This window comes from Mixophyes fleayi, chromosome 10 (genome assembly GCF_038048845.1).
Source record: "Mixophyes fleayi isolate aMixFle1 chromosome 10, aMixFle1.hap1, whole genome shotgun sequence".
Classification (NCBI taxonomy): Eukaryota; Metazoa; Chordata; class Amphibia; order Anura; family Limnodynastidae; genus Mixophyes; species Mixophyes fleayi.
Genome location: NC_134411.1, coordinates 4,830,175 through 4,974,353, shown reverse-complemented (window position 1 = coordinate 4,974,353; position 144,179 = coordinate 4,830,175). Strand labels below are relative to the sequence as shown.

The 144,179-nt window shown below is 40.7% G+C and overlaps 3 protein-coding genes across 5 annotated transcripts; 1 reads left to right on the top strand and 2 right to left on the bottom strand.

The window, feature by feature from the left end:
• Nucleotides 1-23,845: 23,845 nt before the first annotated feature.
• Nucleotides 23,846-129,938, bottom strand: RCOR2 (REST corepressor 2). 2 transcript variants are annotated; one of them, XM_075187703.1, is made up of 14 exons: nt 129,848-129,938; nt 126,869-126,951; nt 50,881-51,059; nt 40,479-40,535; nt 37,892-37,972; nt 37,600-37,652; nt 36,778-36,939; nt 36,297-36,415; nt 36,019-36,088; nt 35,619-35,843; nt 27,905-27,982; nt 27,741-27,798; nt 27,334-27,560; nt 23,846-24,780 (listed from the first exon to the last, which is right to left on the bottom strand). In XM_075187703.1, the coding sequence occupies exons 3-14, from the start codon at nt 50,999-51,001 to the stop codon at nt 24,511-24,513; spliced, it is 1,521 nt and encodes a 506-aa protein (XP_075043804.1). In that variant the 5' UTR covers nt 51,002-51,059; nt 126,869-126,951; nt 129,848-129,938; the 3' UTR covers nt 23,846-24,510. The 2 variants fall into 2 exon arrangements, with proteins under 2 accessions (XP_075043804.1, XP_075043803.1); XM_075187702.1 differs by lacking the exons at nt 126,869-126,951; nt 129,848-129,938 and adding an exon at nt 51,602-51,857.
• Nucleotides 129,939-130,069: 131 nt separating this feature from the next.
• NAA40 (N-alpha-acetyltransferase 40, NatD catalytic subunit) lies at nt 130,070-135,786 on the top strand. 2 transcript variants are annotated; one of them, XM_075187704.1, is made up of 8 exons: nt 130,070-130,219; nt 130,910-131,005; nt 131,111-131,163; nt 131,248-131,343; nt 133,099-133,257; nt 134,689-134,772; nt 135,264-135,341; nt 135,427-135,786. In XM_075187704.1, exons 1-8 carry the CDS (start codon nt 130,094-130,096, stop codon nt 135,563-135,565), a joined length of 831 nt encoding a protein of 276 aa, XP_075043805.1. In that variant the 5' UTR covers nt 130,070-130,093; the 3' UTR covers nt 135,566-135,786. The 2 variants fall into 2 exon arrangements, with proteins under 2 accessions (XP_075043805.1, XP_075043806.1); XM_075187705.1 differs by lacking the exon at nt 130,070-130,219 and adding an exon at nt 130,226-130,441.
• A 633-nt stretch (nt 135,787-136,419) lies between these two features.
• On the bottom strand, nt 136,420-140,555 carry LOC142103613 (actin, alpha cardiac muscle 1). Its single transcript, XM_075187700.1, has 7 exons — nt 140,449-140,555; nt 139,196-139,343; nt 137,855-138,179; nt 137,462-137,623; nt 137,050-137,241; nt 136,755-136,936; nt 136,420-136,669 (listed from the first exon to the last, which is right to left on the bottom strand). The coding sequence occupies exons 2-7, from the start codon at nt 139,322-139,324 to the stop codon at nt 136,526-136,528; spliced, it is 1,134 nt and encodes a 377-aa protein (XP_075043801.1). The 5' UTR covers nt 139,325-139,343; nt 140,449-140,555; the 3' UTR covers nt 136,420-136,525.
• Nucleotides 140,556-144,179: the final 3,624 nt, after the last annotated feature.

Genomic DNA, 144,179 nt, shown 5'->3' with positions numbered 1-144,179 from the left:
AGTAAAGAAATAAAAATCCTCTCTATTGTACCTCTGCCTAACTCCGCTTCAAAGAGACAGGAAAAGATGTTGAGGAAGAATAGTAGCACTACACTATATACTTTCTTGTGGTATCAACCTTTTTACATGTCTATACTCTGCTGACTAGGGGCATAAACCCATGTATAAGAGCTGCTATGTAGTATGATTAGGAAATATATTACAAAAGCAACAGGAAGTGCTCCATAGTGTCTTAAAACCACGTATACCTTCATTAGATAACTATCAGTAAATCAGTTACAATGCAGTCAAACAGTAGAACAGAAACAGAAATGGTATAGCTTCACTGTGTCATGTCAACTGTGCCAGGCCATTTCGCCACAAAATTTAGAAAATTCAAGAGGAATAATAAGACTATCAAACAAAAAAGTGAGAAAACTGGAAAAAAAAAAGTAATTTTTAAGAATAATTTGGATAAAGCGAATCTTGAAAAAATTAGATGCCATAACTTGTTAAGTAAGTAAAAGTGTAGAGGAAGACACTCCTTAGGGGGTAAAGCAGAAAGGGTGAAATGCATATAGAGGTAAGGGTGGCGAGATGGCTTATCACACTTAGTGTCAGACACACATGCTAAGCAAGGGTAGGTGGGTTACGCTGGGGATTAGCCTAAGAAGCAAGTGCGTGTAGGGGCATAGACTTAGTGCCAAATAATGCTATTGGTTAAGCTATGATCACCCCCCAGAGAGCACAACCATATTCATGTGGTTTTATATTAATTATGAGAAAATCATAACACTATTTTTTATATGCTAGCCTGAACACAATTTGACTGCAATGAAAATTACATTCCCATTAAAGTTTTCATACCATCACTTCAATATGTTCACTTCAACCACTCTATATAACCATGCGATACAATAAGCTTTTCCAGGCAAACTTCCCTCGACTACTTTTTCAAGTTAAGTTGGACCTTGACAATTGGTTCCACCACTTTATTTTCTGGATTAACCATAGTAACATCATAAAAATGAAAGTGCTCCCCAGATTTTGTACATTTTCCAAAACTTCCCCATTGGCATTCCCCCTTGTTGGTTTGTGCAGCATTACACCACACACTATATGAGTAGGTATGCTTCCTTAAGTAAAGCTGCATGTCCTGCAGAGGCTTTTGCAGGGCTAATATCTGGCTATCCAAAATTTCAAACAATACTATGTGTCGGTGCAGCTCTTATCATGCATCCCACAGAACAGCCTTTGATCTACTAGAATATGGTTGAAAGCCCGGGAGTGTTTTCATCTTCCTCCATCCTCTGGCTTCTGTGGCCACTTCACCCAAAAACAGCTCTACAAAACCTGGTAATTTCCCACTCACTGGTGATTTGGGACCCCAAGTTTTCCCAAAGTTTATCCTTCACAGTTCCCTAACTTCCCTAATTTCCCTAACAAAGTTTATTTTCAGTACCTGCAAATCGGGCACTTCCATGGAAAAAATCAACTGTTCCACAAACCTCTTACTACCATTGAAAAGCTTTGACTTCGGCAAGCATCCGTAAAGGGACTGGTTTCCACACTCTACTCAGAACTTACAGCTTGATCTGTATAGGGATCAAAGAAAATGTATATAATGTCACGCACAGGACTCACGAGTTTCCCACCCAGGGCAGACGCGCCTACCTGCCCCTCCATGAGTCCTCTGATCACCTTCCCGGTGGTCGTCTTCCTGGGTGGTCTGTGCGTGCACAGATCCACCCAGGCTTTAATCCTTCTGCTCTATCCCTATTGGCCTCCAATTATTGAATGGACTATGTCACGAATGCCCAGTCTGTCCCAGATACAGCAATCTGAACAGCTGGCTGTGACTGGCATCTCCCTAGTCACTTAGTCACATGAATACACCATTGCTGCCAAAAATTGATAACAAGACATACAATATGCACAAGTCAGTTTCAGAAAATAAAATGGAAACTAAAATCAGAATTACTACTTACTAGATAAGACCTGATGTGTGAGGAAACACAATTGAGGAAAGTGAGACATTTCAGTCTTGATAGACCCCTCATGAAAATGCACAATCTGATGTCTAAAGCAGAAGATTTGAAACCCTTTTTTGACATAGCCCTCACCCCCAACTTTGGAGTTTAGCTGTCAATAAAGACAGATTGAACTACCAAATGTCACAGGGCTTTCAAAGTGAGCTAGGTATGTCCTGAGATCGGAATGTTCACAGGGTCTTGAGTTCTCACCTCTGCTCCTTCTGCTTTGCTGCATGGTTTACCACTTTGGGCTTTAAACTCCTCTAAGATGCTTAACTCCTTGGTCTGGCTAATTTCAACAGATATTGACACTTGCATAGGTTTCACACTCATCTTTTAGCAAAGCATCTCTCTCCCTCTCTCCCTCCCTCAAGAACGCTCACTTCCTAGCTTCTGATACAGAGGCATCTGTTGGAACTATATATAGGTTATATGAGCCTGTGCACTGATCTTATGCGATATATTGGTACCATTTTTAATTGTTTTGCTTTTTGGAGTAAATATTAGTTTTTCTATATACCAGTCTGTTGTATCTGTTTATTATATATAGCTACCATCTGATACTAGGCCATCATATGCGCGATCTGTTTTTTGTATTGTATTCCTGTACCTCCTGTGTACATAGACTATTGCACCTTGTGTCATCTCCACTGTCTAGTGCTAAAGCTCTGCAGACCATCATTTCCTGTATCCAGTACATCCTGTGTATTGGTCTGCAGACTGTCGTACCTAGTGTGTACTCTTCCTCATTCCTGTGCTATAATTCCGCAGAGTTACCACTCTACCAATTCCTGCTGTTGCAACACCACAAAGTATCTCTCTGCTACTCCATTCTCCCAGGTCTCGTTGGGTACTCCCCCTGAGGGCTGCAACCTGCAGTGCAGAGGCTGCAAAATCCCAATCTCCTCGTGGGGATCCCTGGCGAAAAACCATCTGCATTGTTAGACTCCGTTTCTCAGGGAGGAGTAGCATAAAACGTGACATATACATTATTGTACAGATGGTACTATGTGCCATAGAGACTTAAAAATAACATCCAGATGCCTCAGATAGATGTTGGGGTGTTGCCCCACAGAGGGCTCAGTTCTACACACCTGATGGTGAAGTCTATCTATTCATCTTTAATTCCAGCGCCCCATTTGAATAAAAACAACTCTCCCTGGGACAATAACAGGCACTCCTCCAGCATATACCCCCTCATCCACTCCCCCATAATGGTTTGACAGTTCGCCATGCTCACCCCTTTTCCCCCTTCTCATTTCCCCCCTAAATTTAAAATTATCCAGCCGAAAAAAGAGTTTTATGACTTATACTGTGTTCTTACTATTACTTGTTATGTTCTGGATCTATTTTTTTAGGTTCCTTTCTACCTGTTGTAATGTACTATGTAATTTATCATCCGAATGTTAACCAATGACCTTTTATAAATGAAGGTTCCATGGAGTAGATTTATTAAATCATTTAAACAAGAAAATGGAGGTGTTGCCCATAGCAGATTCTAGATATAATTTATCTAGTACTTTCTAGAAAATAATGGGTTGACTATGATGGGTTGCTATGGGCAATGCCTCCACTTTTTAGAAGTTTAAGTAAATCTACCCCAAGTCTTTAAGCTAGAGCCAGAAAGAAAATGGGTAATCATCCCATATCTTCTGATCCTTGCACCCTAGAAGAGAAAAAGATTTGCGTGGTCCTGGTCTCCTGGGAGTCATAAGTCAGATTTTTTTTTAGGGACCCACTGTGGTGACGTGTCGGCAGATGCTGCATTCTGTGGAATCCGAGAGGTTTGCAGAAAACGCAAAGATGGTGGTGAAGTGTTCGATTTGGTAATGAGTGTCATCATGGTGTCTTAGCTACCAACAGTCTGCCTTCATGGGACACCATCAAACTAAAAGGGAAGCTCCATTTGTATTTAATCTCTTTGTCTGGCAATTTTTTGTGAAGTCTCTAATTTTGTATCTTCTCCTTAACAGGATCAGGAGCCAAATACAGTGAGTTGAAGGTCTTCAACAAGACATTTGTCATTCCTGGATGTAGAAAGGATCTTTTCATTGGATTTATAATAATGTAGTCTTATGATAACATCATGACATGGAGTAGAACCTTGAAGTCTAGGGCATAAAGTTATGTCGGCTCTGTCGATAAGGAGTTGTTGTTTTTTTATTAATGTCGGAGACTATATGCTGGAAGAATCATTAAAAATGGCTCTAGTTGATATGGAGATTATTTGTTTATTTATTCTTATTTCTATTGTCCAAGTCCTCTTGTCTTTCCATGAGGTACTGGATGAAGCATTTGCATTGATTCTTCTACTTTTTGTTCAGTCATTTTGTCAAACTTTTTTTCCTAGGTTTTTGTCCTCTACCCTATTTCTAGCTTCTATTATAGCTCTTGGAATATAACTTTGTAACCACTACATGAAGATCAGACCATAAAGTGTTTTAACTATTATAGAATCAGTAGGTGGCGGTTCCAAAATACTCTTTTCTATGTGAGGAACGTTCACATTTCTTGGGAAGCCTCTGATTTCTAATATAGGTATTGTAATCTTTATATATCCCATTCTAAAAGGAGAAATTGTATTGTGTGAGTTTAGAATCACCATTGTTTATTTATACGGTGCCACAGATTCTATGGCTCCTGACAGTTGTACAGATAAGACATATAATATAACAATGGGTACAGTTAAGCCAATAATGTACGGCATAAGAAATAACTGACTGGGACAAACGAGGAAGATTAACAGTGGTCAGACAGACATAGGGTAAAGGGCTCATGAGCGCTTACAATCTTAAGGGAGGGGGCAATGAGGGACAATAGGAGCAAACCGTGCAATAGTTATAGTGGGGTGCACTATGATGTAGATGTCTGCAAAATGCTCATGCCAGGAAAGTACAGGGTCCCAGATGGTTCTGAGACCTTAGAAGGTGCAGATGTCAAGACGGTGTAAGGATGAGGTAGTGAGGCCCGGATGGTGCAGAGGCTTAGATGGTGCATGATTTAGGTGGTGCCGAAAGCGTTGATGCATAGATGGAGCAGGGGTGAAGCTAGTGCAGAGGCCCAGATGGTGTCTTGGCCAAGGTGTCCTTCACCAGGACATGGGTGCTTACCTTAGGACACTCCAGAGGGTTGGGTGTACTTAGTAGTTTGAGCCAGCAGCCACTGTGTTGAGAATGAGTCTACCTGTTCTGGGGGTGGGGTGGGGGGTGAGGGACTGCTTATTAGAGGTACCAGGTGGTGTGGTAGGAGGCTTGCAACACAGACGGTAGATGAAGATGAAGTTCCAGTTTTGCAAAAGTATACATTTCTTCAAATTATCATTGAAGTGATTGATCTGGAGTAGCTGAGAATTAGAACACCATTGTAGAATAGATAACTAATTTGGTTACTTTCCTAAAAGTATTGAAGACAATAGAAAATATCAAATCTTTTGCTATAAATATAATGCAGTGCATCAAGGACACCCAGTGGGCAAATTAAAGAAGGCACTTTACTTTAACTTGGTTGAGAGAAAAAAAGAAAAAAAATCCTTCCTATAAAGTTTTAATGATGTTTTACAGTAAAATTTAAATATTGTTATACGCAGAACTCCTTGTTGTATTTGCTCAGTACTAGAATAAATATGCTGGAGAAAAAATATAAAGTCCTTCTGAAAGCTACATATATATATTTAATCAATTAGCTAGGCACCGTGGATCTTGGGGCCCAGTTTTTAAATATCAGTAACTTGTCATCATAAAAGTGGTGTTTGATTTCCAAGAGCTACTTCACTTCCTGGGTATGTCAGTAAATTTAGGTCACAGGCCCTGGGGATCGCATATATGGGCACACTTAGCAATGATCTCCACACCCAAGTAAAAGGATGGAGCACCCCAAATGGGGCTGGTAATTTATTTGTTGTTTGGGCTGTCAGCAGCAATGTAGTATGTGGTCCCAGCCTAGGCTGTAGATTCAACAAGATTTTCAGCAGCCACTCAGGAACACCAAGGTTGGAATAAATGATTCCTATATAGGTACAGCACCTATTGGATGATGTGAATAACCTTTGGAGTTGGGTGAAATCAGTCGGGACTTGGAGTTCTGGTCTCTGTGGACTGAGAACTTTGATGCAGTATCATATTCTCACCTGTGGCTGGTTCTTAAAATTCTGTCTCTCCCAGCAGTCTGAGTTAAATCATTGAGCAGTGAAGCTGTGCTGCAGTCCCTAAGATCCTGTTTATCTAATCAAGTAATCTTTTGTGTATGTAGCTTTGGTCTTTACTTGGCAGTCATATGTATCTGCAACTTTGATCTTGACCTGGCAGTCCTGTGTATTTGCTAACCTAGAATCCTGACCTGGCTATACTGGGTATCTGTAAATCAACACATACAGGGAGACGTAATCGTTTTTACTGATCATACCCAGCTCTTCCATATTGGACTTATGTCCAACTCTACATGAGCTCTGTAGTGTATCATTCAGAACATGTTACATGTGTTGAAAATAAACTCACTCAAATAAGGTGTTTTCAAGACATAGAAAATTATCTTAAGAATTTTCATTGTGTTAAGGGAACATCAATTCTGTCAAGATCCTGCATTTGTAAGAAGATTTCAGACACCTAGTCCATGAACATGCTCAGTAGGTATTCCTGTATTTCACCAGTCTCCATCTGCCTCTGAATAGTCATAATTGTTGCCCTTTAAATAGGGACCGTTTGTTTCATAGTCTTGAGCAGTGATTGGTTGTGTTTGCTCCTGGTGCTGTTATTTCCTGTCCTTTGGCCAAATTCTGACTTTGTAGATTTCTGAAATCCCTAGACTTTGATATTTATATGCAAGTCTGCTACTGCCAATATATGCCAATGCTCCAAACTGATTCCTTCCACCAGTACAAATTACCCTGCTCCCAAATATACCACTCAAGCTATGATTGCAGTCATCTGGGCTGGGGTAATTCATCAATGAATAAACCCAACCCAGGTATCTGCAAAAATAGTTTGTCAGGATTTCCCAAATCCAGTCCTCGGTGATTCCTAACACTGCAGGTTTTCCAGATCATAAGTGAAATAGTTATACCACCTGTGGATCTTTTAAAATATGTTAGTCAGTAATGAATTCAACTGTGTTCCAGCAAGAAGATATGGAAACCATACTCTGTTAGGGCTCCCTGAGGACTGGAATTGGGAAACCATGACTTAAGTGATAAGTTCGGGAGCAAAACAATTGAGACCATGTGGAAGGGGTCTGGTATATTCAGTTACTCCTGCACCATAAATACCTGTAATTTGCCGGTCCAATTCCTTTGTCTGCAATAAAGTTATGATTTCATCCCAGCCCAAATGAAAAATGTAGCCAAAGGAAAAAGTGTAAAGTGTACAAGGCAATGATAATCAGAAAACAATACAAAACACATTCAGGTTAGACAACTGCAGAACACAGGAAAAAGGAACTTGAAAACCTTAGCGCTCATATTTAGAACATCAAAATCAATCATTTGGCTTAAGTTATGTAGAGTAAAGTAGGAAATAGAAGGGGGCGAGGACAGGGAAGGAGTGAGGTACTGGTCGCCATCTAAATAGAGTAGTACCTTGGAAAAATGCATAAGGTGAACTGCCAAGGAAGGGCTCAACTCAGTGGATAAAAATAGCAGAGAAACACGATACAAAATGGAGAGGGAGAGTGTCCCCTGTCCAGATGGAATTTATACTCCTTATCGTGCAGGTGATAAGCAATCTTCTCCATCTGGGCAATGAACCAGTTATACGACTTTAGGGAAGAGACGTGAGGGCAGACACTCTGTTTCCAAGCATTGACAATCGGGCATTTGACAGCAACCATGACATGAGAGGGTAGTTTCACTGAATGTTTCATACCGGGAAGGGGTTACTTTGGGAGCATGACCACCAGATATGTAAGAATGTGCCTTGGTGGCCACATCCTCGCCAGCAGACGGAGGTATTAGGGGATTTTGGCAAATTTATCAGGAGTGTGGTACCATCTATAATAAACTTTCTATGCATTTTCTTTGATTAGAGTGGAAATTAAACTGGTGACTATTTGTTCTCTGGTCTCCCAATTGTCCTCCTTGGCCTGTGCCTGCACCCAGATGACAGACATAGTTTTCTGACACATCCCATATGTGAACATATGTTTAAAAAAAAAAAAAAAAGGAAGCAAGAAGCATCTTGCAAAATGCATAAAAGGGAAGTGGTAGTTGATATGGGACTCTGGAGTAACATCCACTTTTTATTACAATGCTATCATATATTTGGGACATTGTAACTGCATTTTTTTTCTGTTTTGAATTTTTATTTTTGCAAAAAGTAAAAAAAAATTTAAATGAAAAGTGAATGGTTAATAAAAGCATTTTGAATACCACATCTTGATGTGAAACCATTTATTTGCACAGGATTCACAGATTGCAAAATGTTGTTTTTACTTTTTATTGAGCACTGTGAAGACAAACAATAATTTTGGACTGTTGAAGTGTTACAGAGATACAATTATCATTCTCATCTCACTAGGTCAAGGTGAGTAGTTAGTATATTTTTTTACAATTGAAACATCTGTACATACAGAGTGCTTCATTTTGTGGAGTTTTTATTTTCATTTTCTACTATTCACATATGGAATGGATGTTCTCTTAACACGGTGAAAAGGATTAAGGTCATTTACAAAGCCTTGAAAATATCTTATTTGGGTGAGCTTTCACCACATGCCACAATTTTCAGGACAATGCACACTATGGGCTGATTCAGTAAGGAATGTAATGCCGGTACCTGCTGTATTTTGCGTAGAATCGCACTGCGCATGTCCAGATAATGGACTATATGCTAACGCAAGAACATCCAATTCATCTTCAAGCACAAAATACAGCCTATAATTTTGTGGGCGAAACAGGGAGGGGAATTGGCATATGCACCTAGTTAATGTACAGTAAGGGCATGGCAAACATGAGTGCAAGCAGCAGTGCTCTATTCAAGTTTTAGGCATTTCTATGGTATGTATTTGTCTGCTGTACCAGTTGCACCAGCTACAGGTGAGGTCTAAGTGCCGATTGATAGTGATGACTGTCACGTATGCATGATAGAACATGTGTTTGTAATCAGAGCCACTGTAAAAATGCATTTTTATGTACAGTAGACTAACATGATAAATGTATTTCTTTGGAAAAATGTTTATTTTTTATATTTTTTAACATTTTTTTATTAATGACTATATTATTAACATGTGACGATAATTTAATTTTTTTCTGTGCCTTTTGTTGGGACTTCATTTACCACATATATTGGACATTTCCTGCAATGTATTGTCTGTCAGTGTAGAGTGCACCTAGGTCTGTATTCAACAAGAGATGTTTCTTCAGATCCACTTGTAGATGAATATGGACGTGCGTATGCCCGAATTTCGTGCGTTTAAAAAAAAGAAAATGCACAATACGTTCGCTTTGTGTGCCTTAATTAATCAAGCTGTCACGAATCGGGGTCTTAGTCCTGTTTACACCACTCGGCGGTACCATATCACCGTACATCTCCCTCCTGGTCAAATGCAGCATTCTATTCTGGGACAAGCGTGACTTCTGTCTGCAGTACTGTGTCTGCAGTACTGGATCTGCCATCTTGGGTGAGACATTTGCTAAATATCCTGCTGAGTCTGAACACCTGATCTCATCCACGAATTGGCTTCCTCTGCAGACTATAAGAGTCTCCTCCTACACTCAGCAAATTGCCAGAACAACACTTCTAGTTCCAGACTCCCACACACCCACGTTTGCTATTGGTTGCTGCTTCAATCCTGTCTGCTGTATACAGATCTCAACCATCATCTTTCATGTGAATTCAGCTTCACTCTCTTTGCTGTTCTATGGATTTCTACCATTAATCCTCTGAGTGAGTTCAGCTTATTTGTGTATGCTGTTATATGGACTTTTATCATTAACTCTCTGTGTGAATTCAGCTTTATTCTGCCTGCTGTAATAAATACTTTGGTTATTTATTCCTCATGTGGATTCACCTTCTATCAGCTTGTGTACAGATTCCAGCTGTTATCGTCTGTGTGGATCCTCCTCTCATCAATCTATTCCTGTCTCTCCTACTGCCTGTCTGGGGTAGTAGGTTGTTGTTATGAGTCATCCACCTTCTGGAGCCATTTCTGTATCTCGGGGTACTGACTTCCAGTTCCAGGCCTAACCCAGGTTCTGAGTTGTCCAGGGCCAGTTCCAGGCTTAGTCTGTTCAGGAGGTTGCCATCCCTGTATATCCTCTGCCTGAGTTCTGAGTCTTCCCAGTCCCAGTTGTGGTACTATATTTGCCTGAGTCTCTGAGTTCTTGGAGGTACTGAGTCTCTGGTTGTGGGTTCAAGTCCCCCCTGTTCCTTCATCTAGGTTCCAGTCCATCAGCTCCAGATTCCAGGCATTTATTTCAGTTCGGAGTCCAGTCCAGCATTCCTCATCCTAACTTCCTGTATATTTGATTGGAGCAAAATCTATGAGCAAGGCATTCATCCGGCCTCCCAGTTTCCACTACACTCGTGCCACAGCTAGCCCCAGGGGTCCCGAGATGGATCCCAGAAACCCTATTGCCATGACACAAGCCCTTTATGTTTTCTCTTGTTTTATTTTGAGTCTTCTGTGCCAGATTTCTTATGGAAATATAGGGCCTGATTCATTAAGGAAAGTAAAAGCAACCAAAATGAGTAACTTTGCACCTTGGCAAAACCATGTTGCATTGAAGTGGGATGTAAATGTAAAATGTGATAGCAGATTTATAGTTGAGGTAGTGCATGTCCTAGATCAACTTTTCACATTTCCGTGTGCAAATAAAGCTATCAAGTATTTGTGTGCTACATGAAAAAAGAGAGAGTTAATAATTTTGTGCGTAGGTTAAATACTAATTTGCACATTTTTTTGCCTTACTTTCCTTAATGAATCAGACCCATAATGTCTATTTTAAAGGGTCTTTAGGAGCCTCTGTGAGATTCTGGAAGCAATCAAAGGACCTTTAGCATCTAGGTGATCAGGAAAATCACAAATTCTCACTTTTCGACCAAGCAGGGGCACAAGTTCTTCATCATTTTCATCCACATTTAGGGAATTACTGACTTTTAGGGATATTTTTCTGTACGATAGATGAAGTTGGTGTATCATATGAAACTGGGTTCATGGTAAAGTCTCTATCACCAGCAGCAAAGCATTCTCTGATTTGGTGGCAATCAACAAACGGTCAACAAGTCTAGAGCAATCAAACAATGCCTGCTTCCTGTCTATCCTTCAGTTGTTCCATGGATTAATCCATTACTGATGTCTACTATGGAGGAAATCAAGAAAAAATAACTTACAGATGCAAGCATATATGGCTAAGCATACTTTGGAGTAGGTGTGGCTTCAAAGAAATGGAAATAGCAGCAATGAAGTCTTCCTATAAATCCGCTGGAACTGAAAACAATTTGGCAAACAATGCAAGCTTTCTAGGCACAGATCTCCAGACAACCCAACAATAGTGTCCTTCCACAAGCATCAGGGGGGCACAAAAAGATGAATTATGTATGAAAATTTGTTGCTGCATCCACCTGCCAGCTTGCTTTAAACTGGATATCTCATCATTGCAGCGGTAGTAAACAAAATATGGTATATGTACTGACGTGTATTATTAATCATTCAGGGAAATCTTTCTACAAAATGTGGGAGCCTTTTGCTACCCAATTCAAAGTATGATTACTGTATGCACCAAAAGACATCCAATCCTCTTGCTGCATCATGATATACTGTACATCCTGATTATCCCTCCCCACATTTCCCCATCACATAAGAACCCTGCTGAGGTTTTCACGACTGTATGCTAATTTGCATTTCGCCATGTCAGACCGTTTACTAACTTTCATTGTGATTGCTTATATATTGTTACTCTGGACTTGTCAGCCTTTAAATAAATAAAATGTTTTTAAAAACCTGCTTGATGCAAGAGGCAAGAAAAGTCCTTTGTGGGTAGAATAGAATCAATAGTGGACAAGTATGGCAAACCACAGGTAGACCTCATGCCCATAAAACAAAGTAAAGGCGTCAAGTGGCAGAAAGAATAGATGCAGCAACAAGGTCATGGTACATCACTCTGGGGTATGTGTTTACTCTGCTGCAACAAAGATTGCTAACAAAGGTCAAGTGCGTGAAGCTTGAAAGTACAATTATAAATTTAGAATGCAACAACAGAATTTGGAATACATTTTCATCCTGTACTTTCAGGAAAGCGAACTACACAAAGGGTCCTAATTATGGAATTTCTGCAAAAGAATTTGAAAAAGGACGTGCCCTTAATACTCAAGGTCCACATCACTGCATTAAGCTCATTTTTGGAGGTACACCTGGAAGAGTATTAGTTTAGAGCCTCAGACCTTTTGTGGTAGCATCGGGCTTAAATCTAGCCCTTCAAGTCTTAACAGAGGAACCCTTTGAAACTTTGACGTTTTGCTAGTAAAGAAATAATTGGATGTATTCTGGTAGCAATTATTTTTGCAAGAAGTATAGGACTTTTTTCAGGATAAGGTGATCCTGAGCACCTACTCCCAATTCCTGACTAAAGTAGTTTTACGTGTTTTTTTTTCCTCTTTATTTATGAGAAATGACAGGCAGCTAAAGAAAAAAAAAAAGTAAATGGAACTAGTGGGAAGTATTATTGATGGGTCAGCTGGTACAAGAACATCTGGAATTTAGTAATAGATTGATGACCAGGAGCAAGAACTGAGTTATTAGGGGGCAGTGCCAGACAGAATGTATGAAGGTACTAGTACTCTCACAGTTTCTCCAGCAAATGTCAGAGAGTCTGGGAGTACATCTTTTTATAGCCTTGATGGCACTAGGTACCATCTGATGTATATTTTATATGCATTTTCTTTTAGTGCTAGATTAATTGAGGCTTTAGATCTGTTGTTATGGCTCACGGTTATTGATATAACTTGCAGAACAGGAGACAAAGGTCTTTACTTATAGCAGCCGCCTTTCTCGTAGAGCTCGTAGAGCTTTATGTTCCGGTACTTGGGTGCCCACAGGTCTTAAGCTCTTGAGTAGTGGAAGCTTATATGCAATACCGCAGCTGGTGAATAGGAGGCGGTAGCCAAGATAGTCAGAGGCAGGTCGGAGTCAGAGATCTGTGGTAGGCAGAGAGGTCAGAAACAGGCCGAAGGACCAGTGCTGGCAGGGAGGTCCGAGGTACAAGCCAAAGGTCAAGGCAATCAGAAACACAAACAATGTCCAGGAACAGGCAGACGGTCAAAACAGAGGTCCAAGAGAAGTTTAGCTGAGTATTCAAATGAATAACAAGGATAGTCACAGAGCAGGTCAGCAACACATGTAGGGCACTGGATGCTATAACCGGCAGGCAGGCTAAGCCCTCCCTGCCTTAAATGCATATGGCAACCAATCGGGCAGGAGAGGCCAGCATTATAATCAGCCCCAGGGGCTGCTTAGCTAATTAGTGCAGCACTCATTAATTACCCTCGGAAGCGGTTTAGGAGAGGGAGTGAAGTGCACATACGCCCAGCTGTCAGATTTGACGGGCGCAGCGGGGAGTTCCAGAGCATCCCGGCTGTTGCCATGGAGACAGCTTGGACAAGGGGGCGGAAGTGACGTCCCGGCTGTTAGAGCAATAGCTGGGACTTGCTGAAATTGAGGAAGATGAGCCGCCGGCAGGGCGGCTCATAACATCCGTTCCCTATCCTAGTTTTTATCTTGATTTCACTCCCAGAGGGCTATATGTGGCTCAGGTGACAGGAGTGCTGGGCATAGTACTGTTTTGAAGAATACTGAGATCTTACCTTTTGCGATTTACTGAGTATGTGCAGAACCGCTCAAATGAAGTTAGCTTTCTTAATTTAGATGCTTCCATCTGCTTTTGGATGAAGTTCTTAATTTGAATTGAAAAAGGGTAGTTTGCATGAATCCTTATTTTTCTTGTAGGTCAACAAAGGCTGGTAGAGCAAACTTGCCTAGAATGTGGAAGAAGCTTTTGATGCCTGCTTTGAGCCAATGGAGAGAGAAGCTAGCTGAGTTCCCAGCAGGGAACATCGGGTGTCACCCAGACCTGGATTAAGGCTTTGGGGCTCAGAGCACTTAAGACCTGGAGGCCCCTATGGTCTAAAATTAAGAGCATAGTGTCATCATTCATGAGTTACAAGTAGGTGGTATATATTAAAGAGGCAGACCAATTCCATCATAAAAGGAATATTATATACACACACATAGGGGTCTATTTAAGAATTTTTGCATTATTGCCCCGTTAAGTATCATCTGTCATCACAACGATGACAGATGACTTTTATAGTAAATTGCCCTGAAAAGTCATGTTGGGACAGCGCATTCCAAAGGAAGCTGTCCCAGCAATGATTCTTTTCTAATGACGGTTCTGACACAGAATCTTTCCTAGGCATGCGCAATTGGTTAAACAGTGCAGTGGAGAGCAGCAATGCTGCAGGACAGCGATCCGAAGATTCCTCTCCTGAGATGCTCTCCCATAGGATTGAATGGCTAACGCTGTCTTCAGATGGCGTTGGCTATCTGGAACTTGATAAAATTGTCCACATTGCAGTCCGCATGGAGTATTATGGGGTACTTTGCATAATGCAGGAGATATCTCCGATATCTCCAGCGTCCTTTTATTAAATGTCCACTTTACTTAAAAATGTCTAAACCATGCGGAAAAAGACATTTACGCATGGTATAGGTGGGATTCATAAATAGACCCCAATGTGCCATGAAAAATTATTTTCAAATTTCTTGATTTCCTGTTACTGCAATTTTGTAACACAGGATTTTTTTTTTTCTTTAGACTAAATTAAATATTGATAAAGAGAAGCTGCGTGAACAATTAGCACTTTTTTTATTTTTTTATTTAATGAACAGAGCTTTATTTCAGGAAGATTTCTATGCTTTAATTGGGTTGATCTATCTAGTAGGCAAATACTTTTCACAGTGCCAGTTGATGTTGGATAACTTTGTTCATTAAATAAATGAACAGGACAAAACAGCGGCACAGTGGTTAGCATTACTACCTCACAGTGCTGTCGGTTTGATTCTGACCAGTGCCCTATCTGTATAGAGTCTGTATATTCTTTCTGTATTAGTGTAGGTTTTCACCAATTTCCACTTAGTCCAAAAACATACGGATAGGTTAATTGGCTTTTAATGAAAAGGACCCTAGTGTTTGTGGGTGTGGTTGGGATATTAGACTGTGTGACAGGATGGACAGCCTACGACATCCAGTCTGTTATGTTGCTGGGGACCGGTTGGGCTTCCCTTGCCACCATCCGCTTTTTGTTTTCCCAAATGTGCCCTCTAACCGCAGTAGGAGGGGCTTAAGCTGCTGCCCCAACTGGACTCGGCGGCATCCACAACTGCGTCCTTCTGGGTAACTGTCGCTGGTAGTGTACCCACCTTGCTGGTACACCTGGACTGGTACCCCTGACCTCTTGTCTTCAGATCAGAGTTGTTGTGGATGGTACCCCTGGTGTTTCAGTGCTGCAGGTGGCGGGCAAAGCGTTGGTACTGGAAAGCTGGGTCCAAACCTCAGAACAGCTGGAAACTGATTATATTTGAGTCTAATCTGTAGGTCACAGAAATTACAGCAGGGAAGAAGTTGTCAAAGCAGGATCTTGAAGCAAATGATGTTTGTTAGCTAAAATGTCCTAATAAGGACAGTTCACGCTGGTTTAAGGTACCAATGATCAGAAGGTCAGATGGCACAATAATACATTTTAATGCAAACCAGTGCTTTTTATTTTCATAAATACATTTAAACATTAGACTCATTCACACAGCGCCTAGTGCCGGTGATTTAACCCCTCTGGCGCTGGGTAATAACCCTCCCAGCGACGGAGTCAATACCAGTAGGGCCGGTAACTGCAGGGACCTGGCCACAAACTGCAAGCTCCAGTGGGGGCAGGGACTCATGACTACATATTCTCTGTACTGCGCTGTGTAATATGATTAGCGCTATTTAAACAATAAATAATAAGTATAAAATGTTCTTTGTTCATTCAGTTCCCTATATGTAATATTTAATTTCCTCTAACACTCAAACATCCAGTGTGACAAATATGCAATAAGATAGGAAAGCAGGAGGGGATGGAAAAACTATTTTAACAAAAATGTTCTTATTTTAGCTTGGGTAGTTTCCAATAATAGTGTCAAAGCAGATTCCTCACAGCAGTTAATTTTCAGTGATACACAAAAAACATTTACCCTAAATTAAATCAATATAGGAGTTTTCAATTTCAACCACTTAAATACATATATATATATAATCTTTGGTCATTTCTCAGAACTCCTGATGTATTAGAGGGGGTTACCTCCGATTACAAAGAAAAAAGTAAGTTGGTTTTCATTCAGTGTAAAATTATCAGTTCATAACTTCACCTTAATTTATATTGTTTAAACTATTTATTTTACTTTGGGCTTGTATGAAATTACAGGAATAAAGTATAGACAAATGTGCAGTAAAGAATAGAAAAATGTGTTTTAAAATAAAATTTATTGTCACTATAATATCTGGTCCTTTTTCTTGTCTCTATCACAAACTGTGTTTTAAACAATACTACTATATTTCATCATAGTTGCTCAATATAACTTGTAATTACTATGATCAATTCATACACTGTTGATGTAGATGCAGATTTTGGCATAGTTATGCATATACACTTCTAGAGCAATGCACTGTACTGTGTCTACCAGCAATTTCCCTCTCTTGAAAGGTATAAATAAAAATCTAAACATAGTAGTGAAAACGGAAAGTAAAAGAGCAGATCTTTATTATAATAAACCTAACAAAACGAACAATGAAAAAATAAATCTAGAAATGAAAATAAAGAACACAATTCTTTCTTATTTTTAACTAACTTATTGTTTATTGCTAATTACTATATTAAAGACCAAAGTTAGAATAAAGGCTTCCCGGTCCACTAATACATAATTCACTTTATTAAAAGGTTTATTTTTATTTGTTATCCTTAAAAAATATTTTTCTATTTTAGGTAAGTTCTGACAAAATATTTAAAACTTATAGAATTAAACAAGTGAAGCAGAAAGAATAATGTGCAAAATTAAAATTAGCAAACCCTTTCATTGAAGCCGTATTATTTAAAATTAAGAGTTTGGTAGTTCTTATGTTATCAAGATATATCATAATTCCAGAAAATAAAGATTCATAACTATTGTATCATACTTTTTTATGTCTCATATATCTTGAATATATGCTGCTACTCTTATATTTACATATAGTACATTATATAGTTACATTTTTCCAAAACTTGCAATATTGTCTGCAATTTTAGATTTTTACAGTTATGTGACTATCTATGTTAGAATTCTACTTTCTCTCCCAAAAAATTGGATATCCCTCCTTCAATTTGTGGGTACATGTATATTATGATTAAGTATCTGGTGTCGTCTTTAATCTGGAATAATATGTTTGTCATGTCTTAGTTGCATTTGGCCAATTTATTAGCAGTCAATATAAAGGACATCATTGGTGTGTCTTTTATTATTTTACTGCACCGTTAAGTTGTACATTTAGTAATGCCAAAAGGATTTTCCTCTACATTGGGAGACTACCTCTCTTTGATAGAGTATTCTGCACCACCAGCAGGAAATCCTTGCCTATTCTATATATTTCTTCCCATGATTATTTAGCGTTTTCCACTAATGACCATAATCTATTATATTACCTTGGCTTCATTGGTGTACATTCTCACTAAAAATAGTGCTAGTATATATTACCCCTAGGCTTAGTGTACAGATTAGAATTTCAGAATATGTGCTTCCGATAGGGAGCTATTTACTATGACAGTATCTATTCTAATTATAGTGTCACGCAAATCATATTGGCTCTAGTATGTCCTTGCTGCTAGTTATAAAAAGAAGACATTGGGCTAAGTTGAATTACGTTCGCCAGAGACGCAGCAAGCGGCCTATGTCAGCTCTCACTTCCAGGTTTGTGACATTTAGCCGATAAGCTTTCTCAAAGGAATACTCCTTCTTTTCGCCAAAATCTACCTGAAATAGAAAGATTTTTAAGGGTAACAAATAAAAATTAACCTTTTAATGATGAGAATTATGTATTAGCGGACCAGAGTGCCTTTATGTGTCGTTTTTCTAACTTTGGTCTTTAAATTATAATTTACATTAGTTTGAAAAGCATCCTATTAACTTTCTCTTCAATAGTGGGGAACTATGAGTCCAACTCCTAGTGCGGAATCAAACCTTTCCTTGATATTACCTACTATATTAGTAGTAAGGAGACAGGCCAGAGCTGGATCATTAAATTATTTTTGACTATCAGTAAATTTAATAACAGTTGTCAACCACTGCTTTCGTTTAGACAACTACTTTGTCAGTAATTAATTCTCCAGACTCAACTAACCTGTGACACCAATGCCATTATAATGGGAGCTCCCCCCGATTGCTCATTGTTTAACTAGTTCCAGGTTTATATGCAAATCCTCCGTCACTCTTTGAAGAACTAGAGATTGTTTGTGAGGCCCTCTACACTTTTAGTTTATTGGCCAATAGGGTGTTTTACTATTATCATAATTCTGATTGAGCCACCATAGTTTTTTTTCTATTATTTTGGATTATAGAGCATTTAATTCACCTCTGATTAGTTGTCTATAGACTTTTGTCTATTGCAATATTATTGTATTTGTTGTTTAATTATTGGAAGTGGATAATATTTAAAGGTCTCATTTGAACTCCAGGAGGGGCACCTTTGGGGTGACCCCATAAAATTGTAAGAGGAGATGGTTATTTAATGATCTGACCATGGATTGGGGCAAATGTCTACCTGGGAAAGGGTCTATTTGCCTACATCCCATTATCAGATTGATCCTTAAACAGGTTTGATATCGGTGAGAAAAGAATATTAAACCTCTGGAAGCCGGGTGTTTACAAAGTGTGAAATAGACAGGCCATATATTAATTGATTTTATAAATGTTGTAATATAACAGTATTAAAGTGACCCCCTAGTAAAATCCAGCCTTTAGGTAATCGGTGTATGTATGCAAAGAAATGGTGGAAAAAGCCAGCCTGACCTGTGTTCGGTGTGTATATATTAGTTATGGTTCTATCCTGATGCCCTACCTTACCAGCTAGGATAATGAATCATCTGTTTTGATTTTGGAGTCAATTAAAGTAAATGGTACCATTTTTCTTATTAACCCTGTTGCTTTTCAATGAATGGGAGGCTTAGAATGTATTTTGTAAAACAATGAGGAACAGTTGGCGCTCATGAAGTGAGTTTCCTGTAGGAATATATAGTCACCTTTTTAGATTATGAATTGCAGAAAATAACTTTTTTTATTTTTTGTAAATTCAACCCTTTGGTATTTATTGAAAGAACTTTAAATGACATGTTGACTGTTGTTTAGGAACAGTTACAAGTTGGACACAAATTAGATGGGGGGGGGGGTAGGAGGGGGAGTATTTCAAGGGGCTTAGTGGTTGGGATTTTTGGCAAACAATTTAACAAGATGAGAGAATAATTAACCAATAGTTTCAACACTATCTTTCTTATGTCCACAAAAAGATATATTCTAGCACCTGATTAATTTATGCTAGGAACCGGACCTAAAGATTTAAACGGATGGCTACGAGTAACATATTATAGATCTAAATAATTATTTATTCTACAACATTTGTGGGCAGCTGTGCAAGGGTCACCTATGACTGTAATAGGTGCTCTTAGAAGTGTTTACTGATCTTTCCTAGAAATAATTAAGGCAATGTAGACTACAAGAACTGAGGTTTTAGCAGGAAGGTCTGGTAAGTGTTGATGATGAATTGATAAACAAGCTTCTTATTAAGTTCAGGTTTTTCCTTACCCTCTCTGAGATCATGTATTGTATGTTGTTTGTTACCAGTTCCCCTATTAGTTTGAAGAGGAAATCCCCATAGTTCTTGTTCGCTTCCTTGAGGCCTCTGACTGTCCTGGAAGCCACTTGGTCAGTTATCGACTCACAATTTGGACTATATGTCCTTGTGTAGTGCTGTTGCTCTATGCTGGCTGCGTTCCTGGTGGTATGCCGAAAGATGGGATGCTGCCGGTTAGGCCGTTGTTCAGTACATTCTTGTTGTCCATACTGCTCTACTTTCCATTTCCAAAATATTTATGTGAAGACTTTTCTTGTTCCATGATATATTGCCTTGAATCATTTATTCCTGAATATAGGCTCTCCAGCCTGTGGTACTGACATCTGTTTTATCATCCATCTTTGCTCCAAAAGTGAAGCACTTTAATTTTGAGCTTAGTCTCCACCTGAGAGACTGTCTAGTAGCTTTAGACAAAGTGGTAGTATGATTCAGAGAAGTCTTTTTGTGATTCCACTCTTAGAATTTCCCACTGGAGATCTTGCATGGCCATCTTGTCCATTGGATGATTCCTACAATGGAGGAAAACATACCCAACCCCTTTCTTATTGACATAAGTCCATATGGTGTCTATCTAACCCCCCAGGAACTGTTTGTTGTGAGGGGATGAGATGACTTTTTCTTTGGATCCATCCATGTTCCAGAAAATAGATCACTCAAGCAGTCTTGAAATGGACAATGCTTTCTAGACTCCACACCACAAGAATGTTGTTTAGATAAGGCCATGTTTTGATTCCTTGTTTCCTCAATCCCGCATCATAGTGACTAGCACCTTTAAAAAAATCCTCGGAGATGTTGCCAGCCCGAAGGACCAATAAAGTGAACAGAACATGCTGGTCCAGAACCTGAAGAATTTTCTGTAATAAACTGCAACAGTGATAATATAGGTATCCTAAAGGTCTATTGATGGAAGTTTCCTTTGACAATCGCAATGAGGAAAGAATTCAGACTTAATGTGGAAGTGTATGGTATGAACAAACTTATTGGGCCTCGTCAAATTTAGAATTGTGCAAAAAGCCTCTGATGACTTTCTGACAGTGAAGAATCTGTAATAGAAGCCTGTGCCTTCTTGACCTGCAGGAATAAGAAGAATTGCATGAGTCTTTGTTTCCAGACTGTTTTATAAAGCTGTCAAATCTACCCTGGTTGCTGTAGCCATGGATGGAATAAAGAAGCTTCCCTTTGGGATACTGATGGAACTCTATCCCATGCTCATTTCTTACTGTGTAATTCTGTCCCCTAGTGGTGGTAATGGGAGCTGATCCTAAAAATATTTATTGTGGAGTCTTCTGATTTGACCGCCTTTCTTTTCACCAAAGGACTGTTTGAAAGTGGTAGGCCTATTTTGTCTGCCATATTGTTTCCCTGGTTTATAGCTTTTCGCCTCTCTGAAATGTTGACAAGCTAAAAAAGAATAATCAGCCCTCCCATCTTATGGCTGGTGATTAGCCCCAGAGGACATATATAGGTGTCCAATTTGCCTCCAAAGAACAAGGATCCTCCAAATGGGAGATTGGTTATACTGTTTTTTGATGGAGCATCTGCTGCTCAAGGGAGCAACCAGAGGACTCTCCTAACCAACATGCAGACCATTGTCTTATTTGGAAAAGTAATGGTATCCAAAAGATGCTTCCTACAAAACTTTGACTTTTTGAATAACCTTGATGCTTTTCAACATGTGTCGTCTATAAGCTTTCTGCTTGCAGCAGACTTACGTGTTGCCAGGACCTCAGAGAAGGTAAACATTTACACTAAAGAAAAAACAAAACTACCTGGACTAGCTATTCTAGAGCCAGGAAAAGACAGAGGAAGAGGAGGAGCTAGCTTATATACTATTCGGAGAGGGGGTGTTGTGTGTTTTTTTTTTTAAACAACTTTATTTAAGTTTCCTGTATAACAAAACACAATCATCACCGGCATTGGGTACATACCTAAAGGCAACAATTACACAAAAAATAAGCAGCAGAACCCTCTGACACCATTGTAAAGTGGCAAATGGAGATAACCCAAAATGAGATAAATATCATGGAAGGAACCATCAAGTGCAGCACATGCAAGTTAAATTGCACAAACACAACTACCAGGTAAGGTCTGAAAGTCCACTAATTGAGGAATTTTGATGGGATGATGTGTTATAATACCATGGGGCCAATTCTATTGGGCCACATTAGTCTAGGATTAACGCGATGTTGGTACTCTTACTTTTAATAAGGTCAGCCCCAATATGTTCCAGATTTGTGTACATTTGTGGGTTTTGTTATTAAGATAAGTGAAAATTTTTATCTTGTTGCAAGGTACCATATTTTGCTGTATACTTATTGCATGGAAGGGGGATCAGTTTTTCCAGTGGCATGCAACTAGGTATCAGTTTTGAGAATTTCAGTAGCCAATTTGTAGGTATACGTATCTTCCAAGCCCTCAATCAGCAGCCCCAGGAGGAATGACCATGGAATTTTAGGTAACATGGGATATAAGGGTGGCTATGTCATCCCAGGACATGTGCACCAGATGCAGGGGGGATTTAACCTGTCGCTATGTAAACTGGAAATTAAATCTATCCAGAATTATAGCTACCATGGAGGATAGAAAGGAAAAATCTGTTGAGGGTTGACATTTAACTTTGTGCAAACACATTTAAGAGGCTTACGTATAACAACATCTGTAGTCCTATGTCACAATGGGTAGCAATGTTCAGGTTCTATTCCTACCACGACCTCATCTTGTCGAGTTTGTGTTCTCCCCATGTTTGCATGGGTTTATCACGGTGTGCTCCAGTTTCCTCCCACACAGATCCCAAAAATATACTGGTATTTTAAATGGCTTCTGGCAAAAATGGACCTTAGTATGGGATTGATTCCACAGAATAGGAGCTGCCTCACCCTCTGCAACAGTGTAACGGGCTTTGAGTACTGTTCAGAGAAAGGCGCTATATAAATAATATTTTTTCCAGCAACTTTCCAATTAATAATCTATTAAAAGTCAACCCCTTGCTTCACTACTACAAGCAGCAGCCGGCTTTCATTTTCAGGTGTTATTTTTGAATCCTGCATGATTCTGAGTTGCCGAAGTATTAGCAGAGCTTGGTGGTAGAGGTCTCATTTAAATGTAAAAACATCACCTCAAGAGAAAAGGGAATGACCCCCTACTAAAAAAAAGGGAAGGTATAGAAAATACTTGAACTAACTACGGCAAAAATAGTTTAGTATGAAAAGCATATCCTATAAAATAATTTTTCTCAACTCCTAAAATTTGAAAACCTGTTATTAAAGCTGCTCCACACTTTTGAAAAGTCGAAATTCACAGCATGTCTGGGTCCCCAGGTTTGCACTCAATATGTTGGGGTAAGCATTGTTGCTGAAATCAGCAGCGCACTTACGTACCCCACCCGTCCCAAAACGGTCTTTACATTCGCACCCTCCTTCCGTGGCCATTCCGTGGACAATAGAACAGCAATCCACTTTCTAGAAACTAAGAAATAAGCTACTATTTCAGAAATGTGATAGATTAAAAAATAAGGAATTTCTTTAAATCCTTTTCTCTGCTATCAAATGTATCTCTCTAAGACATGTGATTGATGTACAAATATTTGGTATGCAGACATACATAGACCTTAGTCATGTGACCCCCCTCCCCTGGCACCAAATAGACCTACTGGCTATCTCGCCTTCTGTGCACTAGCATCATCGATTTGCCAATCGGAACACCAGGTACTATATTGCTGAAACATTTTTTTTTATGTATGGACAAACTCAGTAGTGTCAAGGTTAACCAGTGCATTTTTTTTTTGTTGAAACTAGTTAACTAATTGATGGATCACACTACCTATGCCTCAGTCATACATACTGGGATTTATTTTATTTTTTTTGGGGGGAGGGACGCGCGCAATCTTAGTTCTTTGTAGACACTGGCAATGACTACACTCTCTCTTTTAGAGACAAAACTCCAGTCAATAGGGAAAAATTATTTTATTAATGAATTATTTAAAGTTAAAAGTCACTACTACATAACCAGAAAGTGTACCCTAGGATGGCTGAACAACACTAACGCCAACATTCTAATGAAACCATGTTTATCACTCACCCTTAAGCCATAAACTTGCTCATGTGCAAGTTGAAATAAAGCCATTTTAAAGATACAAGTCAAGAACATTACATTTTGATGCAGATGTATAGATTTCACAAAGTTCAATGATCCTGCTGGGGCATTCAAAAACAAAAACTCAACTTTGAAGCTCCCATTACTTAAATCCATGATGGATGTGTTCAAGAAGTCTCGTCAGCCGGATCATGTAGATGAAAAACGTTCACCACTCAATTATGTAATGAAAAGAAAGGTTCCTGGCACGTTCGCTTCTGTTCTATGCATATTATTGGTCACTACTTCAACTGACTGCAAAGCACAGTGGCACTCTGTAGCTCAAAGCATCTTATTGTCCCGTGAGCTCTGATCCACAGCTCCAGCCATGTCACTAACTGTTAAGTATTGTTTTGTTGAGGTATAATGAGTTGCTCCACAGGTCAGAAGTTTTATTATTACAATTTCAGTGCCATGGTCCCATAAATAACCCCACCCCATTCCCAAATTGCAACAGGGGATCTGAGATATAAGTCCTCAAGAAAAGGCTGGCTCTGCATGGTTTCCCAATAAGGCAGGGGGTGCACGGGGGCTCTGCCGGGGAGCAGGGCGGACAAGAGGAGGAGGACGAGGTTGGAGGAGGCGTCCTGGTTGGAGTGGAGGAGGTTGACGATGCAGCGTTGGAGCTGAAGGAAGAGATGGACGCAGCAGTGGAGGAGGAAGAGATAAGGTGGCAGCTATGACTGGTGGTGCTGTTGTAGTGGCTGTTACTGTCTGAGATGAAGAGGAGATGGATGTGATCTGCACCTGTGTGTGAAAACAAGATGAAAGTCAGAGTGCTGACATTTTCCTACTGTGTGTTAATCAAATCTGTCTTTTAAAATAAATTACAAATTATACACATCTTTTTTTTCTATTCAGTATTTGAACTGTCAGCTCACTTGCTCTAACAAAACTTTCAAATATGATTAAGATCCCTGATGACAAATATCCAAAGTAAAAATCTTGCATAAGTATTCACATTTTAGACCCTTCCCCCCCCCCTCCCCCCTTCCCCCCCCCACATTAAAACCTCTAGAGCTAGAAGGTGACGATATTAAAGCCTCTTTACCCCCTGGGCCAAAATACTGCTGAGCTCACAGTACACACTAACCTAATGGCTTAGAGATTAGCTTAACTACATTAGTTATACTGGGTCACAAAGTCCCCTGTACGAGCTGCTACAGGACACAACAAAAAACATATTCCTGGTCTGTGGAGATGGCTATTTCTGGAGACCGGTAGAGAACACAGCTTTAATTATTTTGAGGTACGTGTCAACAAGGTTTGCATACTAGGGGTGTTTTTTGATCATTCATTCATGGCATATTTTCTCCAGCACTCGTGCATCTCAATTTTCAAATCAAGTCCCAGCTGAGGTTTAGGTTGGCAAGTGAGCAAGGGCGGCGTCTACCGCTTCACGGCGACCTGCTACTACAGGGCCCGTTTTGGTTCCAGGACTCATCGGCTGGCTTTAACGGCGTGGCTATTGCAGCCGGTTTTTGGTGGGCAAAAGGTTGATCCACCAGAGTAGTGGACACTATATTGTGAGCTAAGACGCCGGCTTCTGCCCGCATTTATCACAGATTGTGGCGTATCTACATCAGGTGGTGCGAGCGGCCCTCCTGCCACACAGAGGCTTTTCAACTTTCTAGACTCCTGGCCTCTCTGTCAGTGGGTCTTAGACTCAGCTCTCTGAGAGTCCATGCATTGGCCCTCTCTATTTCTAGAAGAAAACTGCAGCGTTGCCGGAAGCGAGGATCTTTCTTCAGGGGGGTCTTGCATATCAAGCCTTCTTATGTACTGCTCACAGCTCCCTGGAATCGGAACTTGGCGCTATGCTTCAGAGTGCATCTTTTGGCCATGCATCTGCACATAGTGTTAGAACTTGGGAGCTCCTCCTTGCCGCTCGCCCATGATAGGGCTGAATTAGGAGATCGTAGTACCGGCTTTTCGGATGTGGGATGGATCTTCGGGTCTCCAATCTGAGGAATCCTTGGATGTCCGTGCCCTTCACATGTATGTCAAACGAACTTCAGATATTCACAAGACGGATTCCCTCTTTGTGCTGTTGCAGGCTTATAAGAGGGGATGGCCGGCTACTAAGCAGATTATCGCCAGGTGGATGACATCCACCTTCAGGCAGGCCTACGTCATGACAAATCGGCCTGTACCTAGACATATTGCTGCCCATTCCAGCTGTGCAGTGGGTGCTTTTTGGGCTGCACGAAATGGAGTTTCAGCTCATCAGCTTTGCGAAGCATCCACCTGGTCCTCTGTCCATACCTTTTTACTAAGTTTTACCAGTTTAACATATCTGCACCCTCAGGCGCCAGTATTGGCCGCAGTGTTTTGCGGGCCGGGCTATCGGAGCAGTCCCTCCCTTAGGGGGCTACTTTAGAACGTTCACATGGTAGCAGTGTCCACCAGGATGAAAGAGGAGGATTTTTATACTTTTCTGCGAGTCCATCTGGGGGACATTGCGTTTCCTTCCTGCTGCTTTTCTGCTCTTTTCTCAGTTGCTTACCCTTCCTTGGTGCTTTATAAATACACTGAGGATACAGGGGGTTGCAGAGGGGAGGAGTCAGTCTGTAGGTAATAATTAACTGTTTAAGTGCTAACTCCTAGCTCCCCTCATACAACCCATGGTAGCAGTATCTCCCATATAGGATGAAAGAGAAAGGATCCTTAAATGGCAGGGATTTTATCTAATTAAATTTAGTACAAGGACTATGTATTATTCTGTGCTAAGCCACAAAAGCGGTCAGTGGGCTGGCCGCCCACTTCATAGAGATGGGTGAAGTGAGGTTTTTTTTAAGACAGCATTGTTTTGCTTTAAAGTTTCTGATAATTGAAGCTAATTTTAAACTCTGCATCACTTGGTAGAGGCTCACGTTTAGTCGCTGACCAAAACGCGGCTTCCTTTGAGACTAATGCCATCATAATTTGTAAAATAAAATGAACTACAACCTCTTTTATTTCATCAGATTATTGTATTGTTTATGAAAACTTCAAGTGACTGAGCCAGCGCACCATATATGTAGCATACATGATGATACCCAACACCAGAGCTCTATGCTGCATGGTTGCAATAGAGGACACTGCTGAAACATATTCTGTTGCCTTGTATTTAGATGTACCTGGAGAATATTTTTGAAAGAAGTATCATTAATTTCAGTCTCCATATCTAGAAAATACTTGGCAAGGATGTGTATGACATGTTAAATTTCTTTTTTAAACACCATGAGAAATGAATATGTAAAATAGGATTTGGAAGAAAAATCTGTCTGAAACAGATACTTTTATAACCACATTTCTCACCTCATCATCTTCTTCACTGGTATTGTGGGAGGAGCCAGAGTTCTTACTGGAAGAGTCCATGGGCACAGTGGGTGGAGGAACGTCCTGTTCTGCCTCCCACTCCTGAAGAACTTCCTCCAAGTTGAAACGTCTACGATAACTAATGAAAAACGTCTTCACCTGGGATGGGGTCTTATTACCCAGGACCTCAGAGATGGCCTGAAAATCTTTTCCATAGCGCCTGACAGCTGGAACACAAAGGAAACTTGTCTCCCCTTGTACAGAATTGGATATTGCTCATCCCACCCTGGCATCATCATCTGCGCTACATCTCTGTGTTAGCCTGATCCCAAAACACAGCTGCACTCTAACATTTTGTTCTTGCACAATTGTAGCTCTATGAATCCTGGCACAAAATATCAGCTCACCTTGTACAGCCAGCAGCTGTTCATCTGTGGTCCAGCGAGAATTCAGCTTGATGTTTAACTACAGAAAAGCAATCAAAAGAGAGAGAGGAAAGTGTTGCCTTAATGTTAGTGGCTTGCAGTAGGAAGGCTGGAGCACAGAATGGCTTAAGTTGCAGGAAGCTCACCTCTGGTGGTCTCATGTCATTGATCCCTCCATTAAGTGTTTCTTTTAAGCTGCTGTTCATCTGCTTAACATTCTGTACCTGAAAGGTGAATTAGATAGAATGAATATTTTAACCTTTTGAAAAGCCTTTTTTTGAGCACTGAAAACTTTTCTCTTACCCAGGCCAGAGGAGTTTGTTTCACACACAGCAGGGAGCAATGAGTGGTCCACAGTGGTCCCTTTTGCTCCCTCCCCCTTTCACCCCGCTAAACAAATGTCTGATATGAAAGTAAAGTACTTCTGTCTACAGTTGAGAAGGGGATTTTTTTTTAGCACACACATATTGGAGGAGGCCTTTTCTGGAAAGACAATAAGAACAATTGTAGTGCTTCAAATTAGCTGCTTAACTAGCAGGCACTGAACACCTCCCTGTACACATTTGTTGTATAAATAGATTTATCACATTTGAAGATGTGTCTATAGGTTTATGAATGTAATGACCGTAAACCCATTTTTTAAAAGTAGAGTGAGCTACAAAATAGACATCTTACTTGGCCACAATATATCACGTTTCATGATCAGTGTCTTCATTATTGGTCTTTTCAAAAGGGTTAAAATCAAACAATGACATCGCCCCATGTTTGGGTAATATAGCCGCTCTGCATTAACCACCTGGTTGTGCGAGAGATATGCCAACGGCGACTAATATCCTTAAGAGAGTTTTGAAAACTTATGAAACTAAATCCAACAAGTCACATGAGGACTTCAGAAGCTACAGACAGAGAAAAAGGTTGGCAAGGGAGATGATAAAGAATTAAAAAGGTTATTTATTTTTTTAGTCGCTTGAGAGTTTATAATAAAGTACAATCAACAATGCAACTGACATTTAAGATGTTTTATGATAACAACAAGGAAGCACAATGCAGACACATTGAAGCCAGTAACAGCTACAAGAGAATGATATATACCCATATATACCTACAGGGCCTCATTCATTAAGTAATGTAACTGCCAATATGGGCCATATTTTACACTACATTGCACTTTGCATGTCCAGAAATGGACGATATGCCAGAGAACACAGGTGTATGCAATTCATCTTCAAGCGCAAAGGACAATTAAAACAGGCTAAGATTTCATGAACAGAACAGGGAGGGCAATGGGTGTATGACATAGTCAATGTACAGTATGGACGTGCCAAGCTCCAGCGCACACAGCAGCATCCTATTCAAGCTTTGGGTATCTCTAAGGTACGAGTGATAGTGATGATGTTGCATATGCATGCTAGAACATGTGTTTGCAATCGAGCACCTGTAAAAATGCATTTTATGTCTAGTAGACCTTCATACCATCCTAATAAATGTATTTTATAGGTAAAGGAAACTTTTTTTTTTTTTTAAATGTTTTTTTCATTAAGGACTATATTAATAGGTGAAAATAGTTGAATTTTTCTTCTGTCCGTTCTGCTGGGACTTCACCATCATTATTTATATAGTCGAAAGACAGACAGACGTACGTCAATTTGATAGCAGCCAATTAACCTACCAGTATGTTTTTTTGAAGTATGGGAGGAAACTGGAGCACCCGGAGGAAACCCACGCAAATACAGGGAGAACATACAAACTCCTCACAGATAAGGCCATGGTCGGGAATTGAACTCATGACCCCAGTGGTCTAAGGCAGAAGTGCTAACCACTGAGCCACCAGACTTCATATTCCACATTTGTATTGGATATATCCTGCAGTGTCTTGTCTGTCGGTGTAGTACACACCTAGACCCGTATTCAATAAGAGACGCACATTATGTTTGTTTTGTGTTCCGTAATGAATTGGGCCCACAGTGGCTATAAAAAGGTATTCACCCCCTTCAGATTTTTTTCGCAAATTTGCTGTGTTACAACATGGAACCAGGATGGATTTTCTTAAGAGGAGATCTAGTATGGATATAGCAAGGGAATAAATAGTAATGCAATCACTTTAGTTTTTTGTTCAGAACTAATTTTGAAAAATGGTTGGATTACATTTATTTTGGCACATTATCGAGTACTTTGTGTTGATTAGCAGGAATACATTTTCAAATAAATGTTGGGGCTCATGCTGGAATAAACAAAAAACCTCTCGTGCCTCAAACGTTATGAAAGTGGGGAACTCTGTCCTCTATCCACACCTATCTCTCTATCCCATTCCATATTCATTTTAGGATAGCTTATTGAAATTCGGCCATATTTTATTGTACAAATATATTGGAAGAGATCTACAGTAAAATTAAAGTTGGAGAAGAACAACTGGTCTAATTGCTGTGATACGCACCATCTATGAAATGTTTAAATCATTCCCCAAACACCTGGGATAATTTTCTAAACAATTGTGGGAAATTAGAGTAAATATCAAATGTCTGCAGAATTTCTCAGGGGCTGAATGTAATTTTCTCCACTCTGGGAAATGTTCAAAGTTTCTTTGCAAATTGAGAAGAATACTTCTATATAAAAAAAACCAAAAAATAAACAAAACAAAACACAAAACTGTTCTTGGAGCAACAGCTTTCTCAGCAAATAGTTAACTTGATACTAGTAGTACAAACTTGCTCTCTCGTGAGAGTAGAGGGAGAATTTTAATTAAAGTCTCTGAAGGCGGCCTAGCATATACCAATTAGTTTCACTAGAATAAAAAGGTAAAGATAGCAGAGAGGCTTCAAAGTTTAAGGGTTACAAGTCGTCCTCTATTTCAGGAATTATCTGGTTACATATTTTAGGAATGTATAATATTTATTCATTCAGCCTCCAATAGAGTGTTATCCCTAGAACACAAACAGCCCTCCAAAGTTTATCGAAATCAAATACTGATCTGACCGTGGTGTTGTAACACTTTTCATGATGTCTTCTACCTACCATCACTTTAGATCAATGTTCTGTGCCCTACCTCCCACATCATCATTTCACAAAGCTAAAACCATTAATAAATTTTGTAGAAGCTTACAAAATTTTAGGTAGTATCTTGTCCCGACTAGGCTGAAAACGATATATGGGAGGACATCTGATCTATGTTAGGGTCGTTCCTTCACATCTGGTGGTCCTGCCCAAAGAAGCTCTGTTTTGGGATGATGTGGCTTGCTCTACTCAGTGACTTAAATCACTAAATGTCCCTGGTCCTTCCTTTTGGGCTCTCCATTAGAGGCTCTTGATAAATATGCAGAGAAACTGTCCATACAAATCCTAAACGCAGCCAAGTGCCTAGTGCCGCCCCCCAAGTTCTCCCAAATCTGCTGCAATGGTTTATATATGAACACCCCTCCAGTGCACACGATACCAACACTCACCCTCAGGATACTTCAAATTTAACAGCTTATAAGAAGATGGATTTTATAGGTTAATTCTGTTTTACTCAATTTAGAGGAACTATTGTCTTGTCTCAATCTGCCCCCTGTCCGTCCCTCTGCTTCCCTTCCTCCTTACAATATAGAAGATAGACCTCACACTCCGACATATCACTCAATGGTTTAGTATTTATTACTTTGGTACATTTCAAGCCACTTAAAGAAACGTGTATTTTATTTGCCTTATTGTTACCCTTTTTATACATTCTTCTGTGTAAAAGCCCCTTTCAGACATATACATTGTTACCTATTCTGGCCTGCATTGGCTATTTACTCTGTATGTATACATTGTGTGTTGGTACTTTATTTATAAAATTACTACAAAAAAAAAAAAAACCTTTTGTAGGCAGCGGGGAATTACAAAGTGGTACTGACAAGTGTCATCACACCAAGGACACTGATGTTTGGAAGATCTTCTGAAACAATATCCACGTTAAGCTATGGGACCCAGACAGATCAACGGACATTTCTCTATCCATCTCTGTTTTGACTTTGGTGATCCAACTAGGTAGCAACCACTGTCACCACAACTTACGGGGGAAAAGAGTCCTGGCTATATGTCCGACAGCTAACAGGATGCCAAATTAAAATGCCAGGCACAGAGAACTGTCAGAGGACAGAGTGTCCATGCAGCGCATGAGCAAAAGTATTTTCCAGAAGAAGAGGAAGGCGATTCAGTTGAGAAAAATGATGATGGACATTCATGGTTGCCAACAGCTGCTTTGACGTAATATGGTTCATCTTTCATGTTTCCACCTTCCATGGTCTCTCTCCTCATTCAAACTGTATTATACAATTTGTAGCTGCACAAATGCCAGTCGTCAATAACCAATTTAATATTGATGGCTGATAATGGCCTTACACACATTCTCAAACAAGTACATATTTTAATCCTCTACCTTATGTATCAGTTGTCTTAGATTGTAAGCTCATTTAGGCAGGACCATCTTTAAGTTCTGTACTTGTATGTTATTTATTTGCATCATGATCTCCAGAATTTATGGCACTCTACAATACTGTATGTTGGCACTCTATAAACAATAAGTGTTACTTCCTCAAAAGAGGCAGAATCCTGATTTCTAGTACGCTTTGCAGAATCTTCCTCGATTTTAAAATAGTAGAAATGGATTGGCCCAGCACGAGCAGTAGGGCTTTGGTGTAGTTGTGTGCGCATTGGTCCAGCAACAGAGAGCAATCAAATTATAGTAAGAAGTGTCTAAGAAGCAAAAGCAGTCATCAAGATAATCAATAGTATCAGGGATACCCAACAACCTTTGTTTTTGAGGGACTTTATATGTTTAAGAATGTGCGATTTGCTGAAACATCCCTTGCATTGACTGCTAGGGTATCATGGGAAATCTCCAAATTTGTCTGCATACTGTCCTATTGCAATAATCTCTATAAACAACTCATTAATTATTTCAACTCACACTGAAATGATGAGCGTTAAATGTTCCTAAACTTGGGCTCCAGGTTATCATTCAGACCTGCTTTGTTGATGACAGTTCCAGTGGGGATGGACAAGAGGAACATCAGGCACTATTTTTAGCCAAGGCTGAAGTGGTGAAATAAGTCTATGACTTCAACCTGTTGCATTACTAGGGCATTCCATTTTAAAGTCATTGTGTTATCCACACTGGGGTACAGACTGTTTAGCTATAAGACCGATACTCCTGCATCCAACCATTACAGCAATGCACATCTGCCCCCACGAAAATGTATTGTTCTGTGCATTAACATACATAAGCGGATATTTCAGTAAAATAATGATAAAAAGCATTGGGAGAAACATATTGCTATTGTTAAGATAGAAATGAATAAGCAGAAAAAAAAAACAAAAAAGTAGGTCTAAAGTACAATCTTAATAATAAAAACTCTAAAAATGTGTTAATCTAGAAGGGGCAAAGTCCTCAGGCTGACAGTTGACAAGTCAGGCTCACAAAATCCCCTTTCTTACCCCCCAAAATGGCAATCTGAAGATTTACTGGATCAATTATTGCCAAAATGATTTATATTAATTACTACATATACCATTTCTTTTAAGAAAGGCAACCAATCTATTTTAGAATTCTAACAATGAATTTGCCATTACCACCTCATACAGGAAGGAATTACAGCACTGAACCACTTTTACAGTTAAGAACTCCTTATGCTCATGGTAAAACATTCGCAATGTATGACTCATTGTCTTCTGTATGGTCCTTGGTACAATCCACTTATAGACAAATCTTTGTACTAAGCACAACTATATTTAAACATAATAATTAGGTTATTTCTAGGGACTTTAACCCTTCAATTGCGTCAATGAATTAAGTTGTCCGTCTCTGTACTTTCTACTAGTTCTACTATATCCTTTTTACAGCAAGGTGCCCAAAACTAACTTCTATTCAAGCTGATGTCTTACTAGAGACATAGAGTAAGGCTATGTCCACATAACGTATGTTTACATCCTTTTATTCATTCCGGGATTTTATTATTTTACTTTGCAGCTGCCACCTGGCACTGTATGTGGCTACACAGCTTTCTGCCATCCAAAATGCCCAAGTCCTTTTCCATCGGTTTTTGGCTGATGCACTAGTACTAGGGGTTACAATTAAAAGACAGGTTACAGAGTGAAAGGAGGGACACTAAAAAGCAGAGAGCCACCTGCTACAAGCTATGACACAGATCCACATCCTATGGGTGCGATGGTTCAGCATCTACACAATGTAACCAGCAAGAAGTTAAACACACAGTTTTAAGGATAGCTAGTATTGCTTTCACAATTAAACTGGATCTGCCTGTGGGTGATACCAACTTGCTCGACATTTACCAAGTATCCCTTAAGAGGTATTAGCCCATTACTGTAGGACGAGATAAAAAATGCAATTGCCAGAATTTACCAGGACTATAGAGATTCCATTAAAACTGCAATGATCTCATTCTGGTGCATGTTTTAACTAATGTAATATTAACCTAGCAAAGTTTATCCCCCTTTTAAATTTTTCAGCTTATTGCTTCCTTTACCTTCAAATCAAGATGAATAGGAACAGTGCAAGAAAGGAACAAACACAAACTACCACTGCTGCTTTTTTGGTATATTTTGGTCTTTAAAGCAACACAAAAACACTTATTAGTAAGTCAGGTACTTGGAAGTTTCCATCAGTAGCCCAGCATTCACATTGAGATTTTCTGAATTTATATTGATCATTTCTCTAACATACAATAATCTGACCCAAATCTTTAGGCACACAGGCATATTACTACACTACCACCATGTTTCTCTTCCTTCGTCCAGAGGAAAAAGTAATAAGGTGGCAGGTCTACTGTACGATTATTCATCTTTATGAAATGGGTATAATGATCCTTATTGCTCCAGAGTCTCTTTTCCGTAGAGTGGAACAAAATTGTAACACAGGACAAGCGCATTATAAAACAGTCTGTGTCCACTAATCCTTCCCCAAAATGAATAATGACAGATAATGCTTTTGACCATTAGCCTCGTACTGGCAACCATTCATGTTTCCTGAAACTTTCTCAGAAACTCAAACTACAAATATTCTTAAGAGACTTTGTGATAGAATTATATGGTGTAAAACAGTAAGGAGGGGGGTGGTGATTTAATGCAGTTCATGCGAGTGCTGTATTGAATGTGGGATGGGAAATGGTAAAGAAAAATAGCAGGTGGGAAATGGGAGTGATATTAATAAAGCTTTACATTTTAAGCCAATAATATGTTCAAGACCACTTAAGTTGGCCATAAACATTTATATCTGCTTGCTTAGCCCAAGAAAAGAACAACCAAGAACATCCTATTTGGACATACATGGCAGGCCAAACGGGACATATATACATTTATTTTGGTGGCTGATCATATGGGACCCACTTAATATAGTTATATGGTAGCCATACACTTATCCTAATAGCAGTCAATAAGTTATAGTTATCTCTACCAGAAAGGATACAAATTCCATCTAGTTTTATCTCTCAGCAGACGTGGTCGGTGGAAACCCACAGATGCCACTTTCTGGTCAATTTGACACGAATTAGCCAAACCAGCAGATTATGTTACCAGAAGCATGGCCAGCTTTAATGTAGCCACACATGAAGCAATTATTTGGGCAATTAGGTTATTTTCAACCAGACATTGCTCTGTGTGTGGGCTTAATACAAACAGGATAAGAAGTTGGTCTATGACTGATTATTGCATTAATTGGGCCCCATCTGATCCAAATGTTCAGCACCACAGCACCTGTACAATATTTCCACACGAGGAAACTTGAGTCATAAAATTTAATCAAGGAAAACATCACACTGAATATGGAACTGGCTCTATTTTGGTTCCAGGAGACCTAGGGTCGGTAATGGTGACATTGCTTCATACCTGGCGTTTAAGTGAAACAAGCTGTGTGTCCAGCTGACACAGCGTGAGTGCTGGAATCTCCGTGCTGGTACATACTGCGCCAATATCACTCTTGCTGAGGTACATGCCTTTAGGAGGCCTCCGGCGGGAACGCAAGGGATGATGCCGATACTGAGACACCATGGGATCCTTTCTCACCGGCCCAGGCTTTCCACTAGACACAACTGATGTGGACCTCTGGGGTTCCTAAAATATTTCAGAGAAAAAAGGAGGCAGATACAAAATTAGCATTTGTAGGAAATAAGGATGAGATGGAAAAGGAAAAAATTTGTAGAGAGGTACGAGAGGACTTGAAATGTATGAAAAAGAAGAATGGATGGAATAATGAAGGATACAACATGTGCTACAAAAGGGATCTCACCTCTTTCTTGGTCTCGGCAGCATCTGGCTCAGTGTCGCTTATCTTTTGTACATCATCTCCAGCTTCAATACTATAAGCGGTAGGAGAACTGGATTCATTATAATAATCATGTGCCTTGAAAACCTTAATCACGCTCAACTAGCTGATCTTCCCATTACATTAGATCAAACTGTTCCCCATCCCCTTCCTCTCTCCCAGATCAGTTCTCTACAGGCTTCCTATGTCTGGCACTTATTTGATTTTCATTACCCTCTTTGTATACAGTTTCCTCCTCTCACCTCTCCTCCCGCTTGCTCTGAAGTCGGCGGGCCTGTCTGTCCATCACACTGGTTCTGCATCGAGTCTTCTTCCAAGAGTAATAATACTTGACCAAACTGGGGATCGTTTTATCAGGGAGCTGTGGGTAGGTGGTATCTTTGTTGTTATGTAGGCCTGTGCCACAAACATCACACATGTACCAGACTATATACCCAACTAATCATTTAGTGTACTCTGCACACTTCTTTCAAATACCCCAAACTGCGAAGATGATAAGCAAATTATTTTTCACTTAACTGTTGCCTTAAGGTAATGCAATAATTAAATTGCATTACAACTATTTTAACTGTGTGGTTAATACTTTAACAGTTGTTTTTAAAACCATAAAGTATCAGAAACATGACAATGTAACTCTTACTATCATCAGCTGGGGAAATTAATATCTTTTCAATTTTATAGTGTTAAGACATTATTTGTATAGTGCGATTCCACAATGTTTACCATTTGCTGTATGCGTTGGAAGCACTTTCCATGAAAACTGAAGGCCTGTTCAAAAAGAACCTTGTCCTCAATACTCCACTCATCAGGAAACGGTGTGAAATTTGCAAGGTCAGCGAGAGAGCGTTCCACATCATGTTTGTGCCAAAGCAGCATGCCTAGAGCCTGTCAGTGACCAGAGGACACCGTGCAGAAAGAGCAGCAAGACGATGATTGAGTAAACAGAGACAGAAAGAGGGACGAAATAGTGACACAAATGAGTGTGAGGAACAGGAGTAGGAAAGAAGGAGTAAAGATGTGGGGTGCATGGGTAAAGAAACAAGATGGAAACAGATCAACAGTAATTCCACATTATAACCAAGTATGACGCACTTTTGATGCATCTTCCCTAGCCCACTGATATCAGACAGCTTTCTCTGACAACATATTGCTCAACTGTAATATGTGAGTTAACTGGATTGCAGTAAGGGTATGTATTCAAAAGTGTTTTAATATAAGTCTGTGTTGCGTTACCTCTCACTGCAATCAACAGAAGTGCAGGCACTACTCAAGTAGCGACCGATAGCTTTCTATGACAAGCGAGGTAACTATAGTCAAGGCAGTTTTTACAAACAGATGTATTATGGTTATAGTATGTGACTCATTTGGCATTGATCAACACTGAAGTCTAATTACAGAATTCTAACAGTGACTAATAGCTCAACATTTTAACAAGTGTTAAATGTTGTAATCACCTTCCATAGGTGGTTGAACATGTGTTTGTGAGTGCATACCCCAACTGAAAATAGTCAGGTTGTCCCCAAGTTACACTACAAGTGTTCTTACCTGCTCCACATTGTATCCGTGTTTCTCCTTTGCCATTGAGATATACTCATCCACTGCAACAAAGGAAGATAACAAAGCACTGCAGCATACTGAATGGTGAGTGTATAAAGACTAGCCTTTATTCATGTTACTCTGGAACTAAACAACTCTGACTAATATATATTTTACTTCTGTATATATGCCACATGCAAATAGTGTGCATTTCCCATATAACAATGCTTTTGTTTATTCTATTACAAAACTAGAACATAAACGAACAAGAAATAACATGGAAAAAAAGGCTTAAACTTACATTTTGCATCAGACACACAGCTATTTGGTGTCCACACCAACATCCCCTTCATCTCAATGTCATTAGTCTGTGTTGCATTGTCTGTGAAGAGAAGCAGAGAGACATAACACTGAAGGAACCCAAATTCAGAGGAGAACGGTCACTTAAATCCAGGTAAATAAGCTCCATGTTCTAGAAATATACCACATTTCCTGGCGATAAACTGAAGATAAATGCGGTGGCATTTTTTTCTTTTAGAAAATATGGAGTAAATCTACCACCAGGTTGTAATACAATTTACCTCCCCTTTCATAGAATTCCCTAATGTCACATTAATATGTATAAGTGCACTGTATTTCTCAGCTGGTTTGACAGTAAAACATGTTGACGGGCAGCACGGTGGCTTAGTGGTTAGCATTCTGGCTTACAGCACTGGGGTCATGAGTTCAATTCCCGACCATGGCCTTATCTGTGAGGAGTTTGTATGTTCTCCCTGTGTTTACGTGGGTTTCCTCCGGGTGCTCCGGTTTCCTCCCACACTCCAAAAACACACTGGTAGGTTAATTGGCTGCTAACAAATTGACCCGTGTCTGTGTGTTAGGGAATTTAGACTGTAAGCTCCAATGGAGCAGGGACTGATGTGAGTGAGTTCTCTGTACAGCGCTGCGGAATAAGTGGCGCTATATAAATAAATGGTAATAATAATGTGTCTATCCCTGGGTACGGCATTTGGAAGTCATAAGTAAATAAGAAAAACAAAATGGAGTTTCCAATATTAGGAAGCCACCCCTATTAAAGGGTCCCTCTCTTTGGACGTCGGTCTTTACTGTACAATTGCCACTTGACCATCAGCAAGAGTCACCATTTCATGAGAGGTTCGTTACTGGAGAGGCCACTATGTAACATGCAAAAGTAGTCAATGGGGATTATGCTGTGAAAGCGGCACCCTGTTGACAATTTTTGTATCTTACCTGGTGGCTCCTCTTCCTGTGAGGCTCACAAGATAACTGCTCCTGTATGGTAAATGGAAAAGTGTAAGGGGACCAATACTGCACTTGTATCCAGGGGAACATATTGAATTTGCCACTTTGTGAGTAGTTTTTGTATAAAACAATGGGTTCCACGCAAAAAAAAAAAAAATAGGGCCAGTTTTGGATACAAGAGCACTGATCATGTAGTTCAATAATCTGCAGCTTTGCCACATGCTTAAAATAATTGTAGAACTATTAGGACTCAAGTACAGGTTGATCTAATAAGATGTTCACATATACATTTGTGGATGTTGTTAATGGTTATTTTATGAACTGCATTACAAGATGAATGGCTCTTTATTACAAAGACTTCACAACTCTATTATTATAGTTGTAGTCAGAATTGTTGTCAGCGATCACATACAGGGTTTGTTCATAGCATCTGGAGATGTGCTATATTTGCTACTCTAATCTAACAAGCATGCAAGCCATTGTTTTAATGATAAACAGAGATTACAGTGTAGTTAATTTTCTTTACACACATTTCGTACTGCGCCGTTTCCGCCTTATAGTGACCGATACTGTAACCTTGGCTAAGCAAGACCATTTTTTAAGTTTTGCTACACAGGCGAGAGGCCATATTGAAAAGATCTGGGAATTTGTTACTCCAGCGTTATCACAGGGCCTGGCGGTGCGACTAAAACGGCACAACACAGGCCGGCTGTTGTCGGCCGCTGTTTCGATTGTAGGACATTGCAAAACTGGTTCAATCTATTTTGATCATATCCTTCTCAGGTTCTGTACGTGTTTTGTGGTCATAAGTGACGAAGATAGGCCAATTTATGCAAATTAGAGCCAATAACTCAGTTTGGGCAACATTAATTTGAATGTTCTGTCAATTTATTCTGTGTTTCAAAGCACTAAATAGCCTCTGTGGCAGACACCCTCAGTACACCTATGACATTTATAAGAAGTCCTAAATCTAAAGCCATATAAACACAAACCATAAATATATGTTTCATTTTAGTGTTCATTTAAAAAGGACCACTAATCCTAAAATACAGGTTACCTAATAAAACATGACTAATAACATTCAAATATATATATGTAAAAATATCCACATATTGACAGTACTTGGGATATTTGGTATTGTGTTTGCATTTGATATGTAGCTAAGTGCAAGTTTTTGTTCTTGGTTACCAGCTATCTATTTGGAAAAAGGTGTCTAAGAAGCCAGCTGCAGCTCCAACAGTGGGATTATTCACAGGAACGCGGCCGTATGTAAAAAAAAAATATATATATATCTATCTACATCACAACTTTCTCTCAAGTGTCTTCTGCAACCTTTACATATACACATTTATTAGTTGCTTGTTTAAATAAGCTTACTTATGTTTTAGGTTTAGATGAAATGTAAGGCTTAAAACAAAAGAAGACCAAGGGGCTAGATTTACTAAGCTGCGGGTTTGAAAAAGTGGGGATGTTGCCTATAGCAACCAATCAGATTCTAGTTGTCATTTTGTAGAAGGTACTAAGCAAATGATAGCTAGAATCTGATTGGTTGCTATAGGCAACATCCCACTTTTTCAAACCCGCAGCTTAGTAAATCTAGCCCCAAAACTTTATAGAGGTCATACCTGGTTTAAACTCTGGAATCTGGGCCTGGTAATCAGCCCCCACTCGGATCATGCTGTCTAAAAAAAAATAAAAAAAATAAAAAGCTTAGTCATAACAATAACAAGAAGACTAGTCTCTAATAAGTGAGACAGAGAATGAACAAGAAGTACTTAAAAAAGAGAAACAGCTAATAAAGGAAACAAAGATAGACAAGGAACATTCGCTTAGTGCAGGTGAATAGGGCAGCAATAAGTAGTTGGATTATTTTTCCTGGCTACTCACAGGAGGTCAAACCTGTCCCAAAGGGACTGATGCAGATAGATATTACAGGAAGAAAAGGGGACAGAAAAAGCTACAACTGAAACAATAGTAGAACATAAGAGATTGAGCAATGCTAATGAAGGACACTTTCTAGTTTTAAAAGCAGAAAGCGACCAAGAAATATAAAACAAAAGAGTGCAAGGATTAAAAAAAAAAAGATCAACCAACATATCGCTTATACATCACTCGATTGCAAAGTTGATTGAATTATACAAAAATAAAATACTTCTGGATCACTGTATATATAGCTTGAAAAATAAATGTACGCCTTAATATAAAAGTCAAACCCTTCCAATCAGAACAAAGTTGCAGATGCTGTCCTTGCGCTATCATAGCAATCAAATTCATTGGTTATCAACAAATGGCCAATGCAAAGTAATCAAATGTCAATGTGATCATGACCAAAGTCACATGGATCAAAATTTCAAAGATAAGACTTGATATGTTTCTTTATGTACTTTATTTTGCCAACTGAATTTTCCAGAGAATGTTACATGTTACATTAAGCAGCACCACCGGGAGATTAAGTAACATATAGGTAGGTACTTGCAACTTTGCAGTCTCGTCCACTTCTCCACTTGTATCAGTCCCACATTAAAGAAAGATTTCCCAATGAGCTCCTGTGTGAATGTAAGCTGATTACCCAGACAATACCATGTCCCTGAAAGCACCCAGTATTGATCGGAGGGTGCAAAGAAAGACTGTCAAGGAGATGGTTTCAAAAGGTATGACCCAACGCATTTCGTTGCAATTTCATCAGGGGGTTAACCCCCATAGTAATGTATCTGCGCGCATACTATATTATATAATATATATATAAGTGGTTAGCACTTCTGCCTCACAGCACAGGGGTCATGCCAATTCCCAACCATGGCCTTATCTGTGTGGAGTTTGTATGTTCTCTCCTTGTTTGGGTGGGTTTCCTCCGGGTGATCCGGTTTCCTCCCACACTCCAAAAACATACTAGTAGTTTAATTGGCTGCTATCAAAATTGACCCTAATCTCTCTCTATGTCTGTGTGTGTGTGTATGTAGGGAATTTAGACTGTAAGTTCCAATGGGGCAGGGACAGATGTGAGCGAGTTCTCTGTACAGCGCTGAGGAATCAGTGGCGCTATATAAATAAATGGGGGTGATGATTGTAACAGTTGATGAGGTTGAAAAAAAGACACCAGTCCATCAAGTTCAACCTATTTTGGATCTCCTGCGATCCTGCACTTATATTTGAAATTCATCCAGAGTAAGAAACCACCAATCTGTTTCAATTGTGAAAATCCCCCCAGATTGCAGTCCTATTTTTACCCTATATCCACTACTATCCTAAATTTTAATTAATGGTCGTATCCCTGGCTACACTTTACCACTAAAAATTTGTCTAACCCTTTCTTAAACATATCTATTGAATCTGCCATCACAATCTTCCCTGGCAATGAATTCCATATCTTGACTGCCCTTACTGTAAAGAACCCCTTCCTTTGCTGGTTGTGAAATTTCCTCTCCTCTAACCTTAGGGGATGACCACGTGTCCTGTGTATGGTCCTTGGGGTAAAAAGTTCCCATGAAGGTTCTCGATATTGACCCCTAATGTATTTGTACATAGTAATCATATCTCCCCTTAGACGTCTCTTTTCTAAAGTAAACATGCCTAAACTGGCTAACCTTTCCTCATAACGTAATGACTCCATACCCTTTATCAATATTGTCTCCCTTCTTTGAACCCTTTCTAGTTCCAAATTATCTTTTTTATAGAGTGGTGCCCAGAACTGTACTGCATATTCAAGATGAGGTCTTACCAACGATTTATACAGTGGCAAAATTACACTGTCTTCCCTTGCATCTATACCCCTTTTTATGCATGTCAATACTTTATTTGCCCTTGCAGCTGCTGCTTGACATTGAGCACTATAGCTAAGTCTACTGTCTAAGAGCACTCCCAAATAATTTTCCATAATAGATTCTCCTAAATTAATTCCATTTAATTTATAGATTGCGTTCTTGATCCCTGAATGCATAACCTTACATTTATCTGTGTTAAACCTCATATTCCATTTGGCCGCCCGTTCCTCCAGTTTATTGAAGTCCCTCTGTAGAGAAGCTACATCTTGCTCTGATTTTATTACCTTACAGAGTTTAGTGTCATCTGCAAAAATAGAAACTTTACTCTCTAAACCATCACCAAGGTCATTAATGAATATATTAAAAAGGAGTGGCCCCAGCACGGAACCTTGAGGTACTCCACTTAAGACTTTTGACCAATTAGAAAATGTTCCATTTATCACAACTCTCTGTTCCCTATTCTCTAACCAGTTTTCGATCCAAGTACAAATGTTGATTCCTAGACCCAGTTTCCTAATTTTGTAAAACAACCTCTTGTGTAGCAGGGTATCAAAGGCCTTTGCAAAATCTAAGTAGACCACATCTACTGTGCTGCCCTGGTCTAAGTTTCCACTAACTTCCTCGTAGAAACTAATTAGATTAGTTTGACATGACCTATCCCTCACAAATCCATGTTGATTCCCACTAATAATTTTATGGCGTACCAAGTAATCCTGAATACTATCCCTTAAAATGCCTTCCAGTAGTTTCCCCACTATTGATGTCAAGCTTTGAGGTCTATAATTCCCTGGTTGTGATCTCGTCCCCCTTTTAAACAACGGCACCACATCTGCTATTCGCCAATCCCTTGGTACTGAGCCTGATGAGATTGAATCTCTAAAAATTAAGAATAGCGGTCTAGCTATTTCCGAGTTTAACTCCATAAGGACCCTTGGGTGTATGCCACCTGGACATTTATTTATCTTAATTTTCTTCAGTCGCCTTTGGACTTCTTCCTCCGACAACAAAGTATTAATTAATGGCATGGTTTCATTTCCATTTGTATGTATTACTTCTACCATTTGTTCCTCTCTGGTAAATACTGAAGAAAAGAAAGTGCTGAATACCTCTGCTTTTTCCTTAGTATCTATTTATCAATTCACCTATCTCACTTCTTAGGGGTCCTATATTATCTTTTTTAATCCTTTTGCCATTTATATACTTAAAAAACTTTTTGGGGTTTGTCTTACTTTCTTTTGCAACGTGCCTTTCATTTTCTAATTTAGCCAATCTAATTTCCTTTTTGCATGTTTTATTACATTCCTTGTACCTACGGAAGGACTCCTCTGACCCTTCAGACTTAAACAAATTAAATGCACGCTTCTTCCTTTGCATTTCTTCCCTTACCTTTTTATTTAGCCACATTGGTTTAGACTTAATTCTTTTACATTTATTTCCCATAGGAATGAACTTATACGTGTATGTTTCCAACAACATTTTAAAGACAGCCCACTTTTCTTCCGTATTTTTTCCTTCAAAGGCTTTGTCCCAGTCTATGCTCTTTATAGACTCCTTTAGCATATTAAAATTTGCCTTTCTAAAGTTCAAAGTCCTAGTTGATCCCTTATACCGTTGCTTCTGGAAACTAATTTCAAATGAGACCATATTATGATCACTGTTTTATATATATATATATATATATATATATATATATATATATATAGCGAGAGAGAGAGAAAGTATATAGATATCTATCGATAGGTATATGGATATCTATCTATTATATCTATCTATAGTCAAGTCCATAAATATTGGGACATCGACACATTTTTCATATTTTGGGCTCTATACACCCCCACAATGGATTTGAAATTAAACTAACAACATGTGCTTTAACTGCAGACTTTCAGCTTTAATTTGAGGGAATTTACATCCAAATCAGGTGAACAGTGTAGGAATTACAACGGATTCTATATGTGCCTCCCACTTTTTAAGGGACCAAAAGTAATGGGACAAACTATACAATCCTACATCAAACTTTCACTTTTTAATACTTTGTTGCAAATCCTTTGCAGTCAATTACAGCCTGAAGTCTGGAAGGCATAGACATCACCAGACGCTGGGTTTCATCCCTGGTGATGCTCTGCCAGGCCTCTACTGCTAAGATCTTCAGTTCCTGCTTGTTCTTGGGGCATTTTCTCTTCAGTTTTGTCTTCATCAAGAGAAATGCAGCTCAGTCGGATTCAGGTCAGGTGATTGACTTGGCCATTGCATAACATTCCACTTTTTAGCCTTAAAAAACTATTTGGTTGCTTTTGCAGTATGCTTTGGGTCATTGTCCATCTGCACTGTGAAGCGTCATCCAATGAGTTCTGAAGCATTTGACTGAATATGAGCAGATAATATTGCCCAAAACACTTTAGAATTCATCCTGCTGCTTTTGTCAGCGGTCACATCATCAATAAATACAAGGGAACCAGTTCCATTGGCAGCCATACATGCCCACACCATGACACTACCACCACCATGCTTCACTGATGAGGTGGTATGTTTTGTATCATGAGCAGTTCCTTTCCTTCTCCATACTCTTCTCTTCCCATCACTCTGGTACAAGTTGATCTTTGCCTCATCTGTTCATAGGATATTGCTCCAGAACTGTAATGGCTTTTTTAGATGTTGTTTGCCAAACTCTAATCTGGTCTTCCTGTTTTTGTGGATCACCAATGGTTTACATCTTGTGGTGAACCCTCTATATTCACTCTTCTGAAGTCTTCTCTAGATTGTTGACTTTGACACATATACACCTACCTCCTGGAGAGTGTTCTTGATTTGGCCAACTGTTGTAGAGGGGTTTTTCTTCGCCAGGGAAATAATTATTCTGTCATCTACCACAGTTGTTTTCCGTGGTTTTCCAGGTCTTTTGGTGTTGCTGAGCTCTCCGGTGCGTTCTTTCATTTTAAGAATGTTCCAAACAGTTGATTTGGCCACACCTATTGTTTTTGCTATCTCCCTGATGGGTTTGTTTTGATTTTTCACCCTAATGATGGCTTGCTTCACTGATAGTGACAGCTCTTTGGATCTCATATTGAGAGTCGACAGCAACAGATTCCAAATGCAAATGTCACACCTAGAATCAACTCCAGACCTTGTACCTGCTTAATTGATGATGAAATAACGAGGGGATAGCCCACACACGTCCATGAAATAGGTTTTGAGTCGATTGTCCCATTACTTTTGGTCTCTTAAAAAGTGGGAGGCACATATAGAAACCGTTGCAATTCCTACACCGTTCACCTGATTTAGATGTAAATACCCTCAAATTAAAGCTGAAAGTCTTCAGTTTAAGCACATCTTGTTAGTTTCATTTCAAATCCATTGTGGTGGTGTATAAAGCCCAAAATATGAGAATTGTGTCGATGTCCCAATATTTATGGACTTGACTGTAGATATAGATATATATATATATATATATATATCTATATTATAGCGAGAGATAAATATTATATAGATATATCTAAATCTATATCTATAGATAGATATCTCTATCTGTATCTCTATATATTATTTATAGATATAGATTATCTATAGATATATCTATAGATAGATATAGAGATCTATATCATTCTAGATATAGATTATCGATAGACAGATATAGATATATCTATAAATAATCTATATAATATATATATATATATATATACATATAGATAGAGAGAGAGATCTATATCAATCTATCTGTATGCATACATCTAGATTTAGCTATATATCTATAGCTAGCTACATCTATATGTATACACCTATAGCTAGCTACATCTATATGTATACACCTATAGCTAGCTACATCTATATGTATATATCTATAGCTAGATGTATATATCTATAGATATAGGTGTGTATATATGTATGCAAGTGTGTATGTATATATGCAGATACCTTATTATGGGGGTTACCCTCCTCATGAAATTGCCCTTAGTGGCAACAAAATGTACAGCTGACAATTGTGACATGTTAATTAGTGTAATCAACTTATAAGGAGGCAGTCAGTACTAATAATACTCATACATACACCATTATTGATATTATGAATAGCTTAAATACCTTATATAGTCATATCTGTGCTCATATCAGAAAACATTACCGAAAAAATTTACCGGCCGTGAGCACGTGACCGTTACTCAACCAATCATCAGGAATATACAACTGGTTGCTAGGCAAACTTTAATGGATCTACAACTGTTACTTAATAAACTTTCCCGATCATGTGACATGACTGTTACTCAGCCAATCATAAAACATGTGTGACTTGTTGCTAGGCAACCTATATTCAATATATGATTGTGTATCAGACATTACTAGGTAATGTCAGTACATGTTTATACTGCTCGGTGGCTCACACATTAAGGGATAATAATAACTCTTTGAATACCCTGAAGGAGCAATCCCCAACAAGTGGTACATCCAATTAAAATTAGATACCTACAGAGAGACAACGTCTCCAAATCTCACTTAAATTGTGACCATACCCGTGGCTGAACCTCAATCATATAGCTAAACCTAAGATCGCCACACATGTTTTTTTATATTGTCTATATCCTGATATAGAGGAGTGTCAAACCTCTATCTATACTGCTGCTACCTTCAGAGTTTACTCTGATTTATACACATTTTATATTAAAGCATATTTTTTATTTTATATTACAGCACCGTTCTTATGGTTCTTTTTTCTTATAAGGAGTAAAAGGATATTTGATGAGATGGTCAATACAAAAAAAAAAATAAATAAAAAAAATTAAGAGAGAGGAGCATGCGGCCTGTAGCGGGGCAAGGACAGGGAGCAGGCTGCCATGTAGCGGGGCAAGGACAGGGGGAGCAGGCGGCCCCAGAGCGGGGCAAGGACGGGGGAGCAGGCGGCCCCAGAGCGGGGCAAGGACGGGGGAGCAGGCGGCCCCAGAGCGGGGCAAGGACGGGGGAGCAGGCGGCCCCAGAGCGGGGCAAGGACGGGGGAGCAGGCGGCCCCAGAGCGGGGCAAGGACGGGGGAGCAGGCGGTTCCAGAGCGGGGCAAGGACGGGGGAGCAGGCGGCCCCAGAGCGGGGGAGCAGGCGGCCCCAGAGCGGGGCAAGGACCGGGGGAGCAGGCGGCCCCAGAGCGGGGCAAGGACCGGGGGAGCAGGCGGCCCCAGAGCGGGGCAAGAACCGGGGGAGCAGGCGGCCCCAGAGCGGGGCAAGAACCGGGGGAGCAGGCGGCCCCAGAGCGGGGCAAGGACCGGGGGAGCAGGCGGCCCCAGAGCGGGGCAAGGACCGGGGGAGCAGGCGGCCCCAGAGCGGGGCAAGGACCGGGGGAGCAGGCGGCCCCAGAGCGGGGCAAGGACCGGGGGAGCAGGCGGCCCCAGAGCGGGGCAAGGACCGGGGGAGCAGGCGGCCCCAGAGCGGGGCAAGGACCGGGGGAGCAGGCGGCCCCAGAGCGGGGCAAGGACCGGGGGAGCAGGCGGCCCCAGAGCGGGGCAAGGACCGGGGGAGCAGGCGGCCCCAGAGCGGGGCAAGGACCGGGGGAGCAGGCGGCCCCAGAGCGGGGCAAGGACCGGGGGAGCAGGCGGCCCCAGAGCGGGGCAAGGACCGGGGGAGCAGGCGGCCCCAGAGCGGGGCAAGGACCGGGGGAGCAGGCGGCCCCAGAGCGGGGCAAGGACCGGGGGAGCAGGCGGCCCCAGAGCGGGGCAAGGACCGGGGGAGCAGGCGGCCCCAGAGCGGGGCAAGGACGGGGGAGCAGGCGGCCCCAGAGCGGGGCAAGGACGGGGGAGCAGGCGGCCCCAGAGCGGGGCAAGGACGGGGGAGCAGGCGGCCTCTGTCTATCGGTTCCATTTAAAAAAAAAAAAAAAAAAAAGGGAAGAGAGTGAGAGAAATTAGCGGGGTCTATTACATTCCTCCAAACATGGAAGTGGCTATATGTTTTGTGGGGACACGGTGTGTGGTACTGATACACATAAAATTTAAGTACACATAAAACAAGCCAAAACTAACCTGTTATTTATTAATGATCAAATGCAGCACTTCCCATCAAGCATTGGGATGGTAGCATTCAGGTATTAACAGTGGATACATTTGTAAAAACAATGGCACAGAAATACTGGGAAAAAACAGATTAGTTTAAAGTGAATGGGCAAAAATATCCTACAATTCTAAAACTGTACCCCGAAAAGTAACGTGCTTATTTACAAATGTCAGTCCTTTGCCACAAATATAAATACTGCACAGTGGGGCCCTGACATGATGCACCCAGCTTTAAGTATCTTGCACTACTGAACTCTATAGGACTTCAGAAATCTAACTGCCCCCAGTGAGGAAAAATGAGCAGACAGGGATCCAGATAACTGCAATGGTAAAAATGTATCTGGTCTAAAAAGGCTTCTGCTACTTGTAAACCTCAATGCAACAGATTGCTTTACTATTTCTCTAGGTGTTTTGGTTAGTGCAGTGATAAAGAAAAAGGAATGAGTGATTAACCAGCAGTAGAAAAAAGTTGGACAGACTCTGCAGATATAGAGACAGATGGTAGGAGAGGATGACAGATAGTGAGTACAGAAGGAAGAAAAGGAGGAACAGTAAACATAGAGACAGAGCAAACTGTGGGCTTGAGAAATCCAGGACCAGAAAAAATATAAAAGTGCCAGTAAGTGCTTAGAAAGGTAGATTGTAAAAGATGGCAGCAATATATATGTATGGGGGAAGGATGATCGCTAGCATCAAAGCAGAAGACATTTACTGGGACAGCTATTACCAACTAGCCATAAATAAGTTTGTCAGTGCAAAAGAGACAACAGTAGCATTATCCAAGAGATAACAAGACAGATGTCATTGGAACCATAAAACTAAGGCATACTGAATAGACATGCAGTTCTGAAAAAAAAAAAAGAGAATAGCACGTACAGATTTTAAAGAACCACAATGTTAGAAGACTAGAGGTACAGAAACGAGCAGGCATAGAGAATAATATGCAGTATTAGGAAGGGAAGTATACACATTCGTAGAAATAATGTACCGGATGGGACGAAAAACAATGACAATGGTCAGTAAGAGTGAGCCAGCTGCAGGCTAACTAAAGAAAGCTCCAATAAGAGGTTAATTAACTATTTAGAAGCAACAGGCAGACAGCAATAAAGACATGGATGAATGACCAGCTGTCTAGCATGAAAGGGTCTGAAACAGATTCCTGCCTAAACCTCACTATTTAGTAAAGTATCAGCTTTGTTTCCCTTACATATTGTACTGGAAGTCTAGAGCATCACCCAAGCTCTGACACTGATCTGGAAAACAAGTAAAAATATGGAGCAAGCATTTCCCCAACACACACTGCATCACTCAACCCTGCACTGCCAACTAAACCCTAACAGATTCAATTGTAAAGCGCTACGGAATTTGCTGGCGCTATATAAATGTTGATGATGATGATTATGATCCCACAACAGCAGCACTGAACACTTCTTTTGCCATAGAGCTGCACTCAACCTCTGCCCCGTCAGTGAGCCTGCTCAATGCCCTCAACCTCTGCCCCGTCAGTGAGCCTGCTCAATGCCCTCAACCTCTGCCCCGTCAGTGAGCCTGCTCAATGCCCTCAACCTCTGCCCCGTCAGTGAGCCTGCTCAATGCCCGCAACCTCTGCCCCGTCAGTGAGCCTGCTCAATGCCCTCAACCTCTGCCCCGTCAGTGAGCCTCCTCAATGCCCGCAACCCCTGCCCCGCCAGTGAGCCTGCTCAATGCCCGCAACCCCTGCCCCGCCAGTGAGCCTGCAACTTCTGCCCCGCCAGTGAGCCTGCTCAATGCCCACAACTCCTGCCCCGCCGGTAGGCCTCGCTCAGCCTGCAACCATTACCCTGCCAGTAGGCCTCGCTCAGCAGGCAACCTTTGCCCTGCCAGTAGGCCTCTCAGCTCACAACCTTTGCCCTGCCAGTAGGCCACCTTTGCCCTGCCAATAGGCCTCACTCAGCTCACAACCTTTGCCATGCCTGTAGGCCACCTTTGCCCTGCCAGTAGGCCTCACTCAGCCTGCAACCTTTGTCCTGCCAGTGAGCTGCACTGTTCTGCTAGAGTGCTGCAGCCCTCAGACCATTTCCTGCCAAAGAGCAGCAATACAGCACTGAATCCCTCTTCTTCCACAGAGCTGCAAAGCAGCACTTAACCCATAATATGCTGGAGCCCTACAAGACAGCGATTATGTGTTTTAGTGCCACAAAGATTATTAACCACTCTTCTGTCTACATTTTTTTTTTTTTTTTGCAGCTATCTAAACCCTCACCCCTTGGAGCTTCATCTTCACTGCTGTCCTCCTCAGAATTGCTGCCCAAGCCGTCTGATTTGGCTCTCTTTCGAGAGATGATCGCTGAGGAGCCTGTAGATTTCTCCATCACGGATGGCATAGCTTGTTCCTTTAACCATTCAGTTCTTCACAGAAAGCTGTATCACCTCCTGACAAACCTCCAAACACAAGCAAAAATATATAGGGAAAAGCGTTATAAAATTAAAACACATACAACACTCTCCAAAAACTTTTAATAATAACAAATTACAGAATTATGACAAAGCAAGCACATATATGAGAATGCCACTGATATTTTACAGATTATTAATGCTGGGATCCCTTTATTGAAGAGTGTGATAACAGGCGCATATGGTTCCATGGGATCGTATTAAATTATAAAGACTAAGGACTAAAATGGAATATAGTTGGCAGAAATTGAGTATCAGGAGTGGTAAATAAAATATTGGAATTGGAGAAATTAATAACTCAGATAAAAAAAAAAAACATTTGTGAAGTTCTTAAAATATAAATATGTGTAAATCTACATTTTCGGTATAAAACAGTTAAGAATGTGAATGGGTTCATATTCCATGAGTACCAAATAATCCGTACAAAGAAAGAAAGCAAGTTGTAATGGTTTAGGTGAGGGATAAAGGGATGTGAGAGTGCCAGGACTTGGAATATTAGTACCGTGTGTGTATATATATTATATATGTACCTGGAGCTCTGCCCTTGTGTGCAGAGGTAATGTGTCCCTTGGAAGAAAGCATAGGGCATGAGATGGATGCAGGAAGAAAGGAGGATAGAGAGTGAGAGAGGAGAGGAGTCCAGCGGTTCCCCGAGCCGTTCAATCACAATGAGAACCAGCCACACACAGGCAAAGCTGCTCAAGAATCAAGATCCGGCGCCGCCGTCTCACTCCAGCATCACTCCGCCGCCTAGACGTCTTTCTCTTTCTCCGTGAGAGTGCACAGCTGCCGGCATCACCCAATGTGACCTCCCCTCCTCTAACCCCTTCCTCGCCCACCCTGCTCTCAACTACCCTGTCCTCCCCCCACCATCTCGCCCCTCCTCCAGCTCCATTCATTTCCTTTGCTTCCTCTACTTGCCCCTCCTAAGCACTATTTCCTTCCACACAAAATCCCGTTCCTATCTACCCCTTGCCTGTTTTATACCACCACCAACTCATTAATACCCTCCCAAATCTGTACTGTACACCAGCCAATGCTTAATCACCATCAGTCCATGTGTTTCTTTAGCTCTACCCTTCTCCATGTGTGCCCTCATTTTGGTTTACTCTGCTATTGTTTCCATTTTACCCCAACCACTCAATCTAAATTACAAATGTTGCCTTTTCCAGCCCTTCCTTTCCCTTGTCCCTTCTAGCACTTTGCTTGTTGGTGCCATCATATATTTGATCATTTCCCTCTGATCCTATGTTAGGCTATTTTTCCGTATTCAACGATATTTAAATCCCATTTACTCGTCCATACAATCCCCACTGTATCCCAGTGCTGGTATCCGCTCAGTCGTTCCCCTCCCCCTCCCAACATGTACACCACTCAGTTGTCTCCATAGATCTACATGTCCTTTCCTGTTGCCATCCAATTTATGGCATTCCATGCTCCCATATACACATATACAAGTCCACACTTACCTCACAATATAGATTGTGTCTTTTTTCACTCACTACCATTCATTATTTTCCCTGCTTTTCTCACCTTTTTTCCACACGGTTTGCAATAGGTTATCTATCCAGATCCTAGATATAGAAGAACTATTTTATTGGCATAGTGGGAGCAATTAACCCTTGTTGGTAATAGTGGCACCTAGCGCCACTACAGGCTAATTGAATCCACATATTCCAATGATTTGACTGCACTGGTAAATTAAGGTATAGAGCATTTTTAACACAGACTGATTTGCATGTGTGAACTGCGCTGCAAAGTTACACAGGTGGTCATAGGAGGTATTCGCTTATGGAACTGAAAGTTACAGAACGTTTGTCGCTGCACGGTGCGTCTAACGCGGCATGCAGCGCGAATGGGGATTTACATAAGTGTCTGGAGGACTGCATGCAAAAGGTGCATTGCTCATAGAAAGGAAGCTACTGCATGCACGGGGCTGAGTACAATGGGAGTGTTTGCCAAGCTCCATACAGAGTAAGGGTGTCAAATTGCAATCAGAGGAAGTTGACGTATAGAGCATAGATCTGGTTGACACTATACATGGAATATTATCCTACAGGCATGTAACAGTGGACATCAGTACAAGGCAGGGAGGTTGATCATACTATGTGATAGGAACAGAAAGCTTGATATTACTTAAAGTCATTGCATTCTGGACTGCATATGGTGGGATATTGTATATAGTTTTTTGTGAGCGACACTAGATGTGGCCAGTACATTGGAGGGGGGTCTTTCTAGTTGCAGAAGCACCATCAAAAACGTATGTAAAACATACTGAAGTGTGTTTCCTGACTCAAACATGAGACATTTAAGTTGCATGAGTAATTGAGCATTTCATTGGTTGTCTACAAAGAGAAGTCTGATCTAGACTGCTAGACTGGAAGGTCTGTGTGCAATGTATGATACTAACAAATCAATACAGAGCCTCACATAAAATGTTTTATATATATATACACACACACACACATATATATATATATATATATATATATATATATATATATATATATATATATATATTCTATATAATATACATATATTTATATAAACTGTAGGGATTGTAATTATACAGGACATAGAAATCCAAAGTGACTTATAATATCCATAATAATTAATAGTAGGGGGTGCATTATTCATTAAAATAGATTTCCCTAATGAACATTGAACATTGACGTGATGTCATAAAAACTCACTATTTATACAGATATGCCACTGAAGGTAATGTATGTATAAATGCCTGTAAATAATATCTGTATAAATGGTGAGTTATGATTCACTTTGTTTACTTGGAAATTGTGTGTAAGCAATAACCTACCCACCTACTGTAAATTAGTACAGATATTCAAAATCATCTTTGAGATCTGTGACGTGTGGTGTTGTGCCTTTATATGGTCAGAGTACTCTTCACTGATTTATAATATGATTATAATTTACAGTGTGGATTATAGAATATATATTATGTATATTAGTTTATATCAGTATTACATTATTTTCGTGTATCACATACCTCCCAACATGTTTGTCCCTGGTAGAGAGGCAAGGGGCATGGTCACGGGGCAATGGGGATGTGGCCAGATGGCTGCAGCTCATTAATTACCTCCCTTCTCCCAACATCCCCACCCACAGAACAAACATGTCCCCAAACAGGACAGAGCCCTAAAATCAGTACTGTCCTGCTGAAATCAGGACAGTAGGGAGGTATGTATGTACATATTATGGATGAAGTCTGAAACAAAATCATTTCAATATTACATTTATAAAGATTATCTTGATGCCATTCTGTAATAATTGCAATAATAAAATATTTCCATGGATTGCTTTATCAGTCTGCAATAGGGGAAGGTGTCATGGTTGGCACACACACTACCTGTTCAATTCACAACAAAAAATAGTCAAATCATTAGATTGATGATCGATTTTAACACATACACAGAATAACCATATTGCAAATAATTTCTGCAAACAGAATTATTTGGATTCACAACTATTTTCAAGGAGTTGATTGTAACACATGCATGACTATTGAAACATTCACCAAACCTAACTAGTCTATTTTTTAACTAACAGGGATACTCACTGTGTATGAGCCCTAGGAGTATATTTACTAAACTGCGATTTTGAAAAAGTGGAGATGTTGCCTATAGCAACCAAAATGACAGCTGGAATCTGATTGGTTGCTATAGGCAACATCTCCATTTATTTGGAGAACAGAAAGAGTTAATCACTGTGATAGTGTGCAAGACAGACATATTTATGTAATAAAAGTATTTTTTGAGGCATGCACACCTGGTTAAATATAAGAGCAGACAGTCTAGAACATTTATTTAAATAGAAGAGTGAGCGAGTCTAACAGATATATGATGTGGTGAGTGAGAGTTTTACATAGATATAGATGAATGGTGGTGCAGTCAGTCTCATAAATATTAAGAGGATGTGGTGGTGAGGAGATAGGATCACTCACAGATACAGTACATGAGTGGGTAGTGAGATCACAGTGGGTTGTGTTGAGAAGACAGAATATAGACATTAATATAGAGATAAGGTTGTTAGTAAGCAGACTAGATAACTTACACAGATATACCACTTGGTGGATGCGACGAGTGAGCATTATTCAGATATAAATGTGGTTGGTGTGAAGACAGGATCATGTGCACAGATATAAGAGTGGGGTGTAATGTTCTTGCACATAGATATGTGTGTGGTGTGGGAACATGATCACATAAACACAGAAATGTGTGGGTGATATTGAGGCAGGATCACAGATAAATTAGTAGGTGTTTGTGCAGATATTGGGTCTGAGTCATGTTTGGACTTAGGACCCTTTGCATAGCTTTGTGTGATTCTGCACTGCGCATCCCAGAAATGGACATCACACCAATGAGACAATTGCATACAATTAATATCCGCACGCAACTGACACTTGCAACTCACTACAACTTGAGAGGTGGAAGTGGGGAGGGAAGGGGTCAGACTAATGCAAACCATGTACAGTAAGGACGGTACAACTCAGATGCGAACAATTCAAGTCCTGTGTTTGTCCTAAGTATTCTTGTTTGCAGCCATAGTTTTTGCACCTGCTACAAGGTGTAAATGCCGACTTATAGTGATGACTGACAAGCATAGACTTTGAAATAAAAATTACAAATATGTGTGCCAGTGGCAACCACAGAACAACTACAGGCAGATAGACTATAAAATTGTATGCACATACGCATTGAAATTATCTTTATGTAATTAATGTAATTTGTTTTAAAAAAAATATTAATCTTTGAAAATAAATATTTCTGTAAATTATAGTTAGTAGTTGTTGTTTTAATTTATTATAAAATAAAAGTTTTATGCATTCTGATGTGAACTTTGATTGTACTTACGCATGAGCATATAATGCAGTCTGTTATGCAAAGCCATTGCCGTTTCCCAATAAAGTGCCAGTTTTCCATGATGCTGACTGTTACAGTGCACCACTTAAGTCATGTCTCATTATTAGCTACGAATGCCAGGACACAAAGTAATGTAACCTTAAGGCGTGAAGTCAAGCACTGATACACTTAACTGATACACTTGACTGATACACTTAACTGATACACTTGACTTGAGTGTGATCTGAAATTGCTATATCATAAATCTTGACCTTACATACTCTGTCCAACAGGGAAAAACTGACCAAACAATAATCTGTTTTCAACATTGATTTATGGTTCTTAAATACTTTTGTAAATATTTTCTCAACTGGTTGTCTCAGTCACCAAATGTCGATCATGTCTAACTCTTCCAGGAAAGAACATAATATTGATTCTTGTGCGGTTTTAGCTATTTTCCTGGATTTTGACAGATATCGATCTTCAATATTATTGACAATATGGTCTTCTCTAAGTCATGCTACTGTATTTTCAAAATGCTGGATAACTGAATATGAACCTCTTTTGCAGTTGGGGCACGGCCATGCGTAATTTTCAAAAGCTGTGTACTTATAAAATACCTTTCACACCAAGGCATGAACCCGGGAATATACTAGGTCTTGTGTCATGTGAATCGGTCAACCATGGATCAACCATCATGACCAGGGTTAATCCAGTGTTAGAGCCAGATATGCCGTGGTATGGAAAGTGTTCCCGGGTTATTCTACCTGGGTACTGTTAAAGCAGCTCATTGGTGGATTGGAATCGCTCTCTGATGATGCCATCTACATGCTGTAGAATGTCAGGGATGGTGAATGGGCAGGATGCCGAAGTGAGAGATCTACTGGCTGTCAGAGGGCAAGTGGAGGTCAAAAAACAAATCATTGGTACAGAGAAAGATGCAACTATTTATGGGAACATTGTAAAGATACTGACCATCCGGGGAATGAAGTACTCACAGTAGCAAGTTGTCAACAAACTCAAGTCCCTCAGGAAACAATACAGCAAAGTGCATGACCACAACAAAAAGAAAGGTGGCAATGGAGTGGCTATATTATGATTTGTGCAATGTTGTATTTGGCAACTCAGCCCTATCCAACCCCATTTGTCTTTCTTCATCAAGCTGTGCTAACAGTAATGAGACCCCTGAAAGTAGCCGCGCTGGCTCGCCCCGTCACAGATGGTGTCTGAAGAGACGGCAGACAATAGCGAATATGATTCATCTATTAATGAAGACCTAGGGGGTAGTATAGAGGAAGCAGTGGACCAGACTGATACACAGCCTTTGCGATCATACAGTAAGTTAACTCCATTTGGGACCTATGGATTAATAATAGCTTCACTGCTGTGCTTATTTGCGATAAGTTTTGTACTGGATATTTTCAATCCTAATGAAAATATCCACGTTATATAGTAAGTGTTAATTATCAGCGTTAGCAGCTGTCCCTGCAAGTTACGTCCCCTGCATTTTGAAGGGCTGGAATCTGACTCTGCGCATGTCTCCCTAACCTTACTGCTGAGTTCTATGTTTATTATTATTACAATTACATTTGTTTTCATTTTTTCTATAGTCTATACCGGCGGTTCCCAAACTGTGCGCCGCGGCTCCCAGGGGTGCTGCCAATGGGGTGCCACGGGCCAGCCCTAGAAAAAAGCAAGAAAACAGAAACTTACCAATCCGCCGGGCGCCGGGACCCAGCAGCCTCCTCTCTCCCGCAGCTGTCACTGAATATCGACGTCAGTAACAAGCTGCTGCGGGAGAGAGGAGTCTGCTGGGTCCCGGCGCCCGGCGGATTGGTAAGTTTCTGTTTTCTTGCTTTTTTCTAGGGCTGGCGCGGGGCAGAGGAAGGGGGGACCCTATGGCAGAGGAAGGGGGGACCCTATGGCAGAGGAAGGGGGGACCCGATGGCAGAGGAAGGGGGACCGAAGGCAGAGGAAGGGGGACAGAGGGCAGAGGAGGGGAACAGTGTGCCTGGTTGCAGAGGGGGGCAGTGTGCCTGGGTGCAGAGGGGGTAGTGTGCCTGGGTGCAGAGGGGGCAGTGTGCCTGGTTGCAGAGGGGGGCAGTGTGCCTGGGTGCAGAGGGGGGCAGTGTGCCTGGGTGCAGAGGGGGGCAGTGTGCCTGGGTGCAGAGGGGGCAGTGTGCCTGGTTGCAGAGGGGGGCAGTGTGCCTGGGTGCAGAGGGGGGCAGTGTGCCTGGGTGCAGAGGGGGCAGTGTGCCTGGGTGCAGAGGGGGCAGTGTGCCTGGTTGCAGAGGGGGGCAGTGTGCCTGGTTGCAGAGGGGGCAGAGTGTCTGGATGCAGAGGGGGCATTTTTGCATACTACTAAATAAGTATTTCTGTCGTGACCTAAATACTTATTACAATTTTTTGACCCAACTACTTCTAAAACAGGACTGCTCAGTAATTATTTTGGAGGGGTGCCTTGAAAAAATTTGGAGACTCTAAGGGTGCCGCGGACTGCAAAAGTTTGGGAACTACTGGTCTATACTGTTATACCAAAAATAAAAACACAAAGGTGGAACAAGCCAGTAAAGCAATGTCTACCATATTTGTTGGAGCAGCTGATGGAGATGGATTCAGCTATGCGGGCGTAAGAAGACGCCCGTCTACAGAGGATCTTGGAGGATGAATCGAAGCAACAAAACAATTTTATGACTCAACTAATAGCCATCCATGATCATATCAGCAGAGAAAATAGCGAGAGTCAGATGTCTTTCCTAGATCATTTGATTACTAGAGTGCAGGGACCCACACCACATCCACACCCTTCCCAACACTATTGTGCCGGAAATTATGCCAATTATTCTAATTACAAGTTATTTTGAACCCAGCACAATGGACACTCCTCCCAATTTCGTATTAAAGTTGCAATAGTTTTATTGTTTCTTCCATTATAATTGTGTTTTTTTTAAATACTGTTGGTTTGTTATTGCTGAAATCATTACAAATTTGTGTTTAAAAATTATTCTTTATTTGAAACACAAGGTACACAGACTATTGTCTATGCAACCATATTTACAATTGAAAACATTACTGATAGTGTTTTCCAAGTAACATTTTTAATCTAAATGGTTGACACTGATGTGAAGTGCCATTTTGCACAGATGGGATTAGATCACAATAAAAATAAAATTACGCAAATTCTAAACAATTTGCCTTTTATACAATCATTCCTAATGCCATCTACGTGTCTAGCATTTCTGTTATGTGGGCAGTAATGATGCTCCGGATGACTTCAGCACTGTTAGATCGCTCTCCTCATAGGTGCCTGCATCTACCTGGCTGTAAGGCAGTTCAGGCTCCTCTATATTCCACTCCGGAAGAAACTGCTCTTTTTTGTATTTCTCATATATTATGCAAAATACAACCAGCGGCAACTACATCTGGCATTAGGTTGATGTCAGTGTCAATCCTCTTTAACAAACAACTTCAACATCCTTTTAATTGTCCAAGAGCATTTTCCGCCACCATCCTGGCAGAGCTAATGGTATGGGTGAAGCAAATCTAGTCAGGTGAAATGCTGGGTGTATGCCTTCATTAACCATCACCTCAATGGATAGGCAGCATCGCCAATAATATGGTCTGCGATCTCCACTACCTGGAACATCTTGGATTTCTGAAAGGCCATAGAGCAGTTTTAATAAAACAGTAGAGTAGGTACAAATATGGGAATGTAATTGTCCAACATATGCACTGGAAAACACATTATCTGCGTGCACTAATTATTAGCCGTAGCATCTGGAGAAATTCCTTGCAAGCACAGGGAGAATATGCAAACATACAAACTCACACACAGTTGCTTTTGACGTGTAAATAAATGCTTAATGCTGTAAAGACAGTAATGTTAACCATGACACCATCTGTGTTGTTAAATTCTAAAACTGGTAGGACAAAAAAATACTAAATAAAATAAAATTGCAGAAAATTTCATAACCGGCACTGTAGATTAAATATAACTTGAAACATCCAATACTTTAAATTTCCGACCTTTTTCAACAAAAAATAAATTCTTACCTCTCTGGGGAGTAGGCAGCCATCGTGCTCCTCTGCAATTTGGTAGAGGTCAAAATTGGAAATCTGTTTTAGTTAGTATACATATATAACAGTAGAGGAGATATGTTACTTATTAGCTATTTTATCTTTAAAAACTTGTATTTTTAAATGGCTATTTGTATTCGACTGGCAATAAAATATGTTATTATATTAAAAATAATATTTAATTTTTTTTTGCCCCACACAGACCCTTAATAATTTGCATTGGTTTCAAAATGGAAATTGTTCAATTTGTAGGTATTTTTTGTTTCTAATGTGAAATGTCAAAGTGACCTGAAAATGTTTCTAAGCAGAAGGTAATTTTTTATTTTTCACATCTCTGTCACATACAGTGTCGGACTGGCCTGCCGGGGAGCCGGGGTATCCCCCGGGAGGCCCTGTTGCCTGATAACCCCGCCCTCTTTGTTGGTGAGGCAGAGCAGAGAATTACCGAGTTGCGGTCAGTCTACATATGAAACGGAGACTGTCAAACTAATCCCTGCCTACAGCCAGCACGTGAGAACACTTCCTGCTCCTGAGACAGAGAGAGGCAGAAATGCTTCACAGTGACACAGATCTCAGATTACTCCTTCTGCTGTAGTTGCAGGCGTCCTGTAGTCATAAAGTTGCCATCCTAACTGCAGTGTGAGTCCGTGTAATCAGTAAGTAATAAATCGTGCAAACTTCTCTAGAGCTCTCCACTGTGTGACCTCGGAGGGAGGGAGATAAATTAGAATGGCTTCATTGCAATATACGTCTTCAGTGCCTCTATAAAAGGATCTTATTGCAGCTGACCAATGAATGGATTCCTAATAAACTAGTAACCAAATTCACTGTTTATATCATGTTCCATGTTTATTTGTTTTCAATCAATTGTGGGACTCTATTCCCTATAGAAGCATATCTTAATCAGAATAAAACACATTCAGACAGTTAGGTCCTTATAGGATTGCATCTGCTATATGCTTTAATATTAATGTTTTGCTTTTGTCCTTTGTAGTGGCATTGGATTATTATTGAGTGTACATTTTGTGGGTAGATCATTTTTTAGAGTCCTGTTTTTATTTGCCAGTGTCTAGAGTGTAATTAGATTTATGTAATATTTTAAATGTGCATATATTTTTATGCTAATAATTTTGTGGTCTCCATAGTGCTTCATGGATATATTAATTTTTAGTCTATACCCTTATATTGTGGTTTTCATATGATGAACGGTTGATCTCTAGTACTGTAGTATAGCATTTGTTTTCTGTGTACACTATGAGGGGAGAGAACACTAACCACAAAGAATGGACAGCACACAAATAGCTGATGATGATTGATTGTATTCAATTCATCCCTCCCCTTTCCCTGTCTCCCCTGTTTCACACAGTGCCCTCCATGCTGCATTTGCTCCCCTTCACTTACTTTCCTATTGACTTCTTTCTTCTCTTCTGTCTTTTCCTTCGCGGCTCCTCACTGCAAATGTCCTCTTTTTCTTTATGGACCATACTAAGGTGCTATACGTTGTCCTCCATGGCCTGACCCCATCCCCTTTAATGACTGACCACAACCCCTCTTACAGTTGGCCACACCCCATTGTAGTGGGCCCCTACCGCTGCATTTCCCCCGGTGGGCCCTTCATGTCCCAGTCCGACACTGGTCACATATAGTAACATGTAGCAGAGCTAGTAATTGTGGAGGACGACAGATGATGTCCACTCCACAACCAGCAACTGGAACTACGTCGCCAGCCCAGGGAGTGTGTCAGCCTCTTTGTGATGTCAGATGCTGGGAACCAATAATCCATCATTATTGGCTCCCACCTTGTGTCATCTGGGACACATTGTGTGCCGGGGAGTGAGCTAGAGCCTCTGCACAATCCCAACAGAAATACCACCTCATTAATGTGCGTCTAGGAAATTCTAGACCACAGTGTGTGTCGTGGCTGGAATGTTCCAGCCTACATTTAGTTGTGGTGTTGTAGGCTTTCCTTTCGTTCATCCATCAATTTAGTCATCAGGAAGAGGAGCCCCTTTAAAAGCACGATTACGTTGCCTTGACTGGTCTGGGGGGAGCACTGATGTATGTGCCAGACATTGTGTGCAACATCATAGCTCTGTGTGTGAGATTTCATAATATTGCCATCCAGATTCTGCTTCCATGAGAGGAAGAGGCTGAGGTTGCTGGCCAGGAGGAAGACCAGATTCACAGGACTCTTCCTCTCTCAAGGCCAATGTGACTAATAATTACTTTTCATATAAGTACTTTTTTTAATGAGTTACAATATTATACTTACAATAATGTAAAAAAAAAAAGAAAAGAAGGTAAACATAGAGATTTATTTAAGAAGTGTAAAGGCCAGACATCATTTGTTTTGTTTTTTTGTTCTTTTACTTCCTGGGCCAGTGTTGGAAGTATCGGAGCAGGAGATGGAACAACCTCAGAAGCAGGTGTTGCAGCCTCTGCCTCAGCATCCTCCGGCTCCTGGGAAGCAATTACTGCAACAGGGTTTGGTGGGACAGGCCTCTGGTATGCAAAGCTTAAGGCCATAGTGAAGCAAAATTCCTCATATGCTCGTAACATTTGAATTTGGCAGAACTTCATCTAGTTTAAATGTTGGCATATTTCTTGCAAAGTTTTTTCCTCACAGTTGCTGGATCCTTGCATGTCCTGCAACATTTGCTGTGTATGTTGTTAGAAGGTGACTGTCAGGAGATGGGGATATTGGCTTTTCTGGCTGATGGTCTTCATCTACTTCCTCATCTTCACTCTGGTGATCTTCACTCAGCATGTATAGCTCACATAATGAAAATTTGAAAACCATATTATGATGTATGAGTTAATCCATTAAATGTTTTGTCGTTGGTTATAAATGTTTGCTGATATTCTGTACAACATTCCATCATGTATGTAGAGATGTGTACTAGTAGACTTACATTCACACAATTATCTGTCACCTATTCCTCTAAGCTACTCAAGTGGGTTGTCTGTAACCGCCTTTCCATACACCTCTCAGACAAATCCATCCTTGACCCTCTCCAAGCCAGCTTCTGTCCCCTCCACTGAAACCGCCCTGGCCAAAGTTACTAATGATCTTCTCTTAGCTAAATCCAGGACCCACTTCTTCCTGCTCATCCTCCTTGGGCCCACCCCCTCCTGTTGTAGACCCTTCTTTCTCTCGGTCTCTTTGCATGGTTTACCTCATACCTCGCCCACTGCACCTTCCCTGTATCCACCTCTGGCTCATTCCCTCTGCCCTTCCTGAAGATGTCCCTCAGGGCTCTGTTCTTGGCCCCTTTCTCTTTACACTGTACACTACCTCCTTAGCTGATCTCATCACTTCCTTCGGTGTCCAATATCGCCTTTATACCGATGACATTCAACTCTACCTCTCCCGCCCCCATCCTCTTTTGTGTATCTGACTGTCTTTCCGCCATGTCCTCACGTTTTCTCAAAGTTAACATTTTCAAAACCAAACTCATTGTCTTCCCTCCTTCTAGATCTTCATCCCGCATTGATCTCTCTATCACTGTTAACAACACCACCATCTCATCTGTTCCCCAACTCTGCTACCTTGGCGTCACTCTCGACTCCTCCCTCTCTTTTGCCCCTCACATTCAATCTTTTGCCCAATACTGTAGCTTCCAACTGCACAACATCGCAGCATCCGGCCCTTCCTATCTCAGGACGCCACCAAAACTATTTTCCATGCACTCATCATTTCCTGTCTTGATTACTGTAACCTTATTCTCACTGGTCTCCCCCTCTCTCACCTCACCCCCCCCCCCTTCGTTCTATACTAAACACAACTGCAAGACTAATTTTCGTTTGACACCGCACGTCTTCTGCCTCCCCTCTCTGCCTGGCCTTACACTGGCTCCCTTTCCTCTAGAGAATCCTCTTCAAACTCCTCACCCTCACCTACAAGATCATCTCCCGCTCCACTACCCCCATACATCTCCAACCTCTCCTCCATTCATAGTCCATACCGTTCCCTGCGATCAGTGAATGACCGTTGTCTCACCTCCTCTCTGATCACTTCTTCCCACTGCAGAATTCAAGATTTTTCCCGGGCTGCCCCCCTCCACTGGAACAACCTCCCACCTTCTATCAGACTGTTCCCTAATCTGTGTACCTTCAAATGGGCACTTAAAACTCATCTGTTCCTCAAAGCCTACCATCTCTCCACCTATCTCTTCCACTGTCCCCTTACTAGCTCCACTCTAATCTGATCCCCTACACTGACTACCCATTGTGCCTGCTGTCTGTTTGCCCTCCCTTTAGGATGTAAGCTCTTACAAGTAGGGCCCTCTTCTCTCCTGTCTCTATACCTATTCTTCTCCTCCATCGTCTCTGTACTAGCTATGCTTGGAGCATTTAGTCTTATTATTACTCGTTTATTGTTCTGTACAACATTTTATTTAAATCCAAAAGGTTGTGTGAGGAAAGAAAGTGTGTGTGGCGAGTGTAGGCAATTCTCTCAAGAAGCTTGGAGAGGCATGGGATCTAAGAGGTGTAACTGTAATATGAGGGAGAGTTTGAATCATAATTTTGTATTTTCAGGAGTAAATACTGTATGCTTGAATATGATGGAAAGATACCAGTAGAGAGAGCGGCTACAGATTTTATTTAGGGTTGGGATGAGCACAGGAGAAAGCATTCTATCAATTTGTGAGGGCATGGGACCAAGAGGACATGTGGTGGACTAGGAAGATAAAAAGAGAGTAGATACTTCATATTCATTTGAAGGATTAAATGAAGAGAGGGTGGCAACGAGTATCAGGAAGGAAAAGAGCTGGTTGCTTGTCAAAGAAGATGATACCGTTTCAAGTCTATTCTTATCAATCTTGTCCTTGAAGTAGAGAGCAAGATCTTAGACACTGATAGTATTCAGAGGGTTTGGGGTCAGAGGGTTGAGAAAATTTGAATGTGTTAAAAAGGCGTTTGGGGTTAGTAGCGACTGAGCAGAGATGAGAGATGAGTAGTATGTTTGCTCAGCTGTGTCCAGAGCATTTTGATAGGAGTGGTAGTATATGTGAGGAAATCATTAGAGGTATGAGGTGTACACCAGTGACGTTCTGCTTTACGAGGAAGCTTCTGAAGATATTGTGTTACTTTACTGTGCTACGGCTGACATTGAAGTCGACATGGAGTATGCAGTGTCGCTGGAGTCACTTGATCAATGGCTGTTGCCAGGGTTTGGTGAAAACGTGGTACTGCCATATCAGGAGAGGAGAATGTAGAAATTGGGGGAAGTGTTGGAGAGAGATGGAAAGCTTGAAAAAGAATAATAGTTAACATTTCTGTGCTCATGAGTAGGCTTAGTTTGACAGTAGAGAGGATAAATTACTGGGAGAGAGCTTGTAGCTGATAAGGTGATAAGGTGATGATCCGAGAGGGGAAAGGAGTGTTAAGAAAATCAGAAACAGCATAGTCTAGAGAAAACAAGGTCAAGGCAATGGCCACCCTGATGAGTAGAAGATTCACTCCACTGGGTGAGGCAGTGGAAGGAAGTTGGAGAGAGTAGTTTGGAGGCAAAATTGAAACATGGAGTATCAGTGGGGATGTTGAAAGATATGATAGTGGATATGATAGCATGATGATAGTGGGGATGTGGGAAGATAAGTAGAGAGGGAGCCAGGCAGAGAAATGTTCAAGAAATTGTTGGTGTAGTCCAAGGGGCCAATAGTCGCATAGAGAATGGGTTAAAAATCTGCATAGCATGTAAATCAAAAGATGTGAACATGAGTGATGGGATATTTGGTAGAACTGTGAATGTGCAATGTGGGAAAAAAAAGTAGTCCAAACCCTCCTCCTTGTCTGTCTCCAGGTCTGAAGGTGTAAGTGAAATGGAGGCCACCGTGTGAAAGGGCTGCAGGTGAGGCAGTGTCTGATTGTGTAAGCCATGTTATTGCCAGAAGGTTTAGATTGTTTGAGAGGGAGAGGTTGTGTGTCAGGGGCAATCTGGGCTGGGGTACAGGTGGGCATCTGCCCCCCGGGCCGGTCCCATAGTGGGCTACCTTGGGCTGGGTCACCTGCATTTTTTTTAATCCTTAAAATATTTCTAATAGGCTGCTGAGTCGACTCTTGCTCCCCCCAGGGCTAAAATTTGCCAACCGTCCCCTGTCGTGTATGAAGTTCAGTCTGTTACAAACAGAGCGTGTATTCCAAAGGGCACATTTAAAGGATTTTGGAAGAGACAGGAGACAGGTGATGCGTTTGAGGTTTGCTGGATTTCAGTAGTGTATTATATACGTGTATGGTGGGTGTGGGGGGGACCTGGATTAGGTGATATACCAACAGCTAATAGAAGTAGAGAGAGAGAAAGATGATTGTTTTTATTTTCTGGCAACAAGTTGAGTATGTTATAGTTAGTGAATATAAATAGGAGAAAAATTCATGAGTGCTAGAGGAGAGTGGAATAGTGAGGAGGCAATGTGGACAAAGGTGTATGTTGCAGGAAGGGTGAAGGATGATTTAAAATGCATCTTTAAATATATGCAACTTTTAAATATAGAAAATATGCTTTCATGCTAATAGTTCAAAAAATTATGTATCACATGGACAAAAAAAATACACGCACGCACACTAAGGGCTAGATTTACTAAGCTGCGGGTTTGAAAAAGTGGGGATGTTGCCTATAGCAACCAATCAGATTCTAGCTGTCATTTTGTAGAAGGTACTAAATAAATAACAGCTAGAATCTGATTGGTTGCTATAGGCAACATCTCCACTTTTTCAAACCCGCAGCTTAGTAAATCTAGCCCTAAGACACTTTAATGAAATAACTTCTAATGCTTTGTTCGTGAAAACAAGCACAGGGTTTTGTCTACACTTGTGGTTCGGATTCATTTTTTTACATTTCATTAACCAATTTATTTACATTTTGTTTATCTTAGGATAAACTCAGCTAACCAACTAAAAGTGTAAGCTCCTATTTTTGTAACATGGGGGTATTCCTACGACAAGAATAATTTTTTTCTTCAGACTCCATTACTGGGTAGTTTTGTGGTGCCCTCTGCAGACCTGCCTGCTTAAAAAAATTCACAGTGAGATTCCATTATTAAATAAGGGCAGTGAGCAAAGTATTCTACACTCCTCACAATAATGTGTTAAATTTGTGTGCCACAGAAAATTTAAGATGCCTATTTATTAATCCAGGATAATAATGTAGATTTTCTAGTGCTACTTATCACAGTGATAGAAAATCTGTTTTCACCCCGATTTATCAATGTCACATCGGCAGCTGAGCGATGCTCAGCACTCCAGTGATACTGGCTGGCAGACCCGTGCAGGGAACCTCTGCGCATGGCTTGCCGGGTCACACATGCACACTAGAACTAGAAGTGAAACTTGCCTTGTTTTGCGTATAATGCGCACAATTACTCTGCGCGTTCCCAGAATTGGACCATATGCCATAGAACGCAGCAGCATTCAATTCACCTTTGAGCAAATGGACACTTACGAAAGCCTGCGATTTCATAAGCAATTAAGAAATAAATAATGCCTACAGGGCAGTGAAAGCAGTGGTGGGATTCAATTAAATTAACAACCAGATCTCTGCCCTCATGACTGTTTTAAGTATACAAAAATGTGTTTTGCCCCTCAAAACACTGTGCCACGCCACTTTTAGCCCTCAAAACACTGTGCCACGCCACTTTTAGCCCTCAAAACACTGTGCCATGCCGCTTTTGCCCCTCAAAACACTGTGCCATGCTGCCTGTTCCCCTCAAAACACAGTGTCATGCCGTCTTTTCAACCTCAAAACACTGTGTCATGCCGCCTTTGCCCCTCAAAACACTATGCCATGATGCTTTTGTCTTTCAAAACACTATGCCATGCCGTCTTTGCCCCTCAAAACATTGTGTCATGCCGCCTTTGTCCCTCAAAACACTGTACCATGCCGCTTTTGCCCCTCAAAACACTGTGCCATGCTGCCTTTGCTGCCCCTCAAAACACTCTGCCATGCTGCCTTTGCTTCCGTTTTTTCACTTATTTTTTCTATCGGCTTCTTTCTTCTCTTTTCTTCTCTTCTTGTCTTCTGTCTTCTTGCTTGCCGCCGACTCCTCTCTGTGGCGCTTCTCACTGAATGTCGGGCGTGACATTCAGTGCGGACGGAGCAGGGAGGTGGTTTGCTGATGGCGCGGACAGGTGAGGTTTTTTCTGTTTTTTTGCAAGATGCCTGCTCCCCCACCAACGAAATAGTCACGGGTTCGCCGAACCGAGCCTAAAATTAGGTATCGGTTCTGGCGAACCGGTGAGAACTGGCTGAATCTCACCACTGAGTGAAGGTGTATCTGCGGCGTTGGTTTGCCTGCAGATGCACCATTATCTAATTACAAAGAAGTTGAAGCGACCTGAGGAGAAGGTGGTCAGAGCTCCTCTCCGATTTGAGGGCTGAAATTGCGAGACATAAGTTCACAATTAATTTAATTTTTTTAAATATCTTTCAAGCTAAGATTACTGTTATATCTGGCCCATTACAAAGCTATATAGCATGTAATAACTTTCATTGGACTTAGTACAAGGCCTGCTATGTAATAATAATGTTTCTGAATCAGTATGTAGAGGTGTGTTTATTTGCCCAATAATGGTCCATGTGTGGTATTGCACATTGCAACCTACCATTATCTGGATGTGTCTATGTATGTGTGAGACAGAGATAACATTTATACATAAATTAATGTGTCATGTTTATTCCAACAGAACGTCTCTGCTGAAGATATCAGGTGCTACGTCTGTCTATGAATTATCTAGAGGGGTAAAGAAGTGCCGGTTTTTACGTTGAGTAAGAGACTGTAGTACCGTATTCATCAAGGAATGGTTCTTTAGATCTGCTCCTTGTTGAATTTGGGAGTGCATATACCCGATTTACGAGTGCTTTTAAAAAATAGCACATTATGTTTGCTTTGCGTTCCAGAATGGATCAGGCCCGATGTGAGGGTTGAGCCACTAGCCTCAAATTGGTCACCAACAGTGGTCTAATGGCAGCTGGAGGTGCTTATCCAACATCATTGCAAGGGACAATGGACACTGAGCTTCGCTGGCTCAGCACTAAAACCAGATCTCAGAAATTAAAGTGTCTGTGTACAGACATCCTGACCTCCCTAATTTGGTGGGTATAGGGAAAGCAGAAGGAGGATAAACCCACCTCTACGGTGAACAGAGCTAGATGTTTAATTACTCTGTTAACATTTTATTAAAAATGTCCTGCATATATACCCATAGCTATGATAGTACAACAGCAATGGGATCACATGTAAATAAATAAATCATACAGTGAATGCCACACAGAAGAGAGACAAACTACAGAATAAGACACAGAAAAAGTGAAAAGAGATGTACATAAAAAAATATTGCTAGATAGCGTATATAAAATATAGTTAGAGGGACAATGAGTGCAATAAGTACAAGTGGAAACGACAAAGACACACAAGAGGGGAGACAGGGGAGGGAGACACAAGGGAAATGAGTGGGAGAGAGATGGAGGTGGCGCTGTGGAATGTAAGAGACAATAAGAGACTGAGCTGGCAATAGAAACATTTGAAGTAGGTGAGAATTCAGCAACCAGATAGATGTTAGATGAAAGCTTGGCATAACAATTAAAGATATTGAGGAGGAGTGAAAGGAGTAGGTTAAGGGATGAGGCTGGGGAAGGGGTGGTTGACAAATCATAAAATAGCAGGATTGGGAAGAATGAATTGAATATATGACATGGTTAAAAAGAGATCAGCACCATCCCTCCCTCCTTAAAGAGAAGAGAACTACACTGTCACAGATTGGTACTTAAGGGAGATTCACATGAAGTATTGCACTGACACAGGGAGCTGGGAGAAAGAAGGAATAGAGAGGCTGGGGGTGGTGGGAGCAGAGAGAAGATTGACAGACAGAATGATTCATGGGAGAGGGCTGTGGTGGCATTTGAATGAGCACAGAGAAAATAAAAAAAGACAAGAATTGGATACAAAGATTAGAATGACAACGAAAACTACAATCATACATAAAACCATGTTAATAATATAGATAGGTATTAAAGGGGTTAATTACCTGTATGTCAGTTGTGGAAGATAAATCTTTGCCAGGAAGGAGCAGAGTAAAATATCCATGACCTGAAAGAGGTTAAATGATGCTCTACAGCGCTAGGTGTTAAGTAACACTGCAGGAGAATGCAGGCTATGGTTCAATAACTGATTGGCTGTCAGAGAACTGGGTGACATAATGGAGGACTATGGTACATCAGGGACTAATTAATGTCATGCAGGATTAAAAGTGGGTTAGGACACAAGGTTTTTTTTTATGGTGAACTGGACAACAGAGGGTTAAGTAATGCTTGATGTGATAATATAATAAATGGGTTAATTGAGGAGTCTGGAAAGGGGTTTTAGCTACTGTTTTTAAGAGCTGTAGCAAAGGAACCTGTGTTTTGACAAAAATATATCCCAGTATACACGAGGATAAAATAAGCGTAAATCATGAGCTACATTTGTAAAACAGGCATCATTCAGTATTCATTCTTGTTCTGTGGCCCATGCTTCTGACATAAGAGCACATCCACACTACATACCTTCTCCTAATCCCTCTAGGTTGTCATAAGCACATGTGTCCAAACGATGGATATGAATCCCTTATATAAGGATATTTTTAGCTGTTTGTCGGTGGTCCTCAAGAGTTCTGGTAGGAAAACAGGTCTGCTGCTAGTCTTACGTCTGTAAGTCTTACATCAAATAGGATTATTTGATGTAAGACTTACAGCGTTATAGCAGGTATGACCTAGGCTATAATGATGGTAAATCATCTTCAGATTTGGGATTGGTGCCCCGTGGCTGACTAAAGGATACAGGTATAAAACCTGAACAACACTTATGTCACATATATAATAATTTCAGAACCACTTTATTTAAATTTTGTGCTGAGTGCTCCAACCTCCTCCTGGAAATGTCAAAGGGGGGCCTGTACAGGATAGAACCAGTGAACGCCATATTCTTCAAAGACATTTGTACCAGCCTAGTAGGAAAAATATATGCAACCAGGAAATAAATAGTAGGGAAATCACACACTGAATAGTTCCTGCATTGATTGGTACAATAGAGGGGCAAACCTTATAGTCCTTGCCTCATTTATACAGCTAATTCGTTTTCAAATCTAGTTGTGGTGCAACTAAAAACTACTTCAGCTTTATTATAAACAACAGCATTTTCCCTGCAAAAAGACAGCTTTCACGCATGAACCCCTCTGTCTGATATATATATATATATATATATATATATATATATATTGTATTACTGCAATAGTGGGATATATTAATCCACTCCCCCTCATTAGGAACATAGGAACATCACGCATTCCCCAGAGATATTGGAGGAAGGAGGGAAGAGGTGTGCGGAGGGAGCGGGTGTGACAGGGATGCAGCCAGCAGACTGAAAATGTTCTCTGCAGAAGCAGAGCTGCAGGCAAGGGAGGGGGCACCTGAGACAGATATGGGGTGAAAGAGAATGGTGAGGTTAAGAGAGAAGGAGAAGAGAAGCAGAGCTAAAATTCACATAGGAAGTCAACATGGAGTCATAGGATAAGAGAGAAAACAGGGAAAGCAACAGAGACTTCTGGGATAAGGAAAGTCATAAGTGAGATACCACATGATAAAATGAGTTTAAAACACAACAGATGCAATGGATTATTCAGAAAATATTATTGGTCAGTTTAACACAGTTATGCTTATATCACACAAGCACATCTTGGGCCCTCAGGAGCAAAAACAAGCCAGGTTTATAGTATGTTATTGCAAATGTGTTTCAGAATCAAAAGCGTGGCCATTTTGTGTGTCTGATCTAGTGGATTTCATTTGTACAGCTAGAGGGCAATATAAAACACAACTGGTTTCTCTAATTTATTAAAATGTATTATCTATAATGAGGAAGCAGTCCTCCAATCATCTGATGAAACAAGGTGCATAGCTGATATGCCAACAGACTGGCAGATTAGATTTTGTCAAAATTAAGGTACAGCCAAGAAAAAAAGTATCTTGCAAATGCACTCATCTTATGGACGACATCCCAACATTTAACTGTCTCTATAATTAGAAGAAAGAAAATAGCTGCATCCCTGAGTGACATCTCATACTACCAAAAAGGTTAGTGCGAGTCTCAAGGACAAAGCTCTGTCATATGCAGATTGATGAGTTCTAGTGAAACACTTTACACCCAGCAAATAAAAGTTAAAATAGAAATGTATGTATCAGGCAGGGTTTATTATACTTTATTTGTCTACATATTTTAACAATAAAATCATACTTGCCAACTCTCTTGGAATTTCCGGCGGACTCCTGCGACAGTAAGGCATCCTCCCGAATTTGCCCACTTTCTAGTGAATTGGGCAGAATTAGAGCCTCAATGACGCCATTCTCAAAGAAGACGCGTTTGTGTCATTACGTTAAGGGGCAGGACCAAAATGACGTCATTCATCAAGCCCTGCCCCTCCACCCATACCGCCTCCGGGAACTCCCAGAAGGGCTCAACAAACAGTTGGCAGGTAGGAATAAAATAACTGAAAACAAACATGATAAAATGTAAAAGATACTGGAATCACACCTAAAAGTAATTTAGAAACATGCAACCTGAAAGTAATATGACTTAAACAAATTTCTGTATAACTGAAACAAGGGTCAGCATGAATAATCATAGTGCACCCTCAGCATAATAAAGTCGAAAAAGAATTAGTCTACTGCGGCGGTTCCCAAAGTGTGCGCCGCGGCATGTCACTGGTGTGCCGCGGGCCAGCCCTAGAAAAAAGAAAGCAAACAGAAACTTACCAATCCGCGTGGCGCCGGGACCCAGCAGCCTTATCTCTCCTTAGCTGCTGGGTCCCGGCGCCGCGCGGATTGGTAAGTTTCTGTTTGCTTTCTTTTTTCTATGACTGGCGCCTGGCGCGGGGCAGAGTGAGAGGGATCGTAGCAGAGGAGGAGGACAGATGGCAGAGGAGGACAGAGAGCAGAGGAGGGGGACAGAGGGCAGAGGAGGAAGACAGAGAGCAGAGGAGTGGGACAGAAAGCAGAGGAGGGGGACAGAGGGCAGAGGAGGAGGACAGAGGGCAGAGGAGGGGGACAGAGGGCAGAGGAGGGGGACAGAGGGCAGAGGAGGGTGACAGAAAGCAGAGGAGGGGGACAGAGAGCAAAGGGAGGGGGACAGAGGGCAGAGGAGGGGGACAGAGGAGGGGGGCAGAGGAGGGGGACCTATGGCAGAGGAGGGGGACAGAGAGCAGAGGAGGGGGGCAGAGAGCAGAGGAGAAGGGCAGATGTCAGAGGAGGGGGACAGAGGACAGAGGAGGGGGACAGAGAGCAGAGGAGGGGGACAGAGGACAGAGGAGGGGGACAGAGAGCAGAGGAGGTGGACAGCGTGACCGAGAGCAGAGGAGGAGGACAGAGGGCAGAGGAGGGGGACAGAGAGCAGAGGAGGGGAACAGAGGAGGGGGACAGATGTCAGAGGAGGGGGACAGAGAGCAGAGGAGGGGGCAGAGAGCAGAGGAGGGGGGCAGAGGAGGGGGACAGAGTAGGGGGACAGAGAGCAGAGGAGGGGGACAGCGTGACAGAGAGCAGAGGAGGAGGACAGAGGGCAGAGGAGGGGGACAGCATGACAGAGAGCAGAGGAGGGGGACAGAGAGCAGAGGAGGGGGACAGCGTGACACAGAGCAGAGGAGGGGGACAGAGAGCAGAGGAGGGGGCAGCGTGACAGAGCAGAGGAGGGGGACAGAGAGCAGAGAAGGGGGACAGAGAGCAGACGAGGGTGACAGCATGAGAGAGGGCAGAGGAGGGTGACAGCATGAGAGAGGGCAGAGGAGGGTGACAGCGTGAGAGAGGGCAGAGGAGGGTGACAGCATGAGAGAGGGCAGAGGAGGGTGACAGCGTGAGAGAGGGCAGAGGGTGACAGAGGGCAGAGGAGGGGACAGCGTGACAGAGGGCAGAGGGTGACAACGTGAGAGAGGGCAGTGTGCCTGGATGCAGAGGGGGTAGTGTGCCTGGATGCAGAGGGGGCAGTGTGCCTGGATGCAGAGGGGGCAGTGTGCCTGGATGCAGAGGGGGCAGTGTGCCTGGTTGCAGAGGGGCAGTGTGCCTGGATGCAGAGGGGGCATAGTGTCTGGATGCAGAGGGGGCAGTGTGCCTGGATGCAGAGGGGGCAGTGTGCCTGGATGCAGAGGGGGCAGTGTGCCTGGTTGCAGAGGGGGCAGTGTGCCTGGATGCAGAGGGGGCAGAGTGTCTGGATGCAGAGGGGGCAGAGTGCCTGGATGCAGAGGGGGCAGTGTGCCTGGATGCAGAGGGGGCAGTGTGCCTGGTTGCAGAGGGGGCAGTGTGCCTGGATGCAGAGGGGGCAGAGTGTCTGGATGCAGAGGGGCATTTTTGCATACAACTAAATAAGTATTTCTGTCGTGACCTAAATACTTATTACAATTTTTTGACCCAACTACTTCTAAAACAGGACTGCTCAGTAATTATTTTGGAGGGGTGCCTTGAAAAAATTTGGAGACTCTAAGGGTGCCGCGAACTGCAAAAGTTTGGGAACCACTGGTCTACTGTTACTGTGACAGTACAAATATAATAGTTTGCATATAAAAGTATAAAAGATCTAACATCTATAGATATAAAGAAAAATGCATAAAATGCTGAATAGCTTGTGAGAGGAGAGTTTTAAGCAAAACATTAGGGCACGTTCGTGTTTTTTAAACTGCATTGGTTCAAATGTACAGTTATACTGTATATATTTTAAGATAACTACCATTCCCAATAATACTACTACATAGGTAGTATTAATGAAGAATCAATCAATTATTGTACTATTCATTTTTATAGACAGTTTTGGGAGGACATCACAACAATAATATATAAACTGACAAGCACCAATCAATAATTTGGAAGACAAATGATCTTCAATACATTAAATCATAAAGAACATAATTAATTGTACACATCAAAGTCAGCAAGAAGGAGTCTTAATGAAGATGTAAATCCTCCCAGAAATAATCCTGTTATCACAATCAGCAATAAATATACATAGTGTAATTCCGTATTAAACAATAAAACTCTGAAGAAGTGCCCTTACAGATACAAAGAGATCGGGAGTTATTTTGAAAGGTTTTTTTTAGATGTGGTATGTGTGCAGCCTGTAAAGTGACCCTTTCGGGTCAAAAAAATAAAATCTCCAGTTTTGAAGTTAAAGGTCATAAATATTCCATCAAAACCTTTTTGAGTTGTAACACCCCAAATGTTGTATATCTCCTGGAGTGTAAATGTGGCCTTTTTTTATGTGGGGCATATCTCGTCCATTAAAAGTCAGATTGTCAGAACATTTCCGAAAGATTAAAAAGTGGTATGAAAATCATGCAGTTTCTGTCCATTTCAAACACCATAATAATTGTGCGGCAGTGGTTTGAAGAAATTTCTAGCTATCGATAAGGTTGAGAACAACTGGAGACAAAGAAATTCTATGATAGCTTTAGCCAAATGTGAAATTAAATGGATCCATGATTTAAATACACTCTCTCCAGGAGGATTAAATCAGGATTTTGAGTTTAAGTGGTTTCTTACAGAAGATTAGTTTATGATAGCTAGAACAGTGTATTGGAGCCACACTGAGACTGAGTAGAGAAGCTAAGCTTGGGTTTGTGTGTGGATGGGAGACTACTGGTGATCTTTGAGTCATTTATTTATTTAAATTTTATTTGTTATATTGATAAAGGAATTTATATTTTGCATTTATTTTTTATTTATTGGTTGTATTTTGACAATGATTTTAACTACTTATTGAGTAATTGTATTTTGGAAGTATTAACAGTTATGTGGACTAGTTAAGTACTTTTACACATATGGATTAATTAACACTTTCTGAGAGTATAAAACACCTAGGATCGTTTTGGTCTCCACTAATTCACCTTGAGAAAGACTCCAGGTGAGCTGAAACGCGTTGGTGTGAGAGTCTAGATCTGACTGCACCTGTTGTATACTAGATTGTGACAGATAATATTATAATAATAATAATAATAATAATAATAATAATAATAATAATAATAATTCATAATGCTTACAGTTGTGGGTCCAAATGTGATTTAGCAGTTTGATGAAGCAAAAACAGTATAACACAGAATTACTTTTGTATACATTAATCAAAATATATGGGCATACAATTTTGCACAGGGAACATTATTTCTCCAAATATTTGTACATATAGGTATGACTGTGGCTGCCATATTGCTGGAATGACATAAATGACACAAAATATCATCAACAGGCAGCACAAATTAGTACTACACAGTGACTACAATATATCAAAATGGTAAAATAGTTTAGTTTAGCCTTAAAGAGCAGTAGCTTTTAAATGAAAGGCATGCTAACAGAAAAAAGCAATATATTATATATTTTTTCCAAAATAAGTGTTTTTGTTTAGTAATAAAAGTAATAAAAGGTAGTGTAACTAAGCCTGTTTTGGGGACACGGTAATTCCTATGGATGTATTTGGTTTGTAGAAAGACAGTTTGGCACCCCATTACTGCGTGTTCAATACTTTTTCCCTGTGTCATTTCACATGATTACACAAAATCTATGGACATCTATGGTTTGATTTCTTTGCATGTGTGGATTGCAAGGGTTGTTGCAGACATTTGGTGTAAATTTCATTACAATAGTCAAATTAAATATATATTTACTGAGAAAAATGTTGATGTGTTCAATACTTATTTCACCTGCTGTAGGTAACAATTTCTTTTTGGCAGTTAGTACAGAATCCAATAAAATAGATGCAAATGTTTGAGGATTTTATAAAGTACTATATTGTAAGCGTATTGCCCTATCACCCATGAACTCCTATATAGCACCCCTTAACTGATCGCAGCCAGCGGGATAAATGCTTAAGGGTGCTTAAGACGGAACTGTACAGGCTGGGAGCATCCAGCAGAAGCCAGACAGAACTTGCCATGGCCAGTAACTCAACATCAGTCAACTTCGGTCAAAAGCAGGAAAGCCCAAAGGTGGTGCCAGACTGACAGAGAGGCAGACTGGTAATCATTAAAAATGCTTTGCTTCATCGAACCAGCTAACCCCCACTGCAATCAAGATGTGGGGTTTAAACTGGATTTCCAACTCAGCTTCAAGACAGAAACCATAATATAATATAAGCTTCTCACCACATAAGATGGGGTCTCAGGGAAGGAGAAGAGCCAGCAGTTGCAGTGACACAGCAAGAACAAGTAAGGAACATGGTAACCATTAGAAAGAGAACCACAATCATGGATTATCATCATAATTGGATCTTTCATCCACAGAAAATTTATTTCCTGAGCTTTTATGTGATCTGATGGGGGACAGCCCACCACTAGGGCCTGGTTCTGCAACATGAGCCAGGTACAAACTTTACCAAGAGTTTACACAAGCAAAATGAGTTTGCAGGTACAGAACCAACTGCTTTACAGTGACTTTCAGATCTGAGTTTCCACATGCATTTTAACTCAAGACAGCTACGTAGATTTCACACAAAATTTCAAGAGCTTGAGACCCAGTTTACAAGTAATTTTGAACTTCAAAACAAAAAGGTAACCGAGTTGCAAGTTTAAATGTTCAAGAACTTAAAGATCAGATAAATTTTCCAAAATAAAGTTATAGCAGACCTATAAACTTGGCTTAAACAAGTTCCCACTGTAGTACCTACAGTACATCAACCTACTCTCCCATTACCACCAGCTCGATTTTCAGGTGTTCGTAACAGAAACAGAGGTTTTATTAATCAATACAATGTGCATTTTAACTCAAATCCTACTTAATTTCTGACAAATAAACAAAAGATATGTTGTATTCTTTTATTGTTGAAATATTACGCTCTGGCATGAGCTTCTCATCATCATCAGCTATTTATTTAGCACTACTAATTATGCAGAGAACAGTGAACTCATATCAGTACCTGCCCCATTGCAGCTTACTGTCTAAATTCCCTAACATGCATATACACACACAGACTAGGGTCAATTTAATAGCAGCCAATTAACCTACCAGTATGTTTTTGGAGTGTGGGAGGAAATCGGAGCACCTGGAGGAAACCCACACAAACACAGGGAGAACATACAAACTCCACACAGATAAGGCCATGTTCAATCAAATTAATGACTCCAGCGCTGTGAGGCAGAAGTGCTAACCACTAAGCCACCGTGCTTCTCCTTTGACTGAAGCAAAAAGTCCAATATTACAAGATCTTTTTAATTTCATGGATGCAACGAATCAGATATTTGAAGATCCAAATTAAAGTTCTACTGCAGAGTTGGTTTTATTAAAAAAATGTTAGGGAAGATGTTCAGTAACTGAATACACCTCTAATTTTCTAACATGGATCTTGGACACAGATTGAAATCCTGCAGCCCAGCTATCTGTTTGAAAGGGATTATCTGAGTTTATTAAATATGAATTAGCTAGAGCTGATGAACCCACTGATTTTAAGGATATTGTTAAACATTTTATTTGTACTGATGCTCATCATATGGAGAGGAAACAAGATAGCTGGGGCTCTGTGTGGACTTCTCCCAATTATCCAGAACCAGCAAATTACTTTGGAAGTGCTACAACACAACAACTGATGAGCCTGAGCCAATGCAAATAGATACAGATTTCTATTGAAAGAAGAGATCAACGATGTCAAGAGATGTCAATCTATTTTTGTATGTTTGTATTGTGGCAAATCTGGACATTATGTATCCTAATTGTGCTCAGCGACTACGCAAGACAGTTGCTACATTCATGGAACTTAAAGATTCTGGTCAGGAATGCATTATTGCATGCTCTTCACATGAACTGAATGCCATTATTTCTCAAATCTCTTCTCTGTCTACAATAGAGAGAGAGAGAGAGGACACAAGAATTTTAAAATCCCTTTTCAGTTCCAATACAACTTTAGATAAACTCTCGACTCATTTCAACGACGGCAATGCTGGATACTGGAGCCAATGGTGACTTCATGGATATAGATTTTGCTAAACAAAACTGTGGCTGGATCACTTATAAATAACTCATTGTATACACTTATTTAAAGGAAAAAGCACAGGGTGCTTATTTATATCATTGCAACTGTACTGATATCATTTTATTGTGTGGCACTTTGTATAGGCAATGCATTAATTTCTGAGGTATTGATTTGTAACTTCTGAGACAGGATGTCATGATTGGATTTGTATAACTTTTCCAAAGAAAGTCCCTCATGTTAATTAGACCTTTTCTTCTCAGTGGCTAGCACGTCTGTTTGGCCTGTATACACAGCAGGGAGGGGGGGGGGCACTGTGTGACTTGTATCCTGCATCTCAGATCCTGTCCGAAAAATACACACAGAAGGTTTTGGGATATAGCAGATTAGTGTAAATTTTGTTAACTTTGCATTGCATTTAAATCCATGTTTTGGGGAAACATATTGCATCCTAATGCTAAAAATAACTCAGACTTCTTGGGGCACAGCAAAGAGTTCAGGGGGCTGGCTTACCCCTGCTAGGATGTGTCCAAAACAGTATAAAACAGCACTAGTTTATACTGAAATGTATCATTATTGTTCCATCTTACTTTCTGATCACTGGTATCTTTAAACAGTGTGAACTGTACTTGTCAGGACATTTGAGCTAAATAAACATCACTTGAAGACCTGCTTGACAACTTCTTCCCTGCTGTAATTTCCTGTCACCTACAGATTAGACCCATATATAATCCGTTTTCCGGTTTTTCTGAGGTGGACCCAGCATTCGAGTACCAACATTTTGCCTGCTACCTGCAGCTCTCACCAGTGTGATAGGCCGGGGGGAACCATCCACAGCAACCCTGAGCTGAAGGCAAGAGGTCAGCTATACTAGCCCAGGTGTACTAGCAAAGGGATACACTAGCAGCGACAGTTACCCAGAAGGAATGCGGTTCTGGATGCTGTTAAGGAGTACAGTGATGGCAGCATTGTAAGCACCTCTTACTACGGTTAGAGGGCGTAATTGGGATAAAGAAAGGTAGCGGTGGCAAAGTAAGCCCGGCCGGTTCCCAGCGACAACAGACAGGGTGGCATGGGGGGTCCATCCTGTCACAAAAACCATACTGCATTTCAAGAAAGAGAAACTCCTGTATTGATGGAGACAGTTGATGGGTTCCCTGTGAATTCTGGTCCTATCACACATTATACAGAACTTATGTCCCTAATAATTGAACCTAATCATAAGAAGGATCTTACTTTTTTTCTCATGTCATCTCCAACATTTCCCATAATCCCTTGGCTCACTATCAATAATCCAGTTATTAATTTGGAGTCTCAAACCCTTCATTTTCAAAATGATATCAGTGTGGTCTCTCTTGTTGTACAAAAAGAGAATTTGATCTCAGTATCCCCCTCTTCTGTTGATAAACAATTGCCTGCTCATCTGTAAGAAATAAAATGCTGACAGTTTGCCAACTCATCAATCATATGATTGTCCCATCGATCTATTACCTTGGGTTGCTATTCCTTTTGGTCGGACTTATACATTAGCTGAACCTGAATTAAAGACACCAAAGACATACCTGGAGAAAACTGAGGTTTATTCGTCCTTCAAAATCACCAGCAGGGGCTCCTAATTTTTTTAAATAAGGATGGTTCTTTGCATTCATGTATTGTCAATTGAGAACTAAATAAAGTTGCTATAAAAAAACAAACATCCACTTCTACTTATCCCAGAGTTATTGGAAAGACTCAGCAGTGCTAATATTTTCACAAGGCTCGATTTAAGAGGAGCTTACAATTTAAGACGCATCTGACCCGCTGATGGATAGAAGGCAGCCTTTTTAATGAAGTATGGACATTATGAGTATCTTGTGATGACTTTCAGGTTATGTAATGCCTCTGCTACTTTCCAACATGGTATAAAAGTCTTTCGAGATTTGCTCGATCTATTCATTATTGTAGATCTTGATGATATCCTTATCTTTTCAAATTGTTTACAAGAACATGTTCAAATTATTTTACAATGTAATCGTATAAACCAATTAAACATCAAATTGGAGAAATTTGAGTTCCATCAGATTGGATTTTTGGGTTACATTATGTCCCCTCAAGGGCTGTGTATAGATCCCTGTAAATTCTGTGCTATGGTAGCTTGGACCATACCTATAAATGTTAAAGATGTACAACGATTTATGGGGTTTGCTAATTTTTATAAAGAAAATAACTTTTCTGGGATTGCTGTCCCCATTACTTGACTCACAAAAAAGAGTTCTTCCTTTCAATGATTCCTAGCAGCTTATAAAACTTTTCCATTTTGAAAACAAAGTTTACATCAGCAACTATATTGATTCATCCTGATCCTACACTTCCATTTGTTTTAGAAATTGACGCATCAGATTCAGCTCTAGGAGCAGTAATATCACAAAGAGTTGATGAAAAAATGTTACTTTTAATCCAAAAAATGTGCTTTTTAATCCAAGGCAAATGGCTGCTCCTGAAATAAACTATGATGTGGGGAATACGGAGCTTCTTGCCATTATAGCTGCTTTTTTGGAATGGATATATCTTTTAGAAGGTGCAAAGCATCAAGTGATAGTCGTCACAGATCATTGAAATTTGGAATTCCTTAAATCAGCAAAGATATTATCTCCCCGACAATCTCAATGGGCTCTCTTTCTGAACCATTTTGATTTTCTAATTTTTTATAGACCTGGATTGAAGAATGGAAAATCTGATGCTCTTTCAAGAGCCATCTTGAGAATTCTAAACAGATAGAATCTGTTCAAACAATCATTCCTGATCTGAAATGTTGGCAATTTCCTTGTACAAATGAGCTATTAACAGATCTCAAGAATGATTAGAATACTAATTCTATGCTGGATATTTCAAAAGAATAACCTACAACAATAGAGTCAGGCACCTGGCGCATCAATCCAGAAAATGCATGGTTAAAGGACATGCAACTATTCCATGACTCTAAATTAGCAGGCCATAAAGGAGTCCAGAAAACTCAAGGGGTGGTATTCAATTACAATTCTCGGCCGCAATTACACGCGGCTGCGCGTATAAAGCATCATTGCGGCCGTGAATCGTAATTGAATATGCCTCTCAAACTGTTAAGTTGTTCATTCTGGTGGTTAAAGTATAAAGAGAATGTAACAAAATATGTATCATCTTGTACAACATGTGCCAGATTTAAGACTCCTTGTACTTCTCCTTTTGGACTCTTATAACCTTTGCCAATATCTACACAAATCGATGGGATATCCATTACATTGATTTTATAGTAGACCTTCCAAAAGAATATGACCACTATATTTGTGGTAATTGAGAGGCTGACAAAGATGGCTCACTTTATACCCTGCAGGGTACTCTTACAGCAAAAGAAACAGCTGACTTACGTATAAAAAATAGTATTCAGTCTGCATGAAGTTCCTAATAATGTGGTGTTAGACCGAGGAGTTCAATTCACATCAAGATTTTGGAGACAGTTTTGTAAATTGTTACGGCTAGCTGTTATTGACATAAGCTGCAGAACCGGTGACATTTCTTTTCACAACGCTAATTACACCAACAACGATGACACCTACAAAAAAAGCCTGATAATTGTAAAAACTACATGACTATAATACAGACTTTAATGTAACACACAGTATAGTGTGTAGTAGTGGGCTCCTGACATTGCCGCTTTAAATTCACATTCCTGTATGTCGCTCTCTGAACCATCGTAATTTGTGGCTATCAGCATGCTGTTCTGTTCGTAAATCTGCATAGTAATGTAGTTTTTACAATTATCGGGCTTTTTTTGTAGATCTTGTCGCGGTCGATATAATTAGCGTTGGGAAAACCAACCCAACCCCTGCAGAACAGATGGCAGAGGTCTTCACCTATAACAGCTGCCTTTCCAGTAAGGATTATTTTGCTCACAGGTACTTGGATGCCCCCAGGACTTAACTCTTGCATAATGCAACTTTACAAAGAGGGTGGGTTGCGCTATCTATGGATGTTTGGAGCAGCCAAAAACGAACCTGAACATGTATGGGAGGGAATCCCTACCCTCCCAGAAGGGGGACTGATAATATAAATATGACAGGTTCAAGGCGCTAGTAAGTAGGATATGTGTAGCAGGGTAAAGATAATAGCATTTATTGAACCATAATATGCACAATGTACTTTCCGGCTGGAAAAGAGAAATAAAATGGCATAGGTACAATCATGTACAGGGTATATTAAACATATAAACAACAGTCAGAGCCGATCTTCTTTACCCTGCTACACATATCCTACTTACTAGCGCCTTGAACCTGTCAAGTTTACGTGCAATACCGCGGATTCCACGGATCGGATGGTCAAAGCAAGCCGAGGTCAGGGTCGTAGCAGACAAAATGGTCAGGGATAGGCAAATGGCTCAGGGCTGGCAGCAGGGATACCCAAATAACAAGCCAGAGGTCATGGCAATCAACATACAATCAGGGTCCAGAACAAGCCAACGGTCAGTAACAGAAAATCAATCAGGAGTCAGCAGACAATTCTCAAGCAGGTCAGCAATCTACAGGGAGTGAACGCTATAACCGGCAGGGAGGTTAAGCCCTAGGCTACAAGGATCCGATCATCATCGTGACTGTGACAGTATGAACAAGCCAAAATATGGATCCCTCGGGAGAACCATCCCCAAAAGATTTACTGCAACACCTATGAAAATGGAGCAGCAAGTCGCCAGCCATCGTCAACTTTTACAATGCCTTCAAGCCCTGGCGTCTCGTTCACATACTCGCCAGGCTGTTCTTCCTGATCTCCCTGCTCCGCCACCAGCTGACATTCATCCTCCTGTAGGGGCTTCAACCGCCTCCTCTACCCTTTGTTTACGTTTACCCTCTAAGTTCGACGGGGACCCCAAAAATTGCGGGTTTTTTTGAAGTGTTCAATACAGTTTGAATTTCAACCACAAAATTTCCCTGAGAGGGAGAAGGTGGCCTACATAACCTCGCTGTTATCAGGTCAAGCTCTAGCCTGGGCCTCCCCTCTCTGGGAGTGGAAAGACCCCCTATTAATTGATAGTGCTGCCTTTATTGATGTCTTACGCAAAATTTTTGACGAACCTGGACGAATCACCTCTGCGGCATCCAGTGTTCTAAGGCTTCGCCAGGGATCCCAGTCTGTAGTTCAATATGTTATCCAGTTCTGCACATTATCATCTGAGCTTCAGTGGAACAGTGATGCACTAGTACCATCTACCCTGGATGCCCTAATCTCTCTTTGTAATTGGGTGGATTTACGCTTCCGAGAGACAATGTCCGAGAAGAAACAACCTGTCGTCCAACTTTCAAGCTGGCACCTCACTTCCAATCTCCTGCTCCCTCCGATGAACCCATGTAAATGGGAAGCTCCCGCCTCACTCCGGAGGAACTAGAATGGAGATTAATGAATAATCTTTGCATTTACTGTGCAGGTCCTGGGCACCATCTCAACTCCTGTCCTAAACGCTCGGGAAATGCCAGGCTCTAATCTGCTCTGGAGAGGTCAGGCTGGAGTCGTCCAAATCCTCTTCTATTTCTTCCAATTTGCTCCCTTCTAGTCTCACTTCACTGTCCCTCCAGTAAGAACGACGCCTCTGTTTTCTTGGTCTCTGGTGCGGCCAGGAACTTTATTTCTCTTTCTGTAGTGTCCCAGTGGTCCCTGCCTACGGTTGGTTCCCTTGGAGGTACCAGTAGTCATCACTGCCATTGACGGCTCTCTCATTTCCAATGGTGTCAACCGAAGATGAACCAAACCACTTACTCTCCAAGTTGAGGCATTACACCAAGAACAAATTACTTTTTTTGTGTTGCCTTAGACTACTAGTTTCTGGGTCTCCCTTGGCTTTATCTACACTACCCTCAACTGGATTGGTCCTCCTCCTAAATTCTTGCTTGGGGAGACACTTACAGATCACAATGTCTCGTTCAGATCAAGACTCTGCACTTGGTGATCTCCTCGACTGACTTAGGCTAAGCTGTCCTCCCTCATCAGTACGCCGCCTTTTCCGATGTCTTTGACAAATACCAGTCTGAACTTCTTCCACCTCATCAGCCCTAGAATTGCCCCATTGACCTCCAGCCTGGCAAAATGCCTCCCAGGTGCTGGGTTTTACCTCTCTCCCTCCCGGAAACCCAGGCCAGGGCCAAATATATCAAAGAGAACTTCAACATGGGTTCATCAGACCATCTTCTTCCCCTGTTGGCACCGGGTTCTTCTTTGTTAAGAAGAAAAACGGGTCCCTGAGTCCGTGTATTGACTACTGTGGTTTCAATGTTATCACTATAAAGAATCGCTATCCTATCCGGTTGATCACAGAACTCTTTGACCAAATTAAGGGAGTTAAGATCTTCACAAAGCTGGACTTCTGGGGAGCCTACAACCTCATGTGTATCTGAAATTGTGGAAGACCACATTTAACACCTGTGACAATCATCATGAGTACCTCGTCATGCCCTTTGGACTCTGTAATGCTCCTGCAGTGTTTCAAAGTTTTGTGAATTAAATTATTAGAAACATCCTATATACCTGCATTGTAGATTCCCTGGATGATATTCTCATTTTTTCTCGAGATCTCGCCTCTCACCATCTCCAGGTTTATAAAGTACTCTCCAGAATTCAAAAATATCGTCTCTACTGCAAGTTGGAGAAATGTTCTTTCGAGGCCTCTCAGATGCCTTTTCTTGGGTACATTGTCTCCGATTCTGGGCTACGAATGGATCCAGAGAAAGTCTGGGTCTGAAATCCTTCCAGTGATTCCTTAGATTCGCCAATTACTATAGACAGTTTATTCAGGGCTATTCCATTTTGGTTGCTTCCATTCTGGCCCTCACCCAGAAGGGAGTGGACACCAAAAACTGGACCCCGGAAGCTCTTCAGGCATTCAATGTCCTCAAAGAAGCCTTTTCCACAGCTCCAGTACTCAAATAGCCTGTTGACACCTTGCCGTTCTTCCTTGAAGTGGACACCTCCGCGGTTGGCATAGGGGCCGTGCTGTCTCAAAGATCCCCTTTGGGAAGACTTCACCTCTGTGCATTTTATTCCCACAAGTTTCTTCCAGTGGAAAAGAATTATGCTATTGGGGAAAAGGAACTGCTTGCTATGAAACAGGCCTTCTCCGAATGGAGATTTCTTCTAGAGGGTGCCCGATAACCAGTGACTATCTTCTGGGGCATCCAGTATTCTAAGGCTTCACCAGGGATCCCAGTCCGTTGCCCAATATGTTATCCAGTTCTGTACATTATCATTGGAGCTCCAGTGGAACAACGATGCACTAGTATCATCTACCCTGGATGTCTTAATCACTCTTTGTAATAGGGTGGATCTCCGCTTCCGAGAGAGATTGTCTGAGAAGTAACAACCCGTCGTCCTACTTTCAAGCTGGCACCTCACTTCTAATCTCCTGCTCCCTCCGGTGAACTCATGTAAGTGGAACGCTCCCGTCTCACTCCGGAGAAAAGAGAAAGGAGATTCAAGAATATTCTTTGGCAAGTTCCTCCCGGCGGAAAATAATTATGCTATTGGGGACAAGTAGCTCCTTGCTTTGAAGCAGGCCCTCTCTGAATGGAGATATCATCTAGAGGGTGTCCAACAAATAGTGACCAACTTCACGGACCACATAAACCTGCTATATCTCAAACTGCCCAATGTCTCAATCCCCGCCAGGCCTGGTGGGCTCTATTTTTCTCCCATTTCAATCTCTGCATCCCCTACAAACCCAGTCATGTGAACAAAATAGCTGATGCTTTCTATTGGGCCTTTGATTCTACCCAGGATACAGAGGTTCCTGACAACTCTCCTATTCTGGATCCCAGGTATCTCCTTTCGTCTTCTGTGGCACCAGACGTCATTCCACCGCCGGGCAAGACCTTCATCTCACCACATCTCCGAAACAGACTCCTTCTCTGGTTCCACCCCTCCTTATTTTCTGGACATGCCCAGTTTTCTCAAAACCTCCAAAATCATTTCCAGGGACTATTGGTGGCCTACTATTCGTTCAGATGTTAAAGATTTTGTAGCCGCTTTTAATACCTGTGCCCAACCTCCCGGCAGGCACCTTCAGGCCTCCTGCTGCCTCTCTCAGGGAACAAAATGGACAAGTCCGGGACCTTACCAAATCTCATCCTTCAATTCGAAGCCCAGGTTGGATTACCACTCAGCTACAATAGAGAGGAAACTCAACAGGTATCAGAGTATAAGGAAGAATTAATCCTGGATATCAACCACAAGGAGTGGTCAGGAACATTAAAGAGCACCATCCAAATGTGATTTTTTTTTCAGTACAATGTATAACTTTAAGGCCATGTGCAACCTATTTAACTACTCCATTCTGGTGTTCGACAGGAGAATGGAGGACAGAGGAACACTATTACAGAGATCTTTGTTCTCACTGTGTACATGAATTCTGTACAGAAGTCGGAACAGGGAAAAAGTAGAGAACGTAGAGTAGATTTCCCCCATCCCTATTCTTTTGTACATGTCTCTGAAGCAAGCATAATTTCATTTACTCCATAGATATCAATATTTTAATGTGTGTATCTATCTTTCCATTTTTTGGTCCTGTCAAAAAACGGAATTAATAAGAGATGGAAATGAAAACTGCCATTTGTACATAGCCTATGTGTAATATAAATAAATGTGCTTTAACTTGTCTTATTGCTTGATACAAAGGCATGTGCACATACCTCAGGAGACTTCCTGACAAGATGTATCATTAAAAGCCACATACCACTAAAACTCAACAGTACACATGTTATTTTTTCATTTAAATGTGAGGTGAACATATTCTTGATGATCAGCAAAGTGAAATATATATTTAGAGAGAAAATAGGAAAGAGAAGCTTAGGATGTGGGTTGAAAAGAAGATCTGATAAGTAAGTATGCAAACCGATCTCTGATATTTCTCTATATTACAGTTTATTTACATATTTGTGCTTGTGACAAAATACTACTTATAGCTATTAAAAGAGATCCTATTAATGGAAATGAAATTTTACTTACAGGTACACTATACCAGAGAGAAATGACCACTTCTCAAGCCGTAAATCAAACAGGCTGATTAGATACAGAATACTCAACAATACTCCAACAACCATTTAAAACAATAAATAGGTATAACTCTGAAAAGGATCCAAGGTAGTCTAATAAATAGAATTCATATTGTGCTACATGGATGATTATGAGAAATCATAGAGATATGTAAAAAGAACAGTATAAATGTCATGATTTATTCTATGCCCATCTGCGAAATGTCTCAAAGTTGCTATGATCTAACTTTGGATGTCTAAATAATGACATTTCAGTAAAGTACAAAGACTTCATAAGTATTGATGGTCCACAGATTCCTGTTAAATTAACATTTTGGTGATTAAAGAACCAGTGTGGTTACACTGAAAAATAAGCAATGTAAAATATTTAGCAAATGATTGTTGATTTTTCAATCAGTCAGAATATCCAATACTATTTACCAAAATACAGCAAGCCTATGGTATGCTAACAATAAGGTTTTGCAGTTATCACATAGTCTTGTGCTTATACAAACGCCTACGTGACCAGCCGACCAATCAGTTAGACCTGTCATAATCACAGCTTATGTTAGGTCAACATCTTACCTTGGTACACTGTTTGTTTTAAATTTACTTTTCACTGGCTTTCAAGTCAGACAGGAGCATCTTTCAGAGACAATGTGTCTGACCAGGTTCCACAGCTGAAACTAAAACGCGAAGTAAATTGTGAAATGGAGTGAGATAAAGTTACAGAAAATGCCTTTACTAAAACAGTCTGAACATTAAGTTAATCCACCGTTTGAGAACATTGGTCAACATGTGGTTATATATAGTATACTATGCTCAAACTTACATAATATCCTAAGGGCTAGGTATCCTTTGCACATAAAAGAAAAAACGGCAACACTAAAAGGCACCCTAAAAAAGAATACAAACATAGCTAGAAACCAGTATATAAATGTAACTATTTATTAAGAACATAAAACATTATTGAAAAGTGAGCTTAAAATGCAATAAGCGCAAATAGAATGGGATATTGCACATCAAATATTCTGTGACACTGGGTAAATTTATCAAGTTGCGAGTTTCCGGCAGGTTTGAAATGTGGAGATGTTGCCTATAGCAATCAATCAGATCATAACTATCATTTTGTAGAATGTACTAAATAAATGACAACTAGAATCTGGTTGCTATAGGCAACACTTCCACTTCTTAAACCTGCCGGAAACTCACAGCTTGATAAATTTACCCTCAAGTCCAAAAAGTGCTTAATTCTTAGGAGTGAGCCAATGGTAATTTCTTATTAATCTAGTGAAAGTCAATAGAACTGTAAAAGTCCATCCGGAGTATTAGCTTGTAGTAAAGCAATATTTCAATCCCAGTCATGTATAATCTCGCTATTCTTGTTGAACTCTTGTCCAACCCATTGTATCTCTCCAAAAATAACAGTGATGACTTGACATGTCCATAAAAGATCAATCCTGATCTCCTGATTTTCATGGATAAGATGTCAAATGTCTCGACATCAACTAGTATATTATTACTTAATGTGCATTTCTGCCCTCAATGACGGTTTCTTCAGAAGAAAAAGGTTTCCACATCAAATCCTGGCATTTGTCGTCCCAATCCCCATTTATTTCAATGCTTTAATTAATCACAACCTGTGTGGATGGGAAATCTCTCAGCTTTCATTGGGGGAAATCAAGGTCAGGTGAATGGGTATAGACGGCATTATATCCCAAAAAAAATAAATATATATATATATATGTTGCTATGTACGTCTGGTCGCTATCCGATGAAAATTATCCACTTCAAATGGTGTGGTTCTAAATCACAATTCGATTTAATAGCAAGAAGCAGCAGAGTAACAATTCAATAAAATAAGTACGGCCGATTACATACGCAGGCGCCCTGGATCCAGCATACAGTCATTCAGTCCTGAAGTCTGTGGTTTCTTCAGAAGAAAAAGGTTTCCACATAAAATCCTGGTATTTGTAGTCCCAATCCCCAATTATTTCAATGCTTTAATTAATCACTACCTGTGTGGATGGGAATTCTCTCAGCTTTCATTGGGGGAAATCAAGGTCAGGTGAATGGGTATAGACGGCATTATATCCCAAAAAAAATAAAAAAAATAATATATATATATATTGCTATGTACGTCTGGTCGCTATCCGATGAAGATTATCCACTTCAAATGGTGTGGTTCTAGATCACAATTCAATTTAATAGCAAGAAGCAGCAAAGAAACAGTTGAATAAAATAAGTACGGCCGATTACATACACAGGCGCCCTGGATTCAGCATACAGTCATTCAGTCCTGAAGTCTGTGGTTGAGAAGAGTGTCTGCTGGCCCCAGAGCCCCTGCTTATATACAGTTAGTGATACAGTGAAAACAATATGGATGATTTGGCAAGTTTCCATAGGTTCAGGCTTCAGGACAGTCCAGTGAAATGCAGGTCATTGGCAGTTCAAACTATGCCCTCCAAGGGTGGGGATCAGCTCTCCAACCGATGCATACTAATCTTCCAGCCAAAAGCTGGTTCAAACTGGTCTATTTGCATTACACATACAATACCATTCTGATCATTTATTCCCTATAATCAATATCTTGCATACGCAAGGTGCGATCTCTTAGGAGATTGAACCGGACGTCTGAGGATAAATAGGGGATTAGAATGATACTAGGCATGACATGTTTCCTGTATCCTGAACCTTAGATCTCACTAAAGTGTATATTACATTATAATATTTAACTATAAACTCTGCTACATTTCATTATAAATAACTATGTGTTGGAACTATTTTTATTATGATCTAATTACAAGTGTATGTGTTCGTGTAAATGTGTGTATAAGTGTTTGCACGTGTTGTGGTTAATTACGCTCCTCTACGCCATAGCGTGCTATCTGCATAATTTCAGACAAAGACAATCAGATTGATAGATATTCATTTGAAATGACCATATCCAATTATTTGACTTTGACAATATATATATATATATATAAATGTGCTTCTGCTATAATGATTTTAATATTGTACACCTAGCATGGGTAAACATGTGGGTATATATAAATTATACTATGTCCAATCATACTTGGTATCCTAAAGGGCTAACTTTTATATTTGCTACTTTTAGGTCTGTACTCTGGTTTCCTAGTCCAATAGGGGAGGCTTTTAAAGTTTCCCTAACCAATGCCTTACCAACACAATGTAAGATACATCATTTCGATACCCAAAGGGAAAGTGACTCTGCACATTATATCTGAAATGCCTTTCCCCAGGTAATCTACCAACACACTGACCTAGAGACCAGTAACAATACAAACCCCATTTTCTGGTAGCTTGTGTACTATACAGAACCCATTTCCTGCAGAGCTCCAGGTTGTACTATGCTCCAGCATCCCCATTCTATCATAACCATGGTTTCAACCCGGGGTCATCCCGTCTTCCCATGCCCTCTGAGCAGGGCCGGATTAAGGGAATGGAGGCCCCTGGGCTAAGGGCGCCTCCATTCCCCCGTGAGGCCCCCATTGTGAGCCGCCCGCCGCCCCCGTCCCCCGTGAGGGCCCCCCCCAAAGCGCTTACCTGTCAGTCCAGTCCTCCGTCCCAGCGCTCTGTAAGCTCCTTACTGAGGAGATCTCGCGAGAGTTCACTCGCGAGATCTCCTCAGTAAGCAGTGTACTGAGCGCCGGGGACGGAGGACTGGACTGACTGTGCTCAGCAGCATTGATGGGGCTGGGGGCGCCCCCGCCCCCGGACCGATCAATAATGCTGCTGCGAACTTTGAAGGGCCCCCTGGATGCCCGAGGCCCCTGGGCTATAGCCCAGTTAGACCTCGGGTTAATCCGGCCCTGCTCTGAGGTTCCTTCTGCAGGCAAGCCATGATCAAACTTGTGCAAGGTTGTATCAGGATGCAAGATTACAATCATGAAATACTAGCACAAAGAAAGAATGATACACTCACAAACTATGTATGAGAAAAAGATTTAATAATTAATATGACAATTAAAATACTTTGCTTCGATAGGTTGTTAGACACACACGTAATTCCCCAGATTCACAGCATGGAGACCAGAAATTCAACAAGTAGGCCCCAAGTTGAATCATGCATCCTAGAATACTTTGATGGAGGAGACTCACCAGCGAGGTCTAAAGAAGGTCTGAACTATGCCATCCTTATATAATCATTTTCTTTACACTAAAGTGAATGCTGATGCAATACATGCAGTTGATGACAGTATCATCCTGAGCAAAACAGCTTGCAAACTGAGCAATTACATTCATATATTGCTTAACAACATACATTACACCATATACTTAAGTATACACAAATACCCTCTGTCTGTTGTAAAACCAACATTACCTTAAGTTGGTAAATAACCATTGTCTGTCTGAGTTCTAAATTACTTAAAGAGCTGAGATGAAGGACATAGTCCACTGTACTAGGTTTAGGGAAAACATGGCCATAAAACACAAGTAAATAATGTGAAATATCACAGACTTAGTATCTGTTCATAAAGAGACACATAAAAATCAATGATAGACTCCATCTTGTTTTTTAATAAAAGTAAAATACCATACTACTACAAAGGTTCTTGAAGAAGAGACAGACATATTTACGACTAGGGAGCAGAACTGCAATGTACCTACTTGTCCACCTGGTACATTTCAAGTTTCACCCCCACTAACCAATCTTTGGAAGCACCCTATAAAATCAATCTTCATTGGGGTTACACATATTTGCCAACTTTTCCTCATTGGCTTCAGGGAGATCCCGGGGGAGGTGGGCATGTGGAGGCGGGGCTTGATGAACCACATCACTTTGGCCACACCCCCTAAACGATTGTCACAATTTTAATCCGTTACAGCAGGGAGCGGGGCTAAGATGGCACAATATTTGCATAATTAAGCCCCGCCTTCATCACTTATCTATTATTGGTTTGAGAACTAGGAGGTTGCCCTGCTCTCCTGGGAGCTCGGGAGGTCTCTCAGAAATGCGGAATCTCCCGGACATTCTGGGAGAGTAGGCAACTATGCGTTAAAGAAAAGCAGCTAATGAATCTCTAGACACTGAAGTGTCTTTTACATTTCTGTCTCCATTACTAAAGTCATGTTGTCTTACCTGTCAGTCTTTGATTAAATCTTGGTCTCAATGAAAATGGCCACCTCCATAGGCATCAACACATGGACATAGAACACAATTTCTGAACTGTGTCATCATGCCACAGATGGCGCAGCCAACCACGTCTTGTACCGGCTCAGCAGCAGGGAGAATGCCAGACTCTTCAGGGAGTGAGGGAGATCACCCTTATTTCAGGGAGTCTCCCTGACATTCAGGGAGAGTTGGCAAGTATGGGGTTACATCATAAGACACATGATGGAAACTATCACATAAAAGTCCAACCTACTTGCAATGAAATCTTTAATTATTTTTTTTTTCTCCTTATCTATGAAAATACTGCTAGGTTTAATCTCATACAAATATATATATATATATATATATATATATATATCATTAAAGGTGTATATTATATTATTATTAATAATATGAGAGGAGCTGCTTTTGCCCATCTGGGCTAATTGCTCTCCCAGTAACATGCAAGCAAAAATATCAAATGAGATTAAATATATTTATATGAATAACTCCAAAGTATATCAAACTGTGTCTGATATGGTTGATTAATAAACAACCCAAAAAATAAGCATCAAGTAACAGCAATAGCTGGAGCGCAAGTCACTGATCACTGAACAGCTGTCAGTCGGTCCGGAGTATATTCTCACAGGTGGCCACCGTGGAACAGATACCAATATTTGGAGTGTTTTATATTTGATCTTTTATAAGATTCTAGATCTTCTATACAGCACATTATTATTTGCACCTGACAACTTTCTACAGCAGCGGATGGTGAATTCTTAGATGCCTGTATTTGACAGGGGACAGAGGTTCTTTTTTTCAGGTCAATTTGAACAAAATGATTCCATTGTTTAAGCTGCTGCAGGAATTTTCAACAGAAGGATTTTGGCTGGAATGAGTTTCATTTTCTCCAGAGATTACATTATCAGCAACAGTTGCAAAACAGAGTACTTTCCTTTTTATATATAATTGCCAGCTTTGATCATGGATAATCTACATGTCTCTAAAGAATGAGATAATATTCATTTGGCTGCTGGTTTCTACCATCAGGTATGGTGTGTGGTTTATTTAAATGTTGTTTCGGAGCACTACAAGTTGCAGCAGGCCCTGGGTGACAGGGTATGCTGGCACTTATGGTTCCCCAAGGGCAAGAATGCCCTGGCAGCCATGGGTATGATGGTGCTTGTAGTACTGTGAGTTACTGTGCCCCTAAATAGAGGGAGATGGTCATGTACAGCAGTAGGATTGGACCCTGCAGTCAGGGGAGTGCTTTGAGACATTGAGTGACAAGTCTGTAGTGGAAGAATCCCTGATTACTGGGATCTGTAAGACCTGAAAAAAGGTCCAGGTATAGTGAGGAATCATTCTGTACAGCTGAAGCAGGAGAGCTCCCTTGGAAAGTACCCCAGTGTGGTTACAAGTTGTAAATGATGGTCCCTTGGGTAAGGGATGGTTGGCACGAGCAGAGTGCAAGAACCTCTACCATACCTACCGTCAGAATGTGTACACGATTAGCACTGATTGATGCTGTGTAATACTTTTACCTATACCACCGGGTACGTAAACTGCCAGAATTGTTTCATTGCTGACAAGTGTGTGCTGGAGGTGTTTGGTCTTTTCCATGTTTATATACAGCTTACAACCATTATGATTGTCGTGCTGGAGGAAGAGGAGTGTGATAAAGTTACCTTTTGTTTTGAACTGAGATGGCCTGACGCCTAATATGTAAGTACACTTACACTGCACCGCCATTAGTCTTCACTCCACTGTAACTGGGATTAAATCAAGGAATCTCCTGGTGGTGGATACCATACCCACGCCACAGCCAGAGCAGTAGAAGAGAGCAACAGCAAGTGTGGTACCAAACAACATCAGGAGATCCCAAGTAAGTCTGCGCACATCACAATACCGGATACCGGAGGGGTTTCACATCTGCACAGTAAGGGGGTGCCAAGCTCCAGTGCACACAGCAGCTTCTGATTCAAGCTTTGGCCATCTCAAAGGAACATGTTTTTCTGTCGTAACATTTGCACCAGCTACAGGACAATTACTAGTGATAATGGTTGTGTATGAATGTTAGAACATGTGTTTGCAATCAGGAGAAACTGAAACATGCATTTTATGTACAGTAGACATTAATAACATCGTGATAAATGTATTGGAATGAAAAAAACTACTTTTTTTTTTATCAATTTTGTCATTAATAACTTTTTAATTAACAGGTGATTAATTACTACCTTAATCATTACCTTTTTTTTCTGTGGGTTCTTTTGGGACTTTATATTTCACATATGTATTGGACATATCCTGCTATTGTCTGTTAGAGCAGAGTGCTAGAGACCGGTATTCAACAAGAGACGTATCTTCAGAACCGCTTCTAGTTGAATACGGACATATGTATGCCTGATTCACGTGCAGTTTTAAAAATATGCAATTTACTTTCATAGACCATGAGGGGTCTATATACAAATCAATGTTTATCATACTCCAGCCAATCAGAGAAATGCCTCTTTCACTGACTATTTGTGAATAGGTCCCTGGGCATTTATGTTAGGCGCAATATTCAGTATCTAACAAGGTTTTGAGTTTTTACCCTTATTGGATTATTACAAAGAAGATACCTAAGGATTTAGGAGTACAATAAAGTTGGAACCAAGGGATTTGGGCAAGTATTTATTTCTAACAAAGAATTACAATATTTTGTGTCTGTGACTCTATTTACTATTAATTAGGCTTGTGAAACTACAAAATACAAAAGAAATAAGTCTGTGTTCGTTTAATGATATACTGTCCATGGTACCAGGTGCATGGCAATATCAATGTCCTATATTTAGCAAAATGAATGAATATGTTGATCAAAACATTTAAGTTTGCAACCCAGTGTCAAAGATTCTCATGTTTGCAAGGCCTACACTAAACGCTATGTTTCAAACAACACTGAGATACAGGTAAAAACAACTGTACTCACCTATCAGGTATGTAAACTGACATGAAAGAAAGGGCTGGTTTAAAAACCACACCAAAATAAATAGGATGGAAGGACAGACAGTAGCTAAGACAACACTAGCAAATATTTGGAAACAAAATAGAAAAGAAACAAACCCACCTTCAGTTAATCCCATACTGTCCAGGGTACCAGCTACCTGGCAATACAAATGTCCTATATGGATACAAGAAAAAAAAACACTTCTTTTGCTAAATATATACAGAATAAGTAAGTAAGTAAGAATAAGCACTGACAAGTTCCAGTGGACCTTGGCTGCCAGGTCATGCTGGCACTTGTAGTTCTACAAAAATGAGCATACCCAAGCGCTTAATGGATGCCAGCACTTGCTGGGACTTATAGTTCCACAAATGTAGTTAATTTTTATATTACCCTGACCTCCACAGCTCAAGACTGGTTTTCCCTTGGGAATTCTGCCATGTGCTGACCTGGCTGCAGTTTACACACATTATGACAGAGGAACCCAACGCTTCAGCCCTCCCTGTTATAGTCAAACCAGCCCAGTCTCGCACAGCCTGTTGCTAGTTGTTGCTTTTGCAGGAGAGGAGAACCCCACTCTCTCTCAACTGCCGCTTTAGTGGTCTCCAGTCCTGGTTATAATTACCAGGGCCGGATTATACAATAGGCTGACGAGTCTGCAGCCTAGGGTGCTAGACTTTAGCAGGGGCTGCACAATTACTAGGGGTGCAAAATTGTGACAGGGAGAGGGTTAATCTTAAATTAATTTTAAAATAGAATAGTTGTTCACCAAAGTAAAAAGAAAATATGAAAGAAAAATGTAGTAAGGTTTTAATCTTGATGTATTCCCGTGGTAAAGGCTGAAAAATGAGTCATCCTTGTGCGGGTGCTTGAGGATAAGCTAGTAGGAGAGACAACGGTGGCGACATGGTAGCATGGCAGCCCCCTTCCCTTCCCAAATGTACCAATGCGCTGTACCAAATGTACAGCGCTTTGGAATCTGTGGCGCTATATAAATAAATGGTGATGATGATGATGAGTGACAAAGATTGCCGTTACCTATAGAAATAAAATTCAAGTGGCGCTCGGTTTCAAAAACACAGGAGCATAAACATTGGTGGAAGTAGGGTGAAGGAAGTCAGATTTTAAATTAAGGATGAGTTCGTTTTTACCTCACGTGTATTAGCCTGGTGTGATAGGTGAGGGAGCGTTACAAGTGTTTCAGCCTAGGGTGGCCTGAACCCTTAATCAGGCCCTTATATGCACAGTTGCTGGCTACACTTTAAGTGGGAGGAGGCATACAAGAATTTTTTCAATTATTCATTATTTTTACCATAGAAACTCATTCTCTGGATATATGCCATCATAACTATGCTGCTGTACTTGAGCACTATTAAAGTGAATGAGATAATCTTGCTAAATAGTTTTATAACTGTAACCTGGGGTATTTATCTGCAAACTTGCATTCTCTCAGCAACCTAGCCCACACTTATAGTATCCATACTTGCCTTTAACCTAATCCTTGTCCTATCCTTAAAACCCCAACATTAACTTGGCTTTCCAACTAAGGAGCAAGTCGATTTACCAACAGTTAGACAGAAGCATTGTTCTTATTCAATTAGGAAAAGTTTGTATTTACATGACAAAATAATGTACAGTATAAGTATAAATGTATGATGTAGATTATGAAATAACATTTACAGATAAAAGCATACAGTAGCTATCCAAAAACATACTGGTAGGTTAATCGGCTGCTATCAAATTCACCTTAGTCTCTCTCGGTCTGTGTGTGTATGTTAGCCATTTTAGACTGTAAGCTCAGAAGGGGCAGGGACTGATGTGAGTGAGTTCTCTATACAGCACTGCGGAATTAGTGGTGCTATATAAATAGCTGCTGATGATGATAATTAAGCAGTAATGCTCCATAATTACTGAGGAAAATATGTGATGTTTTATAATTCTTTTATTAAAATACACAAGTGAAAAATAGCAGGGGTGAAAACAATGAGTGCAAAATCGAAATTGAATTCTATAATTATCAAACAAACTAGTGAATTCCAAAAAGTACAGAGATGACGGCTATTAGCCGATATGTGTGGTCAATTTCTGGGTGCTGGGACTGCTGTATCTTGTCCTGGGCATCAGGACTGGCCCATAAATGGACGAGGAACAAAGGAGGAGGACAGAAGCATGTATGTTATGATTATTACATTCTTGCCAACTCTCCCAAAATTTGGGTTGGTCTCACGGACTCCAATTGCGGGGCTAAAATGACGCATTTCACCGTGCCCTGCCCCTCCAGCCCTTTAGACACGCTCCTCTCCCGGATACAACTTGCCAAAAGTAGGCAAGTATGAATTATTATAAACTAAAAAAACATTTTGTACATTAACATTCCTGTAAATATCTGCATAATGCTTACTTGGGCCAAATCTCAGTTAATGATTGAGCCCTTGCTCCACTCCCATTACCGCAGTGAGTAGACCCAGGGAAGTCACATTATTAGGCCTTCAGATAGGCCCCATCCTTCAGCTCATATACAGCTTCATCAAAAAATGCAGGGAGGGGACAAAAGCACATACAATAAACAACTGGAAAAGCCCTTACACCAAATCAGCAGTAGGTAAGGAGGGAGGGAAGGTGAGAGGAGCAGAGGGGAGGGGGAGGTGCAAGGCTATGTTTATGTATATTAATGTTAATGTCTGTCAAGAGTATTGTCCCAGACTAGTAAATGTCTGTGTCTGTGTCCCTATCATCATCATCGCCATTTATTTATATAGCGCCACTAATTCCGCAGCGCTGTACAGAGAACTCATTCACATCAGTCCCTGCCCCATTGGAGCTTACAGTCTAAATTCCCTAACATACACACAGACAGACAGAGAGAGAGAGACAATTTGATAGCAGCCGATTAACCTACTAGTATGTTTTTGGAATGTAGGAGGAAACCGGAGCACCCGGAGGAAACCCAGGCAAACACGGGGAGAACATACAAACTCCACACAGATAAGGCAAATGGTCGGGAATTGAACTCATGACCCCAGTGCTGTGAGGCAGAAGTGCTAACCACTTAGCCACCGTGCTGCCCCTATGAATATGTCTGGATTTGCTATCAGTCACAATATATTTTTTAAACTTATAGGATATTTTTTAGTATGTGGTAGTTGATACATTTGTGTGGGCATCAAAACAAGAAACAAAAATTCTAAAACCACACCAAAAGTAATACATTTAGAATGTTTATGAAAAAGCATATGTAGAACTAAGAAGATAAGGGGTCAAATGATGGGCTCTGAACATTTACCATTCCTTTGTTTTAAAACCAAGCCCTCTGTGCCTCACAAAAGACCATCTGCTTTCTGAGTTACAACACATCACCAGCATTGTACAGGTTAATGAGACTTCATTCAGGACTTTCACCACCCAGCTGTCCTGCCCTCTCCCCCCACTTCACATCTCTCCTGAGCTGTCCTTGTCACAGCCACCCTGCAGGGACAGACTAACCAATCCCATCCCCCATTGCAGGAAATACTTTAGGAATGGTTTATCGTCAATGGACACAGGGAGGAATTATATACCTATAGGGTGATAAATACAAGAAATATGTGCCCCCTCCCTCAAATAGATAAATATGAATCTCTCTAACATGAATCAAGTATGCATTTATAAATCTTTTTCCCCACCAGGATCTATGAACCTCCATCTGCAAGAGTGATCTACAAATCCCTATGCCAGAATAATGTATACATTTTTGTTTGTGCAATGCAACTTTGGAATTCCTGCCTATGCAAGCACAGGGTGGCATTCATTACCATTAAGAATTTGGAGGGTTAAAGGGAAAATATTCTGTCTTATTTTGAAAATAGGCTATATGTTAAGGAAGATTTTTATCAAACATACATCCTGGCTGTGCAAAGCTAGGTACACACTACAGAAAATTTCTCCCGATGCGATATCTCTAACAATTTTATCAATGACTGAAAGTCCCGGTCAGCATGCCAATTCATGCGTACACACTTACAGATCTGTGCTCTTTATCTGTCATAACCCTTGGCTAAAACGATTGTGACTTTATAAACTCTATGGAGATCTGCCTACACTGAGATTTTTAGTCCAGTTATAAAATCAAATGAAACAATACGTTGTGCTTTGGTACAAAAAAAGAAGACCGTAGGATTGTACACACCATACATGACAACCTTTTAAGACTTCTCCGGGGGAGAAGTCATGTGACATCGGGTAGGGCGTGGTGGCATTGATGCGTCACCATAGCCCCGTCCCCACTATAAAAAGTCACAATTCACTGCATTAAATGGAGGGGGCGGAGCTTAATGATGTGATTAAGCCCCGTCCCCTCCATTCACTGCTGTGGATTTCGGGAAATGCGGGAGCTTTGCCCAGTGGCGGATCCAGGGGGGGGGGGGCGTTCGCCCCCCCTAGCAGGGGCTTGCTGCCGACAGCTGCACACTGTGCAGGTCCGTTCAGCAGTGACAGTGTGTTGCCCGGCTGCTCTGATTGTGTTTTAAACACAATCAGAGCAGCGGGGCAGCACACTGTCACTGCCGAGCGGACCTGCACATAGTGTGCAGCCGCCGGCAGCCTTAGAAATCAGAAAGGGGGTGGGGCCTAAATCCCCCCCCCTAAAATCGCCCGGGGTAAAGCAGTTGTCTAGATCCGCCCCTGGCTTTGCCTACTCTTCCGGGAGTTTGTGAGAACTCCCCGAACTTCGGGAATTCCGGGAGAGTAGGCAAGTATGGTACACACTAATGCAATATCAGACCTATCAGTCGTTTATTGTGTGATTGGCCCAATAATCAGGTGAAAAGCCTATAGTATGCATCTAGCTTTAGCCAGCATTAGGTTGTTTTGCAAGGGTGGATTTGTTCTAAGTGTGGTTTATTACAAGTGTGTTTGCAGACTTATATAGCATAGGAGAAGTTACACAAGAGGTAAACATTCTTTTTCGTAACGCATTTCAGGAGGACATGCAACACTCTCCTGTGAGTCCTGATATCTTCCACCTCATGCAGCTGCTTTATGCATGGCCTGGACTCCCTGCTGAATTGTTTGTAATCCATTCATCTTGCAGCTGTTTTTTTTACTATGACTTTTATCTTTTATATTGCTGCTGTTTGTGTTTTCACCTTCAAACCACACATGCTACTCCTCCTAGCCCAGTGAACACTCACAGCCACCTTGGCTGCACCATCCAGCCTAAGCTTATTTAGACCCTCACCCAGGGCCATCTTTTCCATTGGGCACGATGGGCAGCTGCCCGGGGGCCCCACAGGCAAGGGGGCCCCATAGGCATGGCTCTTAATGAGAATAATCCTGCAAAATAAAAAAACCTGCAAAAAAAACCTTCAAGGGTCACTGAGCAAGTACATCTATCTATCTCTATATATCTATATCTATATCTGTATACATCTATATATCTATATCTAGGGGCCCCAGTGCACTGCTTTGCCCGGGGGCCCATAATGTTGTTAAGATGCCCTGCACTCACCACTCCAGGAACCTACTTCTGTTCACCTGTATTGTGGTTCTTATATCTCCTGGAATGCCACTCTGAACAGTACTCATTTGCTTGTTTCCTCTGTATGCCCCCTGCCAGCTGCTGCCTAGGATTCCCTCCGGATTCTATCCATCCATTCATCTCACAATGACCCACTGCTTCTGCGTCTGCCTTTAACCTCCACGGACTGCCAAGTTCAGGACTCCTTTTAAATTCCAAATAAGTATTTACTGCTCCTAACTCCTCTATTACTGAAATGCTTTCCCTCCTACTGTATTGCCTTACTACAGCCACTGCAATGCTCTACCATAGAATTAGTGTGATATAGGTTTGCTTCAATTAATCATCACCATTGTTTTACCCTTCATCCCATTTGTGTGCCATTTTACTGCCTTTGCTTTACTATGGTATTGCCTTTTTTTCTCCTGCTCTACCTTAACTTTCCTGTGCCTCATTATCTCTCTGCTATATTGCTGCTTGTCACTGTCACACTTTACTGTATGTTACTCATTCTTGCCTCACACCACTGGGGTCATGAGTTTGATTCCTGACCATGGCCTTATCTGTGTGGAGTTTGTATGTTCTCCCCGTGTTTGCGTGGGTTTTCTCTGGGTGCTCCGGTTTCCTCCCACACTTCAAAAACATCTAGTAGCTTAATTGGCTGCTAACAAATTGACCCTAGTCTCTCTTTCTGTGTTTATATGTTAGGGACTTTAGACGGTAAGCTCCAATGGGGCAGGGAATGATGTGAGTGAGTTCTCTGTACAGCTCTGCAGAATTTTGGCTCTATATAAATAGCTGATGATAATTATTGCAATTGTTTTAACTCCTTTGTACTTCCTTACTGATCCTATTACCTATTTTCTTTTCTTTTCTGCAAACTCACTTCTCTCCTTCCACTCACCTTATCCTTAATCGCCATCACCTAACCTGCCTCTCACTGCCCTTCTTTCTCAGTCACCCCACTCACCTCACCTAACGCTACTCTCTTCAGACACAACCTGAACACCAAAAGTCAGGAGTGGAGAAGGCTGCAGAATTCTTTAAACAATCTGGATCAAACACTGATAACAGAACAGGTCAGGATACAAGACACACTATGTGAAGCAGGAACTATAACCAGCATTGGTATGAAGCCAGAAAGAGGTTTATAAAGGCAGCAGCACAAATCAGAAACTGCATGATAATTGACTGCATAGGTGATTGCATAGCTGAGCTGCCAGACTGAAAGCTGAAGGAAGCTTGTAAATATTTACCTAGCAACCAGCTGAATCAGTGAATTGCAAGAATCTTACATATGGTAGGTGCAGTAATTGGATGGATAGGAGATCAGACAAACAGTAGAAATCCCTATTTCATAACACTACCAACACGACACCCCGATCTACCAATGATCGCTACCTCACTAAGACATTGATTGCCTCTTCCCACTCCTGCCTCCGGGACTGCTCATCCGCTGTGGGATGACCTCACATCCAGGGGAGGGCTGGCAAATATTAGCCCAGGGGCAAGACTCAACTCAGCAGCCTATTTTAAAGGGGAAAAAATGCAGGTAGCCCAGTTACCCAGCCCAAGGTAGCCCAATATGGGGCTGGGTGGGGGGGGGGGCTATGCCCCCCTGTCCTCCAGCTCAGCCTTCTCCTGTCCACACCCTATCAGATTAGCCTCTACTCAACAAGGCTTCATACACATCCTTAGAACTCATTTCTATAATCAAGCCTATCAGCCCTCCTCCTAACTCCTTTGCCTCTTCTACCTCCCCAACTCAGTGCCAGCTTATTTGTGTCTTACCCTTCCATTTAGGATGTAAACACTCACAAACAGGGCTCACTTTGTTTGTGATCGCCTTCTACATTTGCATCACCCTCTGTACCTCTAGCCCTGCTTCCGTGGCCTACTTCACATTGGACATTAACATCACTCCTACTCACTGTCCTGTAAATTACACAGAAATCTGTGTGTCTTTGTATAATTATGTTTAGTGTGATAATGTATCTTGTAATGTAATGCAATGTATTATGGATCATTGCTGTTTCTGTATTGTAGACTACTGTAAATTTCATGTACATAGCTGTGGACATTTTGTGGCACATTATAAATTAAAGCACCATAGGTGCTAGCATACATTTGTCAGGGAGTAGGCTTTCTAGGCCAGCCTATGGGTGTGTCTCTAACAAGACAGCTCTCTTGGGTAGCAAAGGGGAGGAAGGAGGCAAAGTATAGTATGTGTCACTATTGAGAGTAATCTTATAAAGTTATGGCACAAAGTTATGGGAGAAGCTGTATGTCACAAAGGGCAGTGTAGCACATAAGGGACTCCTGAACGTTGTGAAACAAATCTCACTCTTAAAGTAGACATCCTTTTAGCCATGTAAGCAGCCAAGGCCATACTCAGACCTGGATTTAACTATTTTGGCTCTAGAGGCCACTTTGCTGCTCCCTACTCTTTATCTAATATCATCTCAAGCAACTGTTTGATTGGGCGGCTGCCGGGGTGTAACATGAATGGTGCACCAGCAGAGAAACCCCTATTGCTCTGGACAATTAGTGGTATGCTTCTTATTGCCATATAGAGGCAGCCTGTGGCCATTCTGTTTACATAGGGGACACAGCCTCTCACTGTGCAAATGACCCTGAATGTGCCCACTGTTCCTACCTCTACTTCTCCACTGGGCCACTCCTCTCGTCATCCACCCTGTTTCTCTGGTTCTTTCCCCATATTTCTATCCTTGTTGAGCAGTGAAGAAGCCAAACAGTGCCCACTATGAATGAACTGCAGCCACTATCCGAGTTATTGGTAGTGTTAGGAGTGGCCCCAGGGAGCTGGCCAGAATTGCAGCCTGCCATGGTGACAGAAGCCCCAAGGAAGTGACAGTGAAGTGAACACCCTCTATATTCACACACAAATGAAAATAAGAGTGAAAACCTCCAACACCCACTTATCACAATAAACTGCCAGCAATGTATATGTCGTGTGTACTTGGATCATCAAACCCTTCCCAGGTGGTGTAGACAGATGTAGGTGAAACTCCACATCATGTTCAGCATAGAAAAGGTAATATCTACAAGGAAACTGTATTCAGAACAAGAGTGAAGTAAAATTACAAGCATTTCATAAGTGTCAAAGGTTTTTATTGACAATTACATTAAGTTTATGCAAAGAGTCAATATTTTCATTGTTGACCCTTCTTTTTGAAGACCTCTGCAATTCGCCCTGGCATGCTGTCAATCAACTTCTGGGCCACATACTGACTAATGTCTGCCCATTCTTGCCTAATCAATGTTTGGAGTTTTGGTACCATTCCTTATTCATTGCTGTGTTCTTAGCAAAATTGTGATAAAAAACAGACAAAGTAATCGTTAAGCTAGCAGGGTCAAAGCACAAGAATACAGGGCACAAGCACCAAGGTAGCAAACGCTATAACTGGCCATGAGTGAATAGTACTGAATGCCTAAAAACATACCAGAACCAATCCCAAACAACCAAGATGGTAACAGGGTGTCAAGGCAAAGTGCAGTTGAACTCCTGAGTCTACCACTGTTTCTGTCCCAGCTTCTGTCCACAATCCTGACCGTACCCCCCTCCCCTCCTACACACTTGAGGAAGGCAGGGTATTTTCTATGCCTTCAAGTCTTTTGCATGTAAATCAACATCTTTCATCCAGAACCTCTCTTCAGGACCATAGCCCTACAAGTGCACCAGATATTGTAAATGTCCACTAAACAACCACAATTCAATATACTCTCAATTTCCTATTCTTTCTCCAACTCAATGATTACAGGAGATGGCTTGGAGGAATTTATATTTAAACTGGAGCTAATCACTAGTTTAAGCAGGGAAACATGAAAGCATAGAGGGCCTGATTCATTAAGGAATGTAAATCCCGAAATGTGCCTTATTTTGGATAAAATTGCTTTGCGCATGGTAAGAAACAGACTAAACACCAGTGAACACAAGTGCATGCAATTCATCTTTGAACTCAAAGAACACTTTTTATTGCCTACGATTTGAAGGGCGGAACGGGGTAGGGAGGGGGCATATGCACATAGGCAATGTACTGTAAGGGCATGCCAAGGTCAAGTGCAAGCACATTTGTCCAATTCAAGCTCAGGGCATCTCTCAGGTACGTTTTTAGCCGTGTCACTTGCACAAGCTACAGGACAGGTGTAAGTGCCAATTGATAGTGATGATGGTTGCATTTGCATGACAGAACATGTTTACAATTAACAGCAACTGTAAAAATGCATTTTATGTACAGTATGCATTAATAACATCCTGATAAATGTATTTCATGTAAAAAATGGGAAAAAACTTTTTCCTTTTCAATGTATTTTTATTAATGATTAAGGGCCTGATTCATTAAGAAAGTTAAGTAAGAAATTTAACTTAAGTTTTCTGGACAAAACCATATTGCAATGCAAGGGATGCAAATTAGTTTATTATTTTACACATAAGGAAAATACTGGCTGTTTTTTCATGTAGCACACAAATACTTGATAGCTTATCTGTACATTGAAATTTAAAGTTGATCTAGGAAGAAAAAGTCAGAATTTTCCTTATGTGCAGAACAATAAACTACTATGCACCCATTGTATTGTAACATGGTTTTGTTCAGGAGAAAACTGAAGTAAAAAAATTAGTACTTTCCTTAATGAATCAGGCCCTAAATTACTAACAGGTTTTAACGTAGGAGTGTGGCACAGTGTTCTGCGCCTGGAGCAGAGGGAAGAGTAGAGGCAGAGTGCCAGACAGTGGGCGTGAAAAGTAACAGCCGGACTCTGATGTGTAACAGAATGGAGCCTGCGTTAAACTCCAAACAGTCAAAGGGCACGCTAGGTAAGTTAGGGGTTTCACTTAAGTTAGTTAGATATTTCCTGTCCTTTCACTACTCTTGCAGAGCCTGTGGTAAGAAAGAAAAAGAGCAAATTACAACAACAGAGATTGTGGAGCCTCTTATTAGCCCTTAACAAATGTACAGTGTACAGTCTGTTGTACAGTGTGTAGTTCTCAAGCCAAGGGAAGAACTCAGCCCCTGAACAGTTTGAGGAACTAATAGCCAGGTTGAAGAAATCTTATGTGACCAATGAGGATCTGTGTGCTGTGCAAAGGATATGGAGAGCAAAGTCTTGTCAAGTATGGAATTGGAGGAGATACTGTCAGTCAGAATGAGGTTATCCGGGGATTTTAGAAGACTCCCCTACTAATGAATACAGAGAGATTAAAGCAACACCTAGGATGGTTAATTTAGACAATTTGGAGATTTTGGGTAAGGTACACATGCAGAGTCTCCAGTTGGAACATCTAACACAGTGGCATCACAAACAAATTTCTCTGAATCATGTTATCACCCTGCTATGAACTACCACAAAGTCTCTCAGTTGGTGGTAAAGCCCAAAATTAAAGGCAAGAAGAGTGTTACCTTTAGTGCTGGTGTGGCACCCACTGTCAGGGACATATAGCACCAGGGACATGGACATGAAATGAGAAAAGACTTCATATAAATGACTTGGAAATAAAGCAGTGTTTACAATACAGCTCTTTCATCTTTATCTCAGAATATTCTCAGATAATAAGGTAGTGGTAACCTTCATAAATCTCCAGAGAGGTACTAGAAGCAGAACCATGATGGTGGAAGTAACAATATCATGACTTAGGAAGTCAGTCTCAGTATTACACATAGCAGACAAGCAGAACGTAATAACCAATTACAGAAAACAGATCCATCCAGGGGAGTGGGCTTTAGATCAGGAAGTGTTCCAGCTGCTAATAGTAAAATACAGACTTCCTCAAGTGGACATTATGGCAACAAGAAAAATACCAATGTACCCAGGTTCTTCTCTCAGCACAAAGCTCCAAGGACAGCAGGAATAGACGCTCCAAGGACATCACTCCCAGGTTATGCCTTCCCTCTTATTCCACCCATTGCTCACATTCTAAAAAAGTAGTAGTAAATACTAGTAGTACAATCTCTTCCCACTACTACTAAGTAGTAATGGGAGGAGGTTGAAGTGGAGGAAAAAATGGAGCAGACTTACTAAGGTAAAGTGATTAATGAATATGGAGACTTATATTAGCACTCCAATGAACCATCGCTCATAGTGATATGATGAAAAAGTATGTTGGCACCTTCTTTAACATATGTTAATTTGACAGCCACAAGTAATAACTGACAATTAACAAATCATGGAAACATAATCATAAAACAAACATTGCAATACATCATTAACTAACAACCGGACTTTATTAGAACACGACAATATAGGTCGCTGGAAGGCAATGGTGGCCTATAAACAATGTCCTGGAGGGACAGTCAGAAGAACATTCATTGTATTTGAGAAGCCTTTCTGGAAAATTTGAGGTACAATAAACCCATTTTTCTCCATTCAGGTGTTGGATACTGGTGGATTCTTTTGGCACATCAGATACATTATGGGTCCACTTATCCAGGAGGCAGCTCAGGGACGTGAATCAATATAGGTGGCCATTGTGGGAAATCAAGATCTTGGTGGGGTACCATCATTGGTAGGCAAACCCCAGCATATGTAGAGGTTTTGTTAAAGGGCTAAGGTCCCTGCAACAGGTCAATGTGTGCCTTTATAGATCAGCATACAGTTGAAAGGGATGGAGGAGCCATTCTGCATTGTTGCCATTTCTCAACTAGGGACCTAGGGCCTGATTCATTAAGGATCTTAAATGAAGAGGTATCTTATTTCAGTCTCCTGGACAAAACCATGTTACAATGCAAGGGGTGCAACCTAGTTTTCTGTTTTGCACATAAGTTAAATACTGACTGTTTTTTCATGTAGCACACACATACATGATAGCTTATTTCTACACTGAAATTTAAAGCTGATATTTGTGTGCTACATGAAAAAACAGTCAGTATTTAACTTATGTGCAAAACAGAAAACTAGGTTGCACCCCTTACATTGTAACATGGTTTTGTCCAGGTGACTGAAATAAGATACCTCTTCATTTAAGATCCTTAATGAATCAGGCTGAGAGCTGAGATACCTGTGGGTACTATCAATAGTGAAATGTACTGGAAACTGTGTATAGATCACCTTTGAACTTGAGTCAAATCACTCAAGAACCAAGTTATTGTAAATAGTCATCAAACCTAACAACCACAAAATGATTACCTTATTATTAAATTAATCTCCACAGTTCCCTGTGATCTTGGAGATCCCAAGGTTAGTGGTACATAATCTATAAGAAACATGGAAAGACTATAGTGTTCCCATTGGAAAACTGACTCCTAAAATTAACTAGAACTTTTGTCATCAGAAAAACTTTTTCTTGATCTGAAATGAAGTGAATCTTCTATGCAGACACACTTAAATCTCTCATTGTCCCAATGATTGCCCAGTGGATTGGCAAGCCACTGTTTAAGCTATCTTGCCTGTCAGGAAGTAAAATAATAAATAAATAAATAAATAATTTAAATAATTAAAGCATTTAAACAAAAGTCTCTCTCCCTGCCATTTTATAAAAGGCCTGTGCTATTCACCATCAAACCAGTCCTATTTCAGTTGGGGCCTGAAAAGATGTTTGGGCCCCTGCACCTAGGACTGACTGACCCAATGCTAAATAGCACTGGGCTCTCAAGATATTTAGTAGCAATGCCCCATTTAAATGTCTTTAAAAATTAGTGCCCTTGATTATATTATTAAAAAATATAGCATTCCAGATCCTATTATTATATCATATAATGCTTCCAATCCTATTAATTATTATTATAGTGCCCCCAATACTATTAATTAAGATTATAGTTGTCACAATTTGAAAGACTGATAGTGCTTAGCCAAAAATATAGACCATGGTGGCTAATTAGTTAATTAACGCATCTAATTAGTAAAAAAGTTTTCTCCCTCAAAAAAACATGAGTGGTGTGGTCATGCATTCATCAAATTCTAGGGATGTATTTAACTGTAATACGAAAAAGACTAGATTTTGTGCTAGAGCAGTGATGGTGAACCTTTTAGAGACCAAGGGCTAGATTTACTAAGCTGCGGGTTTGAAAAAGTGGGGATGTTGCCTATAGCAACCAATCAGATTCTAGCTTTCATTTAATTAGTACCTTCTACAAAATGACAGCTAGAATCTGATTGGTTGCTATAGGCAACATCCCCACTTTTTCAAACCCGCAGCTTAGTAAATCTAGCCCCAAGTGCCCAAACTGCAACCCAAAACCCACTTGTTTATCGCAAAGTGCCAACACGGCAATTTAACCTCAATTTCTGAGCTTTTAGTTTAGAAAAAACAACTTATACATTAACATCTTTTGTCATAAAAGAAACATTTTTTAAAAGCACCCCTAAGCCAAAATAATTACCGAGCAGTATCATTTTTAAGCAGTTGGGTCCAAATAATGTAATAAGTATTTAGGTCAGGAGAGAAATTATTTGCACAAATAATACACATAAATTCAAAGAAAAAGAATATTTAACGATAATATTAATAGTAATCTGATACAAAAATTAAACGTTCATATTATACAACACAGTAGTGACCGAGTTCAAATTATGATACAGAGTAGTACCCTTAATTCATATTATGCCCCATAGTAGTGAATTCATATTATACCACATAGCAGTACCCTCAATTCACATTATACCACATAGAAGTATCCTCAATTCATATTATGCCACATAGTAGTACCCTCAATTCATATAATGCCATATAGTAGTATCCTTAATTCATATTATGCCCCATAGTTGTGCACCCACTTCATATCATGCACCAAATTATGTAACAAATCATATAATGCCCCATAGTTGTGCCCCCAGTTCATGTTCTGCAATATAGTTATAATATATTATGCCCCATAGATATCTATACAGCCCCATCCCTAGTTAACACACACACATACAAACCACACCTCGCTCATCGTGCCACAGCCGCCACACCGTCCCTCCGACCCGCCCGCGCTCACCAAATTGAGTTGAAGAAAAAAAAACAAATAGCTGCGGCATCCATAACCGAAGACCACCAACCTGATTTGGAGAGAGAGTCACCTCCTTTGCTGCTATACACAGCCTGTGCAGTGTATACAGCTGGCTGGATGTCTATAGGCGCGTGGAGCGGAGCAGCTCGACCCCGCGCTGTGCTGGGGCATCGGCACATGCCCACAGAGTGGCTGTGAGTGCCCCCTCTGGCACTCGTGCCATAGGTTCGCCACCACTGTGCAATTTATATTCCCCTGCTCTCCGTAGTAAGGGCCTCAAAGAATGCAGCTCTTTTATGGCTTTATCTCCTGACTCCCCACTAATGTGTAAAGAACATTTTAATAATATAATGAATAAACAAATGGACAGGGGGAGTGAAGCCGCTATATTGATGACACAAGATGGTTCAACCTGTGCACAATTAATACGTGAAAAGGGCTTAATTGATAGTTGGTGGATTATACACCCGACCAGTGAACAGTTCTCTTGTGTCTTGGCAACGTAGAGCTAATTTGACTGCATAGACATGGTACTTGTTTCTCTCCAACTGTTACTTCTTTTCTCAAAAATAAAATATATGCACAGAGGTGTTATCTCAAGGTAACAGGTTTTGTAAACTTAACCCACATTGGCTGACATTAATGGGGGCAGGTCCTGAATGTATGAGGCAGTGGGAGGGTTATTCTTTATGAATGTTCTGACAGTATGACCATCCCTGAAATTGAAGGCATTCAAATTTTGTAAGAGGTACTCTAATCTCAAGGATGCCAGGGATTAAAATATCCTCTAGTAAAAGAGAGAGTGAACTGGAACACAAATGTATCTGGATCAAACATATTCTGTCACAGGCAGAAGAAACGTGTCTAGTGACTTCATACTCAAAATCAATGGATAGATTACACTCTAGACAAAAATAAAGGTAGGTTGTTCTTCTCCGGCACACTCAATATGCCCCCGGTGATTAAATGGGTAGCTTCCTGGCCTATTGGGCAAAGGAGAAAGCTGATAGTATATACATACAATTACTATTGGATAACCAAGGTAGCAGGAAGGTGCAAACATAAAAGATTGCTCAAGTATTTTATAAATATTATCATGGTTTGTATGCCTCACAGATACAATACACTTCAGAGAATTTTACTGCATATCTAGCTAACTCTATTCTATGATAGAAGACATTTTTTTGATGCTCCCCTCCCATTAGTAGAGATTGATATGACAGTAAAATTGTCGTCAAATAGTAGGGCATCAGAGCTTCATGGAATACCATTTGAACTTTTCAGAAACATAAGGAATTTTATGTTCCTCAATTTGCTAGAATCATTTAATTTGCTAAGCAAAGAAGGGGTACTACCTCCATTAATGCCAGAGGCACTTATAATTGTTCTCCCTGAACTAGGCAATAATGTATTATAACAAATTTTTAGATATTGGTGTCTTAATAAAGTTGTTACACAAATTGTCTACACAGACCAGAGCTGTTTAATGCTAAGTAAGTCCATTTCCACTAATCCTAGATGTTTATTCACCCACTTGCAGCGAAGTGAAGTGAAAGAAATGAATGAAAAAAAGTGAAGGGACCATCTACTACTTCCTTAGATTTGAATATGAATCTTGGAAAGAGCGGCACTAAGTCTACAGCTGCTAAACAGGCAAATCTAAAAAAAACAAAACTTATTTACAAGAAAATGTACCACAAAAACAGAAACAAGCAGATTCCTTTGAACTACACAAGATGGCAAATGGCCGCAAGAATGGGTTTCTTAAATCTTTACAACCCCCCCCCCCCCTTTCTCTCAACGAGACACATAAGAGTAAGACCATGTGTGTATGTTAGGGAATTTAGACTGTAAGCACCTATGGGGCAGGGACTGATGTGAGTGAGTTCTCTGTACAGCGCTGCGGAATTAGCGGTGCTATATAAATAGCTGCTGCTGCTGATGATAATGACTCTCTCACTGCTAATTTGCAGATTCACTAACACTTAAGGGTGACACATTGAAGAAGGATCTTCCTTTCTATGCCTTCCATCTAGGACCTTCATCATCAACATTTATTTATATAGTGTCATCAAATTCCATAGCGCTTTACAATTGGGACCTTTTGAAAGCTTATGAGATTAGGCCAGCAATGTTACCTATAGAGAGAGTGAAAATAAAATAAATGCTAACATGGATACAATAGTTTCTATTTAACAATCTCAATATATACACTGTGTATCACTGAATAGATACAGTTTTTCTCTTTCTGACATCCTATCTTCATTGCTAAACTTCTGCATTATGCTTCACCACTCTGTCCTGCTTTGTTCCTCAAATGTCCTACATTTGTACCTTCTTCTGACATTAGACTGAGATGTCACTCAGATAATCAAGATGGAGGAATAGATTTTAAGAGACAAGACAGAAAGTAAGCTAATGAGGGATTGCCACAAAATAAAATAAATGAAGGAACTTAATAATGAAACAGAGATATGAAGACAGCAAGCTGATGTGGAAGTTAGATATAGATATCTGTGCTGGTAGTATTAGGAACTAGCAGTGTTATACTGATTTACAGTTGCCAGCTTTCTCAGTGCAGTAAAGTCTCTATAGCTTGTTTTTAAGTACGTCTTGTATAAGTTTTTCAAGCAGAGATGCCATTGTACCCATATGTTGTCAAGGCCTTTATAGAAATAGATCACATCTACCACCGTTGTCTTGCAGACTTGTGGCATGTACAATCAAACTGGCTGCCACTAAATGGATCTGCATAAAGCAGTGGAGATACAAAGATTTGACCATATCAGGGGTGATATTCGAACAGTGTGATCGCACAGTCAACTAACTGGGTGTCTACAATTAGGATGCTGGCAACCAGCTGCCAGACCCTGTCATCATTCTCTAGCACTGGCTAATCTGTCATTGCTAGACATATAGATGTTTCGTAGCAGATGAAATTCTGCAGTGAAATAGCATCCCTCCCAAACCCTCAAAGATGGTTATACTCCCCACTGCGACAGCACTAAAACATCTGCAGCTGTATGAGGTGTTTGTGTGAATGTTTTGAGCACTGTAGTGTTTGAATAGGGGAGGGGGGGGGGGCTTAGGTGTTAATAACAGAGGATGGAGACAGAGGTGCTGAGATGGGCTGATTAATAATATGGATATTGAGGTGAAGATGAAAAATTATGGGAGGGAAGGAAGAATTGTGGTGAAATTGATTGAAAAGAGACAATTTGAAAAAGAAGGATTGAAAATAGGCAATGAAAGGGGAAAGCAGGATAAAAACAAACATATGAAATATAAATAATAAGAATAAAAAAGCAGAGAGAAGGAGAAAATGATTGTGGTGAATACAGTGATTGTAGGAAACAATACAAAAGGGAGCCTTGGTGTGCTGAAAAATAGGAAGGAGACTGATATCTTGAAGGAAACAGGATGAATGAGGGACACAAGGAGACAACATAAACTTAAAAGACAGAGAAAGAAAGAAGAGATTAAAATAGATTTGAAAAAGTAGAGATGTTGCCTATAGCAATCAAGCACAGTCTAGCTGTCATTTTGTAGAATGTACTAATTAAATGATGACTAGATTCTGATTGGTTGCTATAGGCAACATTTCCACTTTTTCAAAATCGCAGCTTGATAAATTTACCTCCAGGTATGTGCTGCAGGTACCACCAAACACAAAGAGATAACATCAAGATGACACATGACAGCAATGAAGGTAGGACTAGTCTGTCCACTGTAAAACTTTCTGAAAGTAAAAGAACATTTCAAATGGTGTACCCAATACACAAACGATGTGACTTCTGCTTGTGCACTGTACAAGCAGCCCGGCGGTAATGAATATAATACAACCGCGAGGTCAATTTATACTCTATGGGGATTTCCCATGCGGTCATGGGTATTCCCCATAGAGTATAAATAGACCACCCAGCTGCATTATATTCATTACTGTTGGGCTGCTTGTACAGTGTAGTCACGTCATTTGTGTATTGGGTTTCTTTTTTTTCGGATTTGGATTTACAAATATGGGGGTCAATCTGACCTGAAGATAAGAAGAATTCAAGCATGGACAATTTGGAATTACAAATAAGGGGGTCATTGTGACCGAAGTTAAGAAGAATTCAAGCATGGACCTTTTGGAATACAATTATTTTATCCCCGATTTTCCCTCAACCAGCAGTAGGTTGGCAGCACTGGGGTTAATAGTGCTCGGACAGGGGGACCCCACGCATTTTTTCCCCAATATTTACCTGTTTTTTAACTTTTAAAAAAGCCGCCGAGACCTGCTTCTCTATAGACAGCCAGTGTAGCAGTGATGTGTTTACTAATCTCACAGCTAGGAAGCAGTGTGTTGTATCGGGAGAGTTTGCTTAATCGCAGCTTAATACATTTGGAGACTTGTATAGTTAGAAGGGCAAACAGTCGGGACTTCAATCTCTAGCAATTTTTGAAATAGCGATTTTGACAGAAACACATCCCTGGCAATTTTACATCAAATATCAGGTTAATACATCAGCGAGTTTCAACTCTCCTGAGAAAATCACAGGATTTTCAAAACCGGGGCCTGATACATTTATCCCCAGGAGTTCCTCCTGAGTACTAAGAATTTAAAGATCTATCATCATCATAAGCTATTTATATAGAGCAACAATTCCACAGCGCTGTACAGAGAACGTTTCATATCAGTCCCTGCCCCATTGGAGCTTACAGTCTAAATTCCCTGACACTAAAAAAGACTAAAGTAAATTTTTAATAGCAGCCAATTAACATACTAGTATGTTTTTGGGGTGTGGGAGGAAACCGGAGCACCTGGAGGAAACCCACGCAAACACGGGGAGAACATACAAACTCCACACAGATAAGGCCATTGTCAGGAATCAAATGCATGACCCCAGTGCTGTGAGGCAGAAGTGCTAACCACTAAGCCACCAAGCTGCCCATGATGTATTTGAAAAGAAACAAGCTGAAGTCTGACCACCACATCAACTCTATGATTGCTCAATGGTTCTTATGTCGGAAACGTCAACTCCATTTGGGCATATCTATTCCTTGTCTGAACCTAAATCTGTTATCTTGAAGGATAATTTGATTAAAAATCGTAAAAGAGGCTTTATCTGGCCTTTAAAATCACCAGCAGGTGCACCTGCAGATGGTTGTTTTCGTCCCTGTATGCATTAGAGCCTTGAATCATATAACCATTCGTAAAAGATATTCGGTGTTCGTTATCGCAAACTACTTGAAAGACTATGCTTTGCCAAAAACTTTACTTAGTTGGACCTTGGAGGGGCTTACAATTTTGTCCGTATCCAACCAGGGGATAAGTGGAAGACTGCATTTTAGACAAGATATGGATATTATGAATACCCAGAAATGCCAATTGGTCCGTGCCACTGTTCAGCACTTTGCCAATTATGTATTTCAGGATGTTCTGGATATATTTGTATTATTTGTAGTAATTGTTCGTGACAATATCTTGATTTATTCTGAACACAAATATCATGTAGAGATAGTCCTGGAATATCTAAGACCCATAGATTATATGCCAAACTTGAGACATGTCTGTTTAAGACCGTCCAATATTTCTAAGGTTTTGCACATTATTACCTGAAATGTATTAAAAACTTTTCTAAGACCACACAGCCAATACCTATCCTTACTCACAAAGGGAATCCTTTTCAATGGACTGTCTCAGCTCAAAAAGCCTTTTGTGCATTTAAGTAGGTTTTTCAGACAACACTTATTTTGCACAAATCCTGCACAGACCTCTGAAATCGCTGTGGTAGTTATCTTATAGCAAAGACAAGTTGATTAGCAAATTTTCCACCCTTGTGCTAAAGCTGGGTACACACTACAGAAATTTCGACCAACTTTTTATGCCGTGCGATTTTACATGCGACCGATGGTCCGATCGCTCGGTCCATGGACTGCATACACACTAACCTTGTTTAGGACGATAAAGGGAAGAGTGGACGTCCCTTTAGCGACTTTTTACAGCCATGTTGTCGTGAGCAATGACTGTAATTTCATACTCGCTGTTGTGGATCGGTCGGAAGTTTATACACACTACACAGCGGAAACGAGATTGGAACGAAAATATTAAACGGTACGACCAACCAAATGAGGCGATAATCGTCCATTTGGGCAGACTTTCGACCATCATGTCACTGTACACACTGACCCGACTTTTGAACGAGCCGTCGTATGTCGGCTGATTTAGCCGATTATTGGATGAAAACTGTGTAGTGTGTACCCAGCTTTACTTAAATTGTCCCCTGCTCAACTGAATTATTCAATTAGTGATCGAGAGTTGTTCGCCATCCCTTCAACATTGAAAGAATAGAGACATCTTCTCTGAGAGGCAAATATATCTATTACAATTTATACATACCACAGGAGTCTGGTGTATATGAAGTAAGCTAAAAGGTTAATTTCCCATTCCTTATTTTCTACTAGGTTCAACTTTATAGTGACTTATTGTCTAGGATTTCGCGACAGCAAAGCAGATGCACCTGTGTCTCACTCTTATGATCTCCAGATTAAGTATATCAGACCCTGGGCTATCCTTTGACTACAAACTTTGCCTTTTCCTTTCCCTCATGTTTTTACACTCTGAATATCAGTAATTGTGCCAAACCAGTAAATCTCAGTGTACCAGAACCCCAGCTTTAATGTTAATGTTGATTTCTGACTCCTAGTGCACCAGAACTTTGACCCTGATCCTGACTGCTGTTTCTGATTCCCAGGGTACCAGACTTCTGGGTTTGAATATGACCACAATATATATCTGTCTTTGTCCATTTTTATGTTATACCCATGATTGCAAGTTATTGTGGCATACTACCTATTGGACAGTGAAGCTGATTCTATTTTGTGGAGTGCTACCATAACACCAGTGCTGTTTATTTTCTTCATCATTACTCAGGGAGCTGAATACTTCTCAGTATTGTCACTATGTAGTAGTGAGCCACCCTTTATAATTATAATTAGAATACAATCATTACAGATGTGTGTTGGGTTGGTCAACCAGGCGCATATAGGGATCTATGCTTCAATTTGATGCGGTACATCACTGCACATCGCAGTGATGCATATTTATGTACCGCTAAAATGCATCATGCTGGGGCTACTCTGGGAGCTCCGGCAAAAAGACTCCTCTGGAGCAAAGTTTTTTTTCCTGCTTACCGGCAGCTTAGTGCTGCTGGTGAGAGGAGGAAGTGCTGTGCGCATGTGCACAGCACTAACCTTGTATCGGATTCTGTGAAGGCAGAGAGGCTTCAGCAGAAACCCATAGGAAATGACAGGTAACGCCATCCTGAGATGGCGTTACCTGTCCGTGCAATGTGCAGCTTAGCAAAGCTTGATGCATTGCAGAACATCGCAGTCCCCATATAAATCTACGGGGACTGCGATGCTGCACGGTATTGGTCTAAACAGAGGATATTTCTGTAACATCTCCTATGTTAGGCAGTTAATGCATAGCAAATATAATTAAAAAATGCGGAAACTGACGTTTCCGCAACTTTTAAATGGAAATTAGCTTGATGCATAGACCCCATAAAGTGATTCTTAAACGAGGCCCTGTAGTGTCCTACATTAGTCCCTGTAGTCTGCTGCCCTCTAGTGAGGACTGAGTAGTACAAACTCTGCTGCCCTCTAGTGAGGACTGAGTAGTACAAACTCTGCTGCCCTCTAGTGAGGACTGAGTAGTACAAAGTATACCTCACCAGCAAATAAATAGTATGGTTGAACAAAGACAAAGCCGATCCTTATGGTGGGGGGAAAAATAGTTTAGTTCCGTTTATCATACCACCAATTAATGCAATCTAATAGGTATAGTTAAATGAAAGTTAGATAAATATTTTAGAATCGTTGAGCCAGCCTAAATATTTGGTATGCTGACAAATTTTAGAAAATTGTAATATGGTTTCCACTAATAAACAGAGAACCACATAGCCCCCACCCTCTTTACACATATCATACCCACTATAGACATCATATCCCCTTCATAACACATCACAAAATTTCTCTACCTGCTTCTACATCTATTTTCATCATTTTCTTCATTATTAACCCTTGTATCAGTGATTAACTGCTACATACTGCATAATTAACCACTCCATTCTGCATTATTATTTACCATTCTTCAGTAACCGGTTATGCTATCATTAACATCCTCTATATTGTCAGCCCCTCCCCCTCACTGCAATACTGCTGCTCTGCCTTTTCTCAGAGAGTAACTGATCATACATCAGTTTCCGTCTGAGTACTAACATGCCACCACTGTGCCCAAGCCTGCTTGACCAGAGAGGACCTGATCTGTGATCACTTCCCCTCTGAGAAAGTTTTCATTTGAAGCTCCAGACTGTACATGCAATATTCTTGTCAATTAAAGTCAATTAAATACCGGTGTTAGCTGTCTGAGTATAGAGCTCTCTGTGGTCATGTACAACATATGGAGATGAATACATATAAATTATAAATTTGACCATCACTAGTTCCATTAGCATAGAATTCTATTTTTACTAAATACCCATTCATTGAAAAACTCATTTCTATATTGATGGTGAAGATCTTCCTTTCAGATGCATTGAATGTTGCCTTGTCATTGGCACAGTCCAGAAAATTATCATTAAAAATACCTTTATACTGGTCTCAGATATATTGTCAGGGCCGTCTCTTCCATTGGGCACAATGAGGCAGCGCTAAAAAAAAAATCCTGGAAAAAAAAATAAAAAATACTTACCTTGCGGTCAGCTGGCGATCCGACTCCCTCCCTGATCTCCTCCTCCGTGCATGTCATCACGGCCGCCCAACATCCATTGCGGAGCGCAGCACGGAGGAGTCCCCTGCTGCCTGCTGATTTTCACGCTGCAGTGACTTGTAAGCAGAGTGAAGAAGATCGCATCGGAGAATAAGGTAAGTTAAGGTTTTTTTTTAAATTATTTCAAGGGCTGACCGGTAAGTGAGATATATATATATATATATATATATATATATATATATACACACAAGTTAACCCGTGCATGATACTCATGCATTCTAGTCAAATCAAGCTACTTAAGGTCTTAAAAGGGTTCTTGTCATGCATTTGGGCCTAGCCCAGGCCTCCTGAGGGGAAGAGCGTTACTTCCCGACGCACGCACCCTTTTTAATGTGTTTTCATGAGGTAAAATTACCTCACGTAAATGAGTTTGAGCCCTCAACTCGTAAATTTAGCCTTTACTACCCCTTCCACGGGGGGAAGGGGGGATGATGGAAGTTAACTGACTACACTATTCTAATTTTTTTGTCCAATAATGTCAGTATACCAAATTTCAGGTCAATTGGATGAGCCCTTTCTAAGAAAATAGTTTTTTACACACACACACACACACACACACACTAACACACGCCGCTAGGCTTTTACTTATATATATTAGATAATGCTAAGAATTTAGTAGGTCAGTGTATAACTCCGCCCAGCAGGTGGTGCTGCAGCTTGGTTTTTTTTTTTCCACACACAGACTAACACGCGCCGCTAGGCTTTTATATTATAGAATATATATATATATATATATATATATATATATATATCTTTTTTTTTTTTTAACGTGCATATATATAGGGGCCCCGGTGCACTGCTTTGCCCGGGGGCCCATAATGTTGTTAAGAGGGCCCTGTATATTGTACATTGTAATTTTCCCAATATAAACAAGTCAAATTTTTATAATCTTTAATAAACGTTGTTTGATTGGAGAGTACAAGACAGGAGGGATAATAGGGCACGTAGATCAAGCATTTTTTTATTTAATAGAATAAAGTAAATCGCACATACACTAGCCAAGTAGTAAAATGCACCATTTCTATTTGGAGAGCCATTCAGGGGTATTCACATGGAAGGTTAGTACGGTAGGGGAGTGGAGACACAAGTCAATTACACCACTTAGACATGCATTCGAGTTTGACTTGCATATTTTAGGAGGTTTATCTTTGCATGTACTAGTCTCTCTGTCTGTCTGTTTGTGTGTGTATCCTATGGAATTTAGACTGTAAGCTCCAATGGGGCAGGGACTGATGTGAATGAGTTCTCTGTACAGCGCTGCGGAATCAGTGGCGCTATATAAATAAATGGTGATGATGATGATGTACCAAAGAGTTTCCAAGTTTAAAATTGTGAAAGGGTGCAGTTCATATTTATATCTATACACTAGATTTAAAAGTTGCACATGTTTTAAAAATACAAAATACAGTCACAGAAATCAATCCCACTATCTTCTTCTGTGTTAGTAGTTCTGGATAGATTAATGTAATTTGCAAATACTGTAATCTTTCTATGCCATCTACAACAGGGCTGAACACATACCAGTCACTAACTTGATTCATATTGTGACCAACGCATATGTAATATAAATAAAAGCTATGCAACTGCTAGGGTTCCCAGCAAGAAAAAACAGAGACTAGTTGGGCTTGAAAACAGCGTGTCTGTCCCGATCTGCCTCCAGCTGCACAGCAGCATCTTCCATTGAGATACTGCCTACTGCAGCTCTTGTCTACCAAGAACTATGCTTGATCTTTGCCTGTATCTGGCCTGCAGTACCCCTCTACCACCAGAGGTGCTGCTGCCTCACCATTACACACACCACCTCACTAGCAGGAGTTATCTCAATTCCCAATCAGCACCCACACCTGTTTGCTGCCTTTATAATTCTGCCTCTCCCAGTAACATGTAGCAGTTCATTGTTCTCTTGCCTTTTGTTGCTGGCTCTTCTGAATATCCTGTGTCTGACTTCCTGGCTTGTTTCTCGGCTATGCTGCATATATCCTGATCCTGGCTCTGTCCTTGACTACACTCCAGCTCATTCCCTGGTACTTTTTCGGCTCTCCTTGCTTTGACTCTTTGGCTTGTTTGACCCTCCTCTATTCTGACTGCCACAGATCGATCCAGCACCTCGTACCTCCTGGTAAGACCTCAAGCTCTGCTTATCGTGGTTTATCCAGTACCTTGTGTCTTGTGCCTCTTGGAAAGATCTTGAGCCCTTCTTCTTGAGGTTTATCCGGTACTTCATGCCTCCTGTGTAACGCACCTTCCGATCCAGTCTCCTGCTGCAGCTACCTGGACCCCAGTGTATATTTGTTACAGAACATCGCACCTTCCGATCAAGTCTCCTGCTGCAGCTTCCTGGACCCTGATGTTTTCCCGCCACAGTACACTGCACCCTATGATCCAGTTTCCTATTGGCGCTACTTGGACTTTGCTGTCTACCTGCTGGAGATTATCCACCCGCCTGATCCAGTCTCCTGCTTTCTGCTACTCGGACCTCTGTGTACACCTCCCACAGATCTTCCTTTCTGCACTCTCTACTGGGCCTCACTGAGTACCTACCTGGAGGGATGCAACTTGGTCACTAGAAATGGTGCAGGGCGATGGAACAAATCAGGAGTCAAACCCAGGGAGAAGTCAAGATCCCAACAGGAGTTTTACAGAGCTACTAGCAGCAGCAAAGACAAACAAACTGGCACTAGTCTGTGGGAAAAGGTGTCTTAAAAAGGCCAGCCACAGGTGACCACGATTCTAATCAGATGATAAGGGTTTAATCCCTTGCAGGCAAGGAGAAACTATCCAGGTACAGCAGCAGCACCTCTGGTAGCACAGAGGTACTGCATGCCTAATTCAGAATGAAGACAGAGTCCTAACAACAACACACTGATGCTGAGACTTAGATGACAGTCACTTCTAGGCATTCATGGTGAGGTATGTGCAGTGGAAGCACATGGGTACTTTTTGCTTGCAGAGCTGCGAGCAAAAAGCTGGCGCTGAAATTACCATAATAATGGAAATTACGCGCACTATTACCGTAATATAGGTAATAGTTCACAGGCCGCATTACTTTTCACAGTAACACGGCCTATTGAATTCCCCCTATGAACGTTATATGTTGTGCACAGTGATTACAGCTGTTTCTAAATAGAATTAATTGAATAAGTATTTAAAGGAGGATTCTAAACAGCTGAAAGTATATAATCCACATACTCTCTGAAGAAATCAATTAGACAGTGATGAAATGCTTCATTAATGTTCTTTTGTCATTCTGATTGATCTCATGTGAGGACTAAAAGAACTTCTATGTATTTCACGCTAAACCGGGCATCAATACCATTGTCATTTTATACAGGTTTGGACACAGGCTATTTTTTAGAATCAGGATGTAACCCCGTTTACCAAAATATGGATTTACATGCATTGCAAAGCCACGAATATTTATACTTAGCTATGAAATTCTTAAAAACCTTGCTGTGATTTCCTGCATCTTATTTCAGAGGCAGGAGACCCCCTAGCAAGTGAAAAGGTCTGACTGGCATGAATACTTCAGACAGTCACCGAATACGCATTCCCACAGAACAACAAAAACCCCAAAACAAGACACTTCCCCACATCACAATACACAGCAGATTTTCTAAACAAAGGCTCATTGTATCAGCTATATACATCAGAAATAAGGTATTTCCTTTTGCAAGGGTAAACAAAAAATCCTAATTTTCTGCCCTGGTCTCAGAGATCTCGATTTCCTATCTCACAATATACACAATATAAAAAATAAGTGCATTGGCAATTATATAAATAAGCGGCCTGCGCTACTTGCTTTAAATAAATTTATACCAAAAGTTATTTAATAGTGATCCAGTCACACCCCCCCCCCCCCACCTTGTCGATGCGGCAACCAGGGTGCTATGTCCGACGATTTGGCTCCTGGTGTACATTTGTGTAACAGTCTGGAGGTGTGAAGAGTTAACCCTGTGTGTGCTGGTGTGAGTCTTGCTAGTTTGTGGAACTAGAAGCCTGTGTGCCAGTGGGGGACAGTATATTTGGGTCCTAATGCCCGTACTCAATAGGTGGTGGCAAAACCTGAAGTGTCTGGGGGTGTGAGAGCGCTGTGTTTGGGGGCGATTCCGTAGGTCTATAACCTGTGTGATAGGTAGAGAGAGACTGCGGGCTGAAATCGTGTGTGACCTCATACAGCGAACACCCCAAAGTCACAGCAGCTGGGAGCGTGTTTGTGACAACATTATAGAAGGGGAAACGCAGCAGTCAAATTGTTGGCTAATATTACTAAAGTACAGAGGAAACGGAACTATGTTCTTCTTATTAGAGATCGGATCACTGGTGCTCGCTTTTCTGCTACTCCACACATATTATCCCAATTTCTAGCATATTATGAAGATGTTTATACAGCCCAGCTTGATAATCCAACATTACAATAGTTTACGTGAGGCGCACCTTCCTAAAATCTCAAGTACTAAGCAAGCTATGTTATAAATTTTGACATTACAGAACAAGAAGTGTGAGGTGTAATTAAGTCCTTAGTCTCCAATAAATCCCCTGGCCCTGATGACTATAGCAGGTAATATTTTAAAATCTTAAGACATAATTTGGTTCCTTTCCTGACTTCCTTGTATTAGAAATTGCATAAAGATGATTTATGTTTTCCTAAGTTCAATGTAGCTCATACTGTATTTATTCCTAAACCGGGAAAGAGCCCAGATTTAATTTTGTCTTATAGGCTAATGGTAATGGCTAATAGTCTGCAGACTATTATGCCGGATTCAATAACCTCATATCAAATGGGATTTACCCATAAAGGCGGCATAGGTTTAGACAAAAAAAATCCTGATGTTTTATTGAGCCTTGATGCTGAAAAGGACTTTGATATGGTCTCATGGAAACATCTCCAAATGTTTTTGAGACTAGAGCATTTGGACAGGAATTTTCACAATTTATTAATTTTATTTACACTAATCTGATAACTTCTTTTTTTTATTAATTGATACTTCAGTTCTCCAGTGTTTAGGTCTCGAGGCACTAGACAGAGTTGCCCTTAATTCCCACTCGTTTAATTTGGCTGACGGGACCTCAGCATGGACCTGAATAGGCGACTGGGCCCTAAGCAAGGACAGGAAGTGGCGCACAAAATCTCTGGATTGACAGAAGTTGCAACCCAGAGTCTCAACAATAGTAGAAGGCAGTGACCAGAACCTCCACACGGACAAGATTTGCACATGGAACGTCTGCATGAGAAGGGCAGTGTAAGGAACCTGAGCACGGACCGGAGTCGCCAACAGAACCTTATTACCGTTAGGAGGTGGTATATGCATGCTCATTTTGGTTGAGGTCACGCCTCTGTTGATGAAAAAAAGCCTGGGACTGTACTGGGATAATCAATTTAACGCTGATATCTCATTTTATCTTTGCAGAGCAAGTAGCACGGCCACTGCCACACGTGCTACAAATGTACAGAATAAGTGTATAGTTCCCAATATTCCTGATTTTGAGCGTTGCTTTGTGGAAATCTGGGTGTACTTGGGTGGATCTGGCCAGGATTTGGGAAAATCATGGGCAGAGTTTACTTTGTCCTAGCTTTGCGTTTCAAAAATTGGGAGGTATAAAATTGGTCTCTATACAGAAAATTGTATCCAATGTTTTATTAAACATATATAGAAAAATAAAATGCATGTATAGGCTTTTTATGAATACAAAATCATTTATTTAGAAGTAAATATACAAGTAGAAATTACTAATCACATCTGACTGTTAAGTTCCTTTCTACCTCCCAAAATGAGTTCTTAATGTGTCTGTAATTTTTCAGCATGTATAAAGGAACAAAATGCAGAATAATTTGTACCTATGTGTGTCTTTTGTTACTTATTGGTTATTTAAAGCCTGTAGCAAAACAAAAACTTCCTTATATGTTTTCCCTGTGAGAAGGACAGCTAGGAAGTATGTTCAGTATACTAATCGCATTCTCAATAATGCTACGGTCCTCCGACGCCAGTCTCATATTTTTATTTTACAGAAACAATATGGTTATTATCTTTTCTGTAAAAAATGGCCACCCTTCCTCTCTCTGTTATGTGTCTCTATTAACAAGATTGACTCAGTTCCATTTTTACTGATCAGTTGCTAATCAAACACATTCAGAGAACTTCTGGTGTAGAATAATGAAAACACATTGTAGGGTTGGTAGTACACTCCTATGAATTTTGCACTTTTTGGCTAATTGCATCCAAAACACCCTAATTGGAAGGCAAAAATCAACAAAGATGAGTACAGGATCTCCCGAGTAAAAAAATTCTTATAATAAAATGATAAAAAGAAAGTATTCCAATAATTTAATTTCAATGTAAAAATCTTAATTGTAGCATTTATATCTCCCTGACATTAGCCTGCACCTAAAGCTTTATCAATAAAATTAACAATTTTTTACAGTTAATAATATAAGCTTACCTTAGACAATGCAATGCAAACTCCAGTAGAGGCATTAACTGAAATACACAGTAAATATATACAATGCACACTTGTTCACAGGCAGCTAATAACTGACTAGTCTGTGCCAAGCTCTAACTTTTATACCTGGGCTGAGTGACATCATAATAGCAGTTTATTATGTAAAACAGTCACATGATCAGCCTAGTCAATGCTGTTCAATCTCAACCTGCCTTTATCTTGTAACTGGATGATGGGAAGTTTTATTTCTTATTAGTGGATAATCAGAACTTATGTTCCTAGCAAAAACTGCTGTACAATGAAATATATTTTTCAAGGATTTCGCACACATGAATGTTCTTCAAAGCAAAAACAAATTCAGTCAAACTTGTTCACACAATACATATTTAGCCTTTGCATTATATTTAGAGAACATCATGCCCCCAGACCCCATTTCAGGAGCCCACTAGTGCCCATGCCTATTATGGAAGTCCCGGGACAGCCATGGTCCTTGTTGGACCCTTGCTATAGTCTGATTGTGGGTATCAGTATATCTTAGTAGCAATGAATTATGCTACCCGCTATCCCAAAGCCCTTGCACAATATTTCAACCAAGACGATAGCCAGAGAATTGGTGCATGTTTTCAGCCAGGTAGGAATACTAAAGAAATTCTGACTGACCAAGGCACCTCCTTCAAATCTAGAATCGTGGAAGAAATGTGTAAATTGGTCACTCACCTCAGGACCTCAGTTTATCATCCCCAGACTGATGGTTTGGTGAAAAGATTTAACAGAACCTTAAAAATAATGCTCAAAAAAGTTGTAGACAGAGATGGGAAAAACTGGAACTATTTGTTGCCATATTTACTACTGCCCATTAGAGAAGTTCCTCAGTCCTCTACAGGGTTTTCTCCGTTTGAACTATAATGTGGGAGACACCCTAGAGGATTGCTGGATGTGTTTACATAAATGTGGGAAGGGCAAACCACTCCACATAAAAGTGTTATTGAACACGTGTCTCAGATGCTGGACCGGATTGCTGCAGTAAAACCCATTGTAAGGGAGCACATGGAACAGATCCAACATGCTAATAGGAATGCCTGTGTACATACCTTTATCCCGGGGGACAGAGTTCTGATTCTGGTGCCCACAGTAGACTCGAAGCCCAGCAAGAGGCAGTTTCAAAGGAGGTGTTCTAAAAAATGTTAGAAGTCGATGTTATAGAAGAGTCTAACTGTGGTCCAGCCGCATAGTGCTAATCCTGAAACCAGATGGCAGCCTACAGTTTTGTAATGACTTTGGCAAGCTGAACACAGTGTCCAAATTCGATGCCTACCCCATGCACCCATGTGGATGAACTGATAGAAAGGCCAAGAATAGTTAGATATCTCACCACACTTGATTTGACAACACGTTATTGGCAGGTACCATTGACCAGCAGTGCAAAAGAAAAACAGTCTTTTCTGTTCCAGAAGAGCTCTTTCAATATAATGTCTGGCCATTTGGATTACATAGGGCTCCAGCAACCTTCCAGTGTGCAATGGATAAGTTGCAGAATCCCCACAGACAGTATGCAGCGGCCTATGTGGATGACGTTGTAATTCAGTCCTGATTGGGACATTTATTTAAATAGAGCACAAGCAGTGTTGGACTCACTTAGAAAGGCAGGGCTAACTGCCAACCCGAAAAAGTGTTGCCTAGTGATGGAATAAGCTAGGTACCTGGGCTTTACTATAGGAAGAGGTTTGGTTAAGCCCCAGTTGAATAAAATTGAGGCTATCCAAAGCTGAAGTCCTCTGAAAAAGAAAACAAGTGAGAGCAGGCTGCTAGACCCTCTGTATCCAACTGTCAGCATCCTCCTGGAACCCACTTCTCAGCCCACTTGCCCCTCCTCCTTTCTCACAGTCAATGTTTTGGCCACCTATTTCAAAGACAAAATTGACACCGACAAGATATTTCCTCATGACAAATTTTACTCACTCCACCAACTCTACCCACCTTTAATCTGCATTCATCTCATCATCTCACCCTACAACCTGTCCCCTCGACCCTATTCCCTTCTCTGCTCCCTCTCATACACTGCATGGCCACCTCTATCTCACCAATTCTAAAGAAACCAACTCTCGATCGAGCCTCTCTCTCCAACTACCGCCCTATTTCTCTACTCCCCTTTGCCTCCAATCTACTTGAGCAATTAGTGTAAACACCTGTCTCACTTTTTAGCCTCTCATTCTGTTCTCGACTCTCTGCAATCAGGCTTCCGACCCCAACATTCCACTAAAACTACTCTCACAAAAGTGATCAATGATCTATTTACTTCAAAATCTAAGGGTCATTTCTCCATATTCATTCTCCTGGACCTCTCTGCTGCTTTTGACACTATTGATCACCCTCTACTCCTACACACCCTTCACTCCATTGGCATTCGTGACACAGTTCTTTTATGCCTCTGGCACGTCCTCCCCTCCCCTCCCACTTTCTGTTAGGGTCCCACAAGGCTCTGTTCTTGGCCCTTTATTTTTTTCATTGTACACCTCTTCTCTTGGGGCACTAATTCACTCATTTGGCCTCCAATACCATCTCTACACTGATGACACCCAAATCTATATCTCTTCCCCTGATCTTTCCTTCTGTACTATCTCATGTAACCAACTGTCAATCTCTATCTTCACATGGATGTCCCAATGCTACCTAAAGCTCAACATGTCCAATTACTTTCCCTCCTGCCAGTCACCACCTCCTCTCAAATCTCCCTTACTGTCAATAACAACACAAATTCCTCAGTCTCCCAAGCCGGCTGCCTTGGTGTCACACTTGACTCCACACTCTGATTTATTCTTCACATCCAGACTCTCTCCTAGTCCTGTCGACTTCACCTTAAAAACATTGCCAGAATATGCCCTTTTATTACTCAACATGCTACTAAAACTCTTATCCATTCATCATCTCCCGTCTTGACTACTGCCACCTCCTGCTGTCTGGCATTCCTGACACCCATATATCCACACTTCAATCTATCCTAAATGCTGCTGCAAAACTGGTCTTCCTCTCTCACCGCAAGTGTTTTATATGTAACTGAACACTCTGCGTTGATCCCCGCTATCAAATGTTTGGCCCAATGGCATTTAACCATTGCAGTGACGGATCCAGGGGGGGGGGGGGGGCTGCCGACAGCTGCACACTGTGCAGGTCCGTTCAGCAGTGACAGTGTGCCGCCCGGCTGCTCTGATTGTGTTTTAAACACAATCAGAGCAACGGGACAGCACACTGCCACTGCTGAATGGACCTGCACATACTGTGCAGCCGCCGGCCTTAGACATCAGAAAGGGGCCTGGGCCTAAATCGCCCCCCCCCCCCTAAAATCGCCCTGGGTAGGACAAATGTCTAGATCCGCCCCTGAACCATTGCAAAACTACAGCTACTTATTCAAAATGATAACATCTGGTGACTTTGCCCTCTGATTTCATGCCCAAAACTTTGTTGGGTCAGGCTAAATACTATTGCAGTTTGTGTAATTGATACCCTTTAGTTTTAAGATGATGTGAAATCAGTGATTCAACTTGATTTAAATTCTTTAAAAATAACATTTTCTTGGGCACATTCAATTGTTGGCGTTTCCCGCAGCGTTAAAAAATATTACCGTTATTGTGGTAATTCTAAGCGGATTTCAGCTGCGAGCTGAAATCCAGCGTTAAAAGTACCGTAATAACGGTAATTACTCGCACTATTACAGTAATAGTGCGCACGCCGCGTTACTTTTCCGAGTAACGCCAACAATTGAATATGCCCCGCTGAATAAATAAAGCTAACTTCAACCTCGTCTTTTTTCATAGACCTATATAGAAGTTGACTACTGATGGCAAATGTATCTCAATTTTCTGTCCACTAAATTTATATTAAAGTTTATTGCAGTCATTCAGCATGAATATTTCATGTGCCGTTTACATGAGTTACCTGGCACAAATATGCATTTATAAGGTGCAATGCATGCTGTGATAATGTTAAATGTCCTTTATAACAAAGTGGTTAATACCATGTTAATATATTATTGTCTAGCCATCAGCAGCACACAGTCATCTCCCAGGAATTACCATGGCAACAGATTATCCCCCCTCTGTATGGCGCTACCATCATTTTGCCCGTGCCATATGCCGTCCCTCTTTCAATACGCCCTCTGCGGTGACGTCACAGCAGCCGCGTTTTCTCACCTAGACAAAGGCTGAAAGAGAATGGGCAGAGCTCTCACTTTCCCCGCCAACTCCCTGCGAGGCGTGACCCGCACACGCGCCTCACGCATGCGTTCCATTGCCTTTCGCTAAAGCAAATGAGCAGCACAAATGGGCGTGTTGGGCACCGTGCGTGATGATATCATCGGGACTTGCCCCCTTGCTCTTCTCTTCTCCCCCTCCAGCACCGAACCGAACCGGGATTCAGAGTATTACGTCATCGGCTACGTCATGGGGGTGAGGGGGGAATGGGTAATAGATGAGGATGTGGTAGTTGATATAAAAAATAGCTTTTTTTTGGGGCATTATAAGGACCATGGGTATTTTTCGATGGTTGTATAGTATGGAAGCTGCAGGGGGTACATATTGGAGGTAAATGGTTGTGGGAACGGATTCTGGTAGTAGACACTGACACGGCTTATGAATGCTAATGTTATGGCTTGCCAAAAATATGCAAAAGTAAGGAGACAAAACTCATTGAAATACCTATGTACTGCCATATTCCCCTCCTCTTCCCCAAAGTTAGGTACCAGGGTTACCTGTTTTGTATCTTTTCTGGGGTAATTTAGTAACTATTGGAGGTGTTTAGTTCCATTAAAATGGGACAGTTGTGGGCATGACTATATATGCCCAGCATATTATGGCTTTGAGATGTACCAATAAAGTGCATTTTAATTGCACTCTAGACTAATCTAGTAATCCTGTTGGCATTTGCCAGCTGAATGGTGCTGAAGATATGCTGGTGTCAACTTGTTTGCCTTTCAACACATTTATCAGCGATATATTATATATTGGGTCTGATGGCTACTGAACCTGCTAGCAATGTTGCATACTTTTGCAAAACCTATTAATTAGCAGGTCTATTGATGACTTTGCATGTATACTAATCAATTGCAAATAAATAGTAGTTGTTTGTTTGGTCCTCAGAGGAAGTCTGTACGGGCAAAAGAGAAAAAACAAAAACGCCAAGAGGAACGTGCAGCTATGGCAGCTGTATGTGCCAAGGTGCAGGCAGCCAATCAGGTGATTTGTATTATTTTGTGCTAAGTTGTTTGTTTTGCTCCTTGTTTGTAGCAGTGATCTGGAGCATATTACCTTCTCACTACTTGTCTCAATTTCTTCCTGTAGCTGGGTGACCCTCTTGGAGCATTTCCAGTTTTTAAGAAATTTGACAGAAATGGGTAAGATTAAAAGTATTGAAACATGATTTGTTTATATGACTACACCTGCCATTCTTGATTATAATTGTTCTCTTCAATTCTCAGGTTGAATCTGTCTATAGAGTGCTGCCGAGTAACAGATTTGGATCAGAAGACTCTAGACTGGGTATTTGAACTCACAAAGACAAATATGCAGCTGCTGTAAGTTTCTATGAGATACCATAGTTATTTACAAGGCTATCATTACATTAGGTACAGGCCCTGCTGCTGTAAGCTTTCCAGACCATGACCTATAACATACAGTGCTGTCTTAAACCATATTCAGTGCACTGATACAATGTGCTGCCTTCTGCTCCTTTAAATCATTCAAGTGATAAGAGAGATCCTAGTTTAGAAAAGTGGTCTTGGCATATAGGCACACTGCAGATAGGAAATACTCTGTTAGGCAATAACATCTTTTAAAGGCGTAACATTTGTAGGTTGGAATTTTTTTTTTCATGTTCTAGAAATTATCCAGGGACATTAAATACTAAAAATATAACGCCATCTTTAAGCACTTAATGACAGGAGATCATTTTTCAGTATAGACAACAGTTTCTTTTAGTGGAGTAGTTCAATAACTAATGTATTATACATTATTTTAAATGCATTCTAAATAGGATATCCAATACAATTGGTGAAAAACTATATACTCTCCCAAGCAGTTTCTTCCCATAGTTGCTTTTAACCAGTTGGTGCACCCCTGGAAATTTACCCCCCCCCCCCCCAAATATTAAGTCTCTTGAGTATACAGATATCGGTTACATATATTTTTTAACATATGCCTGGTTTTAAAGGCCTAGAAGTAAACATATATTTTCTTATTTATCTTTAGAGTTCATGTAATTTTATTTTTAAGGATTTCTAACAATGTACCCTGGCCCAGGTCTACCCCCTCCCACCGCTTCCCATTGTGGTCATTGACAGCCAACTGTGGACAGCACACAGTCGACATATTGAGTTGCCCACCCAAAATAAATTTACTGTTGGTGGTTGGGAATAAGTTAATTAGCTGCTTCATTTAGATTTATTGTGGAATAAATATTTTTTGCAGAATATTATTTTTTCCAAATATGCTTCATTCATGAGAACAGAAGCCCTAACGGCTATCTCCTTTCCCAGCTACTAGCGTGCATCAGACCAATATTCATGAGCATTTCCATTCATTAGGGGCTACTGATACTAATGTGGCAGGAGGTGCCTAAGGAATATCACTAGTTCTTGGTGAATGGATAGGCTGAATTGTCTTTGAATTTTCAGAGTAGAGAGCTGGCAGTGAGGAGTGGGTGGGAGACTAAAGAATGTGTATCTCAATTGCGCAGGAGCTGTGACCATTATATACCCCCCTCCCTCCCCAAAGTCCCCTGGTATGTGTGCTTGCACTAATTTCTCTCCTGACCTTGCTCTGAGTTTTACCTGCACATTGGTATGAAGTAGATCTTGGGTCGTGGATCCTAAGTTGCAGATAGAGAATCCCTTAAATCACCTTTATTCTCCTGGTAGACTTGCATATGTATAAAATGTTTAAGTCCCTTTTCTTTTCAAATCTTTCAGCCATTTCAGTAACCTTGTTTTAATCCAGAAAGAGTAGTTCTACAAAAAAATTATTTTCATTTAGAAAATGGTAGTTTAGTAAATTGATAGAAACCAACAGAGTATTGCCATCTACTGCCCAAATTGTAAATTGCACTAAAATTCTTTTTCCCATTACCAAACCATAACTTCTAAATTGATACTCTCATATACTCTTCTATATGAGAGTATCAATTTCTTGGTAAGAAAAGGTCTATGAAATATCCTGTAAACAGCATATAAGTTAAGAAATACTTCTAGCTCTAAATTAATAAAAACATGATTTTCTTTTGCCTCATTCTGGTTTATTAATTTCTAATGTGAAAATTATTGTTGTCATTCTAGATATGAACAAAGTGAGTGGGGATGGAAGGAGAGGGAAAAGCGTGAGGAACTGACAGATGAACGTGCCTGGTACCTTATTGCCAGAGACGAGCTTTCTGCTCCTGTTGCTTTTGTGCACTTCAGATTTGATGTGGAGTGCGGGGATGAGGTGCTTTATTGGTAAGCTGCCGAGTACCATTAGCGATCACAGCAACTGGTATATCCATAGTCTGTTGTATCAAGATGTATTTGTGTCTGTATGGTGGTGCCGACTGGTCTGTGCTTTTATATGTATGTGTATGTGTCACAAATACCATGTTCCTCTACAATACAGTGTAGTATATAAAATGAAAATATTTTGTGTATGCCAATGCTGACTTGTCATACATAGTAACATAATAGCATACAAAGTCTAGTGTACCCATAGCTCATATGATAGAGTATATAAAATGAGTACAACTACTTTAAAGAGCACCTGTCAAGTACAAACAGTGGAGTTAGCCATTTTGTTGGCTGTGCCTATATTCATGAGAACGTAGCCAATCGATTCACTAGAAAAGGGAAAAAACAGTTAGGGGCCTATTTATTAGAGATGAGCGGGCTCGGATTCCGCTAATCCGAGCCCACTCGAACAGTGCGGATCCGAACGGGATCCGAGCACTGTTCGGATATTTCCGGCGGGCAAAAAATTGAAAACGAGGCTCTGTCGTCGAATCTCGCAAGGGGTGGGAGGGAGGGCCCAGAACAATTCCATCTTGTACCTCTTTTTTTGGCATTATGTGCTCAAGCTACCTCGGTGCAACCTTTTGGCCTAAAAACAATATTGTGAGGTGTTCAGAATAGACTGGAAATTAGTGGAAATGATTGTTATTGAATGTTATTGAGGTTAATAATAGCGTAGGAGTGAAAAAAAAAAAACACAACTGGTTTTTAGCACTTTTTATGTTTTTTTTCAAAATAAATCCGAATCCAAAACCTTAAATCCGAACCAAAACCTTTCGTCAGGTGTTATGCGAAACAAATCCGATCCCTCTACCGCAATGCTCTCCCCATAGGGTAGAATAGCTAATGGTTTCTTTAGATAGCGGCCAACAGGCTCATGTAACGATTAGCTACACAAAACTGCTCCATGGGATTTATTAGGTGCTTATAACTACTATGCATGAATTATCCATGTATATATTGTGGCTTTGCTTAAATGTTCAGAGTTTTTGATGTAATCTAAGGACTGCTATGAACCAGATCTGTCATCAGTTGAAATGCTGATTATAGTGCCCATCCGTATTGATGACAGCAAATATTTGCTGCTATGAATGTGTACTGCAGCAGTCAGAAAACATGCAATATCCCACTGGCATACATAATGGTTAAGCTGCTAAATTGTAGGTGTCTAAAGAATAATTAAAGTATGTCATATTATTAGGATGTATTTGCTTCTGTTAACAATCAGTAGATAGTTTTAGGGGAGAAAAAAAATCCTTAAAACAATTGGTGTGTATCCCATTTGGGAACAATGACACATTTTTTTTCTGTGCGATGCTGTATTTGCTTGTGTGTAGCTGAGCCTGGCAGTACCACCACATGTCCTGATCTTTCTTCCTTTTGTTTCAGTTATGAAGTGCAGTTAGAGATCCGTGTCCGCAGGAAAGGAGTGGGGAAATTCCTTGTACAAATCTTACAATTGATGGCAAATAGGTAAGTAAGATGAATGTATCTTCCATTAGTTAGGGGCATACTGTTTATTACAGGACATATTCCCAATATGTAGATGTCTTAAGAGATTCAGAAATATTTACAGGCACTTTTATTAAATGTTCTTCCAGAAATCATCCTGAGACAACAGTATTTTACTATAGAATGTCCTGGAGGGGCTGCCTCCATAGAACTAAATAAAAGGCAAAAAGACACATGTGTGCACACGTTTGTGTAAAATCCACCTCCTATGGTTTTCACATCTAAATTATCAAATGTATTAAATCTTTAGTGTTTATTTAATTTTGCCTGTTAGTCATAATGTCACCAATTCACATGGTTAATTATCAATAGTGACCGAGTAGAATTGTATATTTGCTCGCTGTGTTATTAATAGGGTTCAGACATGTAGGTCATTTCTTCTGATTGACAAAACCAAATTCCATTGTTTGGCCCTATTATGGACTTCAGTCAGTCACCATTCTTCTTTACAGCACACAGATGAAGAAAGTCGTCCTTACAGTGTTTAAACACAATCATGGTGCTTACCAATTCTTCAGAGACGCTTTACAGTAAGTCTGATTACTCTGCACTTTTTGTCTATTTTTAATTTTTTTTACTATCTCCATTTAATTAGTTCCCTATTTCTCCACTCAGGTTTGAGATAGATGATACCTCACCCAGTGTATCGGGGTGCTGCAGTGATGATTGCACTTATGAGATTTTGAGCCGCAAGACAAAGTTTGGAGACACCCCCCATTCACATTCAGGACACTGTGCAGGCTGCTGCCACTAAATAAAGGTGGTGGATGGATGGACATATGGGAACTTATGGGGGGTTCAGATGGACACACCGATTGTCATTATGTTCTGTTTTTTGTTTTTTCCTACTTTTTGTTTTTCATTTTTTTTTTTTAAATTTAGTGATGTTTAAATACTGCGCTATTGTGCACATGCGAGTGGCTCATTGCACCGCAAGTCCTTTTAACAGTAAATAAATTCTTGTTTGAATCCAAATCACTTTTATATTTGAAATGATGTTCAGGGAGTTCATTGATTGTGTTGTAGACTTGTGTGATTGGATTTGTTGTATATACTTCCTTGCTACAAGAGGTAGTCGCATGTTTTTGTCCTGTCCAGTGCCCTATATGTATATTTAGTGCTTTGTTTGGAGGTAGTGTGCTTTCAAGTCCCCACACTACTGCATGTTATGTAAGAACAGGGAAATTATGATACAGCCCATTTAGTGAGATCCAAAACCTAGCCATAAAAAAAATCATGTTTCTGAGGAATAGGCCTCCTTACTTGCAGAAGGATTTTATTGAATAATTTCCTCCACTATCAGAATAGTGCGTACCATGAGCCCCCGATTCCAAGAAAATAACTCGCACAACCTGTATGTGCCAGGATTACTTTGTGAGAATTACATCACACCGTTACCATTGATCTCAGCAGTTAATCACTATTGACTTATGTGCAGTGAAACAATGGTTACATCATTTATATCCACAGACTAGAATTGTCCATTTCACACCATATAATCTCAAATGCTAAAGTAATTCCAGTATGATTAATTGAAGCAAAATAGCGTAATGTTACACACACACACACACTTTCATAAGCCTAAACGATTTATAAAACAACAAAATATTTATTCAAAAGATGGTTTTATTATTTGTAGGAATAATTTATTATTTCTCCAGATACCATTGTACCACATGAGGTGTTGGGGAGAAAAAGGAAGTGGATAGTTAACTTAGAAGCACTTCCTGTGCACAATAGAAGGACCAGCCTCATCATACTCCTGCTTGCTGATCCACATCTGTTGGAAGGTAGAGAGAGAGGCCAGGATGGAACCTCCGATCCAGACAGAGTATTTGCGTTCAGGTGGAGCAATAATCTGTGGAAGAGAATTACCCAGGTTACAAATCGTATAGGTAGAAGTTATATAATTATATACATTGTTGTTATTTTGCAATTTTTACCTTGATCTTCATGGTGCTGGGTGCCAAGGCTGTGATTTCCTTCTGCATACGGTCAGCAATGCCAGGGTACATGGTGGTACCACCAGACAGCACATTGTTGGCATACAGGTCCTTGCGGATGTCAATATCGCACTTCATGATGGAGTTGTAGGTGGTCTCATGGATACCTGCAGATTCCATACCTAGAGGACATCAAAGGAGAGAGTGTGAAGTGATCGATTTCACAGTGCTGGTATAAAAACAAAACCAGATTTTTAAATTGCCTCAAAGGAGGGCATGAAGATAATGCTTTTACCAATGAAGGATGGCTGGAAGAGGGTCTCTGGGCAACGGAATCTTTCATTTCCAATGGTGATAACCTGTCCGTCTGGAAGCTCATAGCTCTTCTCCAGAGAGGAGGAGGAGGCAGCTGTTGCCATCTCATTCTCAAAGTCCAAAGCTACGTATGCCAGCTTTTCCTTGATATCACGCACAATCTCACGCTCAGCTGCATGAGGAAAGATTGAGAATCATTACATAGAGTCAAACATCACAACCTTTTACACATATATTTTTATGAAGTGTCCATGACTATGTAGATATAATGGCGCACTTTATTGTGACAGCTGCTTTTTTCCAGTACAATTTTATATACAAAATGTGTGATAAATGATCCAAAGTTGCTATGTTCTTCAGTTTTATTTATTTTTAATGAAAGGTGTGCTTACCTGTTGTGACAAAAGAGTAGCCTCTCTCAGTCAAGATCTTCATGAGGTAGTCAGTGAGGTCACGGCCAGCCAGGTCCAGACGCTGGATAGCATGGGGCAGAGCATAACCTTCATAGATGGGCACGTTGTGGGTGACACCATCTCCAGAGTCCAGAACAATACCTAGAGAGACATGGCTATACAGTTATTGTCTGCACACAATTGGGTAGCTATAGGCAGTGTTTTACAATGATAATGTGTTAGAAAATTATGCCTTTAGAGCAAGCAGTATAAACTAAAGATAGTAGTGTCTGATAATGAGTACTTGTTTTAGCAGACTATTAGTAATGATCATGTTGTGATATCTCATATTATTCATGTATATTGGTGTTAAGTATATGATAGTAGTCTCACCGGTGGTACGACCAGAGGCATACAGGGACAGCACAGCCTGGATAGCGACATACATTGCAGGTACGTTGAAGGTCTCAAACATGATCTGTGTCATCTTTTCACGGTTAGCTTTGGGGTTCAAAGGTGCCTCAGTGAGAAGGGTGGGGTGTTCCTCTGGTGCTACACGCAGCTCATTGTAGAAGGTGTGATGCCAGATCTTCTCCATGTCATCCCAGTTGGTGATGATACCATGTTCAATTGGGTATTTAAGGGTCAGGATACCTCTCTTGCTCTGGGCTTCATCCCCAACATAGGAATCTTTCTGACCCATGCCCACCATGACACCCTAGAGAGGGGAAGAAAATATAGTGGTGAGACGCAAACTAAGAGCAACCATGAGGGATGTTACAACTGTGGGGACAAATACATAGGTCAGAACAAAGGATAAATAATGGCTAGGTGACATGTTTTCATGATGAGAGAGTAAAATTATGTGTAGGAGGAAATATACGGGACTTAAAGCCATACTATGATTAGAGAGATGGGTTGTAGAAGGAAAAGAAAAACCTAAACATTAATAGATAAATTAAATTGAAAATCTTAAAAACGGAATGTTTCCTTCAGATCTAAGGTCTTCATCTCTCGTCTTCAGGCATTTAATGGAAAATATATCTTCTGAGAAGTAAATGTAATTACAGTACAACTTTAGATCAAAAGCCTTTGGCATGATAAAGTATGTCTGTGACACTTTCTGATAACAACTACAAAATAATACTAGCCCAAAAATATCCAAAATAGAAATCGTACCCATATATCCTCAAATGTAGCATGAAAGGGTTTTAGGTAATAATATTTATGTGGTGCTTTTCTCCAAATATGACTCCGTACAAATGTTCATTTAGGTAAAAAATAAAAACGGCTGCAATGTGTATAAATGTTTGTGTTCTGTTGTATAAGGTCCTGCTCACTTCTCCAGCAGGGGGTGCAGTCAGTTCGCTATGGCTTTTTAGGCAAGACACCCCCCCCCCCCCCCCATCCCCTGCTCTGGGGGTACTGAGGTCTGAAGTGTACAATTACATTAGTATGTGACCAAAAGCCAAAAGTAAACTAAAAAAATGAATACTAAGCTTGTTTCTACAGGATATCTTACTCTGAAAACTATAATGTTTAAAGGCAGATATTTTACAACAAAAGAAAAATGCATATATGTTTCTTTTCACTAGCCTCTATTCAGATGAAGCCAGACAGAATAATAAGTAGAGAGAGGATTTGTTCTCATTTTCAATACAGTTTTGCTTATGACTGTCATGTAAGAGAACTTTTTGATGTACAGAAGAGGTGTGTAGATCTAGGAGGTCTTACCTGGTGACGAGGACGCCCCACGATGGAGGGGAAGACAGCACGTGGAGCGTCATCTCCTGCAAAGCCAGCTTTCACCAGCCCTGAGCCGTTATCGCAAACCAAGGCAGTAGTTTCTTCGTCGTCACACATGGTGGAGTCTGGAGAGAGGCTGTAAGAGTAATAGGAAAAAAAAAAAAAAAAGAATACAATTATGTGACTACATTTTACAGACAGAGCTTGTCCACTAAACTTTATTTGTCCCTTGCACCTGTCTACACTGGTGTCCCGCCACCTGTTTTGGGTGTTGGTTTTTTTGTTGTTGTTTTTTTAGCCCAGCTGCTCCTCTCCGTTTTTCTCAGCTGTCACAGGAGAACTTGTCAAGTTAGGGCTTTGACAGCAGTGGGGACTAAACGGAGGACTAATGTGTTAATATGAGGTTTGGGTTTAAATGACAAGGGGTGAGTATTACCTCAGCAAAAGGGAGATTACAAGTGAAGAAAAGAGATAAATAACTTTTAAGTTGTTGTCAGGGAGATTTTAAATATGGTTTATATTATTTTATAGTAGCAGGCCCACTGCAAGACTAATGGATAAAGTTATGATCTGCATTGCAGACAGGTAAAAAGGAAATAATATATATTATGTCAGAATGACTAAGAAGAAGACAGATAATAAGTGAGTTACAGGTCTGGAAGATAAAGTCTGGAGTGACATTAATTGAGATATTTGGGATGGTCATTAGCATTTACCAGGGGAGGTTAAACTGAGGCTATGCAGGGCCAGTAGGGCAATGATTAAGTTACTTTTTGTGGGACTTCCTATGCAGAGATTATTAGTGCCAGGCAGTTCTGCCAAGGAAGATACTTTGTGGAAGTGCCAGGGGAAGATTCTTATGGTGTGCTGATCTGCCTCTAGAGGCTAAATGATGCCCTGTACGATTGGTTCTACTATAAAGAAACAATGAGGGGGTTTTAAACAATTTTCTGAAGGATTTATTGGAAAAAGATTATGTACTTCTAAAGTGGCACAATAGGGAGTATGTGGTCCAGGCAAGAGCCAGGAAGGGGAAAGTTAAATAGTGCTGTGCAGGAGTTATTGTAGAGAGGATAAAGTGACTCCTACCCTGAGGATAAACTATACTATGTTCTAAATGGTTTTCAGAAAAGGAAGCAAAGGGTTATAGGGATCCTTTGCATGACTGTCAATGAAAAGGTTAAAGGTATACCCTGCAGAGCTGGCAAGGGAAGGCTTATGTGGTGTGGTGCAGGACTTACCGTGCTGCAGCAGTGAGGGCTTAGGTGTAGCTGTGAGCTGGCAAGTGCTTTACTCAGCCATGTATTTATATTGGTAGCCCCTGTAGTGGTGATCCAGGAAACCCCACACTCACTAATTCCATATTTGGAGAGAAGCCAGGACTGGCCGGCCTTGTGAGGGTCCGAGCTGGGGGTCTGAGTACTGACCATATATAGAGGGAATCTCCCTCCCCCTCAGCCTGTATAGAGCTCCCACTTACACATGGCTATTCCTGGATATAGAACTGGAGATGCTTTACTTAGAAAGTGCTGTGTGTGTGTATAGATAGATCTTAAGACGGATATATTGACAGATATAGAGATTGGACTAACAGCTATATAACAAGAAAGATCTTCAGATTAGAAATCATAGACTGACCGATAACAGGATTGGATAGAGTGTGGTCCCAGATTATATATAATTATTGCATCTGTGCTGACATGTATTTATTAAAAGTTGTCTTAAAGATTTAGATAGATCGTTTCAATAGCAAACTACAAATGCATACATTAACTTACAAAGACCAGTTAGCACACAAATTAAAACATAATTGGTATTGTGCAATACATACAAATGTATTAAATGTATATAAATTAAAAATATTGGCAAAATAACCTATAATAATTTAATGCGATGGTCTGACTTAGCTTTCCAGTGATTGGTGCAAATTGTTACAGGCGCCTCTGATAATATTACATAAATCTTGCAACAGGTTACAATCACACCCCAGCTTCAACTGTTTTGCAACTTGTCATAGTGGTGTAATTTTTACTATAATATAAAGAAAAAAAATGGAAACACCAATATGGTCTGTATGCACATATTGGTCTACTAATGTCTAGAACTGTGCAGGAGGGATACAACACCCTCAAGAAAATCACTCAACTGACGTCTGGTTGATGCCGGCGGAAAACGCATTGAGCATCATTCTAGATTATACCATAAATGCTCCTTTGGTTCAGATCTAGTGACTAAGAAGGCCATGAATTATGGATAACATCACTACCATGCTCATGAAACCATTGCTCTGTAGGTGGGTGCATTGTCTGGAAGATATCGCTGTCAGGACAGGAATCCTGCTGCATGGGGTGAATATTATCACTCTGTACCATTAAATAGTGATTAGCATTTGTCTTGCTTCCTAAGAGAATCACTACACCAAAACTTTGCCAGGAAAATGCATCCCACACAGTATGGAACCACCAGGAACCTTCAGTGTTGGAAACAATCTTTTAGGAATGTAGAGTTCTTTAAATTGATGGCACCTGTTCACTTGTCCACTTATCAGAAATTTAAGTATCACCTCTCTCCACACCCCTTGGCAGTGCACTATTTTGTGAGCTCCTTCCTTGACCATCGGGCCCTTCATACCTAATTTTGACATTGTGAACAGTTAGTAACTAAGATAAAACAACCAATCAGATTCTACTTATTAGTAGCGAGATGGATAACATCTATCTGTTTACTTTGACATCTGCTACATTCAGATCTTTTACTGTCTACAGAAAAGTTAACAGATTCTTCATTCCAAGATGTATAGTTCAATGCTGTCATAGCTAGCAGCTCCAGGCAAAAGATTAAATACAGACCTTCACTGTTATGCATACGTGTCACCTACACACAGTGGAGGTCATTTATGAACATCTGCTGCAAAGTCCATAATCAGCTTAGTTTGCCACCAAAGAGCAACATATGAAAATGGCGCTTTTGTGAAGAGCTATTATTTTAACAGACCGAGGGAAGGAGGTACGCAGATGGAGGGCATTGCATGCAAAATCTGTGTAGGTGCAATGTTGTACCTAGTTTTCCAGTGCAAAATGAGATTTCTTTTTTGCAGAGTGAGATTATTGAAATGAGATAAGGAAAAGGAGTATTTTTAAATGCATTCCTTGTTGTACAGAGGGGCACACACCAAGTTTCTCTTTGCAAGAGGTCTTCAATATTGCACCAGCTCAGAGCTGGCAGTCTGTGTGTCTCGTTATATACTCTTACCGGGATGCTTTCTGTGAAATAGTTGCTCTTCAGTAAAGAAACATTAGAGAACTCACTACTTGCACTAATAAAGTATATAAAGCATGCACTGCACATGTAGTTTTGGGCAGGGGTACTGTAAAGAAAAAATGCGCTTGGGCTTTTCCCATTCCTGTGTGTACAGCCTGATGCAACCTGGGGGTGTGTGACTCTATGGACTAAGAGGAAGCCACAATGTTTCTTGAAGCAAGATAAAATCTAGCATGGAAAGTTTCTGGACTGCAAAGTAATGCCCCTTGCAGTGGTTCTGTACTCCAAAGTAATGTCATTTTAGAATGTCTCTGGAGTGCCGAATAATGTCACTCTGAGAACAGAGTAATGTTTTGCTGAATCTATTTTTCTGGAGTGCATAATTATTTATCCTTGGAATATTTGTAGGGTTCAGTGTAATGTCCCATAAGAATTTTTCTGGGGGTGCAGATTAATGTCTCCTTGGACTACTTCTGAAATACAATGTAATGTTCCTCTGCAATGAATGCAAAATAATATTTCTCTGCAGGACTTATCCAATAGGCTGACTAGGCCTAGGGTGCGAGGCTTTTGGTGGGGGTGAAAAATTGGGACATGAAAAAGTATGAACTGAAATTAATTTGAAAATATAAGGGAATAGTTGTTCTCCAAAGTAAAAGGAAAACATGAACGAAAAATGTAATAAGGTTTTAATCTTGGCGTATTCCCATGATAAGGGCTGTAGACAATGAGCCATCCTTGGGCAGGCACTTGAGGATAAGTGAGTAGGAGAAACAAGTATAGCAACAGGTGCAGGCATGGCAGCCTTTCATACCTTCACCCTCAGTATGGCTCGTTCATGCCTCCATTCTGCTATACAGTTCAGATTTTATTGAAAATGAAGTGAGTGGCAAAGTTTACCATGACCAATTTTGAAAGCTAAGTGGAGTTGAGGTTTAAAAGCATGGGAACATAAACGTTTTGTGGGGGGCAGAAACAAGGATTTTAAATTAAGGACAAGTTTGTTTTAATTTACTGCATATGAGCCTGACGTGGAAGGTTAGGGGGCGCTACAAGAGTATTAGTCTGGGACAGCCTGAACCCATACTCTAATGTTTCTGGAGTGCAAAGCAATGTTCCTCTGTAATGTTTCTTGAATGCAGTATACTTTCCTTCTGGAATGTTGCTGGGTGTAATATCCCCCCTTGTTTTTCCTTGGAATACTTCTGGAGTACAAAGTAATGCTGCTCTGGAGTCTTTCTTGAATGCAGAGTAATGTCTCTATGTAATGTTTCTGGAGTGTAGCACAATCCCCTCCTGGATATTTTCTGGAGTGTAGAGTCATTTCTCCTTGTAACATTTCTGGGGTTTGGTGTAATATATCCTAAGAATTGTTTTGGGGTGCAGCATATGTCTCCCTTGGAATATTTCTGAAAAAGAGAGTAATGTCCCTCTGAAATGCTTTTGATATTCAGAGTAATGTTCCTCTGGAATGTTTTCTGAGGTGCATAATATGTTTCCCTTGGAATATTTTTGAAGTACAGAGTAATGTTCCGCTGGAATGTTTATGCAATGATGTTATGGTCACTCTAAATATATTTGTATTGAAAAGTAATGATCCCCTCTGAATATCTCTTTGGAATATTTCCGGGTTGCAAAAAAAAATAACACTTCTTTTACAATATTTCTAAAGCACTGAGGGGTCTATGCATTCAGCTAATTTTCCAGGTAA

Excerpts from the sequence above, each read along its gene's own strand:
- RCOR2 (XM_075187703.1), bottom strand. The coding sequence starts at position 51,001 with ATGCCATCCGTGATGGAGAAATCTACAGGCTCCTCAGCGATCATCTCT. Across the intron at positions 36,940-37,599 it reads ACGGATACAATGTGGAGCAG|GCTCTAGGCATGCTGCTTTG; the intron begins GTAAGAACACTT and ends GGTCACTGACAG. Across the intron at positions 27,983-35,618 it reads TTGTTTCACTTAAACGCCAG|GTACAGAATGTTAAGCAGAT; the intron begins GTATGAAGCAAT and ends TTCACCTTTCAG.
- NAA40 (XM_075187704.1), top strand. The coding sequence starts at position 130,094 with ATGGGCGTGTTGGGCACCGTGCGTGATGATATCATCGGGACTTGCCCC. Across the intron at positions 130,220-130,909 it reads TCATCGGCTACGTCATGGGG|AGGAAGTCTGTACGGGCAAA; the intron begins GTGAGGGGGGAA and ends TTTGGTCCTCAG. Across the intron at positions 134,773-135,263 it reads TTACAATTGATGGCAAATAG|CACACAGATGAAGAAAGTCG; the intron begins GTAAGTAAGATG and ends TCTTCTTTACAG.
- LOC142103613 (XM_075187700.1), bottom strand. The coding sequence starts at position 139,324 with ATGTGTGACGACGAAGAAACTACTGCCTTGGTTTGCGATAACGGCTCA. Across the intron at positions 137,624-137,854 it reads TGCCTCTGGTCGTACCACCG|GTATTGTTCTGGACTCTGGA; the intron begins GTGAGACTACTA and ends ATGTCTCTCTAG. Across the intron at positions 136,937-137,049 it reads CTTCCAGCCATCCTTCATTG|GTATGGAATCTGCAGGTATC; the intron begins GTAAAAGCATTA and ends GATGTCCTCTAG.